General features: G+C 42.1%; 1 protein-coding gene across 1 annotated transcript; it reads left to right on the top strand.

The window, feature by feature from the left end:
• The first annotated feature begins 36931 nt into the window (after nucleotides 1–36931).
• Nucleotides 36932–111588, top strand: GPR139 (G protein-coupled receptor 139). The gene is made up of 2 exons (XM_075285794.1): nucleotides 36932–37137; nucleotides 110654–111588. Exons 1-2 carry the CDS (start codon nucleotides 37026–37028, stop codon nucleotides 111586–111588), a joined length of 1047 nt encoding a protein of 348 aa, XP_075141895.1. The 5' UTR covers nucleotides 36932–37025.
• The last annotated feature ends 32591 nt before the right edge of the window (nucleotides 111589–144179 follow it).

The raw sequence follows: 144179 nt of genomic DNA on the forward strand, positions 1-144179 counted from the left end.
GGCTCCCTCCACCATGAATTGGTCCAAACTGGGCTGGTTAGAGGCTCCCTCCACCATGAATTTCCCAAAACTTGGCTGTTTAGAGGCTCCCTCCACCATTAATTGGTCCAAACTGGGCTGGTTAGAGGCTCCCTCCACCATGAATTTGCCCAAACTGGGCTGTTTAGAGGCTCCCTCCACCATGAATTGGTCCAAACTGGGGTTTTTAGGGGCTCCCTCCACCATTAATTGGTCCAAACTGGGCTGGTTAGAGGCTCCCTCCACCATGAATTTGCCCAAACTGGGCTGGTTAGAGGCTCCCTCCACCATGAATTGGTCCAAACTGGGGTTTTTAGGGGCTCCCTCCACCATGAATTTCCCAAAACTTGGCTGTTTAGAGGCTCCCTCCACCATTAATTGGTCCAAACTGGGCTGGTTAGAGGCTCCCTCCACCATGAATTTCCCAAAACTTGGCTGTTTAGAGGCTCCCTCCACCATTAATTGGTCCAAACTGGGCTGGTTAGAGGCTCCCTCCACCATGAATTTGCCCAAACTGGGCTGTTTAGAGGCTCCCTCCACCATGAATTTGCCCAAACTGGGCTGGTTAGAGGCTCCCTCCACCATGAATTGGTCCAAACTGGGGTTTTTAGAGGCTCCCTCCACCATGAATTGGTCCAAACTTGGCTGTTTAGAGGCTCCCTCCACCATTAATTGGTCCAAACTGGGCTGGTTAGAGGCTCCCTCCACCATGAATTGGTCCAAACTGGGTTTTTTAGAGGCTCCCTCCACCATGAATTTGCCCAAACTGGGCTGTTTAGAGGCTCCCTCCACCATGAATTGGTCCAAACTGGGGTTTTTAGGGGCTCCCTCCACCATGAATTTCCCAAAACTTGGTTGTTTAGAGGCTCCCTCCACCATTAATTGGTCCAAACTGGGCTGGTTAGAGGCTCCCTCCACCATGAATTTGCCCAAACTGGGCTGTTTAGAGGCTCCCTCCACCATGAATTGGTCCAAATTGGGTTTTTTAGAGGCTCCCTCCACCATGAATTGGTCCAAACTGGGCTGTTTAGAGGCTCCCTCCACCATGAATTTGCCCAAACTGGGCTGTTTAGAGGCTCCCTCCACCATGAATTTGCCCAAACTGGGCTGGTTAGAGGCTCCCTCCACCATGAATTGGTCCAAACTGGGTTTTTTAGAGGCTCCCTCCACCATGAATTTGCCCAAACTGGGCTGGTTAGAGGCTCCCTCCACCATGAATTTGCCCAAACTGGGCTGTTTAGAGGCTCCCTCCACCATGAATTTGCCCAAACTGGGCTGGTTAGAGGCTCCCTCCACCATGAATTGGTCCAAACTGGGTTTTTTAGAGGCTCCCTCCACCATGAATTTGCCCAAACTGGGCTGGTTAGAGGCTCCCTCCACCATGAATTGGTCCAAACTGGGGTTTTTAGAGGCTCCCTCCACCATGAATTTGCCCAAACTGGGCTGGTTAGAGGCTCCCTCCACCATGAATTTGCCCAAACTGGGCTGTTTAGAGGCTCCCTCCACCATGAATTTGCCCAAACTGGGCTGGTTAGAGGCTCCCTCCACCATGAATTGGTCCAAACTGGGTTTTTTAGAGGCTCCCTCCACCATGAATTTGCCCAAACTGGGCTGGTTAGAGGCTCCCTCCACCATGAATTGGTCCAAACTGGGGTTTTTAGAGGCTCCCTCCACCATGAATTTGCCCAAACTGGGGTGTTTAGAGGCTCCCTCCACCATGAATTTGCCCAAACTCTGCTGGTTAGAGGCTCAATCCACCCTGATTTTCAAAACAAATGTTGGTGCCAACCTCAACTTACTACAAGGGCCAAATTCACTGCTGGTGACAAGCTCTCCTCACTGCAAGTGCCAAATACACATGTTTCAAGGTGTTTTCCTACTGTCAGAGAGGTGGTATTGAGTGTGTAAAGTGTGTAGTTGTTAGGCTGTGATGTTGGGGTAATAGAGGGTCTTTGGTGTGTTAGATGCCCCCAGACATGCTTCCCCTGCTGTCCCAGTGTCATTCCAGAGGTGTTGGCATCATTTCCTGGGGTGTCATAGTGGACTTGGTGACCCTCCAGACACGGATTTGGGTTTCCCCCTTAACGAGTATCTGTTCCCCATAGACTATAATGGGGTTCGAAACCCGTTCGAACACACGAACATTGAGCGGCTGTTCGAATCGAATTTCGAACCTCGAACATTTTAGTGTTCGCTCATCTCTAGTTATTAACCCTTTCAATTCGCTGCATATTACAGCATTACAACAGATGTCATAACTATGAACACGGTGCCTGAAAGGGACCATAACTGTTGGCTCTCTACTGTTTTACACAGTGGAGATCCGGCATCATGCCTGCAATAAGATCTAAATACTGGCATTTTTTCTCTTCAGCTGCAACCTAAATGCAGGTGCTGCCATATTCACTAGGATCAACGTCCCCCAGATTGAACTCAGGGGTTGGTGGCCCATTCCCCTGACACCCGGGAACCTATTGAAGGCTCTCAGCCTGTCATTAATGTGCTTTCAATAAATGTTGCAGTGGCATGTAATAGAAGTCAATGGATTGTATAATATACTAGCAGGAGGACCCGGCTTCACATGGGTATATTTCATTTTTTGTTTGTGTAGTGGCCCCATAAGAATTGCCCGGTTTTTCACTGGTGTATTTTGTATGTTGTTTGTGTGTGCCCATAAGCGTCATGTGATCATGTGTATCTCAGTTTGGATACCAGTGAAAAACCTGCATTCGGTTGTTATGGATACCTGGAGTAAAGCTTGTAAAAATACTCATTCACAGCCGTACACGCGAGCTTTGTGGACGGCTTCCGAACACTTCCCATTCACTTCAATGGGAGCGCTCGTAACGCCAGCCGTCTGCAGCGCTCGCGTGTATGGCTGTGCTGTGCTATGCAGCCTAAGGGTACATTTACACGGTGTAACGTGCCACGTGACCTGTGAGATTTTGCGGGGCGTATACGCTCCCATTGATTTCAATGGGAGTGTGGATCATAAACACCGCATTATTTTGCGGCCGTGATTTTGCAAAATCTGTCTGACGCAAAAGTCTGACGCTCACATTCCTGGTCTATGTGTGTGTTATTATGGACTTGAAATTCTTTTAAAACAATAAAGAAGAGGTTTTTGTATTTTCCAACACGACCGGACTGGAGTCAATTTTTCCGTGGATTTGTTCATCATATCATGTCCTTCCTCATTTACACTATTACTGTATGTCAGGCAGAGAACAGGAGAACACTAGGAGACAGTATATTTGTAAAGATAAGTATATAGGAAAGTTTATTTCATTTTCATTGTTATCATTCATGTGCCCTTTTAAGACCTTAAGTGAACTTCTACTCCAACAAATTAGCAATTTTACCAGAATATAGATCGGTTCAGCTGATACCTGATGTTCATTTACGAACTAAATTAAAATATTGAATCGTTCTAGTTTCATGGATTTGGCTTATAAAATGAAAGTCCTGACTTATACTGGCTCCATCAAATGGTGATCCAGAGGAACTCCAGAGAATGATAATGGCATCTCCTAAGGTTCATGGAGGTTTCTGATATTGTAATGACAAAAATAGCACCGCATGCTGCATTACTTTAGAGAGAATCTACACATAAGTGTCAACCTAAAAACAATGTGTGTATTTTGCATATTAAGCCAATTCACAAATCACTTTACGGTTGTACATCCTGCATCTCACATTATTACATTTCTTTCCTAGGTTCTAAAACATTGTATAAAAGTAACGGTGTGTACCTTCCACATGAGATTGTACTAGCATTGATCCACATTAGTTCTGTCTGCTAAGCGTTGCGTCGCAGTAGGTTACAGGTGCTCTAATCTTCTCCCAGCAGCCCAGAAGAACATTATTATAATTGACATTCATCTTAAATACACAACGCTTTATTGGTTATGTCATTTAAAGAGCACAACAAAAATTATGGCTGGGAAACAATTACCTCTCGATGTGTTCTTTCACAAATCCGGTGATAATTAGGGAGCCGTAGAACGAGGTGTGACCAAGTCTTTTGTCTGCCGAACATAGTATGTCTCCTAAAACTCCTAGGTACCATGGCAACACTTACAGTATATTATGTCTGCAATCTAATTTGGTAAATATAATAGCCTGGGGTGAGTTCTACTCCCACTTCTTGTTATCCATCACAAAGGTCTACGCTGCACACTGTGAACACAGGAAAGAACATTTAGCAGTCTTCTTAAGATGATGTCCTTTCTTATCGTGTATCCAGTTTGTGGAGAGAATGTTTCAGTCTACTAATATTATCATATGACACTTCCAGTAGGTACCCCACACATTTCCTGCTCCCTGAATTCTCTCTGAACATAATATTTATGATACTCTTATTCCCCTTCCATATAATTTACCCAACACAGGGGGAAGCGGTTAAATGGAGGAGACAACTCTTTGCCAGAGAAGGGGGGCAACATTTTAACAATTTCTTATGTACTTTTTACTAACATTTTGTTGTTTCCTATTTCCCGTCAAAGACATATAGTGTAAAAGGATTTGTGAGAAGCCATTTCTAACCATTTTTTATATATACACTGATCAAAAAAATAAAGGGAACTCTCAAATACATCCTAGATCTGAATGAATGAATGAAATATTCTCATTTAATACTTTGTTCTGTACAAAGTTGAATGTGATGAAAAAATCAGACAAAAATCATCAATGGAAATCAAATTTGGAGTCACCCACTACAGGCTGATCCAACTTTGATGTAATGTCCTTAAAACCTGTCAGTATGAGGCTCAGTAGTGTTTGTGGCCTCCACGTGCCTGTATGACCTCCCTACAACGCCTGGGCATGCTCCTGATGAGGTTGTGGATGGTCTCCTGAGGGATCTCCTCCCAGACCTGGACTAAAGCATCTTCCAACTCCTGGACAGTCTGCGGTGCAACGTGACATTGGTGGCTGGAGCGAGACATGATGTCCCAGATGTGCTCAATAAGATTCAGGTCTGGGGAACGGGTGGGTCAGCCCATAGCTTCAATGCCTTCATCTTGCAGGAACTGATGACACACTCCAGCCATATGAGGTCTGGCATTGTCCTTCATTAGGAGGAACCCAGGGCCAACCACACCAGCATATGGTCTCACATGGGGTCTGAGGATCTCATCTTGATACCTAATGGCAGTCAGGCTACCTCTGGTGAGCACATGGAGGGCTATGCAGACCTCCAAAGAAATGCCACCCCACACCATTACTGACCCATTACTTTTAGAAATAGAAGTGTTAATGTTTTTTTTTTTTTGTGTCAATTAAAAAAAGGGAGTGAATAAACAAAAGAGAAATCTAAATCCCATCAATATTTGGCATGAGAGTAGTCCTGGTCATTTTTAAAGAACATATAGACAGGGTTGCCTTCACGAGACATTTTAAAGATATGATCAAGCTGTCTTTTACCCTAGAATTGACTGCATGTTATATGGTTTTAATCCTAGTACCATCTTCTAGTAAGGCTATGACACACAACGCTGCCAGCAGTTCACAACAGAATCCTGAGTAGTAAAAGCTTAGGAGCCAAATGAAGTACATGAAATATAAGACGATATTTCACTATAAGAACATTGGCATAAAGTTATCTGTGCCAACATGACCTTTATCGGGGTACTATGGTTTCCTGCCACACCACAATTCATACTGATAGGTAAATTGTCCTGCCATGTAACTGTCCCTCCTATATTCAAGAGTATCTGATCCCTATGTACATTGTGTACAGTGTTATGAGATATCTTGTCAATGAGTAAATAATGATAGGTAAATGAATCACAACCTCCATTCAATCAATGGTTAACCAGGTTAACAACTGATTTATTGAAAGTGACAGCAATAAAAAAATTATCCACACTGACCGAGTCAATACAAACCAAAGTATCTGTGCAAGATATCCCCTAAATTGCAGATCAGTGGACATGTGACCGCTTGTATCACCATGAGATGAATGTGGGAATTTTTTACCCCTATTCTAAATGGGGGTCAATTGTTCCATTGTTCCATTGATTTCAATGCGAGTGTTGGGAGCCAAAGTACAGCACCTGACTTTACTGTAATGACAATACATTTCACAGTAATTTTTACACCCACAAAGTTTGTAAATTTTGGGTCGTATCTGGTTCGCCAATATCTATTAGGCTAAGGCCCCACATTGTGGAAAAGCAGCTTTTTTTGTTGTTGCAGATTTTGCTGCAGATTTTGAAGCCACAACAAGGATTGAATTGAGCAAAGGGAGAAGTATAAGAGCTTCCTAGATATTTCCCATACCTTTCGTAGCCATTCTTGGCATTGACTCAAAAAAGCCACAGCAAAATCTGCAACAACAAAAAAACTGGTTATGCACAATGTAGGACCTTAGCCTTAGAGAGACAGCGGCTGCATTTCCACTACAGATCTTTTTCTGCAATGTGTGGATGGGATTAGCCAGAATCTTATTCACTTTGCATTTAATGTAAACACAACATTTTTTGCCGCAGCATTTGGGCAATATGGTGCCCTGTACTTAGGGTGCGTTGCACTTTAATATACTATTGGAGAATAAGGGGCCCTTATATTTCTTGTACGGGGACCCTTAAAACATATTATATGTTTAATCAAGATATCAGCATGACCTAAACTGTTATGTGTGAATGGACATTAATTCTTCAACCTCTAGCGCTGTCTAATAGTCCTGTGCACTCCTCTATGTTTAGGCAAAAAAAAATGCTGACAGTTTTCCTTCAATTTCTTTAAAAGTCATCGTAGAAGACATGGCTTCCGTTAGGAATCACAGGGTGACTTTTCCAGCCTTCTACAATCAGGCGGCTCCCATCAAAAGAATGGAGCAATTGGAAGTATAAAACAGATGCATGGTGCTCAACCTCACTGTGATAATGCAAGTCTTTTAGTAAAGTATGTCACTCAGCAATCATGTTTCTACAAATCCCAGACAGCGTCTGAATTCTGAACAGAAGTAATTAACACGGAAGACGGAAACGGCGAAAAAAATCACCAAACAAAACATCAACATGAATAATCAGGCGAGCTTAAATGAATTAAAATAATTAGAGATTACCATGACAAGGTGAACTAGGATGCAGATAGCAATCGCTCATGAATATTCAGTCCCAGATTTGCGTTAAAGGAACCTATCGCTCTAGCGGATTATACTCCTGCAGTTTAGACTTCTTTGTGAATGTACAATTAAAGTTTGCTCAAAAGCCAAACATCTTTTAAGAACGTGAAATAGATTTATGCCTGCTCAGTTAAAGGGAAAGTCTAATTACAATCATGTGGTGTACAGGGGCTTGCAAAAGTATTCATACCCCTTTTACATTTTGTCACCTTACAACCAGAAACTTACAACCGATGTAAAGCGCTATCGGTCCCGGGACCATAACGCTTTAGTGTCAGAAGGGCGTTTCTGACTGTTAGCCAGGGACGTCCTTCTGCCTCGCGGCGCCTATCGCGCTGTACTGTTGAGCGGGGAGGAACGCCCCCTCCCTCTGCTCACACAGCTCGTCCATAGATGATTATCAGGAGCGGGAGGGGGGAGTTCCTCCCCGCTCCACAGCACAGCGTGATTGGCGCCGCGAGGCAGAAGGACGTCCCTGGCTAACTGTCAGAAACGCCCTTCTCACACTAAAGTGCTACGGTCCCGGGACAGATAGCGCTTTACACCGGGCACAGATCGGGAAAGCCGACAGTGCGCTGAATTCAGCGCACTGTCAGCTTTCCAGCAGTATATAAAACTGCCTGTGCCCGATCTGATAAAAGGTCCTCTTTAAATGTATTTTATTGATACCTGCTTTTCAAAATTTTAATCAAATTAACATAAAAAATGCAACGTGCAAAAGTATTCAGCCCCCTATATCAATACTTTGTAGAGCCACCTTTCATTGCAATTACAGCTGCAAGTCTTTTGGGGTATGTCTCTACCAGGTTTGCCTATCTAGAGACTGAGATTTTTGGGGACCATTATACTGTGTGGGGGGCCACTGGGGTGCAGTGAATAAATATACAGTTTGGAGAACACTAGGGACACATACTGTGTGGAGGGCCACTGGGGAACATTAATTATATTGTATAGGGGTTAGTAGAGGCCATTATACTGTGTGTGGAGGCACTGGGGTGCATTATCCTGTGTGGTGGGTTAGTAGGAAGAAGTGAATATACTGTTTGGAGAACACAAGGGACACATACTGTGTGGAAGGTGATTGGGGAACACTGAATGTGCTGTGCGGGGGCAAGTAAGGAGAATTATACTTTGAGATTGCCACTGTAAAACATTATCCTATGTGAAGGGTCATTGGTGAGCATTATATATACTGTGGGGATGGTCATATGGGAATATTATACTGTGTGGGGGCCATTGGGCAGCATTATACTGTGTGGAAGGCCACTGAGGAGCATTATGCTGTGTGATAGCCACAGGACAGGAAAGTGTAATATATGCCAGTATTTTGCCAGTATGTGGCCCTGAAATTCCTGATGGCAGCCTTGACCTCGTGTGTTATATAACCCTTTTTTACAAAACAAGGACTGGACCCAACATGGATGAGATGCATATAATAAATATTAGTATACATGAATTTCCTTCCTGTTGTGAAAAGAAATCAGGCACAGTATAGATGTCAGGATATGGAGTCGCGGCAGTCTCCTTGTTGCGCGGTCTGGTCTTCTCAGATCTGGTCTGCCACATCTCAGATCTACAGCATAGTTATAGCCTCAGGGCCTACGACCCCTTTTGTCATTAGTTGCACAGTGTTGCTTTCCCAGCTGTGTCACTTTGCACTGCCTAACCCTGATTCCAATCCTTACAATAGATTGTAACACCACAGGGTCTACTGCGGGGAAAATAATAAGCAAGAACTCTAGGAATTATTCCACTTATGTATGTGTGATGTTGTTATAAGCATATTCTGTATGTTCTTTGCAGCTTACTTCTTTTGTTACATAGTTACATAGTAGATGAGGTTGGATAAAAACATCAGTCCATCAAGTCCAACCTACAAACCTACAATCCCCTACAGTGTTGATCCAGGAGAAGGCAAAAAAACTTGTTTTGTCTGCCTAGTAACAGTGAGGTAGTAGAAGAGGAGGAGCTGGGCTAGGAGGAGGATATGCTAGACTGGGAGCCTTGGAGGAAGCATTGGAATAAAGAGTACTGATCCATAAAAGTCATTATCACATAGTGGACTTATTCCAGGTGACCTGCATCTTTACTACAACATACAGAATGCATAAAAGCAGGGGTGAACCTAACCCCTCTGCTGCCTGTTTTCGCCCCTACACATATTCAACCCACCCACAACCTGTATGAAATATTATATTATATGATCTCTTTTTTTCTTGGGCCCCAAACAGTGATACGTTAGGCTGCTACTTTTTATATCATTGCAATAGGTAGCAGCCAATAATTCTCTCACTCATCCACGCCTCTGTTGCCACTTTTAGGGCGTGCTGTTGGGGATTCTGAAGAATGCCATAAACAGGTGGGGGGGGATGGGGCAGTCTTTTTTTAATGAGTCAATACTTATTGTATTATTGCAATAGGCAGCGGCTGATACTCACCCATCCACGCTCCTGTCCAGGTTGGCCACTGTTCCGGCACTCTAGGCGGCACTGCACTGCACTTCTTCATGGAACTAAGTTGATATCTATGGGGAAAACTAAAGCCAGATGAACATATGTCTTTCAAAATAATGTATTATTGCACAAAGTGGGCATTCAAAACAATGAGTAGCTATAGAATACAAGATTTTGATAGGTCCTTAGTAGGAGAGATCAGCATTCTAACAGCAACTCTTAGTAATAGTGGGGAGTCTGACCAGATGACCCCCTTTTATATTCTCTTTATAGACATATGCCTTGACTTCATATGCTACAACACAGCATATGGAACTGAGCTAATTTGAATGACTAGTATCCATATGGCATAGTTACAATACCAATTAGATGTAGAAAAATATACTTCTCATAGAATTCAGTGCACTATTGTAAGAACTCACCCAGATATATAGTACTGTACACTGGTTAACTGAAATGTGATACATATTAATGCTAGCATAACTTATTTTCAGCTACTTTCATTTACTACAACCTTTTGGAACAGACTAAAAAAATCTGACAGTAATCCAACATAAGGAGAGGGCTAGACTATATACACACGACCATGTGCGTGTAGTCAGGCACGGTGCATGCGTGACATCTCGGAGCCACCCATGCCTTCACACCCCATTCACTGATGGCAGTGAGCACGGGCCAAAAAACAAACAGGAACTCACAGCCCCATATACAGGACCATTAAAACACATGTTTGTGTTTATGAAGCCATAGAAATACATTGGTCAGTGTGCTACCTGTGAAAAACGCAAACACAGTTGTGTGCATGAGGGCTTATGCTGGAATCTACACAGAGAACTGTCCACTGCCTTAGGTGCTGAAGTTACACAGGCAATAGCAATACTTGTATTTAAAGGATTATTGCACAGGAAATATTTATCCCCTATCCATATGATAGAGACCCCCACTGATCCTGAGAACAGTGGATGTTTAACCCTTATTGTTAACGCAGCTGCGGTGAAAGCCCCGCATCCCCCAGGTGTTCAGCCACCTTCACTGTGCCTCATTCATAACAGAGTTAAACACCCGCCATTCTCAGGATTGGGGGGAAGTCTTAGCAGTCAGATCACAAATGATAAGTAATCCTCTATCCTACGTATTTGATCTGTCCTGCCTTCCGTTATAGCTATTTTTGTATAGGGGATATATAGTTTTTAGGCATTGGGAGTTAGTGGTGGCATTTACTGCTTTGTCTTTATTTATTTTATATTTTTAGATATATTTATTTATTATTCCAATTTTTTTATATTTCATATTTTTTCATTGTGCCCCCCAATGAAGTTATAAATGGGTATTTCAACTTATTTCATTCATACATATTTTTTTTTAATGCAGATTGCCCCTAACAAACATATTAGCCCCAGTTCTATTAGAAATACAGCCTACAGAGGCGGATGTTAGTAAGTTAGAAGGCAGCAGTCCTTACTAGAGATGAGCGAACAGTGTTCTATCGAACTCATGTTCGATCGGATATTAGGCTGTTCGGCATGTTCGAATCGAATCGAACACCGCGTGGTAAAGTGCGCCATTACTCGATTCCCCTCCCACCTTCCCTGGCGCCTTTTTTGCTCCAATAACAGCGCAGGGTAGGTGGGACAGGAACTACGACACCGGTGACGTTGAAAAAAGTAGGCAAAACCCATTGGCTGCCGAAAACATGTGACCTCTAATTTAAAAGAACAGCGCCGCCCAGCTTCGCGTCATTCTGAGCTTGCAATTCACCGAGGACGGAGGTTTCCGTCCAGCTAGCTAGGGGTTAGATTCTGGGTAGGCAGGGACAGGCTAGATAGGAAGGAGAAGACAACCACAACAGCTCTTGTAAGAGCTAAATTCCAGGGAGAAGCTTGTCAGTGTAACGTGGCACTGACGGGCTCAATCGCCGCAACCCAGCTTTCCCAGGATCCTGAATGGAATACACTGTCAGTGTATTCCCGTATACCCGATATATACCCCCGATACCCGTTCCAACGGTGTGCCCCCCCACCTTCACCCCAGAAATACCCTGCAAGTCCCCTAGCAATAGGATTGGGGCTATATACACCCACTATTTTTGCTACTGCCATATGGTGCCATTGTCTCACTGGGAATTCAAAGAATATATTGGGCTTACATATAACTTCAATTCCAGGGAGAAGCTTGTCAGTGCAACGTGGCACTGACGGGCTCAATCGCCGCAACCCAGCTTTCCCAGGATCCTGAATGGAACACACTGACAGTGTATTCCCGTATACCCCATATATACACCCCAAATCCCCGTTCCAACGGTGTGCCCCCCCACCTTCACCTCAGAAATACCCTGCAAGTCCCCTAGCAATAGAATTGGGGCTATATACACCCACAATTTTTGCTACTGGTATATAGTGCCATTGTCTGACTGGGAATTCAAAGAATATATTGGGGTGACGTGCACCCACAATTTTTGCTACTGCTATACAGTGCCATTGTCTCACTGGGAATTCAAAGAATATATTGGGGTTATGTGCACCCACAATTTTTACTACTGGTATACAGTGCCATTGTCTGACTGGGAATTCAAAGAATATATGGGGGTTATGTGCACCCACAATTTTTACTACTGGTATATAGTGCCATTGTCTGACTGGGAATTCAAAGAATATATGGGGGTTATGTGCACCCACAATTTTTAATACTGGTATACAGTGCCATTGTCTGACTGGGAATTCAAAGAATATATTGGGGTTATGTGCACCCACAATTTTTACTACTGGTATACAGTGCCATTGTCTGACTGGGAATTCAAAGAATATATGGGGGTTACGTGCACCCACAATTTTTGCTACTGCTATACAGTTCCATTGTCTCACTGGGAATTCAAAGAATATATGGGGGTTATGTGCACCCACAATTTTTAATACTGGTATACAGTGCCATTGTCTGACTGGGAATTCAAAGAATATATTGGGGTTATGTGCACCCACAATTTTTACTACTGGTATACAGTGCCATTGTCTGACTGGGAATTCAAAGAATATATGGGGGTTACGTGCACCCACAATTTTTGCTACTGCTATACAGTTCCATTGTCTCACTGGGAATTCAAAGAATATATGGGGGTTATGTGCACCCACAATTTTTGCTACTGCTATACAGTTCCATTGTCTCACTGGGAATTCAAAGAATATATTGGGGTTATGTGCACCCACAATTTTTACTACTGGTATACAGTGCCATTGTCTGACTGGGAATTCAAAGAATATATGGGGGTTATGTGCACCCACAATTTTTACTACTGGTATATAGTGCCATTGTCTGACTGGGAATTCAAAGAATATATGGGGGTTATGTGCACCCACAATTTTTAATACTGGTATACAGTGCCATTGTCTGACTGGGAATTCAAAGAATATATTGGGGTTATGTGCACCCACAATTTTTACTACTGGTATACAGTGCCATTGTCTGACTGGGAATTCAAAGAATATATGGGGGTTACGTGCACCCACAATTTTTGCTACTGCTATACAGTTCCATTGTCTCACTGGGAATTCAAAGAATATATGGGGGTTATGTGCACCCACAATTTTTAATACTGGTATACAGTGCCATTGTCTGACTGGGAATTCAAAGAATATATGGGGGTTATGTGCACCCACAATTTTTAATACTGGTATACAGTGCCATTGTCTGACTGGGAATTCAAAGAATATATTGGGGTTATGTGCACCCACAATTTTTACTACTGGTATACAGTGCCATTGTCTGACTGGGAATTCAAAGAATATATGGGGGTTATGTGCACCCACAATTTTTAATACTGGTATACAGTGCCATTGTCTGACTGGGAATTCAAAGAATATATTGGGGTTATGTGCACCCACAATTTTTACTACTGGTATACAGTGCCATTGTCTGACTGGGAATTCAAAGAATATATGGGGGTTATGTGCACCCACAATTTTTAATACTGGTATACAGTGCCATTGTCTGACTGGGAATTCAAAGAATATATTGGGGTTATGTGCACCCACAATTTTTACTACTGGTATACAGTGCCATTGTCTGACTGGGAATTCAAAGAATATATGGGGGTTACGTGCACCCACAATTTTTGCTACTGCTATACAGTTCCATTGTCTCACTGGGAATTCAAAGAATATATGGGGGTTATGTGCACCCACAATTTTTGCTACTGCTATACAGTTCCATTGTCTCACTGGGAATTCAAAGAATATATGGGGGTTACGTGCACCCACAATTTTTGCTACTGCTATACAGTTCCATTGTCTCACTGGGAATTCAAAGAATATATTGGGGTTATGTGCACCCACAATTTTTACTACTGGTATACAGTGCCATTGTCTGACTGGGAATTCAAAGAATATATGGGGGTTATGTGCACCCACAATTTTTACTACTGGTATATAGTGCCATTGTCTGACTGGGAATTCAAAGAATATATGGGGGTTATGTGCACCCACAATTTTTAATACTGGTATACAGTGCCATTGTCTGACTGGGAATTCAAAGAATATATTGGGGTTATGTGCACCCACAATTTTTACTACTGGTATACAGTGCCATTGTCTGACTGGGAATTCAAAGAATATATGGGGGTTATGTGCACCCACAATTTTTAATACTGGTATACAGTGCCATTGTCTGACTGGGAATTCAAAGAATATATTGGGGTTATGTGCACCCACAATTTTTACTACTGGTATACAGTGCCATTGTCTGACTGGGAATTCAAAGAATATATGGGGGTTACGTGCACCCACAATTTTTGCTACTGCTATACAGTTCCATTGTCTCACTGGGAATTCAAAGAATATATGGGGGTTATGTGCACCCACAATTTTTGCTACTGCTATACAGTTCCATTGTCTCACTGGGAATTCAAAGAATATATGGGGGTTACGTGCACCCACAATTTTTGCTACTGCTATACAGTTCCATTGTCTCACTGGGAATTCAAAGAATATATTGGGGTTATGTGCACCCACAATTTTTACTACTGGTATACAGTGCCATTGTCTGACTGGGAATTCAAAGAATATATGGGGGTTATGTGCACCCACAATTTTTACTACTGGTATATAGTGCCATTGTCTGACTGGGAATTCAAAGAATATATGGGGGTTATGTGCACCCACAATTTTTAATACTGGTATACAGTGCCATTGTCTGACTGGGAATTCAAAGAATATATTGGGGTTATGTGCACCCACAATTTTTACTACTGGTATACAGTGCCATTGTCTGACTGGGAATTCAAAGAATATATGGGGGTTATGTGCACCCACAATTTTTAATACTGGTATACAGTGCCATTGTCTCACTGGGAATTCCACAAATAATTTGGGGATTCATTCACCCTACATCTCAGGCTCTTGCCATATTCACCCAGGTTGTCAGTGCTGCACCAGCTCGTTCCCAGACAGCTCGTCCCGAAAAACACGTTACCTATATAGAGGATTTGGACAATGAAGACAACATGTTCTAAATCTAATGTCTGCACCTTCTCCAGAATTAAAATAAAGGCAGCGTTTAACTTTCAAATAGCACTGCACAAAGGAAGAGCTTATCAGCTTGTCTCATGACATGCTACTGAAAAGTTTCATTTGTGTATCTTAATGTAAATATAGTTGTATAAGCTTTTTGGGTTTTAGGCACTGCCAAGTTATTTATTACCACCCGCTCCCTTATAATGATGATGACGCCAAAGTCACTGTGGGTGTTCAGAGCTCACAGCTTTGGGTGACATTTGTCTTGCTCTCTGTCGGTACCAGCTGTCTTTTTGGATACCGTAAAGTTATGTTGACTTTATTAACAGCTATAGAAGCTTTAGCCAGGTTGTGACGGTGTGTAACCCTAACAACACTAAGTGGGATACACATTAATAGTCAGTCTATGTACGCTAAACGTATCACTGAAGTAATTTTTTTTCCCTCTCCCCTAATATAAGAAAGGAACAGACATTAGACCTAGACCGGGGTTCGAGGCTTGAAAAAATCCAGTATTATTTGTTCTTCATGATGTGAAATATGTGTTGAAAAGCAACCCAAGATGAAGTCAGCCATGTGTGCCAGTGTGTTACTTGGCATGCCTTTGCTGGCCCCAACTGTAAGGGTCACTCTCCATTTCCTCCATTTTCCACTCCCCTTCACACCATTTGTGGTGAAGCAATGGGATGCACTGAAGTGCACCCTCTAGCCTCGTGTGGGATAGGGACATCAGATGCCACTCCAACCCCCTCGTCTTCCTCCGCCAGCCAACGGTGCGAAGATGAGAGGAGTGTGCTCTGAATGTTTTCTGCCTAGCAGAGGCTAGTTCTCACTTACGAAAATGGCCCCACTTTGACCTGTATATCAGGCACAATGGTGTAGGTTTCAAAGAAACATGGCACCAACAAGTTGGAAAACGTGGGCCATGCGTGGACCGTGTTTGAGTCTGGCAAGCTCCAGATCTGCTACCAGGTTCCAGCCATTATCACAGGCGCAAAAATGCCAGGCCCCAGGTGTAGCAGGGAAAAAAAAATGCCATCTCAGCCAGGATGGCATCCCTGACCTCGGAGGCACTGTGCTGTCTGTCCCCCAAGCTGATCAGTTTCAGCACGGCCTGCTGACATCTCCCCATGCCAGTGTTACAGTGTTTTCCGCTAGTAGCTGGGGTGGAGGTTGCAGCTTCGTAGGGTTTCAGTCTACTCCTGCCATGAATTTTGGCCTGGGAGAGGAGATAGGCCACCCCAGTTTGCACCCGGGGAACAGACTCCACCACATTCACCCTGCCTGTCATTAAAGATAAGCACTGCAGCATCCCTGACCACAGGCGCTTGTCCATGTGTCGGTGGTCAAGTGGACCTTGCAGCAAAGCGCAGAGCTCTGGGCCCGACTGATGTTATGGGACACATGCAGGCGCAAGGCAGAGACAGCACACCAAGAGAAGTAGTAACGGCTAGGCCCAGCATAGGGAGGTGCCCCAGCTGCCATCTGCTGACGGAAGGCCTGGGTCTCCAGAAGCATAAACAAACACCAACATCTCCAGGGCCAGCAGTTTATCGATGAGGCTGTTACAGGCTTGGGCATGGGGGTGGGTTGTATTGTACTTCTGCCTGCAATGAAAAGCTTGGGAAATGTGGAGTGGCTGGGAAGAGGCGCATGATGGTGCAGGCCAAAAGGGTGCATGAGGGTGAACTCCCCAATGTGTCAGAGATAGGTGTGTAGGTGTCCTTGCATCATATACTTGCACCATATTTGGCTTTGGAAGTTAATTTTGTGCCAAAAAGTGGTTAAGACAGCGATCCCTCAGCTACTCCCGTTACACTGTCTATTGAAGTTACCATCTGTGGAAGTGGACCACCATTTCTAAGATCCCAAAGGAAGCAGGCAAGAGATGTGCAGTTCAGAAAAAAAGATGAGAAAATAAGTTTAGGCTGTAGAGCACAGAGGGATCGGAGAGGACAGAGCTGGTGTCGGCCAGGTATTCCCACAACATGCGCCTATACTTGTCCCTCCTGGTGACACTAGGCCCCTGAGTGGCAGTAATTTGTCCAGGGGGGCCATTAACGTGTTCCAGACCTAGGAATAAGTCTTCCAACAGGGTAGAGTTTTGCATGCCTTTGCTTCTACCCACTGTTTTTGCTGCTTAGCTTCCCTCCACATCTACTCTGCTTTCACCCCTAAACATCACCCCAGTTTATGCCTTTGCTTCTACCCAGGTTTTTTGTTGATTTAGCTTCCCTCTACATCTACACTGCTTTAGCCCCTAGACATCACCCCTGTCCATGTGGGGTTGGTGGCCTCGTCATCCACCAACTCCTCTTCCAATTGCGCACTGCCCCCTTACTGCAAACCGCACATGACCACAGCTTGCCTTGATGGCAACTGTGTCTCATGATCCCCACTTAGGTCCAGACAAGTCGGTGGCGGGTCCAAAACCCCAAAATTGGAAGGAAATGGCAGATGCTGCAGTATTTCTAACACCTGTTCCTGGTGCTCGGGCCTGGTCTGTGTTGTACCCTGCACCCTGCTTAACGCATCTGCCATATCCGAAGTTGTGCTGAGCGCATGCTAATGTTTCGTGTCCAGTGCAATGGATGGGATGGGATTTCACATAAGTCTGCCACCCATGGCCACTCATGGTTAAGCAACTGAGGGAGTTGACTTTGACGAACCCGAGGGTTTTGGAGTTGGAACTACATCAAAGGTCTGTGCTGCTCACACACTCTGCTCAACACATGATATGTTTAGTGCCAGCAGTGTGGAGACGTCGCACAACAGCCGTTGTTCCAGCAGGTACAGGCGTTGTAGGAGTGCATAGAGGCTAGCAGCGGCAACTATACACTTTAAAAACTATCCGCACAAGCGCCACACTTTCACCAGTAGCTCAGGAACATTGGGGTACCTTTTTCAAAAGATTAGCAGCAATGAGTTAAAAACGTGGCCCAGGCATGGAATATGTTGCAGGCTGCCAAGCTACAGAGCCAATCCCAGGTTACGGCCATTATCACACATGACAACATGCCTGGGCCCAGGTGCAGTGGCAAAAACCACATTGCCGTCTCATCGAGGATGGCATGACTCACTTTGTAGGCAGTGTGCTGTCTGGCCCCCAAGCTGATGAGCTTCAGCACAGCCCGCTGACGTCTCCCCACACCAGTGTTGCAGCGTTTCCAGCTCGTAGCTGGGGTCAATTTAACAGCGGAGGAGGGTGGTGTTTCAGCCCTCCTCCCAGGAATGTTGTGTGGGGAGACAAGTCAGGCCACCACATTTTGCGACCCGGTCCACGCCTCAACTACATTCAACCACTGTGCCCAAATTGAAAGGTAGCGTCCCTGTCCGCATGCACTTGTCCATTCGTAACTGGTCACATGGAACTTTAGGGCTAAGCGCTGAATTTAGGGACCGCCTCATGTTTGGGGGAAAGTGCTGGTGTGGACGGCACAGTGCGGTGGCGCAGTAGACACTCTGCCCAAAAAGGGCAGAGTGTCCCCCAGCCGGGATTCCAACATCTCCTGGGCCAGATTTCTTGAGATGAGGCCGTTGAAGCCTTGGGCATGTGGGTGGGTTGCGCTGTACTTTAGCATGAAATGAAAGGCTTGGGAGATGGGGAGTTGCTGGGAAGAGGCGCATGATGGCGCGGGCAAAAGGAGAAATGGCAGGAAAAGGTGAGGATAAGGGTGAACTCCCCAAAGTGTCAGAGGCAGATGTGGAGGTGTCCTGGCTCCTGGTCTGGACTGCAGCGCCAGCCCTGTCAACAGTGGAAGAGGCAGTGGCCGCCAGTCCAAACGACGATTATCCTGCGCTTGCTCTCACCCACTGAGCCCAGGGCTTGCCTTCCAAATGATGGCACCCGCAAGAGGTGGTGAGATTCCTCTCCGCAGATCTCCAAACCATCTTGGACTTGCAAATTGCACTAAATTTGTCATGTAACTGACATGTATATGATGAGTCTATCCATTGTCTGTTCATTTTGGTGAAAGTCAGCCTGTCAGCTGACAGACAGCTGTGCTTGTCAGTGATGATGTCACCGGCTGCTTGTACCCCCAGTTTTTGCTGCTTAGCTTGCCTCCACATCCACACTGCTTTTGCCCCTACACATCACCCCTATCCATGCCTGTGCCTCTAGCCATAAGTCTGCCACCCATGGAAACTCATGGTGCAGAAAGTGAGGGAGCTGACTCTGAGGAACCCTTGGGTTTTGTAGCTGGTACTCCATCAAAGGTCTCTGCTGCTCACACACCCTGCTGAACATACGGTATCTAGGGTTAGAGCGTGTGGTGACCTCGCACAACAGTAGGTGCTTCAGGCAGATGTAGGCCTTGCTGGAGTGTATTGCGGCTAGTTCCAGGTACTGTAGACTTGGGAAAGTGGGTGTCCAAGTGCCGCACTTTCACCCTTAGCTCAGCTAATTTGGGGTATGTTTTTAAAAATCATTGCACCACTACATTGAACATGTGGGCCAGGCATGGAACGTGTTGGAGGCTGGCAAGCTCCAGAGCCCTCCAACAAGCTAAAAAACCTGGCCCCAGGGGCAGCGGGGATAAACAAATTGCCATCTCATCCAGGATGGCATCCCTGACCTCAGAGGCAGTGTGCTGTCCGTCTCCCAAGCTGATGAGCTTCAGCCCAGCCTGCTGACGTCTCCCCACACCAGTGTTGCAGCGTTTTCAGCTCGTAGCTGGGGTCAATCTAACAGCGGAGGAGGAGGAGGGTGGTGTTTCAGCCCTCCTCCCAGGAATGTTTTGTGGGGAAACAAGTCAGGAAAATTCTTGAAACGGGAGAGTTTTGCATCTTTGCCCTTGCTGCCTATGGACATCCCTTTGCCTCTAGCCACCATTTTCCCTGCTTTGCTTGCCTCCACATCCACACTGCTTTTGCCCCTAGACATCACCCCAGTCCATGCCTTAGCTTGTACCCCCAGTTTTTCCTGCTTAGCTTGCCTCCACATCCACACTGCTTTTGCCCCTAGACATCACCCCAGTCCATGCCTTAGCTTGTACCCCCAGTTTTTCCTGCTTAGCTTGCCTCCACATCCACACTGCTTTTGCCCCTAGACATCACCCCAGTCCATGCCTTAGCTTGTACCCCCAGTTTTTCCTGCTTAGCTTGCCTCCACATCCACACTGCTTTTGCCCCTAGACATCATCCCTATCCATGCCTCTTCCCCTAGCCATAACTCTGCCACCCCTGGAAACTCATGGTGCAGAAACTTTGGTTGCTGACTTTGAGGAACCCTTGGGTTTTGTAGATGGAACTCCATCAAAGGTCTGTGCAGCTCACACACCCTGCTCAAGATATGGTATTGTAGGGTTTCAGCGTGTGTGAATGATGGACAACAGCCTGTGTTTGGACAGATGTAGGCCTTGCTAGAGTGTTTTTAGGCTAGCAGCGACTCCTGTGCACTTGCAAAAGTGGGCGCACAAGCGCCGCATTTTCAACAGTAGCTTCGGTACATTTGGGTATGTTTTTAAAAAACTTTGCACCACTAGGTTAGACGTGGGCCAAACATGGAACGTGTTGGAGGCTGGCAAGCTCCAGAGCCGCTACCAGGTTCCAGCCATTATCACAGGCGTAAAAATGCCAGGCCCCAGGTGTAGCAGGGAAAAAAAAATGCCATCTCAGCCAGGATGGCATCCCTGACCTCGGAGGCACTGTGCTGTCTGTCCCCCAAGCTGATGAGCTTCAGCACCGCCTGCTGACGTCTCCCCACACCAGTGTTTTAGCGTTTGCCGCTAGTAGCTGTGTTGGAGGTTGCAGCGTCGTAGGGTTTCAGTCTACTCCTGCCATGAATTTTGGCCTGGGAGAGGAGATAGGCCACCCCAGTTTGCACCCGGGGAACAGACTCCACCACATTCACCCTGCCTGTCATTAAAGATAAGCACTGCAGCATCCCTGACCACAGGCGCTTGTCCAAGTGTCGGTGGTCAAGTGGACCTTGCAGCAAAGCGCGGAACTAAGGGCCCACCTGATGTTGAGTGACACGTGCTGGTGCAAGGCGGGGACGCCACACCGGGAGAAGTTGAGACGGCTAGGGACGGCATAGTGAGGTGCCACAGTTGTTCTGGGAAGATTGGGAATTTTGGGTGGAAGGAGGACAAGACTGTTGGGTAAGAGGAGGTAGAGGCTGCCTGGCTGGTGGACAATGTGCTTTAAGCGTTATCCGACAGCCATTGCAAGACCTGTTCCTGGTTCTCGGGCCTACTAATCTTTGTACCATTCAGCCTAGTTAATGTGGAACTTTTGTGCAAAGCGCAGAACTTAGGGCCCGCCTGATGTTAAGGGACACACGCTGGTACAAGGCTTAACTCACCCTAAGTGCCAAAAACACTGCTGGTGCAAGGCTCTACTCATGCCAAGGGCCTCAATCTCTGCTGGTAGCTCAGCTTAAGGTCATGTAACTTTGTTTGGAAGGGCTCATGTTAAGGGCTAGAAAAGTGAATTTTGGAAGGTCTTACCACATCACACACACACACACACACACACTCAAAATGACAGTTAAGGGTGAGGGCTTTTGGATTTCCCATTGCCTATTCCATTTGTGGTTGTCATGGGGAACGTGATTTAAAGGGGTGGTTGTTACTGTTTGTTGAGCTTAAATTGGGGTTTGTGTCCATCCATTTGGGGAGTAAAGAAGGTTTCCAGGTATTTTCCCACTTTGATTGAGGTTTTTTTGAATGTGGAAAGTGTGTAGTTGTTAGGCAGTGATGTTGGGGTAATAGAGGGTCTTTGGTGTGTTAGATGCCCCCAGACATGCTTCCCCTGCTGTCCCAGTGTCATTCCAGAGGTGTTGGCATCATTTCCTGGGGTGTCATAGTGGACTTGGTGACCCTCCAGACACGGATTTGGGTTTCCCCCTTAACGAGTATCTGTTCCCCATAGACTATAATGGGGTTCGAAACCCATTCGAACACACGAACATTGAGCGGCTGTTCGAATCGAATTTCGAACCTCGAACATTTTAGTGTTCGCTCATCTCTAGTCCTTACAATTATGGTCCAAGAGAGGAAAAAGTGCTATGGCCGCCCCTGCAACCGAGCAATGTCTGCACAGTTGTATACTCAGCAACCATATACAGGAATGTCTTTATAGAGTTCCCTGCAAACCGACTGGACATTTTAAGCCATTTGATGGCCTACAAATAGTTAAAAATAGAGACCTATAAGAATAAAGATATAACACCGGAGCGTGTCATACATCAATATATTCATACGACAGATCAGTGACATAAATAAAATAAAATATTGTATGTAATAGTAAAATATAGACACAAAATTTACTCCTTAGTTGTGGAGAAAATGTGAACGAAAGCGCGTCCTTCCGGCTACAAATTTATCTCATTTGTACCTTTATATTTTTTCTCTTGCCAACTGTCTCCATGGTAAAGTTCACAGGAGCGCCATGGAGATAGTAGTCAAGTGACAGGTTAATTTGGAGCTTTAGTTCCCCTTAAGTTTCTTTATTATTAATTCCCCTGGTCATTCTAATATATTGAATATTGGGATTTGCATTCGATGTGTAGCGTTAACCATTTATATTACATAAGAGAAATAAAGAAAATCTCCCGTCTCTTTTGAAGTTAGTCCTTTCGATAATCGCATTGTGTAACAACGCACCTTTCTTCTATAACCACAGACATGTGGCAACTACGTGAGTCATTGAAACTACAGGATTCCCATGATATTCTGTGCTCAGCTATAAGGGGAGGCTGATTTACTGGCGTACATTCCTCAAACAACATTTCATAAGTGTTTGAAACACTTTCTATGCCTTGGTCGACAAGGATGGGGACCTTTCATAAAGAGGATTACTGTTGTTTTTTACTAAAGAATTTCAACATTTGACTAAATGTGAAAAAATCCAGAGACACAAAGTGAAAGCCTTTAAAAACTTTAAAGAATAACCCCCATTTTATACAACTTTGGTCAGTTGTGATTAGAGGGGGTCCAAGTGCTAGGGATGAACAAACCAGCCGAATCAGGATATTTGGGGCTCACCACCCACAAATCAAGTATAAAAATCAAAGCTCTGGGGAGGTGTGGAAAAAATAAAAAAAATAAAAAAAAACTCCCATTGTCTTATAGTTTCCAGCACTCCGTCACCGCCAAGGTCTGTGATTGGGCTTCAGTGGGCTTCGGTGTTGTAGGCACCTATGGATGAGGACTGGATATCTTGGCAGAGGAACAGAGGAGTCAGGAAAGGTATCAAGATTCTCACCTTTCCTCACTTCTCCAGACCACTGATGGTGGTTTGATTTTTTTTTTTTTTTATTTGTTTGAGACCTACCAGGGGTTCAGATTAATATACTCATGGGTATACTTCAAAACTATTTGCAAAATGAATCTCATGAAGTTCACTCATCCCTCTCTTAGACCCACATTGTTTAGGTAGACATAGTCATGTGCTATGTTCTTTCAGCTGTGATTGGCTCTGTTTTTCTTGGCGGGATTATCAGTGTAACCTATTTACCTCTGGAGCAAGCATTATACAACTGAAGGACATCTATGCTTGACTGAGCACTTCTGCACCTTCGTTTTAGGGACCGGTGTGGGTCTCACCATCTGGTTCCTCAACTATCAAAAATTCTAATATGCCACTATAACTAGAGATAGGCAGGCTCATGACAAACTGGGGTTGTTACAGAAATTTTGAATTTAGCTTCATTGAAGTCTATGACCTATTTCCATAGTCTTCAAAGAGGAGGACCATTCACAAGCTTGGCCACTTTTCCTTGAAAGTATGGTATATAGGAAAAACTCCCAATAGTGACCCAGAGGTGTGACCCTATCAATAACACATACCTGTCGATGAGTTATAAATGCCTAAATTGAGGATATCTCTTTAATTATCACCATCTTGATTGCCCATAAATTCTACTCGATTCTGCTTCTCTTTTTGGTTAATGACTGCAATCTGTTGTTGAAGACTTCCCACTAATCTTAGATCAGCTCTCAGAGAAGCATTGATTCTAGGCTCCAGTATTACGCCTACATCACTGTGTACCTCAGGAAAATCTATGGCATATCCAGGAATTTAGCAGAAGATTTTGCAATGCTAAAATTGTGGTGACGATCCTCTTCTAAGAAATAATAGAGAGAGCACTCAGAAGCCGAATCAACTGAAATTGGTCTTGCAAATTGTGTTATTGCTAGAACAAAATAATGCTTTGCTTTACTGTTATATTTGTTATTTCCATGATATGAGAAGAGCATCATAAATCTGATCAATTCATTATTTGTATTTGTTAACTGTTTCTGCCTTTTATATTCACACAATACATACACAGAAACCTGTTACCAATTCGGAATTCCTCTAAAACATCTAAAATGAAAAATACTGAAGACATTTTCCAAATTTTTGTGATAAAAAATATTCTACTATTTTGTGTGGACAGTTACCATGGTTACAGACTACAAACAAATCTCAGATGATCTGTTCTGATCATGTTTTACTTGCCTCCCTTTGCCCCCTCCGCTTGGTAAGTTCATATGTGTCACAGAGTCCATTCAGAGCCTCTGTACCAACATGTTTGCCAGAAAAATAGCACAGCATGTAAAGCTATTTTCCTTCATCCCTCTCCTGTTGCTAATATTTAGCAACAGAGAGGCCACAAGAGCACCATATTGGGGTGCAATGCCTTGGTTATTTTACAAAAAAATCCACCATAGGCTGGGAACCCACGTGGCATAAAATCACATCCAAATCCACATATTGCAGAAGAAAAAAAATATGTTGCGATTTCCAAAACCGTCACGGTTAATTATACCTATGTCAATTATACCTACGGAAATGATGGTGATTTATAGTTATAATTGAAGTGCTGCATTTGTGCTGCGGTTTTTCCCACAGCGCTTTTTCGCTGAGGCCCACTAAATGAGGTTTTACCTGTAACTAGTAAAGGAAAAAGACAGCATTCCAAAAACTGGTGAAAAAAAATAGGATTCACAAATTTTTGGAGTGCTTCCTTTTTTTCTTTGCTGTTGCTGGAAGTCTGGAGTTGATCTTTAAAAATGGCGTCCATTTGCAGTGGTGCTACTAGGAAGGGTGGGGCCCCAAGGCGAACATTTGACATGAGCCCCCCCCCAGCCCTGACCAACCCCCTCTCCCCCTGCACAAACCACATTCCTGCATACGCTATTATGCTGCATAGCGACCCCTACACACACATTATTATGCCCTATAGTGTCCCCTGCACATACTATGTTCCATGGTGGCCCCAGCACACAGTATTATGCCCAATAGTGGCCCCTAAACACAGTATTATGCCCCATTGTGTACCACGCATGAACAATTATTATACTCTGGGGAGGATACAAACATAAAAAATAAAGTTACTTATCTCTTCTGGCTCCAGCGCACTCCCAGCAGATCTCTTTAATGTTGAACTAGACATCATCTGACCTAGGCTGGTGTCGCGACGCATAATGACACTGGCCTGGGCTACGTGATGTCTGGGACATCACCAAACAGGTACAAAGCCTGCTGGTGCGCAGGAGAGGTAAGTCAAAATGTTTTTAATGATGTCTCACCTCCCCTGGGCCTCCGATCATTATAATCCAGGGTCTGAAGAGACCCAGGAGTATAATGATAGCAGTGTTTGTGGGGTTCACGGGCCCACGGCCTCACCTACCAATCCCTGCTACTGATCACAGCCTCATCCTAAAAAGGGGAAATGCAGGCGGCCGTGAGCAGGAGCAAGAATCAGTAAGTAACTAGGGCCCGTTACCTGCTGGGGTTACTCCAGCTAATGTCCTATTAAAAAAAGCAAAAAACACATCAGGGGTTTCCAGTATATCATATGAAATAATAAATGGTGCCAATGTGAAATATAATAGCCACACAAAAATCACGCCCTCATATGGCTATGCCAGTGAAAAAAATAAAAAAACTTCTGAATTTTGGAGGGGGGGGAGTAAAAATTCGAAATCATAAAAATGATAATTGGCTTGGTCTTGAAATGGTTGATGGATGACATGACAGAATCTGATAGTACCCATTATTATACGTGGGGTCCATTGGGAACCATTGGTGCCCATTATGTAATGGTTCTAGCTCTCCACCTTTTTTGGTTTGCAGCTGCTATAATGGAAACTAGAAAAACAACATACAAGTTTACACAGCCCTACAGACAGTAAAAATGGGGCACCTGCATGCCAGCGCTGACTACACAGGGTTTATTTGTAGTCAATAACTATGGATATACATATGTCTGCAACAGCTGGATGCATAGATGGCAAAACAATTTTGATCAATATTATTTACAGTAGCTTCATCTTTAATGTAGAAAATATTGTAAATATCTGCAAATCCTTTAATTCATTTGTACTCCTGTAAGGACATGATTTGAAGCATACACATATTATCCTGAAACAGACAGGAACAGATGCTGAATATGTGAGCTGTTAGTTATTATACTATGACATGAACAAAGGTTTCAGTGTATGCATTGTTTGAGGTGTATACGACAATAAAACAAGGCTACAGATCACATTTATTTTGTCAAATTCTATTAGAAGAGATATTGCTTCATGTGGCACAAGCAGTTTGACAGGTGGTTTATTTTAGACCGAGAAAATAGAAAATGTCATGATTCAGACAGCTTTTTACAGGGTGTAATCTGCTGTGGCCAGAAACGATGATGAGTGGCAATAGAAGGGCCCTGTCTGGGCGGTGATCAATAGTCTCTAATGGATTTGTAGCCAAGGGGGTTTGTACCAGAAGGCAAGAAAGTCCTCAACGTATAAACGATGAAACTTTTCTTAACAAACTTGTTAATTCATATGAAATACTGATCCAACACAAGTGTCATCCACAAGGTAGGCATAATGGGGGGAATTTATCAAGATGGCATTCTGCACACCAGAGATGGGCCTTATTATGGGGCTTCAGCCTCTTAATAATATAAGTGCATTCTTGTACGCCAGAATTGAAAACTACTCCACTGGGGTAGATTTCAGCTCTAACTTATGCCAGCATTTTGGAATGAATTGTATCAAATTTCTCCCTGCCTGGACAGCCCTGGTGTCTGTCTTGCTCTTCCCACTTTAAAAATAAGAAGACAAGTAAGCAGGGTGCAGAAAGAAGGATGAGGCCCATCTTTGGTGGAAGACTGGGCCATGTGCCAAAGGTGCGCCACATTTCTGTCACAGATGGATTAAAGAATTCCCCCAATGGCTTTTTCAGATACAGTCTTGAGATCTCATGTTGATGGAGTCTAATAAAAGTTGATGTGTACCCTTAAACTTGGGTGAGCTTGATTCCTCTTCTTCTGGCCTGACCATTGGAGTGGTCCTTATCTCAAGTGAACCTTCTGCATTGATCTATAATTTTTTGAGAAAGTGATTGACAGAAAGTTTTTCACAATGGTAGATTTCCTTGCAGGGCCTCCATTACAATGATTATCGGTTGAAATCAATGGACTGTTCATGTCATTCATGGAAGCTTTAGGTCCTCCATGGCAAGAGATTATCTTTGTATCTGTTCTAGCTAATTCATAGAATTGATAATGGGATATGTTTGCTGTCCGTAAAAAAGGCATAAGTAAGAAAAGTATTTCTGAATATGCCAAGACTTCGGCAAGAAATAATGTTTTGCTGGGCTAAGCAGTATTTTCATAACTGTGACCTTCTGATTATATCCAATGTAATGGATAGGGCATGCTTGAGATTGGCAGAAATGCTTTGGGGCCATCTTACAATATAACATAGTATAGCTACAGACACTTTATTGTTGAGCTGATATTCTGGAACTACAGCGCAGTCTTGTTACAAATAAATGTCATGCCTAGCTGCAATTCCAGAAACATCCTATGGACAAAAATTGGTGCTGTTTTTGGAAAAAATATTAAACCTTTTTCATGCAACACCTTTACATTTTTGTCATCTCATAAATTAAGATATAATATCAGATGTAACTATCTGGAAGTAACCCTATATCTATAATTAAAATACGTCTCCACCTAGAAGGTAACACTTGTCACTGACAAGAAATCCATCTGACCCATTCCTAATTTTAAGTCTATTCCTAATTTTTGGGCAGCATTTTCCTATTTGACATTGCAATTCACCAACATTTTTACAAAGGACACATTGTCTTTTCTTCTATAAAACATCATCTCTGAGGTTACCGGAGTGATCTATATTTCAGATTCCACCAGTTTCATGCAAGACCAGTTAGTGGCTGCTTTCTACTGTGCTAGGAGCAATGATATATTACTATAATTACGGCATACATTGAAACTCAATACCCTGCTTAATTCTTTGGTGTTGCACATAGCAGTGTTTCACGCAACAAATTGTAACATTGATGGAAATCAGATGAAAAGTTATTAGATTTTAGATATATCATTATTTTTGTTTGCTGCAGCCTTATGTAGCCCTTGAGCAAAACTATTGAAATTTGGAGTATAATTCTATTAAAAATTAATGATAAAAAGATTCAAGAATAAAATATTACTTTGCTGGACTCTTAAATATGAAGTCAAATTTAACAGAGCCATATTATTTCATTTCTACAGCCCATAGCGCCGGGTGTGTAGATACAGTAGGTCCCTTAAGTTACAATATGAACTGGTTCCAGGACAACCATTGTAAGTTGAAACTATTATATCTTGAGGCCATGGAGATGTAGCCAAGTTAAACATGAATTTTAACACATCAAGTGAGACAAAGTGATTAGCAGCTATTAAAGGTTTTTCCCATCAAGTTCAGCTAAGGCCAGACGGTGCAAACATGCAGCTAGAAACGCTGCGGGGAAAAAAGCAACAAAAAGTGTTTTTTACTACTTTTGTACTGCATTTTGCATTTAGCACTAAGTACTTTTAGTACTGCATATAGCACTAAGTTCTGACTAGACCCAGGCCCACTATGTCTGTATAATGTTTGTTGCCATCTCAATGAGGTTACCTTGTCTGTTCTGATGGGCTCTTTCAATCAATTTGATCAAATAGTGCGCTAAGAACCTCACATATATATACACAGATAAAGACTATAGCACTAATGCAGTTTAAACTTCATATACTAAGGGCTAGTTCACACGGTGCGAAATGGTCAGGATTATGACGCGGAATCTATGTCACAATCCTGCCACCTCCCATTGAAATCAATGGGAGACGGTCATTTCCTTATTCCGCGAGCGGTTTATTCCCGCTCATGGAAAAAAAAAGTGAGCTGCCCTTTTGCCACGGCGTCCGCCTCACGGCACCTCACTAGGCCCATTCATTTGGGCCTAATCTGGAGCGGAAAGCTGCGACGGGAAGCCAGTGCACGGAATGTGTTCACACAGAACCCCGTGAGAACTAGCCCTTAAAGCGGATTTCCAATTAACATAACTATATTTAAATTTGTAGACAAAAGTTAAACATTTTTGCAAATACTGTATATACTCAAGTATTAGCCGAGTATAAGCCGACCCCCCTAATTTTACCACAAAAAACTGGGAAAACTTATTGACTCGACTAACAGCCTAGGGGGTAAATGTAGCAGCTACTGGAAAATTTTAAAAATTTAAATGTTTTTTGGGTGCAGTAGGTGCTGGGAAAGGGGAAGGGGTGTTTTGATTGTCTGTCTGCCCCTTCCCTGAGCTTGAGGACTGGGTTTTTTTCCCCCACTTGGAACTCAGCCTGACTGAATATAGGGTATCTGCAGTGCTTCCTCTATTAACCCCTTCCTGATGGAAGAGGAGCACTGCAGACCCTATATTTGGTAGACCGGGCACTGTCAGACACAGGGAGACCTAATGTGTTTGTGTCTCACAGTAATTTTCTACTTTTATATGTATTCTAGGGAAAAGAGGGATCTAGAACTATTACTTATCTTATTTTTTTATTATATTTTTTAAAGCTTCTTTTTTTCTTTTTTCACTAATTTATGGGAGATTCTATACATTACTATTGCAGCTGGTCATAGAATCTCTAAAACTCTGCAAAATTTTTAACTACTTATATTTGCAAAAATGTTTACCTCTCTAAAATCTCCTAATGTAATTGTGGTTATGTTTGTGAGTGAAAACTCTTTAAAATCTGCATATGTATTAGCACCCTCTACAGAGTGCGGCTTCATTTATTGTCCAGCTGAAGATAGCTACATCTCTAGCTCTATGGAAAACCAGTAATTGGTTTCAAAGACTCCAAAATGTCCCATAAAATGAAGATTGAGAACATGTGGTACTGCACTATAGTGTAGACAGGCACTAATAGTCAGCCAGCAATAATACAAGGGTTTTACCCTGTCCATGATGATTTGTTGGAACCTCCAGCCAAGATAGATAGATATATATATATATATATATATATATATATATATTTTTTTTTTTTTTTTTAATTATTTTGAATCTGGTTTCAAGTTACAATAATCCAGACCATTGTATGTGAAAAATATTGTTCCCTTGAGACCACTGTAACTTTAGGGTCCGCTGTATGTATATTTCTTTCATATGCCCAGTCAGTGGCCTCTGATAAATCTACCTTACACCTGGCAGTAAGTGTTCAATTTCCCTGCAGCGCCACAAGGGGGAAATGTTAAGTATTGCACAAAATCTATTCAAATTATTGAGAGGAATGTGTAATGAAGGCCAGGCCAGGTCCTCCAGAACAAAAGACACTCTTTGTAACTCCTCTCTATCCCTGGTATTAACTCAGAATTTATTATAATGGGGTCCTTGTGGTTTCCTCAAGAATCATGTGGAGACAAAAGTGCAGCTTGCAGTACTTTTCTCTCGGTATGATTCGTGTGGACACCGAACGGAAACCACAAGGACCCCATTATAGTCTATGGGGTCCGTGTGTTTGTTTTTTTAGGTAGCCGTTTTTTATTGCGTATAGGTTTCCCTTTGGGGTCCCCAAGCGGATTCCCCAAACGGAATAATGAATGCAAATGTGAACCGGGCCTTATGTAAAAAATAATTATAAATATATAAAATACATATAATTGGTATCACTATGTCTAGAATACCTATAATGTTAACTTGTCATTTACCCCAACAAAAATTTTCTCTAAGTCTACAAGATTAAGAAATATCAGCTTTAATGTAAAATAATATAACTCTATGAAGCTAAGGACCCACATTGTGTGGCAAATTAATGAAAACTGTCTAAAGCTAAGGCCACATGTTGGATAATTGCAACATTTTTTTCTTTTTACCAAAGCCAGGAAAAGATTTAGTAGCTAGGGAAAGCAAGGGACTGGCATAGATTCAAAGTTAGGCACAAGGGCAGCTGGAGGATGCCCCTAATTCATGATGAGGTCTCATCATTAATTAAGTGCTGCCTGCATTGTGGCAGATGACATCAAGACTGCCACACTATATGCTAACTGACTTTTAGAACACAGCATTCCAAAAGGTAATATTCGGCTATTTGCCCCCCCCCCCCCCCCCATCCTGGTCATGAAAGGGTCAATATAACTGTTATCTCTTTTAGTTATGAACTATTGTCTAGGATTTTGCATCTATAGAATATCTGCTCTTTCCACCTTTCCTCCCATAGCAGATTTACATTGCCACAAAGGAGCAACAGCTCTAATAATAAGATTTTGTATGAAAAGCTTAACACGGCAACTGAATTACTACAGCCATTTAAGAGTGGGTGCATGTAGAAGAAGCATCTACAGGGAACACTGGTGCTACACACTGTATATGATCATCTTTCTGTTGTCATAAATTGTCTCCTGGTACGCTTGTAGAGTCAGTGATTGAGGGAAATGTGATGCTGCTGAATGTAGAAGCCCCCATCCCTAATAAATAGCACATAAGGTACTAATGATCATAATAAAATAAAAAAAATAGATCTCCATTGCTTGTATAATGCTTCTTCATCATAACACCAGTTTTATTGCAACTCCATATCCTTGTGCTAGAGATTATCTATCAAGTATGATAATTCCCACAATTGTACAGAACAGCAAATTATATTATTTAAAGGGGACTAAAATCAGAACCTCCCACTCCCATATCCTAGACTTCTCCTGAGTTGCACTACTACTCTGGAATGCGCTACCCGAGACAATCACATTAACTCCCCATATCTGCCTTAATAGTACACTAGAGGTCAGGTATTTAAATATGGCGGCCACTCATGGCGGCCACTCAGGGGCTGAGCAGCCATCATAGCCGCCAGGTGTCTGCTGTATTATATTATGTCCATCACATGACCATGGACCAGTATATTACATGACCATGTACCATATATCACATGTCCATGTTCTGATTCTTATCTGCTGGAAGTATTCTAAGAATTACAGTTACAGAGATCTAGAAAACCACAAGGAATTAGTACAGAAAGTATATTGGAAAATTGTACAACTTTTCATTATAGAAGCACCATTTACTTGCTGAAAGTGAACAATTCCTCTAAATTTGCTTCCGTGCCTTCTTTTTATATGTTTACAACATAACAGTGAAGTTGAGGCCACGGATGGCCAATAGAAGTAGAATCTAGTACAGATTAGTAAGACTATGCACTTTATCACATGAGCAATTCATCAATCAGATCTTCTGAGCAGACTGAGGACAAAGATGAGAAGAATGCATCGCCTTGAGATATGGATAGTTAATAGGGAGATATCTATGAGTGTCATACTAATATACTTGAACCAACAATGAAAAATGTGTTTAATGTTAGGATGTGGGAAAAGGTGCTAAAGCAACAGAATCCAACCGGAAATGCTGGCATACCACCATAGGCTCAATGACAACTCATCATTATTAAGACCCATTCCCCTCAGTATATATGTGCCAGTTCTGTGATAACTTTTGTCATTGACAGCTGATTTAGTATCCTGTATATTATAATCATTCTGACTTTGCTAATAATCAAATTTAGCTCTCTATGTTAGTGGTGAGCTTGTGCTGGGCATGTGCTTACAGACAGCAGCCAATCTGAGAAAGCCGAGCTTTAATGGGAAAGGAGAAAGCAGTAGCCTAAACCAATGATGAGACAGGAGGTGTGCTTCAGTCTATCTTAGACCTCCTATAGCAGTGGTTCTTAACCAGGGTTCGATCGAACCCTAGGCCATATGCACGGTTCATTTTGTGTACCAGCAAAAAAACATATACCTATGTCTTGAATTTGGGAAAAAAATCATATTTGATTTATCACTAAAGAAGGGTTCGGTGAATGTGCATATGAAACTGGTGGGTTTGGTACCTCAAACAAGGTTAAGAACCACTGACCTATAGGCATGGAAGCTAGAATAGATTATCAGTTGAAGATCCATCGATGTCCGTCAATTGGGACCACCATAGATCAGTTAATTGAAGCCAAATAGAGCGCTGTTTCCACTTCTCAAGCCATTCAACAACACGTTCACTGGTCACTTGACCTGATTGTAGCACAATCCCAGTCTAGTGAATGGGTGATCTACAATGCCAAGCACAGCCACTGTACAAATGTATGGGGCTGAAGTTTATGGCAATAACTGAAGAGGCTGCTATGTTCACCTGAGCGCTGTGGTCTCTTCTAACAGCAGATCAGCTGGGAGCTGGGGTGTCAGACACAAGAATAGATCATCAATTAATAAGCCTGAAAGACACCTTCAATATATTTCTATGAAGAATGTGCAAACTTTAATTTAGAATAAAGCTTAGTAAGAGCCTTGGTAATTTTTACTTGTTCTAAATCACTGTTGAGGCCAATTAAAGGGGTTTTCTATGACTTACATATTGGTGACCTATCCTTAGGAAAAGTCATTAATATGTGATTGGTATGGTATTGGTACAGCTGCAGCTCAGTCCCACTCAAGAAAATGGAGCTGAACTACAATACCAAGCACAACTCCTATAATTTGCATTCAATGAAGATGCAACAGTTCTCACCTGAATACTACAACCTATGCAATCCGGTGATCTGTGGGAGTCGGACCCCCCTCCAATCACATATTGATCCTGGAAAACCCATTTAAACCATGTAAGCCATTGGTGTAGATTTTGGGATAAAGCAATGAAGAATTGTACCTACTTTCTCCCAGGCACTTTGACTCTATTTATTCTCATCTCCATTGGGGCTCTTGTAGGCTGAGTCAAACCAAGATAAATGGCGCCTCCATTTTCTCTGTGCATTGACATTCTAGTAGCAATCCCTGCCAGCACACTGGCTTAAAAATATATATGTTAGCTAACTGCTTGGTAAACGACCAGAATTTATCTGTAATGCATATTAATTTAGATATTTATTACTGGAGCTTTCATTAGTTTGCATAGTGTGTTATACTAACATGGCTCCTCAGGGGTTTAGTATACAGAAAACAATATGCTTGCCAATGTGGCATGAAAATGAGACAGAGTCGTAAGACATTTCTATTGCGCTTTCAATTCTCAGCCTTAATAAGAGACACCATGTTAGGAAATATATTATATGTGCTGTTTTCTAGCTACAACATGGAAGAAGTCATAATACTGATTTATTACATAATTTGGATCTCTAAAATTCATATTCCAGATATTTATTTTGTATAGTGAATCTCTTCAGTTTAGCATTAAGAAAATATTATACACCCTTTATGTGCCAGAAAAGAGAGCCGCTAAACCCATACATGTCCTCCATGTAATACCATGTAATTTCCCTTATGGCGTCCAGATACAGCTTTCTCATGGGATGATTGACAGGGATTCCCGAAGCCTCACCTATTCCCAACAGGAGATCTCTGGGTTGGCCTCATTACCAAAGAAAGGTTATTTTCTATGAGATGATCCCTTTATGAGATGATCCCTTTAAGGGTATGTTTACATGGTGTATTTTGGAAAGGAATTTGAGACAGTTTTCAAAAGCCTTCCCAGACACATGCTCAAATCTGCCTTCCATTGTTTTTAATGGGAGGCAATGATAGGAGGTTATTTTCAATGTAATGATAAAAGAAGTGTCCTGCTTAATCTTACCATGGTTTCCACGGCTGAGTCATTAGGGCCTTTGTTAATGAGACTATTCACACATGTAAACCTGCAGCAGAAAGCCAAGGCTCAGCTTCAGCTTTCCAAGGCAAGTTCCACAAGAACTTCCACAAGATCTTCCACAAGGCAAGACCACTGGAATTTCCTCTCCAAATTATGGTGTGTGAACATAACCTAAGAATAATGCGGCATATCGATGGGATATGGTATAAAATTCTGATCAGTGAGGGTAAGACTTTTAAAAATACGTTGGGAGAAAGGTCAGGGACATGTACACTAGTATTCTTGGCCAAAAGCTGTACTGGAACTGTATGGGGCTGTGCTGTAGTTGCCTGCAAAGAGGAGGACCAAGGCCAAAGGTGACGTTTACTGCCCTAGCACTGTAGGTGCTATACAGGGCAAAGTGGATTGTTCACACTCAGTAACTGATTACATACCCCTATTGCTCCCATCCCCGAGCTGTGAACCTGACAAATTGAGGAAGAAAATATTTAGAGAGTATCAGTCATCAAACCCCCAGCAATGGAGAAGTAATGGCATATCCTAGAGTAGGGATCAGCAATCTTTGGCACTCCAGCTGCTGTGAAACTACAACTCCCAACATGCTCCAATCACTTCCATGGGAGTTCCATGTAGGCATGCTGGGAGTTCTAGTTTTACATCAGCTAGAGTGTCGAAGGTTCCTATCCCTGTCCTAGAGATTTCACATCCCTTCCTATAGATTACACTAGGTTCACATTTGTGCCCAGCTCTCTGCCAGGGAACTTGAACGAATGACTGCTAAAATTCTGGGTGTCCGTCAGCCATTTTTAGATTGAAACCATCAGAGAGAAAAGACCTCCATGTAGGACTTTGCTCTTCGTCGATTTTGAGCGATTTCTGCAGCAGAGTCCCCAATGAAGACTACAACACAGACCTGAACTTAATCTAAAGCCCTCTGATAAATGGGAGGCTAGAAGATCTTCTGGATTATTAGACATAGGTTACCTTTACCTTAGATACAACCAAACCAAGAAAAGTTTTATACCTTAAAATAAGCTTCACTCACTTCTTACCATCTCGTTTGTAGATCTGTTATAGCCAAGGGTTATCCCGACTCTAAAAAAAATGGATGCATTTAATTGTTTAGGGTTTTTTGGTAACCAAACAGTCATAACTTGGACCTCAATCCATCTTTACGCCCTTAAAAATAGACCCATTATTTTCTATTGGGTCCGTTTGTCCTTCAAAATGGACATACATAGAACATGTCAGTTTTCAGAATGTGAATACTCTCATTCACTGTCATTGTTTTATGACAGCTGTTGAAAAAAATGTCCATCGCGCAACCATTTTTCACTGTCATGTGAATAAGCCCTTAGTGAAATGTTGCTGTATTTTTCATGCACTGTCCCTTTGTCACCTAACAGTACCTGAATAATAATAACATTATTCACTTTTCAGAATTGATAACATCGATCTATAATAAGGGAATGAATTATTGATACATAATATATTATTAAAAACAAGGTTGTATTATTTTCGAATTAATTAGATCTCCCCCGGCGTGGGAATATTATAATAATTACAGACATAAATTTCTGAGTAGCAATGAACAGATGAGTGGGGGATGGTAGCATGAAAATTCATTATCACCACTTGAACCTAGTTGTTCTCCAACTGGTGCAGAGGTGGCTTCTTCCCAGCCTTCCTTCTGACAGCGCACACACACATACACACAAACGCACTCTTCTCCCCCGCTGATGTTCACATCCACTGCACAGAACTGCTCGCTCATCCACAATTCACCATATAAATGTGTCTTCCTAAGGACAGCTCAGCTCTTTGCTCCTGAGTGTGAAGCATGCAGCTCGCAGCAGCACCACTGCACTTTCTCTTAATTATTACAGTGAGCAGCAGGTGGAGGGAGTCCTGGGATACAGGGATGCTCTGAAGGACAAAGCCGCCTGCTGGATACACAGCTCTCTTAAGAGGGGGACCGGCAGCTTTCTGATTCTTTCACTTATGCTTTGAAAGAACGGAATCCAAGAAACCTCAAAAAGCAAGTAAATGGAGCACAATCATATCTACAACAGCTCTCTCCTGTCTCACAAGTATGGCTGTGGATTGGGATATGTACCTGTTATCTACTACAGCCTCTTGCTCTGTCTAGGATTACCAGGTAAGGACATATTTGATATATTAATTGGATCAGGAATTTCTCCGCCAGCTCTGGTGTATACAGATCAGAGCCATAGTAACTGTGTAACTCTTTGTGCTATGATAGATAATATCTGCAAGAAACATCTGCATCTACAGAAGACTACAAAATACGCAGAAGAGGTTATTAATGTCAGGATATCCTTATAATAAATGCATCGATATACTGTTCTCATGATATATAGTAACATTATTTGCATGTTGTTATTTGTGTGGATCAAGGATTCTCAAAAATTAGCCTAAAAATGATTCTCAAAATTAGCCTTTTTCTTTTTTAAGATTATAGGCTGCAACCATCACCAAAGGGGTCTCATTCCGTTTTTCATGGCCATGTTAAAATTAATGGAAGTTTCCAAACCGATCATAGTCCCCAGACCCCCATACTGTTGCCTGACACTACAGATATGACTAGCAGGTCCAAAAAGTTTTCATGACTAAATTAATGTGGGTTGGTGCCCTGTCTGAAACAGCTAGTTTGACTTAGTTTCTGTTCATTTTCAGTGATAAGGTTTCAACTCTAGTGCCAAGTTGCAATAGCGCTATGACATCCTTCATGAACCTTAGAATTTGGAGTTGCTATCACTTGTGATGTCACATGCAAGGGGCCTGACAGTCACATGTGGCTCCTGAGCCACCTGATGGGTACGGAGGCACTGATCAAAAGCCTAATACATAATAAGCATCACAAGCCAACCATATTGAGTATATAAAGGTATATATGTGTATATGTATCTAAATGTATAAAAGAATTGAAATCAGGAAATCTCAAGCTTGGTTACGATGATTTTTTCTAATATCTTAATGTATTAGCGGGTTAAATGAATTTTCGCTACAGCCATGACATGAAGATTAAAAATCAAGCCCTACACTTTACTCTCTTCAATTTTCTGCTTCCTTGCTCTGTAAGAGATTATGGAGATGAATCAAGAAAACACTAACCTTGATATGTTTTGCAGAGATCCTACAGAGAAGTAATTTAAGCAGCCTCATGGAGAATCCATGGCGAGCCGGCTCTTGATCGCTTTGTGCTCACTCATGTTTTACAGTATATTGATCATTTTACAGACAATGCCTGAAGTTTATCCTCATCTCCATGATCTACTTAGCTATGGATTGCTTAAGGATTCAGTCAGTATATTGCAAAATCTCAAGGAATTAGTTGAACCATGTCAGGTCAATAATGTCGTTCACATAAGTTTGCACCTTGGATTTCTCTTGTGTTCTCATATTTCGCGATTCACCAGTGAAATATCATTGATTCATGAACCAGGTCAGGTTAAACAATATAATGACGTTTATGATTTATAGTCATCTTTGGTTTTTCACTTCCTGTCTCCAGGAAAGAGGGCCCATCTTCTCTGGTGTCTGGATGGGAGGTCATTGTATCTTTCTTCACATAGGGTAGACCTAGTGTGGTTGGGTCAGTGGTTTAGCTGATTGACTATAGACACAGGTAAAGGAACGGTTCAGAACTAGTGTCTAGATTGGAGGTCATGGTATCTTCCGTCACATAGGGTAGACCTAGAGTGATGGGGTTAGTGGGTTAGCTGGTTGACTATAGGCACAGGTAAAGGAACGGTTCAGAACTGGTGTCTAGATGGGAGATCATGGTATCTTCCGTCACATAGGGTAGACCTAGAGTGATAGGGTTAGTGGGTTAGCTGGTTGACTATAGGCACAGGTAAAAGAACTGTTCAGCCCTTTTAAATGCCATGTTGGGAGGGAATTTTTAGGTAGAGAACTCCTTCAATGGTACTAGCTGACCTTGACTCTCAACCCAAGTATAAACTATTAACAGGTCTATGAGCTTGTTAGTTTAGCTCTAGCCATTGGATTATTGCATAAATGAGGTTATGAATTACCAAGACCATATTTCCACTACATAGCACCAGATCAACTTGGCTTGGTTCATCTCAACTTGGTACCAAGTAGTTTGTTTCCCACTGTAGAAAGTACTCACTTCATGTAGCTAGTTTTCATGAAAATGAGGACCAATCAGTTGAGCAGTGTTTGGACATGTGACCTTCTAGAATCATGTTGGCTCACTTGGCACTTAACCTAAAGTAGGTACTTAAAAAGTGGAAAAAATACAAAGGTAGTCAAAGGTAAGCTGAGGTGATACAGTAACATGCAGGGGAAATGGGGCTATACATGGTCGTTCTAACTACCAATGAAAAAATCTACTATATTTCTGAGTTTTGCCTGTCCTTTCACCTATTTTTCAGGTCTCTCAAGTCAATTGGGAAAATAATGTATTTCCTTTAGAGGAAAGAAATCCAACAAAGGTTTTGAAAAACAAGAGTAAAGAGGGTCAAAGCATCTTGAGCAGGCTTCCTTTTTCCTAGAATCCAATTTCAGCTTACCATCGGCATCTAATGCTACTCATTCAGGAAATATTGCTATGTCACATATAATAATATTGTTCAAACTAAAATTAGGTATATAGATATCTGATACCACAAGAGAACATCTAAACACTTAAAGTTACAGTCAGAACAATGAATGTAGAAGGATAGTATTTAAGTAAGAACATACAGTATATGAAACTTCAAGCTATAGAAAGCTCTAGTATTACAGGTAGCATATACAATACATAGAACTGTCTCAAAGACTATTGAAATTTCTTCATAAATCCACTTTAAAGTAGACGTGTCACCTATTCTGACATATCTGTTTTAGTAAATACTTTCCCCATGAAATAATTCAATTACATCTTTTCTTCTAACTCTATGTTATGCTGTTCCTCTGTTGATCCTCCGGGATATTTACGAATACTGTAAATTGGTAATCAGTTGTTACCCTTTCCCTAGTTAAAGGGGCGTGTCTCTACAAAGTTTGACATAGTCACCTGATTAGATACTGTCAGATTGACTATACAAGGACACACCCAACAATGGTAACACCCAGCTGTCAATTTATTCATAGCTTTCCAGAAAGAATAACAGAACAATGGCACAATACAGAACACTAAGAATAGATGCTCTAAAATTGTTATACTATGGACAATACAATACAATACAATACAATACAATACAATACAATACAATACAATATGTTGCTGTCACATCTATAGCACATGACTGGTGAGGACAGTAATTGTTTGCAGGAGCCACAGGTGAATTCATACCATGCCTCACTGCAGGACACAACAAAGGGAGGGCATTCCAAAACTCTAAAGGTGTATTCCTGTTATTTAAATTTAGGGGGTATTTGTTATTTCAGCTTAGGGGGTAACTGATGGGTGGAGCTTCACCGAGCATTAGAACGAGGGTCTTTTGTTCCCCAAAAAGAATAGAGCAGTTGGTCATGAAAGCATGGCTACTTCACTCACTTCTATACAACTGCCAGAGATAGCCGAGACACTGTTCTTAGCTAACGTCAGCAGTCACATAGAGAATGAATTGAGAGACAGTCTTTCATTTAGTCATGGCTCTATTTAGACTGGGGAATGGGAAGTGAACAAAAGAGAAATCTAAGTCCCATCAATATTTGGTGTGACCACCCTTTGCCTTCCATCCTATTCTTTTAGGTACTTTGCAGACTCAGGAGGTTGTTCCAAACATCTTATAGAACTAAGCACAGATCTTCTGTGGGTGTAGGCTTGCCCCGATCCTTCTCTTTCTTCATGTTATCCCAGACAGACTGGATGATGTTGAGATCAGGGCTATATCTGTGAGGACCATATCATCACTTCTAAGAACCCACTCCAAAGGGCAGTCACACCAAATATTGATGGGGTTTAGATTTCTCTTTTTTTAATTCACTTCATTTTGTTAATTAATAAAAATAAACTATTAACATTTGTATTTCTGAAAGCATTCTGTAACACACAGATAATGCGGCCAGCAAACTCCAAGTCTATCTCGTCCAGCTTAGTGCACATTAGATGCCAGGGAGTGATCAGATGTCCAGAGCAATCACTTTACAGCATGAAGCAATATGTACAATGCCAAGATTACATGTGTTGAATTTTGCTGAACCGTACAAAATAAAATCCTGAGAGTTTTTAATCTGGTGCTAAAAGTAGGACATGTAAGCGATAAAATGAGAGCTTCCAAGGGCAGACAAATGATGTAACGCCAGTAGTGGTATTGATACACTTTCTAGATGTGCACTGACAAGTGTTATCCATAAGCAACACGTGCTGTCATATAGTAAAGCAACTAGCTCATAGCAATGTACTGTACAGTAATACAATTATCTTATTATCAGGATAAATTATCATAATCTTGCAGAACGGGGTTTCCAAGGTAATAACGTAGAGTAGGATGTCGTATTCATGGTGCCCAGTGTATTGGTTTCATTAGGCGCTCTCAGTATAAAGGGTCTCATTTAATGAGATGTAGTGTTTCATGCTCGCTCCCTGGTTGCAATTGATCAGTGAGGTGGAATAAGCCTAGTGGCTGCCAGCGTCCACATTCCCTGATCCCTTTAGGTTTGTTAAAGTAACATAAAAGTGTTTTCATATCAGCATTGAAGGATTACACTTCGCAAGTGGGGAACGTGCATATGGAAGGGCTTCAAGTTACAATGTCCATTTCAGTAGCACCAGCTTATTTGATCTAAGATGTCCTAGGATCTGCAGTGCCGTGGTCTCTGTAATTTCTATGCACTACCATATGGGGTGGCAATTGTCCTCAACAATCCACATTTATCAAGCTGGATCCCCATGAAAGTGGCCAAAAATGTGCCCCAACAATCGATACAGCTGGGATTCTGTTCCTTTTGGAATAGATTTACTGGTTTGGCTAAACCTCGCATCATAGCAATAGGCTTGTTCAAAAAGTCATGCATGATGGATAAGGGGTAGAGATGAGCGAACACTAAAATGTTCGAGGTTCGAAATTCGATTCGAACAGCCGCTCAATGTTCGTGTGTTCGAACGGGTTTCGAACCCCATTATAGTCTATGGGGAACAGATACTCGTTAAGGGGGAAACCCAAATCCGTGTCTGGAGGGTCACCAAGTCCACTATGACACCCCAGGAAATGATGCCAACACCTCTGGAATGACACTGGGACAGCAGGGGAAGCATGTCTGGGGGCATCTAACACACCAAAGACCCTCTATTACCCCAACATCACAGCCTAACAACTACACACTTTACACACTCAATACCACCTCTCTGACAGTAGGAAAACACCTTGAAACATGTGTATTTGGCACTTGCAGTGAGGAGAGCTTGTCACCAGCAGTGAATTTGGCCCTTGTAGTAAGTTGAGGTTGGCACCAACATTTGTTTTGAAAATCAGGGTGGATTGAGCCTCTAACCAGCAGAGTTTGGGCAAATTCATGGTGGAGGGAGCCTCTAAAAACCCCAGTTTGGACCAATTCATGGTGGAGGGAGACTCTAAAAACCCCAGTTTGGACCAATTCATGGTGGAGGGAGACTCTAAAAACCCCAGTTTGGACCAATTCATGGTGGAGGGAGCCTCTAAAAACCCCAGTTTGGACCAATTCATGGTGGAGGGAGCCTCTAACCAGCCCAGTTTGGACCAATTAATGGTGGAGGGAGCCTCTAAACAGCCAAGTTTTGGGAAATTCATGGTGGAGGGAGCCTCTAACCAGCCCAGTTTGGACCAATTCATGGTGGAGGGAGCCTCTAAACAGCCCAGTTTGGGCAAATTCATGGTGGAGGGAGCCTCTAACCAGCCCAGTTTGGACCAATTAATGGTGGAGGGAGCCTCTAACCAGCCCAGTTTGGACCAATTAATGGTGGAGGGAGCCTCTAACCACCCCAGTTTGGGCAAATTCATGGTGGAGGGAGCCTCTAACCAGCCCAGTTTGGACCAATTAATGGTGGAGGGAGCCTCTAAACAGCCCAGTTTGGGCAAATTCATGGTGGAGGGAGCCTCTAAACAGCCAAGTTTGGACCAATTAATGGTGGAGGGAGCCTCTAAACAGCCCAGTTTGGGCAAATTCATGGTGGAGGGAGCCTCTAAAAAACCCAGTTTGGACCAATTCATGGTGGAGGGAGCCTCTAATTAGCCCAGTTTGGACCAATTAATTGTGGAGGGAGCCTCTAACCAGCCCAGTTTGGACCAATTAATGGTGGAGGGAGCCTCTAAAAAACCCAGTTTGGACCAATTCATGGTGGAGGGAGCCTCTAATTAGCCCAGTTTGGACCAATTAATTGTGGAGGGAGCCTCTAACCAGCCCAGTTTGGACCAATTAATGGTGGAGGGAGCCTCTAACCACCCCAGTTTGGACCAATTCATGGTGGAGGGAGCCTCTAACCACCCCAGTTTGGACCAATTCATGGTGGAGGGAGCCTCTAAACAGCCCAGTTTGGGCAAATTCATGGTGGAGGGAGCCTCTAACCAGCCCAGTTTGGACCAATTAATGGTGGAGGGAGCCTCTAAACAGCCCAGTTTGGGCAAATTCATGGTGGAGGGAGCCTCTAACCAGCCCAGTTTGGACCAATTAATGGTGGAGGGAGCCTCTAAACAGCCAAGTTTTGGGAAATTCATGGTGGAGGGAGCCTCTAACCAGCCCAGTTTGGACCAATTAATGGTGGAGGGAGCCTCTAACCACCCCAGTTTGGGCAAATTCATGGTGGAGGGAGCCTCTAACCAGCCCAGTTTGGACCAATTAATGGTGGAGGGAGCCTCTAAACAGCCCAGTTTGGGCAAATTCATGGTGGAGGGAGCCTCTAAACAGCCAAGTTTTGGGAAATTCATGGTGGAGGGAGCCTCTAACCAGCCCAGTTTGGACCAATTCATGGTGGAGGGAGCCTCTAAACAGCCCAGTTTGGGCAAATTCATGGTGGAGGGAGCCTCTAAAAAACCCAGTTTGGACCAATTCATGGTGGAGGGAGCCTCTAATTAGCCCAGTTTGGACCAATTAATTGTGGAGGGAGCCTCTAACCAGCCCAGTTTGGACCAATTAATGGTGGAGGGAGCCTCTAACCACCCCAGTTTGGGCAAATTCATGGTGGAGGGAGCCTCTAACCAGCCCAGTTTGGACCAATTAATGGTGGAGGGAGCCTCTAACCAGCCCAGTTTGGACCAATTAATGGTGGAGGGAGCCTCTAACCACCCCAGTTTGGACCAATTCATGGTGGAGGGAGCCTCTAACCAGCCCAGTTTGGACCAATTCATGGTGGAGGGAGCCTCTAAACAGCCCAGTTTGGGCAAATTCATGGTGGAGGGAGCCTCTAAAAAACCCAGTTTGGACCAATTCATGGTGGAGGGAGCCTCTAATTAGCCCAGTTTGGACCAATTAATTGTGGAGGGAGCCTCTAACCAGCCCAGTTTGGACCAATTAATGGTGGAGGGAGCCTCTAAAAAACCCAGTTTGGACCAATTCATGGTGGAGGGAGCCTCTAAACAGCCCAGTTTGGGCAAATTCATGGTGGAGGGAGCCTCTAACCAGCCCAGTTTGGACCAATTAATGGTGGAGGGAGCCTCTAAACAGCCAAGTTTTGGGAAATTCATGGTGGAGGGAGCCTCTAACCAGCCCAGTTTGGACCAATTAATGGTGGAGGGAGCCTCTAACCAGCCCAGTTTGGACCAATTAATGGTGGAGGGAGCCTCTAACCAGCCCAGTTTGGACCAATTAATGGTGGAGGGAGCCTCTAAACAGCCAAGTTTTGGGAAATTCATGGTGGAGGGAGCCTCTAACCAGCCCAGTTTGGACCAATTCATGGTGGAGGGAGCCTCTAAACAGCCCAGTTTGGGCAAATTCATGGTGGAGGGAGCCTCTAAAAAACCCAGTTTGGACCAATTCATGGTGGAGGGAGCCTCTAATTAGCCCAGTTTGGACCAATTAATTGTGGAGGGAGCCTCTAACCAGCCCAGTTTGGACCAATTAATGGTGGAGGGAGCCTCTAACCACCCCAGTTTGGGCAAATTCATGGTGGAGGGAGCCTCTAACCAGCCCAGTTTGGACCAATTAATGGTGGAGGGAGCCTCTAACCAGCCCAGTTTGGACCAATTCATGGTGGAGGGAGCCTCTAACCACCCCAGTTTGGACCAATTCATGGTGGAGGGAGCCTCTAACCAGCCCAGTTTGGACCAATTCATGGTGGAGGGAGCCTCTAAACAGCCCAGTTTGGGCAAATTCATGGTGGAGGGAGCCTCTAAAAAACCCAGTTTGGACCAATTCATGGTGGAGGGAGCCTCTAATTAGCCCAGTTTGGACCAATTAATTGTGGAGGGAGCCTCTAACCAGCCCAGTTTGGACCAATTAATGGTGGAGGGAGCCTCTAACCACCCCAGTTTGGACCAATTCATGGTGGAGGGAGCCTCTAACCACCCCAGTTTGGACCAATTCATGGTGGAGGGAGCCTCTAAACAGCCCAGTTTGGGCAAATTCATGGTGGAGGGAGCCTCTAACCAGCCCAGTTTGGACCAATTAATGGTGGAGGGAGCCTCTAAACAGCCCAGTTTGGGCAAATTCATGGTGGAGGGAGCCTCTAACCAGCCCAGTTTGGACCAATTAATGGTGGAGGGAGCCTCTAAACAGCCAAGTTTTGGGAAATTCATGGTGGAGGGAGCCTCTAACCAGCCCAGTTTGGACCAATTAATGGTGGAGGGAGCCTCTAACCACCCCAGTTTGGGCAAATTCATGGTGGAGGGAGCCTCTAACCAGCCCAGTTTGGACCAATTAATGGTGGAGGGAGCCTCTAAACAGCCCAGTTTGGGCAAATTCATGGTGGAGGGAGCCTCTAAACAGCCAAGTTTTGGGAAATTCATGGTGGAGGGAGCCTCTAACCAGCCCAGTTTGGACCAATTCATGGTGGAGGGAGCCTCTAAACAGCCCAGTTTGGGCAAATTCATGGTGGAGGGAGCCTCTAAAAAACCCAGTTTGGACCAATTCATGGTGGAGGGAGCCTCTAAACAGCCCAGTTTGGGCAAATTCATGGTGGAGGGAGCCTCTAACCAGCAGAGTTGGGGGAAATCAGGGTGGAGGGAGCCTAGTATTAGCAGAATTGTGCAACGCTTATGGTGGATGAGTATGAGGATGCGGAGGAATTGGAGAGGTTGAGTACAGACATGGAGTTTCATGTTGGGGTGCTTTACACAGGTGGGCACAAAAATGACGGCTCTACCCAGTGGTGGTTCATTTTTATCAAAGTGAGCCGGTCGGCACTCTCAGCTGACAGACGGGTGCGCTTGTCAGTGATGATGCCACCGGCTGCACTGAACACCCTCTCAGATAGGACGCTGGCGGCAGGACAGGACAGCACCTCCAAGGCATATAGGGCAAGTTCAAGCCACAGGTCCAACTTCGACACCCAATACGTGTAGGGCGCAGAGGGGTCGGAGAGGACAGGGCTGTGGTCGGAAAGGTATTCCCGCAACATGCGCCTATACTTCTCACGCCTGGTGACACTAGGACCCTCCGTGGCGGCACTTTGGCGAGGGGGTGCCATCAAGGTGTCCCAGACCTTAGACAGTGTGCCCCTCGTTTGTGTGGACCGGTGAGAACTTGGTTGCCTACTGGAGGAACTGCCCTCCCTGCCGCCAACGTCACATGCTGGAAACATCTCCATCATATTCTGCACCAATTGCCTGTGGCAAGCATTGATGCGATTGGCCCTCCCCTCTACCGGAATAAAAGACGAGATGTTGTTTTTATACCGGGGGTCAAGGATAGCAAAGATCCAGTACTGGTTGTCCTCCATGATTTTGACAATACGCTTGTCGGTTGTAAAGCACCCCAACATGAACTCAGCCATGTCTGCCACAGTGTTAGTTGGCATGACTCCTCTGGCCCCACCGGAAAGTTCAATCTCCATTTCCTCCTCATCCTCCATGTCTACCCATCCGCGCTGCAACAATGGGACGATTCGAAGTTGCCCGGAAGCCTCCTGTATCACCATCACATCATCGGACAACTCTTCTTCCTCCTCCTCCTCCTCCTCCTCCTCCATTAAACGCAGTGAAGCGGACAGATGTGTGGACCTACTCTCCAGCTGTGACGGATCGGATGCTATCCCTAACTCCTCTGTGTGATCTGAGTTATCCCTGATGTCAATCAGGGATTCTCTCAGAACACACAAGAGCGGGATTGTAAGGCTCACCATCGCATCCTCAGAGCTCACCCTCCTTGTGGACTCCTCAAAGACCCGTAGGATGTCACAAAGGTCTCTCATCCATGGCCACTCATGGATGTGAAACTGAGGCAGCTGACTTTGTGGCACCCTAGGGTTTTGTAGCTGGTATTCCATCAAAGGTCTCTGCTGCTCAACCACTCTATTCAACATCTGAAACGTTGAGTTCCAGCGTGTGGGGACGTCGCACAAAAGCCGGTGTTGTGGCACATGCAGGCGTTGCTGGAGAGATTTTAAGCTAGCAGCGGCTACTGTCGACTTGCGAAAGTGGGCGCACATGCGCCGCACTTTCACCAGTAGCTCTGGAACATTGGGGTAGCTCTTTAGGAAACGTTGCACCACTAGGTTGAAGACGTGGGCCAGGCATGGAACATGTTGGAGTCCGGCAAGCTCCAGAGCTGCTACCAGGTTCCGGCCGTTATCACAAACGACCATGCCTGGGCCCAGGTGCAGCGGCTCAAACCATATTGCCGTCTCATCGAGGAGGGCATCCCTCACCTCGGAGGCAGTGTGCTGTCTGTCCCCCAAGCTGATCAGCTTCAGCACAGCCTGCTGACGTCTACCAACGCCAGTGCTGCAACGTTTCCAACTCGTAGCTGGGGTCAATCTAACAGCGGAGGAGGAGGCGGTGGCGGAGGAGGAGGCGGTGGCGGAGGAGGAGGCGGTAGAGGAGGAGGAGGAGGAGGGGGGTGTTCTTCTCGTGTCCCTGCCAGGAATGTTAGGCGGGGAGACGAGGTACACCGGGCCAGTTTGGGAAGCAGTCCCAGCCTCAACTACATTCACCCAGTGTGCCGTCAGTGAAATGTAGCGTCCCTGTCCGCATGCACTTGTCCACGCGTCGGTGGTCAAGTGGACCTTTGTGCAAAGCGCGGAACTAAGGGCCCGCCTGATGTTGAGTGACACGTGCTGGTGCAAGGCGGGGACGGCACACCGGGAGAAGTAGTGACGGCTAGGGACGGCATAGCGAGGTGCCGCAGTTGCCATCAGGTCCAGGAAGGCGGGAGTTTCAACAAGCCGGAACGCCAACATCTCCTGGGCCAGCAGTTTAGCGATGTTGGCGTTCAAGGCTTGCGCGTGTGGGTGGTTAGCAGTGTATTTCTGCCGCCGCTCCAATGTCTGAGAGATGGTGGGTTGTTGTAAAGAAACGCCTGATGGTGCCTTTGATGGTGCAGGAGAAGGAGATAAGACAGGACCAGGGGAGGATGAGGTAGAAGTCAACAAAGTGGCGGAGGCAGATGAAGTGGTGTCCTGGCTCGTCCTCTGGAGTGCATCGCCAGCACAGTCAGCAGTGGCAGTGGCAGAGGCAGAGGCAGAGGCAGTGGCAGTGGCGTGAACGGCAGTCGGCCTTTGTCCTGCCGTTGCTGCCTGCCACTGATTCCAGTGCTTGGATTCCAAATGACGGCGCATTGAAGTGGTGGACAGGTTGCTCTTCTCAGAGCCCCTAATCAATTTCGAGAGGCAAATTGTGCAGACAACACTATATCTGTCCTCGGCGCATTCCTTGAAAAAACTCCACACCTTCGAGAAACGTGCCCTCGAGGTGGGAGTTTTTCGGGGCTGGGTACGAACTGGAACATCTTGGGAGATTCCGGGTGTGGCCTGGCTTCGCCTAAGCTGCTGACCTCTGCCTCTGCCTCTAGCTACCCTTTTTGGTGCTGCACCTGCCTCAACATCCACACTACTTTCCCCGCTTGACATCCCCCCTGTCCAGGTCGGGTCAGTGTCCTCATCATCCACCACTTCCTCTTCCAACTCCTGTCTCATCTCCTCCTCCCGCACAATGCGCCGGTCAACTGGATGCCCTGACGGCAACTGCGTCACATCATCGTCGATGAGGGTGGGTTGCTGGTCATCCACCACCAAATCGAACGGAGATGGAGGAGACTCTAGTGTTTGAGCATCTGGATACAGATGCTCCTCTGTTAGGTTCGTGGAATCGTGACGTGGAGAGGCAGGTTGAGGGACAATGAAAGGAGCGGAGAACAGCTCTGGGGAGCAGGGACAGTTTGGGTTATTGTTCTGTAAAGCTTCGGAATTTTGGGAGGAAGGAAGACAAGACTGTTGGGTAATAGGAGGAGAGGAGGCAGAGTCTGACTGGCTGCTGGACAATGTGCTGTAAGCGTTCTCTGACAGCCATTGCAAGACCTGTTCCTGGTTCTCGGGCCTACTAAGGTTTGTACCCTGCAGTTTAGTTAATGTGGCAAGCAACCCTGGCACTGTGGAGTGGCGCAATGCTTGCTGCCCCACAGGAGTAGGCACGGGACGCCCTGTGGCTTCACTGCTACCTTGCTCCCCAGAACCATTCCCCCGACCTCGCCCACGGCCTCGTCCACGTCCCTTTCCGGGAGCCTTGCGCATTTTGAATTCCTAGTTAGAAATTGGCACTGTATACCAGTAGTAAAAATTGTGGGTGCACGTAACCCCAATATATTCTTTGAATTCCCAGTCAGACACTGGCACTATATGGCAGTAGCAAGAAATGAGGGTATTTGTATTCCCAATATACTCTTTGAATTCCCAGTCAGACAATGGCACTGTATACCAGTAGTAAAAATTGTGGGTGCACGTAACCCCAATATATTCTTTGAATTCCCAGTCAGAAACTGGCACTATATGGCAGTAGCAAGAAATGAGGGTATTTGTATTCCCAATATACTCTTTGAATTCCCAGTCAGACAATGGCACTGTATACCAGTAGTAAAAATTGTGGGTGCACGTAACCCCAATATATTCTTTGAATTCCCAGTCAGACACTGGCACTATATGGCAGTAGCAAGAAATGAGGGTATTTGTATTCCCAATATACTCTTTGAATTCCCAGTCAGACAATGGCACTGTATACCAGTAGTAAAAATTGTGGGTGCACGTAACCCCAATATATTCTTTGAATTACCAGTCAGAAACTGGCACTATATGGCAGTAGCAAGAAATGAGGGTATTTATAACCCCAATATATTCTTTGAATTCCCAGTCAGACAATGGCACTGTATACCAGTAGTAAAAATTGTGGGTGCACGTAACCCCAATATATTCTTTGAATTCCCAGTCAGAAACTGGCACTATATGGCAGTAGCAAGAAATGAGGGTATTTATAACCCCAATATATTCTTTGAATTCCCAGTCAGACAATGGCACTGTATACCAGTAGTAAAAATTGTGGGTGCACGTAACCCCAATATATTCTTTGAATTCCCAGTCAGAAACTGGCACTATATGGCAGTAGCAAGAAATGAGGGTATTTGTATTCCCAATATACTCTTTGAATTCCCAGTCAGACAATGGCACTGTATACCAGTAGTAAAAATTGTGGGTGCACGTAACCCCAATATATTCTTTGAATTCCCAGTCAGAAACTGGCACTATATGGCAGTAGCAAGAAATGAGGGTATTTGTATTCCCAATATACTCTTTGAATTCCCAGTCAGACAATGGCACTGTATACCAGTAGTAAAAATTGTGGGTGCACGTAACCCCAATATATTCTTTGAATTCCCAGTCAGACACTGGCACTATATGGCAGTAGCAAGAAATGAGGGTATTTGTATTCCCAATATACTCTTTGAATTCCCAGTCAGACAATGGCACTGTATACCAGTAGTAAAAATTGTGGGTGCACGTAACCCCAATATATTCTTTGAATTACCAGTCAGAAACTGGCACTATATGGCAGTAGCAAGAAATGAGGGTATTTATAACCCCAATATATTCTTTGAATTCCCAGTCAGACAATGGCACTGTATACCAGTAGTAAAAATTGTGGGTGCACGTAACCCCAATATATTCTTTGAATTCCCAGTCAGAAACTGGCACTATATGGCAGTAGCAAGAAATGAGGGTATTTATAACCCCAATATATTCTTTGAATTCCCAGTCAGACAATGGCACTGTATACCAGTAGTAAAAATTGTGGGTGCACGTAACCCCAATATATTCTTTGAATTCCCAGTCAGAAACTGGCACTATATGGCAGTAGCAAGAAATGAGGGTATTTGTATTCCCAATATACTCTTTGAATTCCCAGTCAGACAATGGCACTGTATACCAGTAGTAAAAATTGTGGGTGCACGTAACCCCAATATATTCTTTGAATTCCCAGTCAGAAACTGGCACTATATGGCAGTAGCAAGAAATGAGGGTATTTGTATTCCCAATATACTCTTTGAATTCCCAGTCAGACAATGGCACTGTATACCAGTAGTAAAAATTGTGGGTGCACGTAACCCCAATATATTCTTTGAATTCCCAGTCAGAAACTGGCACTATATGGCAGTAGCAAGAAATGAGGGTATTTATAACCCCAATATATTCTTTGAATTCCCAGTCAGACAATGGCACTGTATACCAGTAGTAAAAATTGTGGGTGCACGTAACCCCAATATATTCTTTGAATTCCCAGTCAGAAACTGGCACTATATGGCAGTAGCAAGAAATGAGGGTATTTGTATTCCCAATATACTCTTTGAATTCCCAGTCAGACAATGGCACTGTATACCAGTAGTAAAAATTGTGGGTGCACGTAACCCCAATATATTCTTTGAATTCCCAGTCAGACACTGGCACTATATGGCAGTAGCAAGAAATGAGGGTATTTGTATTCCCAATATATTCTTTTGAATTCCCAGTCAGACAATGGCACTGTATACCAGTAGTAAAAATTGTGGGTGCACGTAACCCCAATATATTCTTTGAATTACCAGTCAGAAACTGGCACTATATGGCAGTAGCAAGAAATGAGGGTATTTGTATTCCCAATATATTCTTTGAATTCCCAGTCAGACAATGGCACTGTATACCAGTAGTAAAAATTGTGGGTGTATATAGCCCCAATTCTATTGCTAGGGGACTTGCAGGGTATTTCTGGGGTGAAGGTGGGGGGGCACACCGTTGGAACGGGTATCGGGGTATATATCGGGTATACGGGAATACACTGACAGTGTATTCCATTCAGGATCCTGGGAAAGCTGGGTTGCGGCGATTGAGCCCGTCAGTGCCACGTTACACTGACAAGCTTCTCCCTGGAATTTAGCTCTTACAAGAGCTGTTGGTTGTCTTCTCCTTCCTATCCTAGCCTGTCCCTGCCTACCCAGAATCTAAGCCCTAGCTAGCTGGACGGAAACCTCCGTCCTCGGTGAATTGCAAGCTCAGAATGACGCGAAGCTGGGCGTCGCTGTTCTTTTAAATTAGAGGTCACATGTTTTCGGCAGCCAATGGGTTTTGCCTACTTTTTTCAACGTCACCGGTGTCGTAGTTCCTGTCCCACCTACCCAGCGCTGTTATTGGAGCAAAAAAGGCGCCAGGGAAGGTGGGAGGGGAATCGAGTAATGGCGCACTTTACCACGCGGTGTTCGATTCGATTCGAACATGCCGAACAGCCTAATATCCGATCGAACATGAGTTCGATAGAACACTGTTCGCTCATCTCTAATAAGGGGCTGTCCCTAGAGGGCAGCAAGCGGAGGCATCGTTTTCCTAATTACATCCTGAAAAACAGATTTGCATATTTCCTATAATCCCCCAATGGAGCGAAAATGGCTTTGTAAGTCTCCATACGCCTGTAAAGGTGCTCTCTCCTTAAGGAGTGATATTAAGCCCAAAATTTATTTCGTTATTATAAAATTCACTTTGTCAGCACGGAATTTGATCAAAGAATTCATTTTGTGGTCACAAAACTTTTTTATAGGCACAGAATTCATTTTGTGATTACAAATCATTTTTGTGCACACAATATCATTCTGAGTTTCACATAATGCGCAAAAATCATTTTGAGATGATGTTTATTTTGTGTCACAAAACCTACTTTTGAATACTAAATTTTATTTTGTCACTAAAAAATGTAATTTTTTACACAAAAACTGATTTTGTCACATAGTATTTATTTTTGTGAGCAAAGAATCACTAAATTACATTTTGTTAATAAATGTCAGAAACTATCTGTACGTGTCTTGTGACGCAGAATGATATTTTGTCACACAGAATGTAAATTGGTGGTATATAATTTTATTTTGTGGCCCAAAACTTAATGTTGTAAAACAGGTAATATAAAAACACATTAAATAAACCTCTCGCAAAATAAAATTCTGTGCAATAAGATAATGTTCTATATCACAAAATAATGTATGACAAAATAACATATATTTATGTGTAAAGAGAATGGATTTCATGGTAGTGCAATATAATTTGAGATTAGAACATATTTTTTCTATATTCAATGTTTATAAAAAAAAAATGCATTTTGTCTCACAAAGTGAACTTTTAATAAGCTGAGCATCATACTGCATACTTTGTTTTCTGGCCATTCATAACTGTACATGACTTGGGGGAGTGTATACATAACTGTTTGACTATCCCTTCTTAGAAAGGAGTTTCCTGGTTTAGTTAAATGGGTTATCAGGTTTCTGAGACTGATGGCCTATCCTCAGGATAGGCTTCAATATTAGATATATTAGATATTAATATTAGATTTTGGGGGGTCCAGCACCCAGTTTGTACAGCAAGTGAGCAGCACAGCTCTCCTATGCTGCTTTGGTATTGGTGATCTAAGGGGGTTCTGGGTGTTGAACCCCCATAATTCTAGTATTAATTGCCTACCCCGAGGATAGGCCATCAATCTCGAAAATCGGATAACCCCTTTAACCTCTATGTGTATGATTTAGCAGTGCCTTTGAGTGTAATAGACAGAATCTCCCTCCTTTGTATTAACCAGGGCAGAAAGCTGCTATAAAGACCTTGTTCTTGTATTATATTGACAGACCATTGATCTTTATGGTGGAGTCCAATGCTCCACTTTCCAGGGGAATTGAGAGCTCAATGGTGATCCCAGCGTATCGCCAGGGAACCTGATTTTTGCAAAGAGATTTCTACAAATCCTTTTAACTCCTTACTGAAAGTGTTAGCAGGATGGACTCTTTCCCATGCCCTAAGAAAGCCAAGCCAGCTACATCTATTGAGTAAATGCTTAAACTTCCATTAGGATATACTTGGTAACTCTCCCTGAATGCTCAAAAAACTATTGTAAAACAGTCCCTCTAAAAAGCCAAAAAATCTTTCAGGCTACTCAAATATTCACCTCTACTTGTTCTTTAGAGCATTGTTTTCAGGTGTGCCTGGTAGCAAAGGGAAGGGCAGTAATGAGAAGAGGTGCATGCCCACTCTGGGGTCTGAAAAGGTAGTTTGTAGTCTAGTCTACAACCTGTAAATGGAACGGGTCCCATTTGGGCTCTGTAGTCTGTAACAGAGGGGTCAGGTCTGGGGCTTATAAACATGGGGTTACGGTTTGGGGTCTGTAAACAGGTCTTGGTGAGTAAAATGTAGGGTCTGATTTGGGGTCTGTATAAATAAGGGTACTGGTCTGGCTTGGGGTCTGCATAGATGGAATCTATATTAAGGCCTATACATGAGAGTCTAGTTTAGAGTGTAGGAGTCTTTTTGTGGGTTTAATGTGTGGGCTATATTCACTTTTGGTTGTGGTAAAGAGGGTCATGTGTACTATTGTCAAGTTAGTTCATTAATGAATGAGGCATAGGGAAATTATCTTGCATGACAACGCTATTTGATCCACTCTTAGGAATTTGTTCTCAAAAGTTGTCAGTATTAATATTAATTATATATGTAAATGATCCTTCCTGCCACCTGACTGGTCACTGGGGGCCACATGGCTGTATCCACAGCACTACATCCACTAAGATAGAATACCAGCCTCTTGTAACCTCAGTTATCACGGAGAAGTTTGGAGGCTTTGGTTCAAATGACATAAAAAGCTACTGTAGATCAAAAACTGCCTGTGTGTTTCAGTCTTAGAGATTTCTACAGTTTTAAGAATTGATCACAGTAGTAACAGCAGGGGGCTCCTTTCAACCTACTGCTACTATATATTAACATGTATATGTGAAAAAGAATCCCAATTTTACCCTTCTCAATAGCGGTGCTGATAATAATGTATATGCATAATATCTGGAGATACGATATGCATGAATGTTCTGATGTCATAACCTCCATGTGCATTAGGAACATCTGAATGTAGGATAATGCTCACCAACTGTCTGCTGTCACATATATTAATAGTCAGCTCAGTATTCTTTGACCTGCAAAAAGCAATCTATCTACAGTCCTGTGCTATGATATGGTCATAGCGAGGTGACATTTTCACATAGAAGTCATTGTAAATGTAATGTCTGCATTGATACTTTGCAATAGAATAGAAAGTCTATGTATATAGTATTCACTACTTTGGAAAAGTTTATAAACCATACTTGACATCCTAGCCAAAAGTAAATTATATCAAGTAAGTTTGTACCAAGACCAAAGCAAAACGCATTTTAGTGGCCTCAGTGGAAATGACAATGCTATAGAATTATTCCCAAATATTAGTCCCTGGATCACAGCTAGTGAGGGGGTAAATGGGAACATTCTTGATGGTCTATGGAAGTGAAGGGGTAAGGCTCTATACACTTCATGGATTCTGCTTATAATAGAAAACAAGCGTCATTGGCAAAATAATATAATGCTCTCTAGTGGCATACATAGTATAGTGGCCCCACACAAACAATATAATGCAGTGCCCTTCACACAGTATAATACACATCATTGGCCCCCACTTAGTATAATGCTCTTCAGTGGCCCCCACACAAACAGTATAATGCTCTCCAATTGCACTATACACATGCGTAATGTTCTCTAGAGGCCCACACACACAGTATAATGCTCTCCAGTCACCCTGTACACATGCATAATGTTCTCTAGGGGCCCACACAGAGTATAATGCTCTCTAGAAGCTCCCATACATAAAGAGATCCCAAGTGCCCCCCCCACACATGTAATGATACTCAGTGGCCTGCCTCCAAACAGTTCTTACCAAGCCATGTTCTCACGGAGCTCTCTGCAGCTGTAGACAGTACTGGTGGTAGACTGAATGGTGGAGGAGGAAGCTTAAGTCTTCCTCTTCACCATTTTACTCAACTCTATCTGTATCCTGAGGACACTAATAGAGTTATCATCTGTGGCTGGCTGTGCCGTATGTACACATTTTTTTAAAAAAAGAAGCAGCACTGTGGCAGGACTACTTGCAAATTGTTGCCAAGACTAAGCAGTCGTAGTGCCATTTGCAAATTCACAGTCACACATGGCCATTTTGGTCGCCATCTGGAGCCCTAAATGGGTGCAACTGCTACCTCTGTTCTCCCTATAGCTCCGCCCTTGATTTATGCTAATGTAGGCTATGGCATCCTCACTGAATTGATGAATTTAACACATTGAAATCTTCCAGCATGAATGGCATAGCTCTCTATTAGTGAGTAAGGTTATCATAATTGGAAGACCATCATAAGAAGCCATTAAATACATTTCATAGGATACAAATATGCAATAGGGAATACAATACGGTGAACTATGTGAACAGAGGAAGTGTATACACAATGTACCGGCCTACTGATATATTACGCTATGCTTTCCTTCCTGTTTTTTATGCTTCATTCTTACCCAAAAGATCATTAGTTTCCATGGTGCAAATAGTCTTAATTGGGCATACGATAATCTCATCTGCAGATGGTTGTGATGTCATCAACAGTATATCAACACCATTCATGGGAACAACCTTTGAGTATATCATTTCCGTTGCATAAAAAGGCAAACATAATTAAAAAGAAAAAAAATGTAGATAATTGATGCAATTACGTTTCCCACAATGTGCACAATATATTCAGTATTCCCTTCCCAAGGTACTGTATATACGGAAATCTAATACAGAGCATATATGACTATACCTGTGCTATATATATACTGTACATGCTAATCACATGCACCATTTGTATTGTTTTAATCAGGTCATGTGAATTAACCACAATATGCATCGGTATGATAGTGTACCTAAATGCTCTAAAATATGGGGGAAAATAACTACTCCCCCCTGAGCAGTACAAGTTGTCATACAAAGTATCTAGGACTCCATAATAAGAGGTCATTTTAGCTACTAAACCTATCATAACTAATCCTGGGATAACTTTGTCATCACTCAAGGTATGACCACTGAGACCCTCAGTGAAAACCAAACATATGTCCTGCTACTCCATTCATTCTCTATGGAATTGCTCAAATAAAGAGCTTATTTATTTAAAAAAACACTGAAGTTTTATATGCAGTTTTTTAAGGCCAAAACCAAAAGTGTACCCAGTGAGAAGGAGAGGTAGAAGTCCTTCCTTTATATTTCCCTTCCCTTTTGGGCTGTGTTTAGATGCCACTCTTTTCTATATTACTCCAATACATTTTACAGAACCTGAAGACATTGTGATCACTTTTATATACTAATAAATAAAATTTAATTATTATGTAGAAACCAAAAACGTTTTTTTAACAAATATTTCGGTCTACCTATCTATCTTATAACTCTATACAGTACGTGGCTAACTCTTGTTTATGAGTAGCAGGGTAACTCCATCTCAAGCATTCACAGTATATCCACAGGATACATCATCCTGACAGGTGCTGGTCCACTATTGGAAGAGCCTGGCCCCAGTGCTGGCAGCAAACATTTTTCTGATTGAAATCAATGGCACTCTCCATGAAGTATATGGAAGCTACGAAAAGCAAACATGGATTAGTGGATTACTGCTTTATGAACTAAAGGGTGGGGGGAACTGGCATTCTGTACACCAATTTTAGGCCTCATGCACCAAGTTTGGCCTCGGACGACACTCTTATAACATTGAAGTGGCATCCGAGTGCTTTCCGTGTACATTGATTTCAATGGGGAATTCTCTTCCATTCCATTCTAATGCCAGAAGCAGGATAGGACCTGCTCTAATCATCAGAATGGAATGGAGCATCAGAATCCCCATTGGGAGAGCCTTGGCTTGCACATTTGGTTGTATGAATGACCCATTCCCACTATTTTGGATACTACCATGTACCAGAATTGAACTCTACACCAGTAAGGTTACAGATTTCAAATCTAACTTAAAGAGGACCTTTCACCATATCCGGGCACAGGCAGTGTTATATACTGCCGGAAAGCTGACAGTGCGCTGAATTCAGCGCACTGTCGGCTTTCCCGATCTGTGCCCGGTGTGAAGAGCTTACGGTCTGGTACCGTAGTGCTCTATGGTCAGAAGGGCATTTCTGACAGTCAGTCAGAGACGTCCTTCTTCACAGCACAGCCTATCGCGCTGTGCTGTGAGAGCCGGGAGCAACGCCCCCTCCATCTGCTTGCAGTACTCGTCCATAGATGAGCATTATCAGGGAGGGAGGGGGCGTTCCTCCCGGCTCTCACAGCACAGCGCGATTGGCTGTGCTGTGAAGAAGGACGTCTCTGACTGACTGTCAGAAACGCCCTTCTGACCATAGAGCACTACGGTACCAGACCGTAAGCTCTTCACACCGGGCACAGATCGGGAAAGCCGACAGTGCGCTGAATTCAGCGCACTGTCAGCTTTCCGGCAGTATATAGAACTGCCTGTGCCCGGATATGGTGAAAGGTCCTCTTTAAATCACCTTTCTGTCAAGAATCCTAGTAATTTTTTAGGGCCAAATCCACCTTGACTTGGTCTCTGCCCCACTGCAGCCACTTCATTTAAATTGATAAGTGGGTCACAGAAAGAACGACACACCAAAAATGCATCACACTTACACCCATCTATGGGAGAAAACTGCTGGGTTAGTAAATTCCCGCTATTGTATCTCTACTAAAACATAAAACATCGTATCCTTTGCAATGGTCACATGGTCATGATTTGGGAGTATCTCCAGGACGGTAGTACATGGGGTCTTAGGCATAATGGGAGCACGTGGCAATGTCTTGCATTTTCGTTTGAGAAAGGTAGGTATGTAAGGCAATCTGCACATAATGCACAAAAGGTAGGTTCACTTAGTTTCCAACAGTTGGCTTTCAAAGAATATTTCCCCAGAATTGTAATGACAACACATCCTAAACATTGTAAGCAATACACAGTACAGGAATAAAGAAGTGATAGGAACTGCCTTCTGTGGGGTCGTAGTCTCCGCCAGAAACCAATGTGTTACAGTAAAAGAAATGCAAATGGCAGAATGACTGAAATATCCAAAGGTCAGAAACATTTTCTAAGAGTTCTTTCTTTTCTACTTTGATCTTCCAGCTACAAACATCAGTTATTATTACAGCTTGTAAATATCACCTTATACCATGAGCTGATTTTTACAGAATCACAGCCACATCTGACAGAGCCATCTCATAGATCAGCTCTTAAATATCAACCTTCATTTTCATTTGTTTGAGGAGACAGAATAATGAGACAGAGCCGAATCCTGGAGTCTACGCCACCACACCTCTGCCAGTCCGAGTCAGCTCATGCCAACATACAGCGGCATGCTTCACAACCAATTAATGAAGATCATGAATAATATCACTAAGCACCATTAAGTGTTGGCTGTATGAGAAGTGAAGCCTGGGCATGTAGTGCAGGTATTAGTATCGGGATGGGAATCCACAGGATGTTTAGCTACTTTCTGTGATAAACAAGGAGTATAAGCATCTGTGGGGTAGAGCGGACATCTGTTATCAATCCATCATATATCACTAGGATATGGCATCACTATGTGATTGGAGGGAGTCTGACTTGTGGGAGCTCCGTGGATATGTGATTTACAGGACTAGTTTAGCATGACATCCTCTTCACGGATGTTGCCTGCACAGCAGTGCCCCACCACCCACTGTAGCATGTTCCTTGGCAAGCGAATGGACTGGTTGTAGATACCTGCACAGCCAGATGAGTGAGAATGTCACTGTACAAGGACAATACTTAGAAGGGGATGCAAATCAACTCTATAGTCCCTTCATCCCCAGAATTGATGGTATATTGAAGTGATTCACCATAAGATTAGAAAATGGGCATAGTCCTTTAAGGCCAGAGGATTGTTGGTGGCTTACCTGGTATTTGAAAATGCTCCTGAAAAGAACATGCAATGCCAAAGAGTTGCAACTGAAAGTGAGCTGGTTTTTGCTGTTGACAGGTCCGCTGTAGATATCTTACAGCAGGACCGACCTGTGTGGTCTTAGCTTAAGGATGCTTTCACGCAATCTATTTTGTGAGCTATAAAAATTAATACTGAACTTCCTGTTTTTATCTATGTATCATCCATGTGTCATCCATTTCATTTTGCGTCCGTTGAATATATGAAAAGAGAATAAAATATGGACATCATATGGATGGCGTACATTGGCTGGCCATTTTTATCACAGACTCATAAACTTAAAAGCCCAAGTCGAGTAAAGAGAAAAAATACTGCACGCCATGTCTTTTCTCAGTGTCTCTTAGTCTGGGAAGGAAAACAGATGTGTGAATGGCTTCATTCGCTATAATGGAGCCATAATTGAGTCATTCGCTATAATAGGGTCATTGAGTATGGTCTAAAAATAATTTGTTATATAACTCATTACAAATGTACAAAAAACCCTGGCATTATTGCTTGTTACTAGAGATGGGCACAGGATTTGTTTCGGGAGGCCAGGGTCCCAGCTTTGTTTCATATCCAACAAGTACAGTACGAACCACACCTTAAATTGGCTTAAAACATAGTGTATTACACTCACAGGGCTCCTAGGAACCCATCTATTTATTTTCTAGCTAGGCAAGCACAACCGAAGTTATGTCAAGTGAAAGTGACATTATTATACTCGAAAGCAAACAATTATTATTTACAAAACCAAACAAATGGTGATTCACCTTGGGTGAACTAAAATGGCAACCACATTATACTGTGAGGTCTCTTCCCTTACCATAATCATCCTTTTCTCACCTCTTTTGGGCCTCTTTCCTCCCCTTTCAGTCTCTTCTCTTTCCATACTTACCTTCCCTCACCTCTTTTGTGCCTCCCTGTAGTGTTTGGCCTCCTCTGTGAAGTCATGCGAAATGACGTCATGACGCTCGGTGTGCCCATGTGACTGCTGGTAGCCCAATCATAGGTAGTGATCCCAGGTGCTTGAGATCTCAAGAGACTGCCAGATGTAACAAGGAGGCCTAAAAGAAGTGAGGGGATGTAGTTTTATTGGACAAAGTATTACTAGTATGGACATGGCTGCCTTAGTGGTTTGCAGTATTTAGAACTGGACTGAGCTGGCAAAGGGCTGCCATTGGACCTGAAAGCTTTGGCACCTAGAGCTTGTTTTTCTGAAGCCCCCACTGAGATTCCAAAGCTATCAATAGTTTATGAATTGTGAAGCTTTTTGCTACCTAAAACAAATGTATTTGTATTACTGTATGTATATTTGTGTTATTTGAGAACTACATGGTACATCATTAGGTTATATGCACACGAACATGTGCTGGGTCCATGGTAAAATGGTACGGACAGCACATGGATGATATCCATGTGCTGTCCTTGCCTGCACGGATCCATTGATTTACTTCAGTGAGACCAGTTTGCAAAGTCAACAGGTATAGGACCTGTACAGAGTTTTCTCTCGGGGTTCATGGCACCTTACACACACCTGTAATAACATGAACATGTGTATGGGGTCATAGTCAATAATGGGACAGTGTGCTACCCATAAAAAACATTTGTGTTCATGGAGCCATGGGATAAGGGGAAGTTCAATTAAAGGTCCATCTGCCATCCACCTTAACACGGGGGCTGACACATATCGCTAATTATAACCATATTCTGAATTGTCACATAATGGTTTCAGGATGTCCCTGACCAAAATTATATACTTTTTTTCAAACCCCATAACAGATTGAATAGACGGACAATATTGTCCATATCTCGTTATATGCTTGAAGCATTTTCACAATGATTTACCTTAAACCATCACTGTCAACATTTCACAGCATCATCCAACATTCTGAATTTCATTTTAAGCAATATACCAATTTCATATCTTTCTCCTGTTATCTGCAGCTACAGGGTGAAAGTTACTGTGCTTTTGGTGACAGTAGAGGAAACTTAACTACAAAACTCTGATAAGTTTCTTTCTGGCTGATAAGACATATTGAAGTTTTTCTTTGTAATTTTTTTTTCTTTTCTATTTATTTTCAAAGAATAGCATTTTAAAGGGGTTATACCATGAACAATATGTATCCTCTATCTATAGGATAGTAGATAAATAGCTGATCAGTGGAGGGCTGACCACCAAGACCCCACCAAATCTCAGATCTGGGGGTATTTTATCCCCACTGTGAATGCAGCTGTGGAATAAGTGGCCTGGTGGATGCAGATACATCATTGTTCCCATTTACGTCAATGAGAGCACTGAGGATAGCCAAAGTACAGCTCTCTGCTATGTGTAATGCATTAGAGGTGGGATTCATCTGTAGCTAACCGGGATTCAGCCACTTTTCCCTCATCATGGGGGTAAAACATGTACTTTGTGTTTAAAGTGCCTTAATAAATCCCAAGTGCCACTTTAATTAAATTAATTGCCCTCTCAAATTATACCCCTGATTCCACCTGACATAAATACTGCGGCCTTAATGACCGCCCACTAATGTTCATAAAGTCTCCTAATAAAAATGATGCCCCCTAATGGCCCCTTATGGAAAAAAATCTCCCCCGTTGTATTCATAATGCCCCCTGATAACCCTTATATAAATGACCCTCCTTCTGTTCATGATGCCCCCTTATCTAAATAACCCCATCATCATAATGCCCTCTAAACAATATTCCTTTATAGTTATATTTCCCCCTTATGCTATTAATATACCCACAACTGCAATTAAAAAAAAAAGTTACACTCACCTACTTGCGATCCTTTGATAAATGGAGCAGCCTCCTCCTCCCTGTCCACGCACAGGACGTCTGTGTCTCAGCACAGGAGGCATGCTGTTATGTAGAGATGAGCGAACAGTGTTCTATCGAACACATGTTCGATCGGATATCAGGCTGTTCGATGTGTTCGATTCGAATCGAACATCATGTGGCAAACTCCAAAAAAATTTGATTCCCCTCCCACCTTCCCTGGCGCTTTTTTTGCACCAATAACAGCGCAGGGGAGGTGGGACAGGAACTACGACACCGGAGGCATCGAAAAAAATCAGAAAAAGTTGCCGAAATCAGGTGACCTCCATTTTAGACGAATAGTGGATTTCAAATCCGGGTCATATGAGAATGTGAACTTTGTGACTAAGAGACAGGGATAGCTGTACAGGCAGGGATAGCTAGGGATAACCTTTATTTAGGTAGGAATGTTATTAAAAATAACTTTTTGGGGCTCTATCGGGTGTGTAATTGTGATTTTTGTGACATAAACTTTTTCCAATAGGAATGCATTGGACAGCGCTGATTGGCCAGAGTACGGAACTCGACCAATCAGCGCTGGCTCTGCTGGAGGAGGCGGAGTCTAAGATCGCTCCACACCAGTCTCCATTCAGGTCCGACCTTAGACTCCGCCTCCTCCGGCAGAGCCAGCGCTGATTGGCCGAAGGCTGGCCAATGCATTCCTATGCAAATGCAGAGACTTAGCAGTGCTGAGCCAGTTCTGCTCAACTACACATCTGATGCACACTTTGGCTCTGCTACATCTGATGTAGCATCTGATGTAGCATCTGATGTAGCAGAACCGAGGGTCCACTAGAACCCCTGTGCAAACTCAGCTCATGCTAATAGAATGCATTGGCCAGCGCTGATTGGCCAATGCATTCTATTAGCCCGATGAAGTAGAGCTGAATGTGTGATTGTGATTGTGAGAATGTAGATCTTAGACTCCGTCTCCTCCAGCAGAGCCAGCGCTGATTGGTCGAATTCCGTACTCTGGCCAATCAGCGCTGGCCAATGCATTCTATTAGCCCGATGAAGTAGAGCTGAATGTGTGTGCTTAGCACACACATTCAGCTCTACTTCATCGGGCTAACAGAATGCATTGGCCAATCAGCGCTGGCCAATGCATTCTATTAGCGTGAGCTGAGTTTGCACAGGGGTTCTAGTGCACCCTCGGCTCTGCTACATCAGATGCTACATCAGATGCTACATCAGATGTAGCAGAGCCAAAGTGTGCATCAGATGTGCAGTTGAGCAGAACTGGCTCAGCACTGCTAAGTCTCTGCATTCGCATAGGAATGCATTGGCCAGCCTTCGGCCAATCAGCGCTGGCTCTGCCGGAGGAGGCAGAGTCTAAGGTCGGACCTGAATGGAGACTGGTGTGGAGCGATCTTAGACTCCGCCTCCTCCAGCAGAGCCAGCGCTGATTGGTCGAATTCCGTACTCTGGCCAATCAGCGCTGGCCAATGCATTCTATTAGCCCGATGAAGTAGAGCTGAATGTGTGTGCTTAGCACACACATTCAGCTCTACTTCATCGGGCTAACAGAATGCATTGGCCAATCAGCGCTGGCCAATGCATTCTATTAGCGTGAGCTGAGTTTGCACAGGGGTTCTAGTGCACCCTCGGCTCTGCTACATCAGATGCTACATCAGATGCTACATCAGATGTAGCAGAGCCAAGTGTGCATCAGATGTGTAGTTGAGCAGAACTGGCTCAGCACTGCTAAGTCTCTGCATTCACATAGGAATGCATTGGCCAGCCTTCGGCCAATCAGCGTTGGCTCTGCCGGAGGAGGCGGAGTCTAAGGTCGGACCTGAATGGAGACTGGCGTGGAGCGATCTTAGACTCCGCCTCCTCCAGCAGAGCCAGCGCTGATTGGTCGAATTCCGTACTCTGGCCAATCAGTGCTGGCCAATGCATTTCTATGGGGAAAAGTTAGCTTGCGAAAATCGCAAGCTGACAGGAATTTCCAATGAAATAAAGTGACTTTTATGCCCCCAGACATGCTTCCCCTGCTGTCCCAGTGTCATTCCAGGGTGTTGGTATCATTTCCTGGGGTGTCATAGTGGACTTGGTGACCCTCCAGACACGGATTTGGGTTTCCCCCTTAACGAGTATATGTTCCCCATAGACTATAATGGGGTTCGAAACCCGTTCGAACACTCGAACAGTGAGTGGCTGTTCGAATCGAATTTCGAACCTCGAACATTTTAGTGTTCGCTCATCTCTACTGTTATGATGTCATCGCGCTCACCTGCACGAGAGGCAGATATCCATCTGTGTTCTCGGTGTCTTGTAAACCACAGGTCTGAAGTAGCTTGCAGTTGACAAGACAGTTAAGTTGCAGGATACGTTTTAACTAGATCGGAGTCTGCAGACACTGATCAAGTTAAAAGAAAGGATGTACTTATACTGGAAATCAGAAAATCATGTTTCCCTCTGAAAAGTCTATTATGACCTTATGGGGGGTACAATGTACAAAATAAATAAATTCATGAAAATACAACAAATAAATATAGTAAAATAAAAAAAAACAATGTTACTAGAATGCTCACATCATAGGTTTTAGCCTTGTTCTTTTGGAATGCAACAAAAAACAATTTACATTTTGCTGAATATATGAAAAAGAGGTAACAGGAAAAGGTAAAAATGACATAAATGTAAAACCCTGATGATCACCCAAAAAATGCAAAAAATATTTGAATGACCCTAAAGAATATGTTATAGCGTTCAAAAGTGTATGAACTTAAAAACCCAAAAATATGTCTGGTTATGAATAGAGATGAGCGAGTAGTATTCGATCGAGTAGGTATTCGATCGAATACTACGGTATTCAAAATACTCGTACTCGATCGAATACTACTCGCTATTCGAATGGAAAAATTCGATGCAGAACCAGTGTTGATTGGCTGAATGCTATACAGTCGGCCAATCAACGCTGGTTCTTCTCCTACCTTTAGAAGTCTTCTCCTTGCAGCGTCCCCGCGGCATCTTCCGGCTCTGAATTCACTCTGCCAGGCATCGGGCCTGGGCAGAGCCGACTGTGCATGCCCGGGCTACAAGAAAATGGCCACTTTGACTGTAAGCGGCCATTTTCTTGTAGTGCGGGCACGCGCAGTCGGCTCTGCCCAGGCCCGATGCCTGACAGAGTGAATTCAGAGCTGGAAGATGCCGCGGGGATGCTGCACGGAGAAGACTTCTCGGAGAATCCAGCCCGATCCTCACTCGTGGACTTGGTAAGTTCTATTTGATCGAATGTTGCCTACCCCGGAAACGAGCATTTTTCCCCCATAGAGTATAATAGGATTCGATATTCGATTCGAGTAGTCGAATATTGCGGGGCTACTCGAAACGAATATCGAATATCGAACATTTTACTGTTTGCTCATCTCTAGTTATGAACCAAAGAAAATGGCCCAGTCATTTAATGGTTAAACTACAAGGGCTGATGGATATTAAAAAAAATAAACAAAAAACCCTAAACATTCAATGACCAATAAGGGGGCGGAAAAAGCACTAAAAGTTATAAATATGTAAAAATAATATTTGCTTTACTTCCACAGTGATACTTATTATGAGTGTGCTTGAAGGCTAAATATAAGTAGAATATCATATCTAGTGTACGTCTGCTGTAAGTACTATCATTACAAAGTCATCTTGACTGCCTCCAGTAAAATGTTAATATTGGTAGTATGGGATGGCTACAGGTCCTTCATTCTCAAGCATCTCATTAGTAACAGCCTTTTATAATTAACCAATTACTTCAAGATCTGTTATGACTCCTAATAGCCTTGGGGAAATCACATTTTGCAGCATACTATAGCCTGAGTGTTTACCAAAAAAGATGAGCATTTCTTGATGGAACTTATAATATGAGCAAAAACCAGTAAACACTAGAAGTAAACCAGTTGTTTGCTGAGCAGGATCATGGGCAGGTCCTTCGAGCCATTAATAATTATATACATATAATGAGTCTGCATTGAGTTTTGTGCACCACTGATTTCATCATTTACATGTCTGAGCATAGGAATATTTGGGGTGGTTGGGGTCATCTTTATGCCCACAATATATATGATATTTACAAGTACCACCACTAAAGATCACAAGAGTGTCACATCTTTCTCATTGGCTTTTATATTCTTCAGAACTTAGTAAACAGGAGACCATTTAGTAATATTTTTTACATATTTGTCTTTTTGCATATTTGTAAGGGGGCGTTCACACTACCGTCATTGTCCGACAGGTAGTGTTCGCTCCTAGTGTCTGTTCGTAAAGATGTCCGACTTTTCAAGCAGACAGAAAAAACCTAGATGTTGGGTTTTGTTGTCCGCTTGAAAAGTCGGACATCTTTACAAACGGACAGTTAAGGACAGGCACGGAGTGTAAAAGAACGCACCCGATCGCCATTTAAATGAATGAAAAGTGTCACGGACACAGCTAGTGTCCGCTGCTAATGTCCGTACGAGATTTTGAACGGACACTAGGAGTGGACACTACCTGTGGGACAATGACGGTAGTGTGAACGCTCCCTAAACCTAACATCTGGTTTGTCTAGTAATCTACACAGATCCGATATTCTGTGATCAGTTCTTAACAGGGTTTTCAGACAGTAATGTCCATCCCAGGCCTACCTAACTAAACTAGTTGTCACAGCAGTAACCTGACTCAAACACACGTGTCACAGTAGCTGAATTGTCTGAAACTTACTTGTGATGTCACGGCAGCTACCAGACTGAAATCTACCTGTGATGTCACAATAGTTTACCTGACTGAAACTTAACTGTGATGTCATGGCAGTTACCCAACTGAAACTTACTTGTGATGTCACAATAGCTTATCTAGCTGGAAGTTACTTGTGATGTCACAATAGCTAACCTAGCTGGAAGTTACTTGTGATGTCACAATTGCTTACCTATCTTGAGGTTACTTGTGATGTCACAATAGCTTATCTGACTGAAACTTACTTGTGATGTCACAATAGCTTACCTGACTGAAACTTACTTGTGATGTAACAACAGCTAACCAGACTGAAATGTGTTTGTGATGTCACAGCAGCAGACCTGACTGAAATGTGTTTGTGATGTCACAGCAGCTATCTGACTGAAACTTACTTGTGGCATCACAATAATATCACAACATAGTAGACAAAAACCCAATTGCACTTATCCGAAACTCACTTCAAATGTCAGAATGTTATCGGTCAGCCAAATCTTTATGCAGTCACAGTAGGTCCCCTGACTGAGATTTACTTGTGAGGTCACAGGACATATAAACAAAGTAGTAATATCACATCTACATATCTGACAGAAAAATAGGTGTGATGTCACTGCTGCCCACCTGACTAAAGCGCATGACCATAGCACTTAACATGAAGCGTAGCCACTTGCATGTGATCTAACAGACAATATGGAGTACTCCTATATACTTACACTAGCTTACAGGTAGGTGTTTATCTCTATGCAGTAAGTGCATATATGTGTGCTCTTAATAATTGTGACTGTACAGATAAGTCAGCCCATAACTCGGCTTGGACTTACTAAAGGACACAATTTCTCATGGAAAAAATGAAATACAATATCACAACACACCAACAAAAATCTTGAAATCCTTAGGATAGGTCTTCATTGTGTGATCGGTGGGGGTCCGATACCTGGGTCCCCCATAAACAATTAGTTGTAGAGGTTAAAGAGTTTAGAGGAATGCTGAAGCCTCTTCACTGAATAAGGGGGCGTTCACACAAGTGTCAGTATCCAATAGCTAGTGTCCAATGCTAACATCTGCGCAAAATCTTGAGCGGACATTAGCATCGGACACTAGCTGTCGGACACCAATGCTAGTGTGAGCCCTGCTTAACAAGCATAGCATCATACATATTGTAAGGGCTGTGCTTCATATTACAGATTGTACATCTTATACACATCTTATACATCTTATTCACATCTGCGCCCCGGTCTCCATTTAGCAGGTTTCCGTTTCCTGACTGAAACTGGGCAGGAGACGGAAACCTGCAGTCATTTTTCAAACCCATTCATTTGAATGGGTTTGGAAAGTGTCCAGCCCTGAGCGCTGGTGAGCGTTTTGTGCTCTCCGCGGCAAAACGGTTTTTTTTTTAACTGGACGCAAAGTCGGACATGCAGGACTTTGTGTCTGGTTAAAAAAAAAAAAACGGTTTAATCGCGGAGAGCACAAAACGCTCATTGGCGCTCATGGCCGGACACGGTCTTCCAGGTTTCCGTCTTCTGTTGGCAGAAGACGGAAACCTGAATACAGAGATCGGGCGCTGGTGTGAACGCAGCGTAAGCCCCACCATTTCACACACTGAGCTGCTGCTGTATCATGTTACCATCGGAAGAGGTAGGAGGAAGGAGGTCACAGAACTCTTGAGTGCCACTTCCTCCTCAGATGATTTGTGGGGGTCCTGGGTATGAAACCCCACCAATCATTTGTTGATTGCCTATTCTAAAGATAGGTCATCAATATGTTAGTCTTGGAAGACCCCGTTACTTTCCTAAGACTGAATATACTGTATATACAACCCAAATTTCTCTCCTAACAGAGTGGTTATTGTAGTCACAAGGCATTTGAATTCCTCACTGATGCGCTCTATGATGACAACTGAATACCTTCAAAGTTAAAAGAATTCTAAGATTGATTTCCTAATACATAACATACCCATTACTCCAGCTGCTCCTTGTACAGGACATTATCATTTCTTAAGATAATCAGCGGATGTGTCATTATATATACTTACTGTATGCATAAAACTCAGCGGGTAATGGAAATGAATATACAAGAAACATCCATTAATCATCATTATTAGATTGCCATGTTCTTATTTATTTCCCTTAATGCTTTATTTTTAAAAAAAAAAAATAAAAAAATTATTGTTAGACATATAACAACTTCTTGCAGATTAAGAGCATACAGTGTATACAGAGCTCTGCTGCAGATTCCTGATCTGATTGCACAAGACCACCAACTTTCACTAGCGCTGGTTTAATAGGCGGGATAAAGAAATACAAAATTTGGAGCCCATAGAAGTAAGGTTCCTTAGTAGAGATGAGCGAGTACTGTTTGGATCAGCCGATCCGAACAACACGCTCCATAGAAATGAATGGATGCACCTGGTACTCCCGCTTTGACGGTGGCCGGCCGCTTAACCCCCCGCGTGCCAGCTACGTCCATTCATTTCTATGCGAGCGTGCTGTTTGGATCGGCTGATCCGAACAGTACTCGCTCATCTCTATTCCTTAGTGGTCCCTATAATTTTTGTCTCTACGATTACCTCTTCATATGCTAGTAGCCGTCTTAATATCTCTCATGAGTGTATTACGCCTTTAAGACTATTACATATTGTCTTTCTGTAAAGAAGACTTAATTATAGTTGTTTTGGGGTTTTCCAGGCATTTAGCTGGATATGTGTTAAGCTAACAAATAATATTAGTCTTTTTTCTAGCTCTGTTGTCTTCAACTAGTCTTTGCTTCTAATGATGTGACATGAGTTCAGCAGACAGTCACTTGCAGTGTGTCAATCTTAGTGATGCCACCACAGTGGCCAGTGATTGGCTGTCGAAGTCATGTGTCACATTGATTTGTCATCACCAAAACCTTGATGGAAGAGTAGATAGGGAATTGAAAGGGATATAGATTATTATTTGTTATTTTAATCCATATCAAGTTTCCATACATTTTTGTAAAGCAGGGTAATCCTTTGAAGAGGACCATTCACGTCTAACTCACTACATCCTTCACCACTCCACTGATTCACATAGTCACACATTCACATGATGACACCTTTCGCAGACCATAGAGTTTTTTTTGCCTTAAATAAGACCTTTCACCACCTCCTCCAACTCCAAATGGTTGTTTGTACCTTTCACTTACTCTGGTGCTACTAGATTTTTTTCTCTAGCCTCCACCATGCCGCAGAAAATAATTTCTGTTATTTTCAACACAGTTATGCTTTTCTGTCAGGTGGGTGGAGCAGGCAGAGAGGGACCGCCCACCTGACATAAGGGAGCATAACTATGCTGAAATGAACAATGATGATTAGAGATGAGCGAACACTAAAATGTCTGAGGTTCGAAATCCGATTCAAACAGCCGCACACTGTTCAACTGTTCGAATGGATTTCGAACCCCATTATAGTCTATGGGGGGAAATGCTCGTTTCAGGGGTAGGCAACATTCGATAAAATCATACTTACCAAGTCCACGAGTGACAGTCAGGCTGGATTCTGCTTGAAGTCTTCTCCCGGCGCAGGGTCCCCGCATCCTCTTCTGGGTGGAATTCACTCTGCCTAGGCATCCGGCCTAGGCAGAGCCGACTACGCATGCGCAGTCGGCTCTGCCCAGGCCCGACGCCTGAGCAGAGCTGACTGCGCATGCGCGTGTATTCGCGTGCATGCCCACGCATGCGCAGTCGGCTCTGCCTAGGTCGGATTCCACCCGGAAGAAGACGCGGGGACGCAGCGCGGAGAAGACTTCGGAAAGGTAAAAGAAGAACCAGCGTTGATTGGCAGAATGTATAGCGAACACCTACTCGATCGAACACTACTCGCTCATCTCTAATGATGATTGCCTGGGAACAGTAGGGAATAGAGAGAAAATTTCAACCGCACCAGAAGCAGTGGAGTGGCACCTATTGAAAGATGCAAAGAGAATTGGTAGAGGTGGTGCAAGCTGCTCTTTAAGAAAGAAAAAACCTATATTTTCTGCAAAAGGTGTCATCATGTGACTGTGTAACCATTTGAGAAAAATTTACACTTATATGGAAAGAACACATTCCATTTATGAACTTATATTATGAATTTTTACAAATCATGGTCAGTAAAAGGTGTTGTGTAGAGATGGGTGAATCGGCTCGTGATCATCATCCCAAATATTCCAAATTGTTCGTATTTTTACAAAACAAAAAAATGGACATGCACGCTCTCTCTCATTCATGAGCCTGCTCCTGTATAGCACACATGAAGCTTTCCTGTATTTCCTTCCATGCACTTTCCTTTTAGATGTCAGGCATATCAACACTCAACTATTCAACGGGCAAGATGTCAGCTAGTAGTTTATCTTCACTATTGTTGTGTGACCTTTGATTTTGACCCCGGCAGACCTATTGACTACAGTACTGTGTTTATGATCTTATCATCTTTTATTATGGTTGGTCTCAAATAGATGTTTGTGACCTCTGACATTAACAAGGTCCTAACCAAGATGCATGGTGGCAGAATTTAACCTCACCTTATTTTAGATTTTGTCTCCCGCTTGGTCCACTTGATAGCCAACCATACTTTATAAGGTTGTCTTAAAGGGGTTGTCCCATAACAAGGATCCTATCTATACTGCTTGTTAATGTGGATTTAAGACTTTTCCTAAATACTCTGCTTCAGCAAACTGCTTTGTTTGTCCACCATCTTACTTTATTCACTTCATTGTTGACATTTCGTTTCTATGGCCCTTGGGATTATCCGCTCATTTCCCAAGTGCCTTAGCTGCCTGCTCTCAGGGCGGAGGGGCTAAGTGCATGGGAGCAAACCTGTGTCTGTAGCTGTTCCTGTGTTTGCACCACACATGTGATCTAGCTTCCTGCTCTCAGATAAAGGAGGGGGAAATGAGTGCAGATTTCTTATATAACAGTTTAAATCCTAGTGGACTCACTAGGATTTAGCTTTCTTATATAGAGCAGGCTAAAAGCTAGTGGGCAGAAGGACCTGGTCCCTTAGCCCACTAGGATTTAGCCGACTCTATATAGAACAAGCTAAATCCAAGCGTTATAGTACCTTTGATGACATCACAGGCCCTTCAGTTGTCCCATAGGATCACGCTATGTGGTAGGTGGAGCTACATTCTAATTTGGGGGCGGAGCGAAACTGGAGGTAGTCAGTGTGGCTTTGCATATGAAACGCCGCCCACCAATTGACGTCGAAAACCAGGAAGAAAGGAGTCTTTGCAGCAGCGAAGACTGGTGAGCAAGGGACATGGGAATACCCCTTTAAGGGCATTAAATTGTATTGGATTCTCATGCAGACTTTGAGCTCTCCATGGTGCTGCAGAAAAGTTCTTTATTTACGCATCATGTAAAAAACAAATAGAGTACAACACACAGTGCAAAAAGTAAGAAAAAGACGTGGTTAAAAAAGACGCTAACGTGTTTCGAGGTTCGAGGTTGTTTTTTACATGATGCGTAAATAAAGGATTAACGGAAATTGAAGACCCTGGAGTGCTGTGAACTTCACTTTTCTCTATTGTTTGCCTCTAGAAGAATGCTGTTGGCTGGAGTCATACATAGAGGTAGTGTGCTGTCCATCCAGTCATTGCACATGTATTACTACAAATTGGTGTAGTTATGTGTTATGACTGTGCGGTAGGTGCGGCCAAGGGTTCAGGGTCGCAGCCTGTTCTGCTGTTACTGCTCAGTCCAGCATGGCTGGGGTTAATTCCCTTGCAGCCGATAGGCGTGGTCGGTTTCCTGACTGACAGTGGTACTAACCTATGAGAGCCTGGCTTGGGCACCTAGCCTGGCTATTCAGTCCCGCCTTCCCTCCATTTAAGGAGACAGGTTTGGCAGCCCGGGGCTCTATCCTCAAATGCCATATGGTGCTGCGGATCTGTGTGTGTGTCCTATGTGTCCTATGTGTCCTATGTGTTGTGGAAGTGGGTCTCCCTTCCAAAATTTAAGCTATTTGTTTAGGACCTAGTTCACACAGTCTGCCAGCTTCGGCTGTGTTGCAACAGCAGGTGGCTGTGGTGGGTGTGGCCCAGTATAGTAACTGGGAGCACCTGGTCATAGTTCTGTTTGTCTTGCAGTGGAAGACTTTTGTATTCATTTGCGGCTGCTCTGGCTCTGCAGGCTATTGTTTATTTTTTTAAGTAAGCCTGCTGACTGTAACATTATGTTGTATGGGAACCAAAGAAGTTTTCACAAGTGAAACATTTTTTGACATGTGTTACCTGTAAAAATTGCCAACCAAAAGCTGCATGGAAAACTGCTGCAGTTCACAGGCAGCGCCGCACCTCCCATGAGGCGACCTGAAGCGACCGCTTCAGGCGGCGCTATGCCAGGGCCCCGGGGAGGGTGGCATTTTTGCTTACCTAAGCCAGTCCAGGACAAGCTGTCCTGGACTGGCTTAGCGTCACCGAGCGGTGGATTGGGGAGGCCGCTCCGCCACCTCCCCTCCACTCCGCCCCCCTTCTCCCGGGGGCGGGGCTTTCTGTCGTCTGCCTCGGGCAGCGACAAAGGTAGATTCACCCCCGTTCACAGGAAACTGCATTCCCTTGATAGCATGATTTACAATTGCAACTACATCATTTGTATATAGAGTACATGTAATGAGTGGAGACTATAGCACTAATTCCCAGTGCATCCACTATAAATCAATCTTGACCCTAAGCAACAGATGCCCTTCTGCACAGTGTAGTCAGTAAATACATACCTCATGCAGCTAAAGCTACTCTTTAGATAGCTGACAGCTATCAAAATCTGACCAGCCCATACACAGTCATGCTCAGCTCTGTTAAATGGTGTGTATATACTGAACTGGGAGAAGAGAACGACTTAGTTCTCAGAGAACAAAAAGATCAGGCAGATGAACTCCAGCTACCTGATCCTTATCTCCTACTTCATCTGCCATAGGGGAGTAGTCAGAAGTCCCCCCTACATATAAGATGGTTAGTTCCTTTTAATCTTTTCCATGTTTCATGTACAGTGTGGAATGTGATTAATAAGCGCATCGCCATGATCATGGACATGATGCAGAGTACATAGGATGACCTAGGGAACATAGCTATGGCAGCTATGACAGCTATGACAGCCAGGCTCCCACTGAAACAGCTGGAATGGTGATAACACTCCAACTACTTATCTTTGTGACATCTTTGGGTTCCGTTCGTCAAACTGACACCTTCTGGCTACTCGAAGCACCATCATTGGATGGCAATGACTCGATATGGCAACAAAAAGTTTAGGTTTCTTGGAATACAATGAAAAAATTAAAAACAAGTCAAAATAGGCTGTGTCCTTAAAGTGTTTTTTTTTTTTGCAATAGGGTTGTATGGCGAGATTTGTGTACTATACTTTATTATCCTAGCTAACTTCCTTTTTTATCATAAAATAGACTGTAACATTCTCCCTAACAACTGAGCTGTTACCAGGCAAAGTCTGTACACATTTGTATTGTAAATATGTAGAGCTGAAGCATTTACCAAAGATGGAAATGGTTACTTCAAATGGCTGTATCCCCAGTTTTTCATCTTTCATATGCTGGCAAGATTTAAGAACTAACTATAACAGAACCTGAGATATCACTAATTAAAAACACAGTAGGGAATTTGATCTTAATAGACAGCAGTTCATGCTTTCATGCTGCATATAAAACAAATTTTCTAGGTGGTATACAACCAGAGATACAGCCATTTGAAATTAACATCCCTTTTGGTAAAATCTTCAGATCTGCTAATGAGAATTTTACAGCCTGTTTTCTACTAAAAGGAAGTTTTATAGGTTAATAAAATATATTTAAAAAATTCTAACCATACGTCACTGATACATTAGCCAAAAATAAATAAAATGGTAGTTACACTTTAAAAGGATTTTATCATTGGAATCTCTTTTTTTTTTTTTTTTTTTTTTTTTTAGCTAAAAGCATGCAGCCTTAAGAATGGCTCTTTTTTCTCTTACCTTTCTTATTATGATCTACACCCCTGTTCCTGAGAAATTTCTTCTTTCTTCCATATGTAAATGAGATTTCAGACAGCACAGAGGGCATTCCCCTTTGCTCAAACAGCACAGGGGGCGTGCCCTGTGCTGTCTGAAAACTCTCCAGTAGGGTTGAGCGATCAGGATCAGAAAAGATAGGATCAAGTAAATTTCATGATCTCGATCGGAATTCCGAACCAATCTTTTCCAGCGGGATCGAGGTCGGAGATTATTTCAAGATCGGCTCAAACATCAAGTGACTTTTCCCATAGAGAAGCATTGACTAGGGTTGAGGATCGGAAAAGATCGGGTTCCGATCAGCGATCAAGCAAATTTCACGATTGCGATCGGGATCGGCTGGAAAATGATCGGAAATTGGATTTTGAAATCGATCCTGAAATCTCAAGATCAGCTCAACCCTACACTCCAGCAATGCCTCTGTCTTCTTCTGCCGGCCACCTCTTCGCCTCGTCACAGCCGCATCTTCATCCAAAAGTGGTGATTGCGTATGTTCGTCAGCTATATTCCTGTGGCCTCTTACACAAGTGCCCATTTGGTCACAGTAAAATGGCCAACAGACATGCGAAATCAGCGCATTTGGATGAAGATATGGCCGGTGACGTAGCGAAAAGGCAGGCAGCAGAAGGCAGGGGCGCTGCTGGAGAATTTTCAGACAGCACAGAGGACACCCCCTGTGCTGTTTGAGCAAAGGGGAACGCCCCCTGTGCTGCCTGAAAACTAATTTACATATGGAAGAAATAAGAAATTTCTCAGGAACGGCGGTGTGGATCAGAAAAAAAAGGTAAGAGAAGAATAGCCTTTCTTAAGGCTATTCTGACATGTTCTTAGCTAAAAAACAAAGGGATTCTATCATTAGGAGTTAACTTCACATCTAACGTGTAAGGCTAGATTAATAGGGAATGTAGATATAGCTGTTACAAAGTTTTCTCTGCACAATTGTCTCTAAATGTATTGTAGCTCAAGTTTTGTGTGTAAAAATCTAACTTTCAATGTTTAATGATCCTTTAAGTCTATTGAACAACACCGCAGGAAACAGAACATAATGGGGTATACTTTTTTGCTGTTATAGAAACTACTTATAAAGTACATTAGGGATACATGACTTTGATACTGGACAGACTATCATCTCATGTCTTGTGGGTCTTGGAATAGTAGTTGGGTGGCAGGAATGAAATCTCATTTCATAAAGTGGTTTCATGTCAGACAAAACACTGGTTTCTTGTCTCTTGTCAATACAGCGCAGAATATTAGATCTGCTTTGCAGGGAAATATATATTGACTAATGTTAAAATCAATGAGGCGACAAATCTTACAGCAAAGCACAGTAGAAAATAGGTAGACAGGAGTCTCAGATACTGAAACTTCTATAACTCATCCGACACAAAATGCGCTGAAGGACATTATTCTTCAAAGTCATCCAAATCTAACAAAGTAACTCTACACTTTCAGTAGCTGATGACTGAACTGATGTCCGGCCAGCTATTTCTTCCAACTTCCTATACATGTGCTCTCAATGGGAAGAGGGGAACATTTCCAAGGATGTCGAAAATTAACATGCCCAATCTTTATGTTCCCATTCCCATATATATATATAAAATAGTCAGCCAGTCCTACAAAAATTGGCAAGTTTGCAAGACTTAACTATTATATATAAATTAAATAAAAAAAATTCAACCAGTAAATATTTTTTAAATAGCGAAAAAAATGGAGACTCTGGGGTTCAATGGGGCCAAACACAGAACTAGGTCCTTTCAAGATAGTTCTCACTATCTCCCCCTTCAAGCGTAACCGAAGAACAAAAACCCAGGCACTGGTGTGAACCTCGAGTAAGTGGTCATGTTGGCATTTGTACATCTGTACATAGTCCAACCAGTTTAAGTGTTAGGGCCCCTTCACACGGCATCAGCGCTCGGCTCATTCCGAGCCGTACACGTGAGCGCTTCTAAACACTTCCCATTCACTTCAATGGGAGTGCTCGTAAAGCACTTGTAAAGCGCTTGCTTGGATGTTGTCAGTATGAGCAGCAATGCATCGCTAGCAGCAGTAGTGTATGCAGCTTATTTCATTGTGAATTTGGTCCTTGAAGAGAATGTTAGAACTACAGTGCAGACTGACACTGAAACATAATAGAAAATGAGATCCATAGACTGGTATTTCTATATATATCTTTATCTTGTAGATTTATCTCTGTTTATCATCCACCTGTTGAAAAGTGTCTGTGGCGACAAGAAAACAACTGTACGGAAAAAATAGCCATCTGTAAATCTGCATAATGAATGCGTATGTTAAAACTTCAAACAGATGCTTCCATATGGTCCTGGGCACCGTGTGATGTAAGGAGTTAATTACACAATGTTAAACTTGGAAATGAGCCATGAGTTTTCATTTTTGGCAAAATCTAGCTCCCGGGACTCTGAGCCAGACATCAAATAGCAATTGATCTACAGGTAGAAAGTCTTATTAAGCAGAATTGTAGGCTTGGCAGCCATATACTATATGTAACATTGAGAAGGTGAAGCTATGACATAGAATATTATTATATATATATGCATGTGCATAAGTTATAGGCAGGTGTAGCAAAATGAAGCAAAGTAAGAATGCTTTGAGAAATAGAAGGGTCAATAGTTTATTTTTGCCAATTTGCAAAACAAAATGAACGAAAACAGAGAAATATAAATCGCATCAATATTTGGTGTGACCTCTGTCCTTGCTTTCCATCAGTTCTTCTAGGTACACTTGGAGACACTCGGCAAACATCCTGCTTGTAGGCTTATCAAATCCTGTTATCCCAGACAGACTGGATGATATTGAGATCAGGAGTCTGTGGGGGTAATATCATCACTTACAGGACTCCAAAGGGCGGTCATACCAAATATTTATATTGATTTCTACCAGAAGACTCTGATACAATATTGAGCCCTAAAGATCCAGCAGAAGAGAACACTCTATGGAGCTGTGTAGCCAATCACTTGCCACTAGAGTCTGCTTCTTATAGATTGATACGATATTTTATGGATGCTTATGGATGATGTATCTTATGTGTAGAACAGTGAAATGTCAAAGCAATTAAATCTGGACGTGCACATGTTCTATATAGATGGAAGATGAAACTCAAAATCATTTCCTCTGATGACCCCAAGAAAACCCAGTGCAACTCTGACCAAAACTACAATAAACAGATACATTAGAAATGTCAATGGATTTGGGGCTGACAAGGATTAACATTAAAGTAAACACTGTAAGGTAAAAGGATTCAATTCACACAAATACAAAATGTGGCAAATAATGACATACAAGCAAAACAGTTACAAAATAAATGGAAGAGAATAACAGAAAAATGTAGCTTACATGTTACAGTCCTTCTGGGTCTTTGGTGGAAATAAGACATGGCTGACCTCTAAAAACTTAACTTACAAGCTGCACACTTTTTGATTCCATGGGGATAAGTGAGAGAGGGATAGGGGAGTACAGTGAGATTTGTCTGACCCCCTTACCCCCAAAGCCTAACTTACAAGATACAGTCTGATTTATTAGGGGTAGGAGGAATAGTGGAACATACTTAGACTTGGTTGATCCCCAATAACCTAACTTAAAAATTTCCAGAAATTTTCTCAGGTCCCACCAGCAGCTCATCAGAGTGCTTGTCATTCATGATGTGTTGGATTTGTGGACCAAGGAAAATACCTTCCTTAATCTTGGCATCGGGTATTAGTGGGAACATTTGCCTCAAATAACAAAAACCTTCTGCTTGCTTGTACATTGCTTTTACAAAACTTTTCATCAGCCTGGGGTTTATGTGAAGTGGAGACAGAAATATCAAAGAACAAGTGCTTTATGCAACATTTTTCTGCTTGTGAGTCAACTGCTTACGGATTGGCCACTTCCTTCCACTGTAATGTGACTGCTTAGTATGGCTTTCCCATTTGCAAATGAAACAGCAGTACTTGGTATATCCAAGCTTCAATCCAAGTGGCAGTGCTACTACTTTTACATCTCCACAGATGTTCCAGTTGTAGTTGCTGTACTTGATGTGTTTCAACAACAGTTGTATGTTTCTTTCATGTGTGCAGCATAGCCAATAGGTATTGAAGGATAAACATTACCTTTGTGTAATAAGACTTTGAGACTTAACACTGATGAGTCAATAAAGAGACGCCACTGATTTGGCTCATATACACAACGCAAAGCTACAAACAACCCATCATTGTCTGTGCAGAAACACAGGTTGACAACCTTTCAAAAAACTGTGTTGTGATATTGGCAGCTTCAAAAGACAGAACATTTTGTACCAGCAAATGTCATTGGTGAAGTCTTGAAGCCAGTAACTCTGCATTTGCTGTTGATGTAAGTCCCAGACCAAGTCATTCAGTTCTGGCTGTGTGAATCAGTGTCATTCCCTGACCCATGTACTGCAACATCTTCATTGGCTGCATCCTCTAGCCTCCATATCCCTGGTGGCTTTGGTACTGGAAGAGTGTCCTCATGTGGCACTGGTCTCACAGCTGAAGGCAGATTGGGATATTCAATGAATTTTTTTATTCTTAGCAGAGAAACCAAAGTCATTGGTTTAGACAGCAGTAACAATTGGTCACGTTGGGACAGCAAACGGCATTGACTTGCAAGAACCTCTCAGCTAACCTCTAAGATCAACAGCACATCTTACACGACAGATGTAAGGAGCCCAGGATTTTTCTTGATCCCTAATCTTGCTCGCAAAGTACAGCTCATAGACTTTCATGATAAGAGCTGTCATTGTGCGTCTTTGAGGCTTAAGCATGTACCCACCACAAATGTAACAGAACGTATTGTGACTATTCCGACACTGACAAGACATTTTATCTATATCAGATTGTACTGGAATAGTTTATAGCTGCTTAGATTTGAAATAACTTGCAGAATCTTTGCATGCAGATATTACAGCCTCCGCAGGCAGTGACCAGGCATGTCTAGACATGAGTAGGTGGGTCTAGTCTGTAACAATTTCACTGAAGTTTTGCAGCATAAAATGAAATGCAAGGAATTCATTCCTTTGCTTGCCTATAAATTACATAACAACACAGCACATATATTGAGTAAAATACATGAACAGACTGAAAATATGAAAAAAAAAAATGTCTAAACAGAAGATTTCTGAAAGATTGTAAGTGACAGGAAAGTTTCAAGGTGATTTTCATGAAGTACAATGAAGTACAATTAATATGTGTCAGGTCTCTTAATTCACTTCCCTGTGTCCAGCTGGGATCATTTGAAGTTTGCTTGTCAGACAATCCATTCTTCATGGTTCTGGCTCAGATCCTCCATCCTACAATAACATTTCCAATGGACAGTTCAAAGGACTGATACAAAATCACATTTAACATATAGAGCCACAGAACAACAATATTTCCCTGGCAAATGTATACATGTAAGAGTTTTTTTTATTATATAGCCTATGGACCGGAGTGGAACTGGTTGTACTCAGCAGTTCTGTGTCGTCTATACTGTGCTGTTCCCAATAGAACATATATTACATTTTTTTTTCCTCCCTAACACCAGTGTTGTCAGAAACACATGATAAAGGAGGTCATCACTTATGAGATAAGACATGTTAATGTCAATTCAGCTTGTATGGAAGGATAAATCATTATACGCTTTAGTCCGCTGTTTCTATGAGGGATGTGCCATAAATAGGCTAATAAAATGAAACTGCTAAGGCTTCATATCTCCCCACAGTACCTAGTTATCTAGTTCCACTTCTGTAATGTACAATTTATGGTTTCCAGATTCTAACGAAGACATCATTCCGCCCTGGCAGAGTTATATATTTGCCCTTGAAAAGGTCATTCATCTATCTCTATTACAAGCAGTCGTCTAAAAATCTTTATAAGCCTTGTGAATCTTAACTTGATCTTAATCTGAAAAGGACTTGATCTTGCTTTACAGCTTCAAGATAAATCGTGGTGTAGCTGCATGATGAAAAGCTTTATTATATAGGTAGAAATCTCCAAATGTTTATGGAAATGAGATTTGGACAGGTAAAGAACAACATACACCTGTTTCAATGGCTGAATTAGGAGGTTTTAGTGCATTATATATCAAGGTACTGTTCACACGAGCATCTTGACAGCTACATCTGTTGAATCCATTTTCAAGTGAACCCAGAGAATTTTGATGAGCTCTATTGATTCAAAATGGGGTCATGTGTTTGAGTCTTCAAGGTCCTCAATGTTCACCGTTATTGTGATAGCAATCATTAATTTTTTTGATTATCATCGTCATCCCCTTTATAAGGGCTGCTCCTTTTGGACAATTATTCTGGAGAACATGTGGGCATCATGGAGGGGTATCCCAGCCTGGTAGACTGAATGGGGAGAATTTTCTAATCTCTTCGCACCAGTTTTCAAGTTCAAAACTGGCACATTTTTGTAACTCAGCTGTTTGCACCAAAAATATGTCACTTAGTCCATTTTCCAATCTGCTCAACAGTTTTGACAAAAGTAGAGCAGGGAGGGGATTATGGTGGACCAGGATGGGGACATCTATGCCCATCACATTTTCTATAAATCATACTTCAATACCAATGTGTGTAGTACCTGAATCTCCACCAGGGTGACTGGGACCTCCTGTGGTGCACCAGAAATATTGGCCAAAGATCACTTGATGGTTTTCATTGCTATCTTTTTATAAGCTTCTCATGTGTCATAATGAGCCAACCAATCCCAAACAGAATATCTATAGTTTTCAGCAATCCCAGTTTATAAGAGCACCAAAAATTTTATTGGCATAGCACAACTATAATACAAAGTGAATGGGTGTCCATGATATGCAAGTTTCTTAAGCACACCAAAATGTTTGTGTAGAGCTTGCTATATAGTGCTACATATAGTGCTTGATATACTGTATGGACCTATGGGAGGCATATGCCCCTGTATGCCAAGTCAATAAATGCTCATGACATCTCCTTACAATGCTCCTAACACAGTTTGATCACAGTATATTGAGAGCCTTCTGATCTTTATACATGACTAGCCATACGAGTAAAAATAATTGACCTCTCTTGATATTGTGCCACCCAACATGAAGCAGATATTTATCCAAGTACATAGACATGGCCTTGAATGTCTCTGCAGAAGATACACTGAGAGTCTGAACCTTTAACCACAGAACTTCCCTATTTAGAAATTCTATTTTGTCTTCTTTCACTTTGGCGCCTGATCTTCAGCCAAAATTCCAACTTCAATTTATGTGACAAAATAAAACATCTGAAAAGTTGAAATGTGCATGTTTCATTCTTAGTTTAGTAAGTCGCAGTGATGGAATTTGTACTCTAATGATACTTTATTGCAATTCTGCTCCTCTAAATGGCGCATGACAGCCCATTCTATCTGGTTCTATAGACTGAGTGACCTTCCCTGTGTCCTCCTTATTTCACTATCACTGCATGTTTATGTACTCACAGGATGCATTAACCGCAGTTCCTGAAAGTAATGGACAGAAATACAGCCTGCCATGCTTTATACTGCTGAAACACTGGTTTATGTACAGAAATATTGATTGTTCTTATAAAAGCATGCAAACACAAAAAAAGCCATCTAATCCATATGAATAACTTAGATGTCTATTAAGTATGTGAGTTCTCTTTTTTGAATGGATATTGTGATGGATTCAATGTGATAATGAATACTATAAAGGTCAGACCAAAGGTGAAAACTCAGCATTGTCTGGATTTAAAGGGGAATTCCACCCTAAATGTATCTTGTAGTACATCAATAATTAGGCTAGGGCTAAACCATGACGAGTTCTGTGCACTAGCAAGATATAATCATGTAACAAAAAACATTCGTGCAACTGCTGTTGTTCAACTTTTTTAGAACTGGAGTCTGGCTGTAAGGCTGGGTCTCCACAGCAAATTTTCCAGGATCCTCTGTTGTGCGTTCAAGGATTACTATGTCACCCTGTGATACGTACACAAATGCAAATGAATGCGGTCAAGTTGCAAGCACAAGTCTGTGTTGCAAAAGATCTTTGACATTACAGAAAGAGAACTTAGATCTTTATCACAACATCACTCAAGGTTGGGTGAGTACAGATGATGCTTGTCAGGGAATTGCTTGCTGAGCAAATCCCCAGTAACTGCTGCTGAAGCCCGCAAGGAAGAGAACTTGACCCAGCCCCAGCCCCTACCTACTTGCCTCAACTACCCTAGGTGGTAGAGGACAACTGGGCGACAGTCCTTGCTCTAGATAGGCGTTACAGAGAACAAGACAAGACAAAAAAGAACAGAAGCGAAGTCAGCAACCCAAGATCATAATCAGAGAGACACACAGTACCAAATCGCAATCCAAAGAGAAGTCTACAGCCAAAAAGCAAAGGTCAGTAATACAAGCAAGATAAGGACAAATGCTTAGCATGGTCAGAGACACAATAGCCAGCAGACATGTGTGGGCTGATGACCTCTTTATAGGAAGTTCAGAACCCACCCCAGACTTGATTGGTAGATAGGCTGTCAATCACAAAGCACACAAAAGTAACCCTAACCGTACCAACACAAAATGACCAGATTCCAGGAGCAAGTAATCATGAGTGGACACACCTCCTGCACTGTGCAATGCGGCTAGAGAATGGCGCAGAAGTTCGAATAGGTGCGGATGTAACAATGCAGTTGTCCTTGTCTGCTTTATAAGTGGGATTAATGATGTATAGTGCACATAAACACACAATGACACACACCATCCTAGATTATACACATTAACACATTGTAACAGAAACTGCAATTTATAAGAAAATAACTACATTACATGCAGTCATAGCCCAATCCTAAACAGTCCTGAGAATGCAGGTCCTGAAGTTTCTTCAGACTGGGGATTTTGGATATGTTCCTATGTGTTAGGGGAGAGATTCATACTTGTTTATATTTTTTACATAGCAAAACGAATTAAGCTTTAAAACCTTCCGCCCAGTATATTAAAGCAGCGGCCTGCTGTCTTCAGCAGTATTTAGATGAAGCTTGTTGTCCAGTCAAATGATCTGGATAGATCCTAAATTTACAAAGAGAACTGATGAATCAGACGCTCTGAAGTTTACTTCGCTTGCTGTGAAGCTGTCCTAAAGGCCATGTGAAAATAACATCCATCTTCCACTCCACCAATCAAGGAGAAATATGACTCAGCTTTTATGGACGCAAAGAACATCTTGGTGAAAATCAAGAATTTACCGGTAGATGAGAGCCCATTTACAGGAAATGCCATATAAATGACTTCTACTTTACTCTGAAAAGTTCAGCAGATATTAAAGGAAGTTAGAAGAGGAAACTTTTTAATACCGCAACATTTATATAGAGTCTGATGGCGATTCTATATATGTGTATATATGAAACCCAGATAACAGCCCGGAATGAAAATGCTATCAATAATAAATCACTTTCATAGTATAATGTAGCCATTGCCTGCGGGATTTCATTTTTAAAAAATTTTTAACCTTTGTGTAAAAGCAGAGATGTCTCGCACATCTGGTTTTATTTAAATGAATTCTATTCACACACTCTTTTTTTTTTTTTTTTACTATTGCTCTAATACAGTGTTTCCCAAACTGTGTTCTGGGGAGCACCAAGTGCTCCACGAACCATTTACAGGTGCTCTGCCCTATGGCGATAATAAAGGGTTAACAATAAAAAAATAGGTAAATGTGACGGGTTTCAAAATTAAAATACTGGTCCACATGCACTCCTAATATTCTACCAGCGCAGCACTTCGGTCTGTTTAGCAAATATACGAGGCCGGCGGATTAACGCTTCACGGTCAGACGGCACTTCCAAACTGGTCTCAGACCGCCCTTTCTGGCTTAATACTCTCATATATTCGCCGAACAAACTGTACCTACAGATAGAAGTGCTTTAGTCATCTTTCACACTTGTATTATGCAGTCACTCGATTCTTGCTGTGTCAGTTTCGTTCGCGCAGTATTTGCAGCTATTCGCCACGTGTTATTCGAAAAATATTCCTAATTTGGTTGTTCAGCAATGGATCGCTGGTTCCAATGGATCCTTCAGAAAAGCAATTAATACCACTGACACAGATCCAGCAGCTTCAGCTGACTGCCGGGTTTCCATCCCCTGTCCAGTTTCTTGGGGCAGAAGACGGAAACCTGCCGGATTGGCTAAAGCACGCACGGGCGCAGATGTGAACCCACCCCTACTGATGCCAAATGTGTCAGAAGCATTCCACGAACGAAAATGTAATATCTAGTATCAATTTGTTAGAAATCCACCCCATCGGTAATATTGCGCGTTATCTTTGGCACCTATGTAGGTTTTAGGTAAAATATGTTAAGTGCTCCCTACAGAATTTCTACCCTTATTAGTGCTCCTCAACTCAAAAAGTTTGGGAAACGCTACGCTAATACATCTAAACAGAAAGAGTAGCAACTTTCCAAATAGACTTCATTAAACATTTCCACTGCTATGCAGGTCCCTAATATACTACGAACTCTTTAAAGTAGGATCCCACAGTCAGTGGGGCAAATTCATTCTGACATAGAGGGGTGATATTGAAGCACCTAAAGCCAAGGCATTGTAGGTCAGGATTGGAGAGGATCAGGCCATGAGTCATATTGGAAATCTCCGCCATTGTGACTTCAGCTTCTGGCTTAGACTACAGGCTCTTCATTAATCTCTCAGTCCCTGTGCCAGTCGAGTCTTTTATTAAGACTTCAATCTTAAGAAATGTTGCCGCATTTTATCTTGTAGATTTCTTTTTTCATAAAATGGAATAAAAAAGGGGATACACAGAAAGAAAAATGATTGAAGACTACACAGGGTTTGTTTATTGTCTGTTTCCAAGGAAACACATAGCATTGCATAGGAGCTGTAGACATGGCAGGATATTTTCAGCAAATACCATTTTCAGTTTTGGTGTCTACATTTAAAGGGGTTTTCAAGGAGTTAGACATTTATGACATGTCCTTAGGATAAGTCAGCAATATCTGTTTGATGGAGTCTAACTCTTGGGACCGCCACAGATCAGCTGTTCAGAGCGACAGCTGCTTCAAGTCAAATTCATTCACCACGTGATCTATATGCAGCTGTGCTTGGTAGTCAGTGAATAAGTAACAGCACTCATCTGAACACTGTGGTCTCTTCACATAGCAGTGCTGTGGTGGGGTACCAGGATGTCAGACCCCCCAGTGATCTAATGTTGATGACCTAAGGATAGATCATCCATTTTATAATAACTAAAGCCTCTTTAAAGAGGACCTTTCACCACTTTTGGGCACATGCAGTGTTATATACTGCTGGAAAGCTGACAGTGCGCTGAATTCAGCGCACTGTCGGCTGTCCCGATCTGTGCCCGGTGTAAAGAGCTTACGGTGCCGGTACCGTAGTGCTCTATGGTCAGAAGGGCGTTTCTGACAGTTAGCCAGGAACGTCCTTCTGCCTCGCGGCGCCAATCACGCTGTGCTGTGGAGCGGGGAGGAACTCCCCCCTCCCTCTCCTGATAATGCTGGTCTATGGACGAGCTGTGTGAGCAGAGGGAGGGGGCGTTCCTCCCCGCTCCACAGCACAGCGCGATAGGCGCCGCGAGGCAGAAGGACGTCTCTGGCTAATGGTCAGAAACGCCCTTCTGACCATAGAGCACTACGGTACCAGCACCGTAAGCTCTTTACAGCGGGCACAGATCGGGACAGCCGACAGTGCGCTGAATTCAGCGCACTGTCAGCTTTCCAGCAGTATATAACACTGCATGTGCCCAAAAGTGGTGAAAGGTCCTCTTTAATTCCTCCAGTTTATGTCCCTACGTAGCTATGTATCTCCAGACGGAAAAGTCTATCTTTTTTGCATAATTTCTCCTGTGCTGACCTGGATTGACATTGAGATCTGCGCTGGTTGATATTGGAATTGGTTGACAGTTTCTAGGAGATTATCTGAAAGTCTATAATGAAATGTTGTGTGCTGCGTTACAGCCTGGCAGTGATGGTGAATTTTATGTCAGATTTCTGCATAGTTCCTGATGTAAACTAGACTCTCCGTAATACAAATCTCTAGAGTACACTATAAGCAGAAATTGAACAAAATAGGTCAAATATATTCCCAAATCTGGTGAAAAATTCCATTAAGAATATGGACTCCCTAAACAAGGATTATGTGGGATTGTAGCCCAGGGACTGTGGTATAATAATCTGACACTGATGTTAACGTAGACCCCTCTTGGCCCCTAAATCCACTGGTCCCTGGCATCTGTTCGGGTTGGCGTGATGCTGCTGCACAGTATACTTATTAGAGATGAGCGAGTAGTACTCAATCGAGTAGGTATTCGATCGAATACTACGGTATTCGAAATACTCGTACTCGATCGCGGCATCTTCCGGCTCTTCATTCACTCTACCAGGCATTGGGCCTGGGCAGAGCCGACTGCGCATGTCCGCTTGTAGTGCCCAGGCTCGATGCCTGGCAGAGTGAATGAAGAGCCGGAAGATGCCGCGGGGACGCTGCACGGAGAAGACTTCTCGGAGGATCCAGCCCGACCCTCACTCGTGGACTTGGTAAGTATAATTTGATCGAACGTTGCCTACCCCTGAAACGAGCATTTTTCCCCCCCATAGACTATAATAGGATTCGATATTAGATTTGAGTAGTCGAATATTGAGGGGCTACTCGAAACGAATATCGAACCTCGAACATTTTACTGTTCGCTCATCTCTAATACTTATCCTTGCAAACAGAACATGGTATCCTAATGGGATAGGCCAGGGGTAGGGAACCTTTGGCTCTCCAGCTGCTGTGAAACTACAACTCCCAGCATGCTCCATTCACTTCCATGGGAGTTCCCAGAACAGCAGAGCAAGTATGCATGCTGGGAGTTGTAGTTTTGCAACAGCTGGAGAGCCGTACGTTCCCTACCCCTGGGATAGAACATGGCTGCTTTTTACAAACCTTGAAACCAGTTCTATAGTGTTGACAGGGGTGGTTAAGACTTAATACACAATCCTTAGCATCTCGAGAAGCTGCTTTGTTTTCTTGCCAACTGAATCATAGAAGTGATAAGTGATATATTTTTTTCATGTAACACCAGGGAAAAATTAGCACCCAGAGTCTTTCTTTCATTCAATGCATTAAGAGTACATTCAAGGAAGCCACAGTACAGTAAGGGCATGTGCCTGCACAACATCTATATCTCACAGCTCAAAATCTCTCGCTTATTGTGTTGAGTACAACTTGAAGATGTTAAGTGCAGGGGAGCAAGAAGGTCATTCCACTTTCTAGAAATGCTTCCAGTGATTTTCTCCAAGCCTTGGTTTAATTACCCTCTTGAGATTGTAAAAGTTTACAGGAGCCTCTGTCTGTAAATGATAGAGCTCCCGTTCATTTTATATTTTTATCCTGTCGCCTATGACAGCTCGTCCACAAATTAAATACCAAGCGATCAATTTAGTAAAAAATAGTCTTAGACAACAAAACTGTCAACCTCAAAAATGAATTATGAATTGAAAACATTTCCTAAATTGGAAACAAGTTATAATATAGTACAACATTATATTGTAGTGCTTAAAGGGACTTCTCACTTGTGAACTGGACAATAATACCTTCTTGCTACAATAGTTTCCATGTCAGCTTTATGGGTTTATGGCAGCTGGAACATGCTGTGATAGTCCAGCTGCCAGAAAGCTGGGACATGCTGTGATGATCCATCTGCCAGAAAGCAGGAACATCCCAATGGGAAGCTGGCAAAAAGTGAAGCACCACCATAGGTACAACATTTCCATTAACCCCTTAGTGACCAGCCTTGTTTTGGACCTTAATGACCAAGCCAAATTTTGGAAATTTGCCCTGTGTGACTTTATCAGTGAATAATTCTGTAACAGTATACCGCATCCAAGCGATTCTGATATTGTTTTTTCGTGACATGTTGTACTTTACTGAGAAGGTAAAATTAGACTGATATAACTTGCGTAAATTTATTTAAAAACTCGCAAATGCTGAAAATTTTAAAAAATTTTCAATGTTTTCCATTTTTAGCTGCGATATCTCACATATACACAATAATACAGGGCAAAAAAGTTAGTAGTTATATACTTCCAAATGTTCCTTTTGTGTTTCAAGCATATTTGAAATAATTTTAGCATATTTGAGTATCTTAGACAATTTACAAGTTTATCAAGTTTATAAGCAAATTTTGGAAATTTTGAGTTTGTGATTTTTTCCTGTACCAAGCTATGTTTGCAGACAGGAATAGGTGACATAATGACAGAACCTCCCATGAAATGACCCAATTTTGAAAACTAGACCCCTTCAGGTATTCTTTGAGGGGTATAGTGAGTATTTTGATCAAACAAATATTGTTTTGCAAGAATTATTACAAATGATGAAAAAAATTACATTTTCATTTTCTTCAAATATGTGTCATTTTAAAGCCAGTTTTTTTGCACACAACACATCAAAAAGAAGAAACACACCCCAAAATATATCACCCCACTTCTCCCGTGTTAAAAAATGTCCATTTTGTGGCCTTAGTCCTATGTACGCACATACAGGAGGGCCTAAGAGGTAGGGAGGGCCAAATGGATTTCAAAACAAAAATTTTGCTTGCAGATATTTTAGGCCCATTGCACATTCAAACAAGATTTGAGTTACCAAAGCAATTGAAAACCCCCATAAATGACCCCATTTTATAAACTAGACCCCTTAGGGTATTCATTGAGGGGTATAGAGAGTACTTTGACCCCATAAGTTTTGAGAAAATTTGCGTCAAACAAAAAAAAATTCCTATTTTTTACACAAGTGTCATTTTATAGGCAGTTTTTTTGCACATAACACATGAAAATGAAGAAAAACACCCCAAAATAGATGACTCCATTTCTCCCGTGGTCAAAAATGTACACTTTGTGGCCTTAATCCTATGTACGGACGCACAGTAGGGCCCAAAAAGAAGGGAGCACCAACTGGATTTCAAGACACAATTTTTGCTTCTAAATGTTTCAGGCCCATTGCTCATTTAAACAAGATTTGAGTTACCAAAATAATTGAAAACCCCATAAATGACACCATTTTATAAACTAGAACCCTTGAGGTATTCATTGAGGGGTATAGTGAGTATTTTGACCCCATAGGTTTTAAAAGAATTTGCGTCAAACAAAAAATTCTCATATTTTTTTACACAAAAGAGTAATTTTAAAGGCAGTTTTTTTGCACATAACACATGAAAATGAAGAAAAACACCCCAAAATAGATAGCCCCATTTCTCCCGTGTTCAAAAATGTGCACTTTGTGGCCTTAATCCTATGTACAGACGCACGGCAGGGCCCAAAAAGAAGGGAGCACCAACTGGATTTCAAGACACAAATTTTGCTTGCAGATATTTTAGGCCCATTGCACATTCAAACAAGATTTAAGTTACCAAAACAATTGAAAACCCCCATAATAGACCCCATTTGATAACCTATACCCCTTAAGGTATTCATTGAGGGGTATAGTGAGCATTTTGACCCTATAGCCGTTTCACAGATTTTACTAACCTTGGGATGTGTAGGTTAAAAATTACTAAAATGTCCCTTTATCCCCAAAGTTTTCATTTTCATAAGGGGTTAAAAGAGAGAAAGCCCCCCACAGTTTGTTACACAATTTCTCCTGAACACGGCAATACCCCATATGTGGCCATAATCTGCTGTATGGGGACATGGTGGGGCTCAGAATGGAAAGAGCGCTATTTGGCTTTTGGAGGGCAGATGTTGCTGGAATAGTTTTCAGGTGCCATGTCGCATTTGCTGAACCCCTAAAGTACCAATACAGTGGAAACCCCTCAAATGTGACCCCATTTTAAAAACTACACCCTTCAAGGAATGTATCAAGGCGTATTATCATTTTGAGCCTAAAAATACTTCCCAAAAATTAATGTACAAAATGAAAATTGAAATTTTTAAAGAAATCTGCCATCTCGGTGCCCAATACGTTGCACCCACTTTGTGTTGTCAGAGACCCGCACTCCTAATACTATTAAGGGGCCATCCCGAGGGGCAGAAAATTATATATGTGGGTGTAAACTGCTGCTTGGGCACACAGCAGGGCGCAGAAGGGAAGGAGCACTGCGCTTTTTAGCTATTGGGGTACAGAGTTAGAGGGACTTTTGGGGCACCATGTTGTTTTTGCAGAGCCCTGGAGGTGACAGTAAACTGGAATTCGCCAAGAAGTGACCCCATTTTGTAGGGGAAATTTTAGGGTCTCGGCAAATATGACATGGTGTCCAAACACCAACAATCTAAATCTGCACTCCAAAAGCACATATTGCTCCTTCACATCTGCGCACTGCTGTGTACCCAAATGGCGGTGTATGCCCACATGTATGACACTGGTGTACCCCGGATAACGGACTTAATGCCATATGTGGGTAGAATCGACTGTTTGGGCACAGCCGGGCACAGAAGGGAAGGAGCGCTATTTTGTTTTTTGGTGCACAGTTTGGTTTTTGGACGTCACTTTTGCAAAGACCCTGAATTGCCAATAAAGTGGAATCTGCAGACATGTCACCCCATTTTGGACACTAGCCCACAGATGGGATTTATCAAGTGGTGTAGCGAACATTTTTAACCCTTGAGTGTTGCATTTATTTGGTTTCCAGAAATGAAATTGCGGCTGATAATGAGAAGTTAAAAATGAAGTTTTCCAGAGATTCGCCATTTCAGTATCTGATATGTTGTGCCCGACTTATGTCAGCAGAGATACACACTCCAAACACTGGTAAGCGGGTATCCTGGGCACAACAGCTTTTAGAGCGTTCATCTCTGATACAAGGAGGGCACAACATATTAGGCACTGAAGGGACGTATTCCTGGAAAAATGGTCATTTTCACCTTTCACAATCAGCTTCGTATTTATTTATGGATAATAAGTTATAGCAACATTTGGGGGTTAAAATGCTGTCTGTGCCCCTGGATAAATCCTTCAGGGGTGTAGTTTCCAAAATAAGGTCTCATATCAGGGGATTCCACTTTACTGGCGTTCCAGCTCTGCAAAAGTGTCATGGTGTCCAAAAACCAAACCGTTTGTGCTCCGAAAACCCAATAACCCTTCTTCCCTTCTGTGTCCGGCTGTGCCCTAATATCAGTTTATACCCACATATGACATTACGTCCGTTATCCTGGGTACACCAGTGTCATACATGTGTCATACATGGGGCATAATCTGCAGTTGGGGTACACAGCAGGGAGCAGAAGGGAAGGAGCGCTATGTGGCTTTTGGAGCACAGATTCAGATGTTTGGTATCCGGACGCCATGCCATGTTTGTAGAGCCTATAACGTACAAGAATACTGGATTCCCCAAAGGAGTGACCCCATTTTGAAAACTCCACCCCTCAAAGAATGTACCAGGGGGTGTAGTGAGTATTAGTATCCCAGACGTGACTGCACAGCGGATGGCGAAGGGGAATATATAAGCAGTGCGGAAGACATTGGGAACACCAAATTCCCTACTATGTCCCATGATTGGGGGAGCTGCTCTGGGGGTCACTTTGGGGGTCACTTCTGGTGTCTTTTCGCTCATAAGCTGTAAATCTGATATTCGCTCGCACAGATTATATATTCCCTACCTGCCGCAGCCAGTTGTATTCTAATGATTTGGCAAGTTTTGCGGGTTTTTGTCTTCACATTACTAGATGCTGTATTTTCTTTATTTTTCTGGTGACGTGGCCATATAAGGGCTTGTTGTTTGCGGGATGAGATGCATTTTGTAATGACACCATTTTTGGGTGCCTACAACTTATTGCATACATTTTATTAACTCTTTTTTGCTGGATTTTTTAAAGAAAAATCAATTCTGGCATTGCATTCTACCTTTTAAATTTTTCGCCATGCAGCGTACAATATAAGTAACATGTTCCCTTTATTCTGTGGGTCGGTACGGTTACGGCGATACCTCATTTATGTTATTTTTTTATGCGATACTAATTCTGTAGAATAAAAACACATTTAGGGACATAAATCAATGTTTTTTGTATCGCCATCTTCTGAGAGGCGTAACATTTTTATTTTTTGGTTGACAGTGTTGGTTGAGGGCTTATTTTTTGCGGGACAATGTGCGCTTTTTATTAGTACTGTTGTGCGGTGATTATGACTTTTTGATCACTTTTTATAGCATATTTTGTAAGGTGAGATGGTGAAAAATCACTATTTCCGGCGGGTTTTTTCCGGGTTTTTTTTCCGACGTTCACCATATACATTAAATATTATTGCAGTTTTATTGTTCAGATTGTTACGGACGCGACAATACCAAATATGCATTGTTTTTATTAATTTTTAGGTTTTTTTTAATATAATTCATTTTCTATTGAAAAAAGGGAATTTTGGGGCTTTATAAGTTTATTCATTTTTATCAGACACTTTATTTATTTATTTTTTCACTTTTTTCTCTTACTTTTTCATGTGTCCCTTTAGGACACTTGGATTAGTGATGCTTTGATAAAAGCATCACTAATTCTCTATCAGACGCTGCAGGACACAGCTGTCAGTGTCTTGCAGCGTCTGGAGGAAGTCAGACGCAGGGGCTGCCTGCGTCTGACTTCCTCTTAATCCGGGCAGGATCAACCAGGTATTGGGGGTCTCTTGGAGCTTGGGGTCACTGGCCAGACCCCAGGCTCCATGTTAGAGACATCGGCACCCCCCGATCTCGCCGCGGGGGGTGCCGATTCGGCCGGCACCGTCACGGAACCACTTCAGTTCCGTGATCATGTTTGATCACGGAACTGAAGGGGTTAAAAACCCCCGATCGGAGCCCCCTCCGATGGGGGGTTATGGAATGGGGTCTTAGCTGTTAGATACAGCTAAAATCCCATCCAATTACGTCTGCACTTACAGGGAATCCTTCCCTGACTGCCCGACGTAGTTTTCCTATAGGGCAGTCAGGAAGGACCTGCAAGTGCCGACGTAGATTCCCTATGGGCCGGTCGTTAAGGGGTTAAAATCAAATTTCTAGGTTTCATTGTGTCCACCAGATATAATTTGTAGTTCATTTCTGCTCTGGATAACAAATCAGACTTCCTTTATATAGTGAAACCCAACTTTTCACCACACCCACCAATTCCAGCACTTTGCATTATCTAAAGGTGCTACTCCATTGATTCCAGCACAATTGGAATTTTTACTCTAGCCCCCACCATTACTGAGTAATCATTGCAGATATTTTGAAACCAAATATACAAATTAGGCTATCTACTGTCAAAAGGGCGGACCTTTTCTGAAGCAGGTAGACATGGCGGACAGTCCACCTCACAGTAGAAACCCTAATTAACATATTGGATGTCTGAACTAACTGTACTGATTGCTCAAGAATGGTGGGGGCTAAGGAAAAAATTCCAGTTGTGCCAGAGTTAGTGGAGCAGCACCTAGTAAATAAAAGCACTGGAGTTCGTGGAGATCATGAAAGTTTCTCTTTAAAGGTCATCTCCATTTTGATAAAATATTGCTCACTTCTTTTGCATATTGTAATAACTACAAAAGTAGCCGAGTTATCCCGAACTTCTCAATTGGTTAAACTGCTGCAGCATGATTATGGTATCACAGAAGACAACATAAACCAATGAAAAGTCATTGGAAACACATTTTACATGACTTTTCATTGTTTTTTGTTGTCTCCGGTGATAAGATATCACACCACAGCATTTAACCAGTTGCAGTAGTTTGGGTTAACTCTGATATATATATATATATATATATATATATATATATATATATATATATGTCTGTTTTTAATTAGAGATGAGTGAGTACTGTTCGGATCAGCCAATCCGAACAGCACGCTCCATAGAAATGAATGGATGCACCTGGTACTTCCGCTTTGACGGCGGCCGGCTGCTTAACCCCCCGCGTGCCGGCTACGTCCATTCATTTCTATGCGAGCGTGCTGTTCGGATCGGCTGATCCGAACAGTACTCGCTCATCTCTATTTTTAATGCAATCCTATATGTATTACATAGCACATTGTAAAGTTATTGTGACTTATATCAAATAAAATACTAAGTTCTACTACATTATATGTACTTTTTCCATGTATTCCGATATATTACTTAAAGAGGACCTTTCACGTCCTCTAGGCACATGCGGTGTAATACACTGCTAGAAAGTTGACAGTGCGCTGAATGCAGTGCACTATCGGCTTTCCCGTTCTGAGCCCCCACTAAAGAGCTATCGGTACCGGTACCGTAGCTTTACAATGTCAAAAGGGTGTTTCTGACAGTCTGGTTTGGATAAGGGGGTGGCTTCCTCAAGAGGCCTCTGGAGGCCACAAGAGGTATAAAAACCAAGGACTCTGAGTACTTTGATTCACTAGTGATCGTAGTGAGTATAAAGGTAACTAGCTTCTCCTGTTATTTGGGTTTCTTGGAAAGCTAATACATTCTGTAGTACATCCTGGGTTACATACCTGGGCAAATTTTTGTTAAACATGTGGAAATAAACTTTCTGGAACTCAACTACCAGTCTGAGAAAGATTATGATGTCAGAGCAGAAATAAAATGTGTATATTTGATGAACACTTTAGAGTGTATAGTAAAGTCACAGAGACTAAAAGCTTCAGCTATAAAATAGATATAATGTGGTTTATGGCATCTAAAATTGTCAAACATAATACAAAAATATGCCACAACCTAAGAGAACCTATAACATTAAATGACTCTTATTTCACAGTCTGTTACATTTAGAACTGGTTTTATTGGAAATATAGATGTTTTATATAATACATCTCTTTCATTAATCTCTGGTTCAGAACATGCGGCATAACCAACATTTTCTTGAATTTTTTTTTTCATTCTTATTAGAGATGAGCGAACGGCATTCGATCAAATTGGTATTTGATCAAATATCAGGCTGTTCGAGGTACTCTATTCTCATCGAATACCAAGTGGCAAATGCAGTAAAAATTTGTATCCCCTCCCACCTTCACTGACGCGTTTTTTGCACCAATAACTGTGCAGGGGAGGTGGGACAGGAACTACGACAACATAGGCATTGGAAAAAAAATTGGAAAAACTCATTGGCTGCCGAAAACATGTGACCTCTGATACATAAGAATAGTGTCGGCCATCTTCGCCTCATTTTGGTTTTGGAGTGATAGGGAGAGCTTGTTCTCAGAGTGAGAAACATACAGTGAACCTGCCAATTATGCAGCAGGGTAGCAGCAGGGGATGTGGGCAAGGACGTGGATATCCAGCTGGGTATCCAGTCCACAGTCCAGGTACTGGAGAGGGGCTGCTAGCAGTGCCCCTCGACAGTAACAGCAGGGGACGTGGGCGAGGACATGGATATCCAGCTGTGTATCCAGTCCACAGTCCTGGTATTGGAGAGGGGCTGCCAGCAGTGCCCCTTGTCAGTAGCAGCAGGGGACATGGGCAAGGACGTGGACGTGGATATCCAGCTGGGTATACAGTCCACAGTCCAGGTACTGGAGAGAGGCTGCCACCACCCAATTCACTCATCAAAGCAATTGTTTAGGGCTCCAGCCCAAGGGCCTGCAAAATAATGTTTTAGGGCTCCCCCAAGGGCCTGAAAATTTATGTTTTAGGGCTCACCCAAGGGCCTGAAATCTAATTTTTAGGGGTCACCCCAAAGGCCAAAAAAATAAAACACTGCTGCTACAAGGCTCTAGTGTTCCAAAGGACTCTGTGTTTAGATTTGGCTCAGTCACAGATTTAGAACATGCCTTGGAATGCAAGGTTTCCTTTAGTGGCTCCATCTCAGCAGGGCGATGATGATGATGATGATGATGATGATGATGAAGTTTGGTTAAATCTGGTGTTGGAAGGGAAAGTGGTTTCTGATCTACATCTAAAGTACAGGAGCATGTTTTTTGGACTATTAACACCTGATCAGAACCCTGTAGAGGTAATGTAGAGTCTGATATTAGAGGACCATTACTGGTAGTAGTGGTTGCAGCCAATTCTCCACCTTTGTGGTCCTCTAAATAAAAGTTACCCCCAGGACTTGATGCCAAAATGTTACCAATTGCCCAATCACAATCAAGGTCAATGTCTGGGTCCTCAGTCCAATCCACTGCATCAATCTCACACAATGAGAGTGATGGTTCTGGAACCATCGTTTTAGGGGCTAACACGCTGCTGGTGCAAGGCTCAACTCACCCAAAGGGCCAAAAACACTGCTGGTGCAAGGATGAACTAAGTTAAAGGGCCTAAAACTCTGCTGGTAAAAGGCTGAAGTCACCTAAAGGGCCTTAATCTCTGTTGGTAGCTCAGCTTAAGGGCCACTAACTTAATTTGGAAGGGCTCACATTAAGAAGGTCTTACCACATCACACACACACACACACACACACACACACACACACATCTACAATGACAGTTAAGGGTGGGTAATGTTGGATTTCCCATTGCCTATTCCATCTGTGGTTGGCATGGGCAATGTGATTTAAAGGGGTGCTTGGTAATGTTTCTTTAGCTTAAAATTTGGGTTTCTGTCCATCCAATTGGAGAGGAGAGAAGATTTCCAGGTATTTTTCCATTTTCTCTTGGACTTTGATTCTGTACTGCGTTGCTTGACTATTACCGATCCTTTGGCTTGTTGACTCTGATTTTGTGTTGTTTGTCTTGTCTTGTTTTGTGTACACTTATTCAGAGAAGGGATCACCGCCCAGTTGCTCCTGTCATTAGGACAGTTGTGGCAATTAGGTAGGGGAAGGGGCTGGGTCGAGTTTAGGGCTCACTGTTTCTGACTTTCCCTTCTTTCATTGTTCCAGCAGCAGCACTAGGGAATTACACAACTAGCAATTCCCTTACAGGAGGAGTCTGTTAATTGATTTATTACATTTTGCACAGTATTAAAATCGTATCTGGAAGATACAGAAGTACCAGAAAAGCACATTCACTCACATTGTAGCAGAGTTTAGAAGCTGCAGTTATTTGTGTGTGATTTCCATCAGTCTCCTCCTCCTTCTTTCTCCCATATCCATAGACTAATATGTGAAAATAACAGCCTGATTTAATAGATATATTACAAAGGTTTATATATATTCAAATATGCTATTCATTTATGATATACAGAGTGTACATATTTGTGGAGAGGGAGCATATGATATAAACAGGACCACTAGGGATTGATGTGAAAGTATCATGGACACAGGGCAAGTAAAGGGAACCTGTTACATTAAAGGTACCATGTTACAGCTCAGGAGGAGCTGAGCAGATTATACATGGTTTTGTTGAAAAACATATAGTGTCTGTCATTTATGTATTTTATTTCCTGCTTATTCTGAATCTGGGAGTCCAGTGGGTGGACCTACTCACTGATCGAAGACTAACGTTGTATGCACACTTATCTAAGAAAGGCTGTCAATTGCTAGTTGTCTACTATCCCACTGAACTCCTAAATCCAAAAGGATTTTAACAGATGAATTATACCTTTTACTGAATCTTTTCCTACAAAATAGTGGGGCTGATTTACCATGGCTTGAGCACCAAATATCTGGCAAACAGAAGTAACAATTGTAACTTAAAGGGCAAAAAAATTTTGTTTTGTTTTTTTAAATGTATGTTAATGCTACTAATGATTTAATAAATGCACTCATATACCTTTAGCATGTTTTGAGTGATTTCTAGGTGTCTCTGGGAGCTCCTGGTATCTCCTGCATTTGTTTACAAGGTTCAGCTTCCTGCTCTGTTACTTCCACACTAACCTTTCTCACCTCACTCCCCCCTTCCTCTCTCCCTCCCTCCCGTACACCCCCTCCCTGTCTCTCTAGCTATCCCACCCACTACTAGCTCTTCCTTACCTACTCAGCCCAAACCCCAACCCCATTATATACTTACATCTCTTCCTTCCTTCCAGGCTTCTTCCTGTAAGACGGCCCCTCTTTTCTTACTGATTCAAATAGGTGCACGCTCTTCTCCCAGCACTGCTCTGTGTGATGATCCACCTGTACTGCGTATGGGTGGGAGCTGCACAGTAGAGGTGGATAATTGGCAGCAGTGCGCAGAGCAGCGCTGGGAGAAGTGTCATCATTCAGAAAAAAGGAGGAGCCATCCTGCAGGAAGAATCCTGGAAGGTAAGTATGATGGAGGGTGGAGCAGTAGTGACAATCCATTTCCAGAAACGGGGAAACGGGTCGTCACCGAATAACCAGAAAACGTCCCTGGGGTGGACACATGACCACTCCAGGGATATGGGTAAATGTACATTTTTTATTAATTATGTTATTTCGAAAGTAAAAGGGTATTTAGATCAGTGTAGGGATTTCCAGTTTCCAGACAAACTCTTTAAGTTTTGCATCTCATTTGCTGCTTCCTGCACCAAGGAACTGGCGTAGATTTCTGTTGAGACCCCAAGGATGCACCTTGTGATAGATTAGGTGCCAATTCCAGCATGGCAGGGATTTAGTATAATAAATCAGCCTCAATATATTGATCTTCTAGAATAATAAATCAGCCCCAATATATTGATCTTCTCAGCACATTCTGCTCTATAACATGCTGGCTGTAGATTGGACTTCATGTTCAACATGTCAGGTTCCCTTTAAATTAATTGTCGTCCACCCAACGTCTATCATACTAAACTTCATGGACTTCATTCTGCAGACAAAATCCGCTACTTTAGGCACCAAGATAGCTTCACCCATTGCTGAAATAAACAATTGTTTTACGGAATTAGTAATAGGTTTAATAACCAGCAAACACCTTTTGCTTCACAGTCCTGCAGTAATTGCCGTCATTGCAGGGGTTTTGCCATGTGTGCAGTGTACTGTATCAGGCAGCACTGAGTCACCGCGCCTTCACGAGAAATGCTGCGCTGGCATTTCAGAATAATAACTTTAACCCTGTCTGTCCACCAATGCTGCATTATGACACTTGTTATTTGTCTCCCTGGACATTCACTCTATGTCATCCTACAAGCAGAGCAAGCAAATTGGGTCACTTCTATCAGTGACTCATCACAAAGCATCTTAATCAAGGATAAGAAAACACCTTCACGGAGCTGAGGCATGTGATTAATGCCAGGGGAGTACAACGTGCTGTTATGACACAATATGTCAAACGTGAAAGTGATATAACTATTTAGCAGAAAACCCCCGCACTGGAGTAAATGCAACCAGCAGGCTCCTTGGCTCCATGTATACATTCAATTATTTCTTATGTTTTGTTCCTTAATGCATGCTGCAAACAGAGTGTTTGTTTAACGCACTGTGACACTTATTAGTCTCCTGGGGCAAAATTGGGCTAGTTCTGCACAAAGGTCTTGCAAGGGGAAAAAGCTACAATTTATTTCTGTTGGATTCCTTTTATTTGATGCATTTGCTACAGCTTTGTGCAATGATTTGGGTTTTTAACCTTTGTGTTTTTTCTTTCCTGCACAACATTAGTAGATGGACCCCTGAGTCAACTGAGTCATTCTTGACCATGTTCTCCCGTTGATTTTTATAACTACCGAGAATGTCTGGCTGCTACAAACTTGTGCCTACATTGTAAATGGACCATTTAAGTCATTTCAAAGAGAAATGGCAGCTTTCTCAAGAATATCGAAAACATCCAAAAGGCTTTAGGAAAGTTCTACCAGCGACAAGTGACATGAACTAGTGTTCTTCGAGTGCTGACTCGCAACGTAATCATTCATTTTCTTTAGCAAGTGCAATAAAAAGGCCACTGCTGAATAGATCTTACAAGTTCTTTGAAATGTACCCAGATATAAAGGAAAGAAAAAAACTTTTGCTATAGCAGAAGTAAAATTTTGAATTCAAGGCGGTAGGGCTACCTCACCGTGGCAATCTTTCCATATGCCATATCCGAGCCACACATTTTATAGAGGGGAGTCATAGACTGGCACCCCTCCTTAGTAGCCAGATTGGAAAGCTATTAAAAGTGTTGAAATTGATCCTGGTCTATCATATGGGCTCTACCAATTCCTCAAGATCTCCTCCTGCAGTATACATGATGGTGCTGATAGTGTCCCAAAGAGCATGTTCTAGCCGTGGTCGGCCTTTTGAGGCAGATGGGAGTTGGAGTGCCCATGATGGGGTAACTTACAACTTTACTGCAGTATAACAGCTTCCACAACTTTACCACTGTGCATAGGATCTGAGTTGGTAGTTGGGGTACTCAAATGGCAGTTCCATACAGTTTTTACCAAAACCCTCTTGGATATGAAGGCTAACGCATTGCCTAGTCTGTCCTGCGGTGCAGGAAGGGCTGATGCTCTAACAAGATAACAATTATCCACACATACCAGGATGGCATACTCTCTTCTAGATTTCCTCACCCCCTAGCTGAGATTTCCTCACCATTTCCTCCCATCTGTCTCAGATGCAGTGTAGAAGGTCTGGGCTAGTGAGTGCCTAAATAAGAGGCTATCTCTCTGCCTCCTCACTCCTCAAAGGTTTATAAAAAAACAAAAAACAACCCTAGGTCTCCTTTCTAGAGTTTACTGAATGGGTCATACCAAAACTCTGCTCCTCGAGAAATCTCTACAACATTTAGCCAGTGGGTAAGGAAGGGGTCTAGTCAGATATAAGGAAATGAAGGGACTATAAGGTCAACAGTATGACTAGGTTGAAACTGCTCCCTGCCCCCATGACAACTTGTAGGTTAATTTGACTTTTTATGCTTTTAAACTGTTGTAGCTTCACCAAACAGGTTCCCTTTAAAGTTAGATGATTTTATATAAAAGTACAATTATGAGCACAATTTGCAGACATTTTTGCATTGCAGTTTTTGATGATTCTCAAATTATTGTCAGTTTCATGCGTGGTATGTGCACTAATGGTAAGGGAAATACTAAGCAAACCCTGTGAAAGGAGCACAAATGTTACTGAAGGGGTTTGACTGAGCATGCTCCAACACACAGTCCTGTCGACTAGCACTTTGCTACACTAAATGCACATGCTTTTACCCACCAATTTGTTTCTTTACTGTTTCCCACTAAAGCAACTTATCCCCTATCCACAGGATAGAAGAAATGTTGTAGATCATTGGGGGTCCAACTACTGGTACCACCACAAATCACAAGAACAAAGGAGTTTTGCTTCCCAGTCTGAATGGAGTCATGGTAGGAAAGGCATGCCCCTCCTCCATTCATTTCATGACCAAAAATAACCAAGTCCAGTGCTTGACTATCTCCAGAGGTCCCATTGTAATGAATGAAATGGAAGCATGTCTTTCTGGCCCCTCTCTATTTAGATTAGGAAGCAAAACGGGGCCATTCTCATGTCTAGGACCATTTCAATGGGACCGCCAGGTATAGATGTGTGCTGTGCTTTGGTGATTCAATGAAATTAATGCAGTGGAGGAGTGCTTGTCCTACCCCCACTTCATCCAGAATGGGAACAAAACACCCCCATTCTTGTGAAAAGTTGAGGATCCCACTGGTCAGTGACCCACAGATCTGCAAAATATCCCCTATTCTGTAAACAGGGGCTCAGTTGTCCAGTTGGTAAAACCCCATTTAAAGTGGAATATCTCTAATACACACTTATTATTATTAAAACTGGTCTTCTGATAAAAAGCATTTCTTATATTTTAACAGTTTAGCCATTCTGATGACAGGTTTGCAGTTCAGTGCCAGGAAATTAGAATTCCCAACAGGCCTGAAGCTTAATATTACTCTTCAGTTTATAAAGATAGTGAGGTGGATAAGACGTATGGTACAGTATATTATGGGATTGCTATTAAAGGGATGTGTGGTGGTGCAGTAAATGTTATATACCTTTAGGCCACATACAATAGGCCACTCCCTCAACTCTTTGCCCTGAAATGTTGCAAAATATTGCAGAAGATACATTACAAATGTGACACTCCAACGTTCCCCATTCTCAACTTGGCTCAACTGCTTTTTGAGTGAGTTCCAGTCTGCCCCCAGTCTTTCAATATATAGATAGCACATGACTTGGAATGATTTTTTCTATATCCTGCATATTTTCCACTTACATTCTTCCTATACCTAGTGAAAAAGCCATAATGCAGGTCTGTGTAGCTTTTTGATGTCTTTTGTGCACAAGATATAACGTTCTGTGACTACTTCAGTACATGCAATTTCATGTGCCTAAATGGTAGTTGCCCATGTAGGAAATCGAACATTTTCTTAGCAACAAGAACATAAACTACTATGCTAAGGGGAAAACAATGCAACTCTGTGTAATACAAATGAATGTGTATATGTGTATTCCATTACAATAGAATTAGAGTATCACCAATAGCCACATTATTCACAGAGACTTGATCATTTTGTTTGCTCAGTTTTTACCACATTAATAGCCCCAGTATATTGTTGAAGGAGTCATTTGGAGACTAACAAGTACTTGCAGTATTAACTGAAATGGATGGCCTATATATATATATATACACCAACATATGCCCTGCTCCCTGGTCTCACCGCTTCTGAGAATTTTCTAGCGCTGCCTGATGGCCGAAAGTCTTCCAGTTCGACTAACCTGGCAATGCTTCATTAGAGAAGCTGAACTCAAAAAATACGAGCCCCCAAGCCATGCTATAAAATGCTCAGCATCGGTGCGACAGGGCAGAGCAGCATGTATATTGATAAGTACAGGGATGTTGCTATGGGAATACAGTCACTATCAGGCCCTAGAATCTCAAAGACCTCTGTAAAACATAAAAAGACGCCACTAGAATAGATAGAACATGGTAAGGGAATGCATATTTTGTATTGAGCCAAGTTAAGTAGGATATACTGTACAGTGAATATACTGTATTTTTTATTCCATAGATAAGCCTAAAAAGGCCCAATTGTACCAACTTCAACTCTTTGCATTATCCAATAGATACAATTTTACTTATTCCTGCACAGTTTGAATTTTTTTCTCTAGCCCCCACCATTCCTGAGCAATCAGTAAAGTTATTTTTAGCACCCAATATGCTAATTATGCTCCCTACTGTCAGGTGAACAGTCCTGAGCTGGAGTAGATAAACAATAACCGCCCACCTGACCGTAGAGAGCATGTTGGGGGGCTAAAGAAAAAAAGATAAACTGTGCCAGAATCAGTGGAGCCATGCCTATCAAAGGATGCAAAGGGTTGGAGTTGATGAAAGATGTGGCGGTAGTGAAATATCCTCTTTATTGACTGAATACTAGTTATGCAAAGCTCATACTATACACTGATATTTTCCCCCTTTGCCTCAGTCACTTGCATTTGTCCTATAAATTTATAGGGGATATTCTTTCCTTAGCTTACGTTAAAACCAGAGTTGAGCTATAGGACCTCACTGTTATTACCGCAAATACAGACTTGGAAAGGAAGACTGGATCTTGTTCAAAAGAGGCATTAGATTTAAAAGGTTGAAGCGAAGCCGGGATAAGTAGAGACAGCAATACACTTAACTTGTCAGCTGGGCATCGCTGACATTTTAATTTGGTAAGGCTTGCTGCTAGGCTTATATTCAGGGTCAACTACTTTAAGAAAATACTGCCCGCTGATCAATAAATCATGATGAGCTCCAATAATTATTCTTCACTTGGTATTTTCTTCATTTTTTTTTTGTATTATATGACTTTAATATTTCAGATTCCAAGGGCAATGAGTAGAGACGGGAGAGGTAGAAATTTCCCAGAATAATCCATCATAAGAATAGAATTGCTTACTCTGAGGATAACTCAAGAACTTATATTTACTAGGGCTTTTATTCTTCATCTTCTCTTTCTCCTATTTCTTCTTCTTCTACTTATTGTAAATCATAGGAATGGAAACTGTACTTATTATCTCCTGTTCGACATAGTATAGTATAGATGACCAGTTCAGCAGGGGCCACACGGTGCCTTAGGCACTCGGGCTTGGTTCAGTTGGAACCTTAGCACCCTTAGCTTCGTTGATGCCTTGAGCCACTTCCAAAAATGATTGCCCCTTTTGGGATATACTGTAGGTCATAGTTATGTTCTAGAAATAGCCTATAAATATATGGACATCCAATCTATCGGGACAAGGTACTTTGATTTTATGAATACATTTCTAGAAATGAGACTGTTTTGCATAATATGCAGTGCAGCACCTCTAAAAGACTACCTTTTTAAGAAGACCATCTCTTTTTGGGCCAGATTTCAGTTCAATCATTTGTTGTTCATGCTGGATCCTGGGGCTTGTTCTGGAACTAGTCCCTGGCGCATTTGACCACTGAGGCCAATCAGTGGCCTAAGTGGCTTAAGGAAAGAGCACAGGATACCACAGGTGACATATGTAAGTGACCTGGTTCCTTTCCTTAGACCTCTGAGGCCAATCACATGAGGTGGGGACTCCTGCCAAAAGAAGCATTATGGCGCCACTGGAATGGACAAGCTGGGTGAGAAACTGGAGCAGCAGGAATAGGTGAGTGTGGGATTTTGTTTTTTTTTACCAGCCTCCTTGTGGAAGATTGTATATCCTGGACAGTCTCCTCCTAGGAGATCAATTTTCAATATTCCTATTCGGGAATGCCCCTTTGCCCATAAACTGCCTACTTTGTGCTTAATTTTGCCCAAACTCTGCCTCTGAAGTTGGTCATTACCCGTCCCCTGTTGATTTCTCAGGATCATTGGAACAGATGCTATTCCGGCTTTCTTGTTTTTTGTCAGTGCCGGTAAACAAAGAATGGGGAGGGGCCAGTGGAACAGTGAATCAGTGCTGCCATGGCAACATCACTCTGTAGGCATATGTATCATGGTACCAATACTCTGACACAGAGAGACTGGAAAGAGCTCCTCCTAATATGTAAGGGAGGGTGAAAAGCCAAGTCATAAACCTGCAATGGAGTATTGGGACCCATCAATGTGTCAGCACTTCTGGGAAGGCTCTCTAGCGATCAGTGGACCCCCACCATTTGCTGGGCACCATGTCGGGTGCTGACACAAGTCTCAGTGGAATGTCTGGCTAGGTCACCACTGTGAAGCCATGGAAAACCTTGTGACCCTAGGAGTCTAATTTATGAAAATATATCCAGTTTGACCAAATTTTCTTAGTACGGTAGGTTGTTTTCATGGAAAGCAGGAAATATCCCAATGCTGGTCAGTATTTAAACTCATTAATAGAATATAACTAATATACAATTTAAGAAGCTTCACTAATGAGATGTTTTTACATGTTATTAGTATTTGCCATCCTTGATTAATGACTCAGAAGATAAGCAGCGAGCAGCTCATCCATAAGAAGCAAAGAACAAGCAAATCATTAAAGGCAATAAAAAACACCAATTACATCCAATTACTTTTGATACTTACGTCCTTTAGAGATATGCTAGCCATAGATGAAATATTTGTGCAATCTACTGTACATCCATCTATTACTACCAGAAGATAGTGAAAAACTAAGCTACAATAACCTGACACTGGTTTTTCGCCTTATAATAGATACACCACAAAAAATAGAACTTCTGAAACCTAATTAAGAAGATTATTTATGAAAACTGGTAGAGTGGAATCATTTCCCATAGACATTACTCAGGTCTCCTTGTAAATTCCCACGTGTACCATAAAAGCTTTGAACTTTTTTTTACGTGCCACAGTAAGGTAATGAATCCATGCTTGAGTAGTAGGCCTTGTCATTATTGTAGTCCAAAGCCACCAACACTTGTAGACTATTAGTAGATCGCACCATTTTCAGAGGAATTTGAAGGAGCTTGAAGCATTCCTGGTAACAAGGCCTATCTGAGATTATGTGAACCCTCCCCGGAATGTCTAAGGAATAGCTATGCATACCAGCCCAATAGATGCCAAAAGTATACCCTTTTGGCATCCATCAGGTGAATAGAGCCTTATGGATACTTTTCCAGTATTCGCTATTAGCTTTCATGGTACATACTACAAGCATGAACATAGCCTTAATGACCAAAAGGTTGGGTTATTGGATCCATATAGATTTTCTGTGTGTCAGAGCTATATTGGCTAGGTTGTATGACCAGAAAGTTAAGATATTGGATCCATTTTGATTTTCTGCATGCCAGAGCTATATTGGCTACGTTGTATGGTACCATTTTTAGAACACTTAAGGTCATCTACTGTTTTCTTTTTTAAAGGGTTTATCCCATTTCTAGTATTGAAGGACTATTGTTAGAATAGGCCATCTGTATTAAATCTGCAGGGGTCCAACACCCAACACCATTGCAGATCACCTCTACCGAGAAAGGATAGGCCATCAAGCACAGGATAGCCCATACTAGAAAATGGATAACCCCTTTAGATTAACCAAATCTCAATGTGTATCTACTTTGACTAGATACAATGCAAATTCAAGACATTTTAGTATATGTAGATTTAGAATTTAGTATTGATAGCAACTACTTAAAAATATTATTATTGCAATATATTTTAACAGTCGTTGTATTATCTTTTATATCCTGTTTATGTGGCCCCTCCAATTGTTGGCAGCTGCAGATTGAGTTATAGTGGTACCAATGATGGCACAATGTGAAGCTGCAACTTAAAAACTGAGTCAAAACCATGTCAGTTGTATTTAGAGCTAGGATAAAAGTCATACACTGTCTACCAATAAGTATTTGGACACCTGGGGTAGAATAGAAAAACAACATTTATTCATATACAATAGTTGGTAGAACCCAGCAGATGCTTCCTTACGGATGTATTGATCGACACAATACTCCCTGTTGAAACTCCTGGTGTATGTGAGCCCTCGGTTGGGTGCGGTTTCTCTGGCCAGCACTCGTCGGTCTCAGTTTCGGGGATCTGCCGACTCGGGGCACGTTCCGACAATCACTGTTCACCTTCCACTTCATAATCGCATAGGCCACTGTCGATTTTGGGTAATTCAGTTCGCTTGCTACAGTATGTCCCGGATCGACCATTTCTGTGGTACCCGACAATTACCCCTTTCTCGAAATGGTTCAACTCTGCACTTCATGGCATTTGCATGTGACTAATGCCAATGCTGTTTCCTACACAATATTTAATGACAGAAGGTGTGACACCGCAGATATCTTCATATTTGTATGGGTGTCCAAATACATATTGATAGACAGTGTATTATTTAGTCACATCTTCAAGGCTCTTTCACTCTTTGAACTCCTTAAAGACAAAGCTGCTTTGGGCCTTAAGGGAGTCAACTTTTTTGTTCAGAAAGTAATGACCTTTTTATTTTCTATTGTCATAGCTTTATTAAGGGCTTGTTTCTTGCATGACAAGTTGTAATTTAAAACGCCACCAGTGTAAAGATAAATGTAGTATATTGAATAACTTTTATTAATTGTTTCTGGGGTGAACTGGGGAAAAACATAAAAAACATTGTTTTTTTATGTTTCAATGTTGCACCATTTTTCATGAGTCATAGATAACGTATTAACTTTATTCTGCAGGTCAATAAAGTTGCAGTGATTCTAAATTTTTATAGTCACTATGGTTTACCGCTTTTGCACAATAAAATTACTTGGTGTCACTACATCACAAGGCCCAAACCATATTTATTTTCCTTTGATGGAACTGTATAAGGACTTGGTTTTTGCAGGATGTGCTGTAGTTTTTTTATTGGTGCTATTTTGGGGGACCTATAGGATGAACAAAAAGATCAGTTCTTGCATTGTTTTTTAACTTAATGATACTTGATATTTACAGGTCATTTTGTTTGTGGTTATGGCATTTTTTTATATTTTGGATCCATTTTTTATTAGTTTTATTTTTATGTGTTTAAAATGTCAATTAAACTTTTTTTTATTTTTATACATTTTATTTAATCTCACTAAGAAGCTTGGTCATGCAGTTGCTTGATCGCTTATATAATGCACTATAATATTGTACTGCAGTGTATTATACCTGTAAGTGTAATGCTGATAGGCATCTTATTACCTAATAATAGGTATACAAGTATGGCAGACCTGGGGACATTTATTAGGCCAGAAGCAGCCACGACAATTCATTAACCCCATGAAATTGTACTGGTAATGCTGATTGGGGTGACAATCTCTCTAGCTAACCCCTTAGATGCCATGTTCACTATGTCCACCCGCATTTAAGGGGTTAAACAGCTGGGATCAACGATATCAGACTTTTGGCTCAGCACCATCTAATCAATTTAAAAGTGTCTCACACTATACAAAAGATTGGCGACCTCTGCTCTACAGGTTCCCAATAGAAATCAATACAGCTGGCAGCCTGGGATATGACTGCATTGAAACCAAGAAATTAAGGTTTTAACAAGCAAGTGTAGCTGTGGTACTTATTACATTGTGAGACATATACCCTGAACACAGTGGCATAACTACCAGCTGCCACAGGGCCCGGAACATTAGAGGGCGTGGCAGGACCCTGATTTTTTTTTTTTTTTAATAGGCCGTTACCCCTTGGAGTAACTCCAGCGGGTAACAGGCCCTATTTACTTACCGATCCCCACTACTGCTCTCGGCCACCTACTCTTCCCCTTCAGAGGCAGCTGTGATCAGGAGCGGGGATTGGTAAGTAATAATGTGTGCGAACCCTACAAACACTGCTATTATACTTGGGGGTCTTTTCAGACCCCCAAGTGTAATGATCATAGGTCCAGGGGAGATGACAGAACATAAAAAACGTTATTACTTATCTTTCCTGCATTCCGGCAGTCTGTGGGCCTGTTGATGATGTCCCATACGTCACATGGGCCAGGCCTGCGTCATTATGTGTCGCAATGCAACTCTGGCACATTGTTTTTTGTTTATATCCTCCTCTGGGTCTTTGATCATTATATTCTGTTGTTCTGAGTGTGCAGGGGCCACTATGGGGCATAATAGTGTGTGCTGGAACCACTATGAGGCATAATAACATGTGCAGGAATGTGGTTTGTGCAGGGGGGAATGTCGGTTGGGGTCGGTTGGGGTCGGTTGGGGTCGGGGGGGGGGGGCAATGTCAAATATCCACCTTGGGGCCAAGCCATCCTAGTTATGCCACTGCTGAACAGATTTTTTTTTTTGCAACTGGTATTTAAGAAAAAAAACAGCTTTTTATATTTCCAATGAAGTATTTGGTTACCCGGTGTGAGATTAAAAAGAAATTAGGGTTCAAACTTGGTTGATCATATATTTATTTATTTATTTTTACTTAAAAAAACTCATGTTTTCCCATTCTGTCCCCACAGCAAACATTCTGACGGTGATCATCTTGTCTCAGCTGGTGGCCAGACGACAGAAGTCCTCTTACAACTATCTCTTGGCCTTGGCTGCAGCAGACATCATGGTACTATTCTTCATCGTCTTTGTAGACTTTCTCCTAGAGGACTTTATCCTTAACAAGCAGATGCCTCAGATACTGAATAAGGTGATTGAAGTCCTGGAGTTTTCTTCCATACATACATCTATTTGGATTACAGTCCCATTAACCATTGATAGATATATAGCAGTTTGCCATCCTCTGAAATATCATACTGTTTCCTTCCCAGCTCGTACAAGGAAAGTCATAGTAAGTGTATACATCACTTGCTTTTTGACTAGCATTCCATACTACTGGTGGCCAAACCTGTGGACTGAGGATTACACAAGTACCTCTCTACATCACATCCTTATCTGGATACATTGTTTCACTGTCTACTTGGTTCCATGTTCCATTTTCTTTGTTCTAAATTCCATCATTGTCTACAAACTCCGTAGGAAAAGCAATTTTCGACTTCGAGGATACTCCACGGGAAAAACCACTGCTATTTTGTTTACAATAACGTCCATCTTTGCCATCCTTTGGGCACCCCGAATAATTATGATACTTTACCATCTCTATGTATCTCCTATAGACAATAGTTGGCTGGTGCACATAGTAACTGATATTGCCAATATGTTAGCACTCCTAAACACTGCTATTAATTTCTTCCTCTATTGCTTTATAAGTAAAAGATTTCGCACAATGGCCGCTGGGACACTTAAGGCATTTTTCAAGTGCCAGAAACAACCGGTTCAATTTTATACCAATTATAACTTTTCCATAACCAGTAGCCCTTGGATTTCTCCTGCCAATTCTCACTGTATAAAAATGTTCGTGTATCAGTACGACAAGAATGGTAAACCAGTGAAAATCTCGCCATGATGTATTGGTGGTTTAAGGATACAGTTGATTGAAAAATCTTGTTACAATTGATTTTTTTTTGCACTCTAGTGTGCAGGCGCTTTCCAAAGGCCATATCATTTGACGTCACCGGTGACGGAGAGTGACGGCTGAAGTGATCTTGAGATCCGGGATGAGGCTAAGGGCACTAAGTCGAATGTATGTTGAAGCCCAGTATTGCTCCAGTAGATAATGTAACAGGAGTTTGATGGCTTCTTTTTACTTGCTGGATTATTTAGATATATGCCATTTACATGCAGTAGTGCAATACAACGTTCTCGAGACTTCTCGTAAAGACACTCGATGGTGCTTAGTTTAACCAATAAATCCGTAGAGTTAACAGCTACTGTTATTTAGTCTATATCACCAGGTGAATATTTGAGATCTGAAATATTAGTTAGCTATGTGACCTTGCGTTTTACAAGATGTTACACTAATATAGCAACTAGAACATACACTGTTAACCCAACTGGAGTGTTTGTATAGAATAATTAATGTTTTAGTATATTGCTTTCTTGCGGCTTTTTGATATGTCAGATGTAACGGTGTGTTTTGTGTATGCCTTGACCTGCTACTTATGCTGTACAATACCTAATGTAAGCTACGTGTGCATACAACCTGCGGAAAATATTCAGCAGTTCAGTCATCTGTACATTTTATCGACTTGAATTATTCATGAAGGTATTATTTAAAACGGGGGGGAAAAAGGACATTTATTTCTGTGCAATCCATTAATGTTACTGCACTTTTCATTACTTCCTCTGGTGCATACACAGTACAATTTCGGCTGGTGGTTAAACATGCCTTAGTAAGGTCAAAATCAATCTCTTTCTCTTTAATAGTGATTGCAAAAATACAAGCACAATGAGCAAAAACAACATTCTCCACCGAGAACAATCTGCAATATCTATCCTAGGTGTATGCCTCTGATTTTTTTACCATCCATTAAGTTAAAGCATAGGGGTTGACTATAATCTTAACCCCTAAAATGGACCAGCCACCAGGACTTTGTACGGTTCTTTGCAAGTCAGGTTTAATATGCGCACATTACATTTGTTTCAATAACACATTTGACATATCGTAGTCTTTTTTTTTATTCTTATCCATGTACGTTGATAATGGCTTTTTATCTAAGGCTGATGAAATGTACATAGAGTCATTTTCTCTGGAGTAAAAAAATGTAACCATGGGCCACTGGTGCCCAACCAGGGTTTTGTGGAGCCCTGATGTTTGCAAGGGCTGGACAGAGCCGCTTCCGGGAAGACAAGAGTTGTTTCTTTTACTATATGGATTTTGGTAGTTATGGGGATTCCTCAGGAGAGTGAGCTCTTTCCAGGGTTCCCCATATTAAAAAGGTTGGGAATTACTGCCTTACCTTATAGCTATATTATAGGCCTTATTTTTTTTACTCTAGGCCTTACCTTATGTGTCTATAGGTCTTACCATGTAGGCCTTACATTATAGTACAGGCATACTTTGCCTTATCCTTTATTTTACATTTTTATGATTACATTTCATTTTTCACCTTTGGTCCTTACCATCCGCATGTTTTAACTTGGGAATGGTTTTTGGACAACACCTGTAACGCAGCACAATTTGCTTCCTTTACGCCATCCCTGTTCTAACACAGATGTAGTTCTGTATATTCTTAATCTTTTGACAGCTTTAGTTACAGTATGTGTGTGTCTACTATAAAGAGAAAAGCGGTATTGTACGTGTAAATGGTTATTCCTACTTGCTTCATAGCTTTAGTAAATTTTACGTGCTGCAAACCAAAATAGTGAAATGCACTTTGAAAAACTATAGTTACAAAGCCACTAATATCGTATTTGTTGTGGGTGTAAACTTTAACAATACTTAAAGTGACTGTCCAGTCAGGGGTTAAATGTGATATATAAGGCAGTGTCTATAGGTGATGATTACGTGCTATTTATTATTATTTTTTTTTCCACTCCATTACAGCAGAGCTGTGATCTGTGACTACAGCTTATATCTAGTGCCCAGCAGTAGTCTGAGGCACGCCCACTCTCTCATGATTGGTTCTGCTCCTCTCTGCCTCCACACTGCAGCTCTGCCTTCTCAGATTGGCTGATGTGTGCAAACACAAGCCCCTCACAAGCTCAGCAGTGCACAAAGAGCAGATTACCATTACAGCAAGGGTAGAATGATTGTAATTAAAGGGATTTCCCATCTCAGAGTTTCACTTGCTCTCCTGTCTCTTCTCCCTTCCATTTCCTTAATTCAATGACAAGTTGGTGGGTAGGCTTCCCTTTTGTGATATACAGGTCAAGCCAGCGCTGTGCTCCAAAATGAACTGAACAGCTATGTCTGGATTAGCTGTAGAGATAATAGAGGCACTGTTCTAGCCCTTATCACTTACCCAGCCTGACAGATTGCTCCTTTAGCACAGTGCAGAGAATACAGATGGTCGGATCAGGGACTGATCATTGGCCCAAACACTGTAGCTATATAGAAGTGATCTGAAACTGAGGCGGTGAGCTGTAAACATCGAGGTCAGAAAGTCAGCAGTATCTGAAAAACAGAGCAAGATAGATAAAGGCAAACGGAAAGGGAGTCTGTTATCAAAACCCAGCATATCAACCCAACCCTGCAGATAGATAGGATAGGAGGATGGGGACACCTGAAGCATATAGTGTTTTTCCTTTGTGAATAGCTTCTTCTGTTGCTGAGAGATTGAAGTTTTTAAGCGATGAGAGTATTGCTGCTTACCTACTTGAAGCAATGTCAATGCCCTCGCTGCTCCAATGAGCTCATTTGCATATTGAGAAAAACAGCAATATTTTGACAACTGAGGCACCTATTCACAAGGATCTTTTGATTCAGGTCACGAGCTCCAAATCAGGTGGACATCCAGGGGACAGGCATTCAGATAGTGTAGACCTATAAGTACCTAGGTGTGCTCCTCAATAATAAGCTGGACTGGGCCGATCACCTGGAGGTGCTACACAGAAAGGGTCACAGCAGAGTCTACCTGCTCAGGAGGCTGAGGGCCTTTGGAGTCCAGAGGGCAATGTCTTAGGGCCTTTTTCAACTCTGTGTTAACATCAGCCATCTTCTTCGGAGTGACCTGCTGGGGGAATAGTATACCAGCCAGGGATAGATATAAACTTGATAGGCTGATTAGTAGGGCCAGCTCTGTCCTGGGGAGCCCTCTGGACCCAGTGCAGGTGGTGGGTGACAGAAGGATACTGTCTGTGGTGAGCTCCATGCTGGAGAACAACTCCCATCCCGTATATGAGACCGTGATAGCACTGGGCAGTACTATCAGTGACCGACTGCTTCACCCCAAGTGTGAGAAGGAGCGCTATCAGATGTCATTCCTCCCAACTGTGGTCAGGCTGTATAACCAACATCAGGCTAAGCATAGATCACTCCACACAGAGAACTAAATGATCCTGAGTCCTTCTTTTCTTCTTAGTTGCTATGACCCCTGGTATCTTTTCTATCTGCTATGAGCTTGTATGTGTTATTTCTTGTAATATATTACTGTATTACCATGCTGCTGTAACACACTGAATTTTCCATGGTGGGACTATTAAAGGATTCTCTTATTTTACCTTATCTACCTATCTGCTAGGCTGCGTTGCTATACTGGGTTTTGGTTCCAGACTCCCTTAAGCTACAAATTTAAATATACTTGAGATTGGATTAACCCTTTAAGGTTATTAAATCATTATCAAGTAATTGTCACAAATATAGTGAGGGGAATGGCGAGTCACTTTAACAATTTTATATCTATATCATCCACTAGTGGCAGCTGGCATGTACTGTCATCAATGAGGCATGTACTAATCCAGTCCATTAAATGGCTACTATTAACAAGAATAGGTACAATGAAAGTGTATTGACATGAAAAATTGTGAACTGTTGCTTTCTCAGAGTGGCATTGGAATTCTGGCAATAATACATTGTGCAAAAATATACACACCCAGAACGTCACTTGTAACGTCTCATCCATGGATAGCATTGAATGTCAGCAGTGAACAATTTAAGTCACATTTACCCAAAACATGAGTGTAAGTGACCATTGCACCCATGTTAACCCCTTCTTTACTGATGGAATATAAGCTATTAGACAAAATGTTTTATGGGCTGTGTTTATATATGGGAATGTGAATGTTATCTAGATGTAAATACTTATTACATTCAGTGCACTATATCTCTGCACTGCTGATGGATTTTGTAAACCATATAGCCTAGTAATTACAAATGATGTATCTAAACTTTTATTTAATGCTGTATAAAATAGGAATGTAATAAATTAATATATGATGTGCAATTTTACCGAGACGGAATGCAATCTTACAAAACCTTGTTAAGTCTCTTTCTTTCTTCTTACAGATTTCATAGATACATTTTTGTATTGAATATATTTGAGTGTTTTAAACTGATGTTTTCATTTTCAATGATTCTAGCTTGAAGATTTTTCTCCTTAGAGACACTTTTATTAATTTCAGGGAATTTAGGGCTTAAGTATGTTGCCTGTTTTCACTTGTGTGAGCTTAGTAGTATGTCTGGAATTACAATTAAATCTACTTTTTAATAGACATGGAGTACTGGTTGTCTTCCTTATAATTCTCTGGATGGCACTACATAAACTATCAGAAAGTAGTTCATTTGTAAATCATTTTGAGAGTCTCTCCGGCTCTAGAAGTCATAGCATGTCAGTGGATTACACAGGCAGCCCATTGATTTAATTTAGAACTGTGTAATTCCTCATTTATCCTACGGAAGTGCTGTAGGGAAAATAAATGCTGTCGAATACTCACAAAAAAGATGAGTAATGCGAGTCCTGACAGTATAGGGGAAATTTATCAATCTCTCTATGCAAGTTTTTTGGTATAGATTGATGATAATTTGGTGCACATTTGACATAAGGCCTTTTCTTGCACCAAACATGTGCAACAATCTGTTCTGTTTCTTTCTCTCCACATTGTGCAAATTGTGAGACACCTCAGTCTGACATTCTTTAAAACCCATACAAATTTTGTGGTGTGAGTTGTAATAAAAATCTAGACCAGTTCCTAACTGGCATAGGTGTTTATTATGGGGCATGGGAGTATGCTGGGTTTATGAAGAGGATTTAGGCTCTTCCTAAGTCATCCATGCCCTAACCCCCTATTGAGACCTTTTTAAGACTGGCGTATGAAACACAGTCTTCATGAATCTGCTACATTGTGACTTGTTTATTGGTGGAAGACCCTTCTAACAAAAAGAGATTGGCCAAAGTGGACAATATTTTGACTATTGCACTTTTTATATTGGGCTTTAGATTTCTGAACAACAGGTTACACTCTCGTACGGTAAAGAAAACTATTACATTTTACCTTCTACTGACAAACGTCACATTATAGGCAGAAGTTAACAGAACAAAATGTATGGCCTGAGCCTAATTGAGGCTGAGACGAAACAAAAACGCAGCAAAATCTTCCTCAAAGAACACCAAATGCCAATGTGGCCACAGCCGAAGAAAATATTTATTTGTATTGGCTCAAATAGGTCTATGTGACTGAAGGATAATAATATACGCAGAGTTTCTTTGTAGTCTGAGCCATGGAAATACATGGGTTTATAGGGGATAAAAAAAAAAGTAGAATGTGAGTTTTTATACAAAGAGCAAATTTTACTTTTTTTCAATTCTTCATTCAATAGATTTTAGTTTTCTTTTTTCATGTCTTAGCCGACTTAAGCCACATTCTTTTTTCTTTGCATGAGAAGAAACCCACATGGGGCTTTCTTATTAAAAACTGGAGCAGATAGAAATTAATTTTATAGTTATTTAGGGAGAAACAACAATAAACCAGGCAGCATGGTGGCTCAGTGGTTAGCATGGCAGTCTTGCAGAACTGGAGTCCTGAGTTCAAATCCAACCAAGGGCAACATCTGAAAGGAGTTTATATGTTTCCTCCCACACTCCAAAGACATACGGATAGGGGAATGTTCATAAACAGAAAAAAAGCTGTATATTTTTTCTTCATTTCGGATGTGTAACTAAAGTCATAAATCACTGTACACATGTTTTTCCATCACATGACCATGGACTGTATATCACATTATCATGGACTGAATTTTATCCACAGGAAATGAACAAAGAATGAAAGTAAGCAGAGATCTAAAAAACTGTAAGTGTATTGGGAAATTGTAGAACTTTTCATTGCACAAGCAATATCATTTACAGTATTTGCTGGAACTGGACAACCCCTTTAATGTGTATATAAGCCACGAATGGAGGCAGTGGAAGATGTTTTAACATGTAGTATCTCAATGGTTAACACTATTGCCTTGCAGCGGTGGAGTCCTGGGTTCCTGGGATTCCTCCAACACACCAAAGACACGCTGAAAGGAAATTTAGATTGTGAACCCTACTTCAGACAGTGGGTGATGACAATGCCTGTAAAGTGCTGGGGTATACGTTGGTGCTATAGAAATATATAAAATAAATATGTATGCTAGAAAAATGTGAAATGACACATCTCTGGCCCACTGCCCGACTTGCATTAAAGATTTGCCAATTGGCTGGAATCAAGAGAATAGGGATGCTGTAGCCCATCCAATTTACTAGAAACATATCAATTTCTAGTGCACGCAACCTCCTGAGGTGCCCCAGAATTATTAAGTGCCTCCCCTCGCACCACCCAGGGAATTAATTAGGACTAGCATAGGAAAAGCCAGTCTTAGTAAATTCCCCTTCTTTTGAGCAGGGCTCTGTATTGCACAAAGCATTTTTCTTGTTAGAGTCTTTTTTTTTTTTTATTATTAAACCTGCTTTATTATCATAACCTTGTTGTTCATTGATGTCAGAGTCTTGGTAGGGGTCCAAAGGCAAGAATATGTCTCACTGACAGATGGTGACCGTGATTAATCTTTCCTATATGGTTAAATTACAGAAATATCTCTATATGTAATCTCAATGTTTTCTACATTTCCAGTAAAAGTTCAAAAAAAGTATCAAGCAGAAAGAAGGCAACTTTCCAAGTATACCCTGCAATTCAGTGTTTAACCCCTTTGTAAATTCAGGTGCAGTACATTAAGAGCAAGTATTACAATAGTAGAACTCACAATGTGTTAGGTATATAAGCACCAAACATATAATACAACATTCTCAAAGCATCTGAATGCCAAGCAGGTAATAGTAATTTCTTCTACAAAAGGTTCCCCAGTAATGTCATCCATTTATTGATTCCTATTACACCATAGGGACACAACAACTAAACTGGTTGCATGGAAGACACTATCTGTACTCGACAGACGTCACTGACTTGGGATTCCTTAATGGTGTTCTTTCAAAAATATCTTAACAGGCCAAGTTACAAGTCAACATAGGGGTCTTTCTTTGAGATCACCTTCAAATTTCTTGGATCCACAGAACTTGTGATTTTTTGGGATAGTTTATCCTTGAATTTCTTTGCAGGATGTCAGAATAGCCTCCTAAAGCTGCTGTTCTGACTTAGACATAGACCTTTTACCTGAGGACACACCAAAGGTTCTCAATAAAGGTCAGGGGACAATGGTGGCAACACCATGAGTTTTTCTTCCTTTTAGACAGAAACTCTATATACTTTTAAATGGTTATTTTCACACCTACATAGACCCTAAAGGGGGCTAAAAAGATCTCTCCCCATAATTCCAAAACATGATTATTAGAGATGAGTGAACAGTAAAATGTTCGAGGTTCGATATTCGTTTCGAGTAGCCCCTCAATATTCGACTACTCGAATCGAATATCGAACCCTATTATAGTCTATGGGGGGAAAATGCTCGTTTCAGGGGTAGGCAACGTTCAATCAAATTATACCTACCAAGTCCACGAGTGAGGGTCGGGCTGGATCCTCCGAGCAGTCTTCTCCTTGCAGCGTCCCCGCGGCGTCTTCCGGCTCTGAATTCACTCTGCCAGGCATCGGGCTTGGGCAGAGCCAACTGCGCATGCCCGCACTACAAGCGGATATGCGCAGTCGGCTCTGCCCAGGTCCGATGCCTGGCAGAGTGAATGAAGAGCCGGAAGACGTCGCGGGGAAGCTGCACGGAGAAGACTTCTAAAGGTAGGAGAAGAACCAGCGTTGATTGGCCGACTGTATAGCATCGAACTTTTACATTCGAATAGCGAGTGGTACTCGATCGAGTACGAGTATTTCGAATACCGTAGTACCGAGTACTACTCGCTTATCTCTAATGATGATTTGTCCAAAACATGACTATGCTACCAACTTGTTGGGACATGGTGGCCATTCACCAACCATCTACTACTCCATCCATCTGGACCATCCAGGGTTGCATGGCACACATCAGTAAAGAAGATTGTCTAAAAATTAGTCTGCAACCATTTCTGCTTATGAGCACTGTTTAGAAGTGACTGAATAGTAGGTTTATGCACAACTGCAAGCCTCTGGAGGATCCTACACCTTGAGGTTCGTGGGTCTCCAGAGGCACCAACAACTTCAAATACCCATTTGCTTTGTAATGGTATTTTCAGCAGCTTCTCTTAATTTGCTGAATTTATCTGGCAGAGCACGAATCCTTCTGCGCTCTAAATGAGCCACAAATCTCTTCACAGTACGATGATCACACTTAAGTTTTCATGAAATATCTAATGTTTTTATACTTCGTCTAAGGCATTGCACTACTTGGCGCTTTTCTGCAACAGAGAGATCATTTTTTCTTTTCCATATTCCTTTAAAACCTGTGGCCTATTTAATAATGTGGAGCGTCTTTCTTAGGCTGAAGCCCCACCTGTGAAAACGCAGCGTTTTACAGTACAGAGGATGAGATTCTGGCTAAACCCATCTACACATTGCAGAAAAAAATCTGCAACAGAAAGGCTGTGTTTTCACATTGCAGCATGTCAATGATACATGAGATACAATACCATCCATGAGTTTAGTTGAAAAACAAAAAATTACATCTTTATGACACTTAGATCCAATTTGCATAATAATGTGGAACATGTCGGATTGACAAGGTCTTAAATAAACATGGTATGTGTAGATTATTATATGAGCCCCAATATTAGTAACGACAGAATTATCACAACCCTTAGGTAACAACGCGTTATCCACTAAGGTCCTAAATATCAAGCCTTTGTTGCCTATCGAAATCAATCAGCTTAAGATCTTATTTTCATTATACACAATAAAAAAAAAATTTCTCTAAGGCAATTTTTATACATGATGTCCATAGTGTATTACAGGCATCGTGTATGCATGTACACATCCCGGGGACTTGGGGACTTAGCAACATGTACAGCATTCTAATGACATTAACACAAAGAAAAAATAAATCACTGGAGGAGTCGCAGTTCAATTGCACTGTTTTGTAACATTTTAATTCCAGCCCTCCAGGGACGCTCTGTGACTACGGTCCCTGATGTCTTACAGGTTTTGAAAAGCATCTATTCAATGACAGTACATTGTATGCCTTACTCTCGGGTAAGTATCCTTGAGTGATGTGTGACTTGGGAGAAATCAATATTTGATTTAAAGAAATTGTGTAGAATTTGTCTTTGTATTACTAAATTATCCTTGTTATTTCTTCATTTTTGCAGCTTTGTAGGGTTGTCCAACCAGTTTACCCCCCTCTTTGTGAAACAGGTCCTGGAATGGAGGAAGATCTTACGGAAAAAGCTGTCACCGTGTCCACAAGATTGCACTGTGCCCCCAGAGCAAGTACTGCCCAAGATGTTGTCCAATACACCTTCTTACCTTCTGGATTTGGCTGCTTAGAGGCCAGAGTAAGATAATCTGGAATAGAAAGCAATGATGATTCACTGACAGCAATGGTTTATCTTACCCTATACAGCCTACTACTACTACTACTACTACTACTTCCACTACTACTACTACTACTACTACTACTACTTCCACTACTACTACTACTACTATTACTACTTCCACTACTACTACTACTACTACTACTACTACTACTACTACTACTTCCACTACTACTACTACTACTACTACTACTTCCACTACTACTACTACTACTACTACTACTACTACTACTACTACTACTACTATTACTACTACTACTACTTCCACTACTACTACTACTACTACTACTACTACTTCCACTACTACTACTACTACTACTACTACTACTTCCACTACTACTACAAAAACGCTGTTACTTTCCTCTCTCAAGCTCTGGTGCACTCCCCACTACTTTCTTGAATGTCGGTACAGACGTCACATGAACAAGGCCGGTGTTGTGACGCATAATGACGCTGGCCTGACCCACATGACATCTAGGATGTCATCAAATAGGCCCAAAGACTGCCGTGGCAGAGGAGAGGAAAGCAACAGTGTTGTTTATATTCCCTCACCTCTCCTGAACCTCCGATCATCATACTTCAGGGTCTGAAAAGACCCCAAAGTATAATGATAGCAGTTTTTGTTGGGGTTTGTGGGCCCACAGCCTCACTTACCGATCTCCACTCCTGCTCACAGCCACCTCCACTTGAGAAGGAGTGAGGATCGGTAAGTTAATAGGGCCCATTACCTGCTGGGGTTACTCCAGCAGATAACGGCCTATTGAAAAAAAAAAAAAAAAAAAAAAAAGAGCATCAGGGGTCCCGGGCCCTGTGGCGGCTGCTACCACTGTTTCCCTGGTAAATGCTTCACTTACTGAAAATAAAGGCCCACAATTCACTTACTATGATATCTAGATCAGGAGATAAAACAGGATGGTAAAATCCTAGTAATTATCTGTTAAGAAGAGACATCTAAACCTGAAGAAAGCGATTTTCTGATAACAAGCCAAAAGGTCATATTACAAGGAACCACATCAGGACAAGAATCAGTAGACAAGTCGTATCTGGTAATAAAGCCAAAGGGTCAGTGTTCCAAGAGCACATTAAGCGCATTGAATCAGCAGACAAGGATAATTGGGTCACAGACCAAAGTTTGGTTTCCATGAGATTAGTCTGAAGCAGTAGTATACAATGACACAAGTCACAAAGCCAAATAGGAAAATAATAGCAGGCACCTAGCTGAGGAGGAAGGAAGTTTAATAAATAGTCTTCCTGAAAAGTCCAGAGAATTCTGACATTGCAGAAGCATCTCAGGTCACACAGACACCTTAAAGCCACAGTGGCAGATCTGATACTCCTGACACTCTCCAAAATCAATGGAGCGGTGGAACACATTTCAAAATAGCCCAGTTGTGATCAGAAAGTTGCCCCCTATCCTGTGAGGAGATATCTTTTTTGACCAGAATGTTCCTTTAATGTAGAAACTCTAACAACATAATAATTTGGAGAGCATTTAGAATCGGTTATGAGAATTTGAGCAGCTATTTCAGTAGAACAGCATGACTGCACCATTACTTCTTATAAACTCCTGAGGCAGCCATGTGTGATGGTGCATCTGAAGAACTGTCATTGAGAGATAATTGGTCACAGTCTCAGAAGAGTTCTGCTTTCAGGAGACTCTTGATAAATGTATAAATAGAAATATAGAAGAGGTCATTCTAAATGCACAGAATCTCTTTTTATGTCCATTTGTGTCAACTAGCATCTCAAATTTCTGGGACGAACATGGTTTTGAGGAGTGAACTGTGACTTTTGCAACATTGGTATGTATTGGGTATATAAGTATACAGAGGGGACAGAAATACATGGGGCACCACAATGGTATAGTCTGTACTGCAGTGAAGTGCGCCAAATTTGGCTGTAGTCCTGTTGGTTATTGTGTTCCACCAAGGATAAGGATACTATAAAGCAGATTGTTCTCTTCCTCGTGTCCAGTAAAAAGTCTCATAGAAAGGAACAGGGATGTAAATGGGGGCAAAATAAGGAATGTACCCTGGGTACCGGTTGTCAGGTAGGGTGCCAGCAAGTCTCTTTGTCTTGGCTCGTGTATTTAGATACAGGGCTACAAACACTATAGCAAGCTAAATATTTGCTAAGGCTCTGGGGAGAAGCTTGAAAGGCCAAGCAAATCTAATTTGAAGCATAAAAGTCATCTTTATTTTTCAAGTCAATAATGTGGAATAGGGTAAACGTTCCATTAGTGCACATTTTCCAGTCTTACATTTCCCAAGGTTCCTGAAATCACCCATCCTGTTATGATGTTATAAGCAGAAACTGCAGGCCTTCTATACAGTCACATATGCTAACACAGTAGGAACACTGAATGCTAAAGTGCATAGCAAGTCTCACTACACAGATCCAATCTTTCTCCAAAGCCTCACCACAAGAACTGTTTGTAGATTGGCACTCCATGGCCGAGATCATCGTGTAGAACGGCAAGCATCAGGTGTAGAGGATAATAGTACAGTCATGGACACTGGAGCTGTGGAAATGTGTCTCTGGGGGAGGAATCATGCTGGTAGCGTAACATTTTAGCAGATGCCAGAGGAATGTGCTTTATGACAACTCTTGTCCCTTGGTTCCCACTCTGAAGGACTCATAACTGCCTTGTTTTACATGACAGCTATTCATTTGTATCCACTGCATATGATAGAGTACCTAAATCTTCAGCAGTCTGCTACTACTGTATCTCATGTTGCAGCATCCCAGAGCGCTACTGCTTTCATTGTTTGTCTTCTGTGTCTCTGGGTTGTGTTGGTATGTTCCATTCTATATGTTCTTTTGTGTGTCTGGGTTGTGTTGGTATGTTCCATTCTATATGTTCTATATTCTATGTCACTGGTTTGCAGCTTTTCCCTTGTTATTTTTTCCTTTCATTGATCAAACCTTACCCCTGGTTTAGCCATAGCCAATCACAGGCCACTAGGCGGGGTTGTAGGACATTTTTATCTCCTTGATGACCGTTGAGACCTGAGTTTATTGCACGGGTGTCAAAGACAAGGCATGCAGACTGAATCTGGCCCATCACCTTGTGTTATCAAGCCCGGCGCTTGTTTTTGAGCTGAGCCAAAATTACAGCTGCAGCTCAGAAACAGGTAACTAAGCAGCAGCCACTGAGCTTTTGGCTGCTACCAGAGGCATAGGTAGCAGGAAGGGGGACAGAAGGGGCGATAACCCCGGGCCCAGTGAGAAGGTGGGGGTCCACTAATGGTAGATCATAAGATTTACATCTACATCAGCTGCTCAGCGCTACAAATCCAAGACTGGTTCTTCACTCGGCTACTTCTGGCTTCAAAGGACATATTAATCAAGGGAGGGACCAGTCCAGGATGTGAAGAGCTGAGCACATTGTCGGCTTTCACAGCGTTTACTTACCCTGCTCAACCTCACTTGTTACTCGCTGACTGTGGTTGAGCAGAGGAAAGGTCCCTGCAGCTAATTAGAGCAGGACATCTTCATGTGATGCACAACGTGTCGAAACTCCTCCCACTGGTACCTGCCTGTACTCCATGTGGTAAGTCATACTGCAGAAAGCAGCAATAGGTCTTTCTGCTGCTGTGTCCTCCACATCAGGGCCCCTCTAGGCCAGGCTGCAGTTTCAAAAGTGGTCAGTACTCAGTTTAATAGGGTGTATGTGTGTGATCTTGTCCGTATACAGCACACTGTTAAAGAGGACCTTTCATGGTTTGGGGCACAAACATTTCTATATACTGCTGGAAAGCCAACAGTGCGCTGAATTCAGCGCACTATCAGCTTTCCCAATCTGTACCCGGGTAAAGCGCTATCGGTCCCAGTACCGTAGCTCTTTACAGTCAGAAGGGCGTTTCTGACACTCTGTCAGGAATGTCCTTCTGTAAAAGCAGCGCTAATAGTGCTGTACAGTGTGTCCATAAACGAGTATTATCAGGAGGGGAGGGGACATTCTTCCCCGGGCTCAGAGCACAACGCTATTGGTGCTGTTTGTACAAAAGAACATTCCTGACAGAGTGTCAGAAACGCCCTTCTGACTGTGAAGAGCTATGGTACCGGGACCACTAGCTCTTCACCCGGGGCACAGATCGGGAAAGCCGACAGTGCGCTGAATTCAGCGCACTGTCGTCTTTCCAGCAGTATATAGAACTGCTTGTTCCCCAAACCATGAAAAGTCCTCTTTGAAGGAGTTGTTTAGTTCTGAAGATATTTGATACTGAAGACCTCTTCATAGTACTGTCAGTGACCGACTGTGTCACTCCAAGAGTGAGAAGGAACGCTATTGGAGGTCCTTACTCCCAACCGTGGTCAGACTGTATAATCAACATCAGGCTAAGAGGAGATCACTCTGCACAGAGAACTAAATGATCCTGAAGTCTTCTTTTCTTTTTAGTTGCTATCACTCCTAGTATCTTTTCTATCTGCTATTCTGAGTTTGTATGTGTTTTTTCTTGAAATATATTATTGTATTATCCATGCTGCTTTAACACACTGAATTTCCCCATGGTGGGACTATTAAAGGATTATCTTATCTTATCCATAGCTGCGAGAGGAGGACTAGTTGGGGAAGTCTGCCATAGAGCCTGTAACATCCCTGGGCACAATCGTATAACCAAGGCTGGGGGATTGGAGATTGAGAAACTACTACCTCCATTTGGAAAATGCCATTTGTACCTGTTCTAGTTGCTGTAATAAACCTGTTCCCTGTTCAACTGCACTTCTGGTGTCCTGAGTCGTTACTGCATTACTGTCAGGGCCCTTCTGAACACCATTACAATTACAATTACATGTGCCCATAGAAGTCTGCAGACAGGGGAGTAAGATGGGCAGGAGGAACAGAGGACACAGACAAACAGAGGAAGGGGCAAGTAACATCAAGCCTCACCCTGGGATTTTATTTGTGCCACTACTGTTCAGCATTTCTCTATATGGCGCTGCTGCTTCTGAGTGAGTGAGTAAGTGAGTGAGTGAGTGGCAGAAAATCAGGAAGCATCACCTCCATAGTCTCCAACCACCAGCACAGATACAATTTAGAATAAGAAATGGTGTCTACAGATAGGAAAACTACTAAGGAAAAATACTAGTCACATTATAGTAAGAAATAGCTTTATTCCAATCCTCATGTAAACCCATAACAGCTTGACCTGAAAAGTTTGGATATTCTTTAAAGATAGGAACCTCCTTTCATCTCCATTACCAATGTACTTCCTGACTTGCTTCCAATATATATATACAGTATATATATATATATATATATATATATATATATATATATATATATTTGTATCAGAAGTGTTTCACAAAGAAAAGAAGCTGCAATCCGCCCAAGTGAGAAAAAGCTCTGCCATATGAAGAAAAGAATGAAATATGGCTATACAATAAGGAGGACTGCTATATTTCCATTGTCATACATCTTCTGCTCTTGACCTCACCTGACCCTTATAATAAAATATACTTCTACGAGAGTCCATTATATCATGCAATGGTCTGTCTCTACAAAATAGAACATATTAGGCAATACAGTAGATTTGTCCTCCATCCAAGCTGCTGGGTAAAATATATTTTTCCCATGCTGCCACATGCATACATAACTATACTGTTCTTTTCAGAGGTAAATAACGGTTTACTCCAGCCGCAGTAAGAGGAGGACAATAGAAATGTGGATTTATGTGCAAAATCACTACTGTATCTCATTTCTACATTACACTGAGCCTACGGGGAAGATGAGAGGTAAGCAATCTGCAGTCCTCCATCTGTTCTCTAATAAATCAATCATAATGTTAGTGCTGCTTGTGTCCCTCCAGTGTATTCTCTCTTAACAATGATATCTTACTGGATTCAGGATATGCTAGGGGTCTTACAAGACAAATAAAATATATGTAATATGTAACCATTTAACCCCTTACTGAACTCAAATGCCCTTCCAGGGTGGAGGTACAGAGTACAGGCTGCAGTAGAGAATGCGCAGAGGTCGGTACTAGAAAATAACAGGTAGAAGCCACAAAAGGCAATTTTTTTTTACTATATACATATACATTTATGTCCCCACCACTTGTGACTGACTTATACCCCTCAGCCTGTAAATGGTGCCATCATTTCATATAGAGCCCTAGAATCATACATAGAAAGAGGACTCCTAATTCATCTCTCCATGAGCCTTGGACCTATTTAACCTTGAACCTACTTGGGCAGTAAAGCCATTCATTCATCTCTATTAATTCAATATAGAGTCACTGTTTATAAAGACGAAGGATTACTTTACATAACTATAATCCCTGCAATATAATTTCTCAGTTTCCACATATCTAAAGAGTACATTTGTGATATTACATTTGGTTCTATTATCAGAACCCATTCAGTGTGTTATTAAAGGGAATGTCACCAGGAAGCTCACTATTACACTGGCCACATTGCATTGTAGGGGACATTATACTGATCACCATTATACTTTTAGATATTCCAATGGATGCACCATTTCCTTAAACAGTGGTATTTATAAATATGCAAATAATACTCAAGTGCAATGGGGGTGTGCCAGAACCTTTGTACTGCAAACCAGACTACAAGTACCATCTGCCACGCCCCCACTGCACTTGAGCCACATTTGCATAATTCTAAAAACAAGAAGAAATGTTGCATTTATTAGACTATATAATGCTGGTGCTCAGCATAATGCCGCCAACAATGGCCTATGTCTGGATCGACTGGTCCCTGGTCCTGTCACTCAAAGAAAATTGGCATAACAGAGCAGTGTGGGGTATGAGGGTAAGTTCACACAGATTTTTTTGGTCAGGGTTTTGGCATTGTCAAAACCGGACTGGAAAACACGTGAGGAGTTTCCTGAGGCGTTTTTTGCCATTTGAAGCGTTTCCTGAAGCGTTTTTTGAGGCATTTTTCGCCAAAACCCCGACCAAAAACTAAGTGTGAACTTAGCCTAAGGGTGCGTTCACACAATGTAAAGTGCCGCGTGATGTGGCACGTATACGGCGTGTGAGAGTTTGCGCACCGTATACGCTCTCATTGATCTCAATGGGAGTTAGGATCATATACACCGCGTTATTTTGCGGCCGTGACAAAATCACGGCCGCAAAATAACACGGCGCATACGAAATCAATGGCAGCGTATACGGCGCGCAAACTCTCACACGCCGTATACGTGCCAGATCACGCGGCACGTTACATCGTGTGAACGCGCCCTAACAGTCTGGAGCAACAAAGCCACCCCCATAGTGAAAAATAAATGAATATCTCAGCAGTGGAGGCCTGTATATTCATGGAGGAAAAGCTGTGACATTCAGGTGAGCCTGACCTATCTAACTGTGCTGCTGGTAACAGACTCCCTTTAAATAATGGGAGCACTATGGGGAGGGGATGCAGATACTTTTTTATAATGTACATGATTGTTTGCTTGTTGAAAAATTATTATGAAAAATTAGTTTTCAACACTAAAATATTGCCAAGTATAAAAGAACAGTTCGTACCTCTGGGATTTCCACACTGATAATAGATGCTGAGCCACTAGGAGATAAATATCTATTAAGTGTACCTCAGTTGTACTTGTGGGAAATGCAATCACAAGTGATGCCGTGAACCTGCCATTCTATAGAGATGATTTATGCCTTATCTATGCAGTCAGTATTTGTCTGCGCCACTGTTCTATATAAAATGACTGTACGTACTTGAGTTGCCTGCAAAGCGTTTGTAGTGAATTACATTGCTAGTCGTACCACGAGGCTCTGCAATCGATACAGAATTCATGCTCTTTCGTTGGTTAAATAAATGGCTTGCAGACAGGCTGTATGGAGGCTGCATCAGAACAAAGCCCCAACTGCACATTTTTTATTGTATCAGGTTATAAAGAACAGTCTGGGTATAGGGAGCGGCACGAGAGGGAAGCAGCAGATGCCTCTATTAAAAAGACGTATCACCACATCTGCTTTGGGGGCCTTTTTAGGTGGATGTTGGCCCATACTATCGTTTTTTATCGTTTCTAGAATACCTTTGTTTTTGGCTGAGGATACAAAGTGTCTTTTTATATTTCGACAATATTGAGGCATGCATCTTTTATAACCGCTTTATGGCTGTAGTTTAAGGCTTTGAATATTAGATTGCTCAGTAAATAGAAATCCTAAAAAAAGAGGAGCCAACAGAAGGTTCATAATTTTAGGTAGAATTGAATCCATCCTGCAGTGACTGTGAGAAGAAATCATGTGCATGCGTCAATGTCATACCCTATGATCCACCCATCCAGTACATCGCACTCTTGTGCACCAGGGAGTTTGTAAGGACCCATACCTGTCTGCTTCTTGAAGGTTCACATTGGCTCAGGATACCCACTTCAGTATCTTTTATTGCTCCCTCTCAGTTGTCAGGGCACATGCTGTCTTCCATAGATTTAACCGGTTAAGGACCGGGCCCAAAAGTATGTTAAAGACCAGGCCTTTTTTTCAAAACTGACATGTGTCACTTTAAATAGCAATAACTTTGAGACGCTTTAACATAGACAAGTGATTCTGAGATTGTTTTTTCGTAACACATTGTACTTCATGTCAATAGTAAATTTTGGTCGGTATGTTATGTCTTTGATTATTAAAAAATATGAAATTTGGCAAAAATTTCGAAAAAAATGCAGTTTTCAAACTTTGAAATTGCAAGTCTTCCAAATAGAAAGTCATACCAACCAAATTTTTTCATAAATCTAATTAACCATGTCTTTCATTTATGTTGCAATCAAATTTTAATCACTCTTTAAATTTTTTCAGATATTATAAGGCTTACAAGTCAAGCAGTAATTTTCCAAATTTTCAAGAATATTTCCAAAACACAATTTTCAAGGGACCAGTTCAGTTCAGAAGGGAACTTGAAAGGCCTCTGTAATAAAACCCCCCATAAGTCACCCCATTCTAAAAACTGCACTCCTGAAAGAATCCAAAACAGCAGGTAGAAAGTTTTTTAACCCTTTCAGCATTTCACAGCAATTAAAACAAAATGGAGGTCAAATTTACATTTTTCAATTTCTATCACTAATATATTCATTTAGCCCTAGAATTTACACATTTACTAAGGGTTAAAAGTGGAAATGCACCCCACATTTTGTTGCACAATTTCTTCCGAACACGACAATACCACATATGTGCTGTTACCCTAATGTACGGGCACACGGTCGCTCTCAGAACGGATGGAGCGCTAATTGGATTTTGTAGGCCAGATTTTGATAAAATAGTTTACAGGCACCATGTCCCATTTGCAGAGCTCCCAAGGTGCCAAAATAGTGGAAACCCCCAAAATGTGACCCCATTTTGGAAACTAGACCCTTCAAGGAATTTATCAAGGGGTATAGTGAGCTCTTTGACCCTACAGGTGTCTCACAGATTTTTTTACCATTGAGACGTGAAAATGAAAAATTACTTTTTTCGTAATAAAATGTTACTGTAGCCCCAAATTTTTCATCTTTACAAGGGGTTAAAGGAGAAACTGCACCCCATATTTTGTTACACAATTTCTCCCGAACACGACAATACCACATATGTGCTGTTACCCTAATGTACGGGCACACGGTCGCTCTCAGAACAGATGGAGCGCTAATTGGATTTTGTAGGCCAGATTTTGATAAAATAGTTTGCAGGCACCATGTCCCATTTGCAGAGCTCCCAAGGTGCCAAAATAGTGGAAACCCCCAAAATGTGACCCCATTTTGGAAACTAGACCCTTCAAGGAATTTATCAAGGGGTATAGTGAGCTCTTTGACCCTACAGGTGTCTCACAGATTTTTTTACCATTGAGACGTGAAAATGAAAAATTACTTTTTTCGTAATAAAATGTTACTGTAGCCCCAAATTTTTCATCTTTACAAGGGGTTAAAGGAGAAACTGCACCCCATATTTTGTTACACAATTTCTCCCGAACACGACAATACCACATATGTGCTGTTACCCTAATGTACGGGCACACGGTCGCTCTCAGAACAGTTGGAGCGCTAATTGGATTTTGTAGGCCAGATTTTGATAAAATAGTTTGCAGGCACCATGTCCCATTTGCAGAGCTCCCAAGGTGCCAAAATAGTGGAAACCCCCAAAATGTGACCCCATTTTGGAAACTAGACCCTTCAAGGAATTTATCAAGGGGTATAGTGAGCACTTTGACCCTACAGGAGTTTCACAGAATTGGCCCAGCAAATTGGAAAATTACATTTTTTGCTATAAAATGTTGCTTTAACCCAAAATTTTGCATTTCCACAAGGGGTTAAAGGAGAAAATGCACCCCACAATTTGTTACGCATTTTCCCCCAACTACAGAAATGCCCCACATGTGGCTGTAAAGTGATGTATGGGTACACTGTAAGGTCCAGAGCAGAAAGAGCGCTGTTGGGATTTTGGCGGGCAAATTTAGCTGGAATATCTTTCAGGCACCATGTTGCATTTGGAGAGCCCTTGAAGTGCCAGAACAGTAGAAACATCCCCAAAATGACCCCATTTTGGAAACTAGACCCCTCAAGGAATTTATCAAGGGGTATAGTGAGCACTTTGACCCTACAGGAGTTTCACAGAATTGGCCCAGCAAATTGGAAAATGACATTTTTTGCTATAAAATGTTGTTTTAACCCCAAATTTTGCATTTCCACAAGGGGTTAAAGGAGAAATTGCACCCCAAATTTTGTTACCCAATTCATCCCGAACGTGACAATACCCCATATGTGCTGGTAATCTAATGTACGAACGGATGGAGCGCTAATTGGATTTTGTAGGCCAGATTTTGCTAGAATAGTTTGCAGGCATCATGTCCCTTTTGCAGAGCCCCCAAAGTGCCAAAACAGTGGAAACCCCCAAAATATCACCCCATTTTGGAAACTAGACCCTTCAAGGAATTTATCAAGGGGTATATTGAGCACTTTGACCCTACAGTTGTTTCACAGAATTGGCCCAGCAAATGGGAAAATGACATTTTTTGCTATAAAATGTTGCTTTACCCCAAATTTTGCATTTCCACAAGGGGTTAAAGGAGAAATTGCACCCCACATTTTGTTACCCAATTTCTCCCGAACGTGACAATACCCCATATGTGCTGGTACCCGAATGTACGGGCACACGGTCGCTCTCAGAACGGATGGAGCGCTAATTGGATTTTGTAGGCCAGATTTTGCTAGAATAGTTTGCAGGCATTCAATAAGTGCTTTAGCATCTTCTTAGAGTATCCAGATTTTTTGTGAAATGTTGAAAAAGATGCAAAAAATGTAATTAGTATTTTTGTTCCCCAATGTATTCATCTAGGGGTATAATTTAGGGAATTTAGAGTTTATAACAATAGGAATTTGCAGGTTTATGCAAAAAATGTAATTAGTATTTTTGTTCCCCAATGTATTCATCTAGGGGTATAATTTAGGGAATTTAGAGTTTATAACAATAGGAATTTGCAGGTTTATGCAAAAAATGGGGCTTGGTGGCAACCACAAAATTAGAAGTGGAATATTTTCTGGGGAAGAGCTCTAATAATGAACAACAGTGTGGTATCTCTCAAAACAAGAAATACACAGGCCTGGTTGTGAGGGGCATGAGGGACAAAAGTAACGGGTATCTCTGCGTCGCCCATTTTTGGCGCAGACACGGCATTTTTTTTGCACGTTAGCTCGTGTTGTTGTGGAGGGAATTAGACTGATAAAATGCCTTTCAGTTAGTCGTTTGACATTTTCAGACTGGGGGTTCTCTATGGGGTCCTGAGGGTCAAAAAGGAGGTTGTGAATTATTTTTTCCTGGAAATCCAGATATTTGTCGGTGCCTCCCTTCTTTTTATAAAGTAAAAAGGCATTGTGAATTCCAATTTGTATTAGGTAGATGGCCACTTTTTTGTACCAGGTTTTGGTTTTCCTTTTTATCAAATAGGGCTGTAAGATTTGATCACTTAAATCCACCCCCCCCATGTGTTTGTTATACTCGGACACACTTATTGGCTTATGCTTGTCTGCTGTTGCCCCTCTTTCCCTCACTGCCACTGTTCCTGTGGGGTGTATTGTGCTCAACACATATACATCTCTCCTATCTCTGTATTTCACCGCCAACAGCTCCTCACAAGAATAAGAACAGGACTCCCCCTTTTGTATGCCCTTCCCCACTAGCTGCTGCGGAAAACCAATTCGGTTTTTGCGCATGGTTCCACATGCTCCTGTGTTTGCACAATGCAAGTGTCTAAATAGGGCCACACCTGAATAAAAGTTGTCACAATACAAGTGGTACCCTTTGTGTAGCAGGGGCTGCATTATCTCCACCACTATTTTACTACTGATGGGAAAATTTGGGGGGCATCCTGGGGAATTAATTTTTTTATCTCGTCCCTCATATATTCTGAAGGCGGCGGTGTAGCCAGAACTGCTTTCGCAAAGCTTATATAGCTTTATGCCATATCTTGCCCGTTTGGAAGGGAGATATTGGCGAAAGCTCAGTCTGCCGTGAAAACTAAGGAGGGATTCGTCCACACTGACGTTTTGCTCTGGGGTGTAATGTTGTAAAAAGGAGTGGTTCAAATAATTTATGAGGGGTCTCAGTTTGAATAACCGATCACGGTTTGGATCATCACTTGGGGGGGCCTGTGAATTATCACTGAAGTGAAGGAACCTCATTATTCGCTCATAGCGAAGCCTGGACATGACTGCCGAATATATTGGGGTTGACTGTGCGGGACTTTTTGACCAATATGATCTGATTGAGGGCTTTTTTACAATACCCATATTTAGGGTGAGGCCCCAAAATTTTTTCATTTCCACTAGATCTGTGGGTGTCCAATCTTTGGCATGGGCAGAGGAAGGTTTTTGGGTTATGTACTGGGTGGCATATAAATTCGTTTGAAGGACAATTTCATTGAGGAGGTCGTCGCTTATGAATAAACTAAAATAATTCATGTGGGTAAATTGGGAATCATCCACTGTTATGCCAGGAGATGCAGTAAATGGGTGGACTCTAGGGGCAAAAGATGGAGCAGGTGCCCACTGGAGGGAACGCACATCAATTAGTGGGAAAGTGTCACTGTGTGCTGCCGCACTGCTAGTTCCTGCACCTTCACCATCTGAAGAGTCAATGTCATCAGGGAGAACGTCCCCTGAAGACATATCGGAATTGACACTTATATTGTCATTTTCATTGTCTGCAAATGTTTCAGTGTCAGACGCATCTGATGCATCTGACCAAAGAATGGCGTATGCCTCCTCACTAGTATAAAACCTCCTCGCCATAATCGCTATACAGGGGACAGATATATATATATACCTATATGGCGGGTATATATATATATATATATATATATATATATATATATATTTTATACGGTAGATATATATATATATGTATTTAGCTAGAGAGCTGATTACTGCGAGCCCTCTTTGACACTTTGGCTGACAATGTCTGTAAAGCGCCACAGAATATGTTAGCGCTATACAGGGGACAGATATATATATATACCTATATGGCGGGTATATATATATATAGATATATCTCCCTATCTAGATCTGATATACAGAGATATATATATATATTTATTTTTTTATATATATATATATATATATATATATATATATATATATATATATATGATCTATGTATAAGGTGATATGGGGTGGGAATTAGGGGTTTTTGGGCAGTGGATGGGGTGATCGATGGGTTTTTGGGCAGTGGAAACAAAGTATAGTGCTTTGTGACAGCTGCTGCTCTAAGATATCGCTTCTTCTTCTCTTCTCCTCACAAAAGAAACTAAGTGTAAGAAGAAGAGGAGAAGGAGGAGACTTAGAAGCAGCCGTCACTACTGTAAACAGAACGGATCGCTGTGACTTGCTGTCACAGCGATCACATGACCGGGGACCAATCAGATCGGTCCCCGGCATGTTCACCAAGTCCCGCGCCGGTAGTGGGGGCGGGACTGTCGCCGGGGGGACGCGCGATCCCCTCTAAAATGGAGTCTAAAGACCGGCCGTATTTTTACAATCGGCCGGTCTTTAGGTACCAGGATCACTGGCCGTAATTTTACGGCCAGCGGTCCTTAACCGGTTAAAGGCAACCCATCTTGATGAAAACGTAGTCCAATCTGTAGGCAGAATGTTATAGAGCAGTAGGAGCTGAGCAGACTAATATATAGTATAACTTGCCATTTATTCATATTCCCCTCCTCTCATTCTGGGCTAAGGAGTCCAGTGGGCAGTTCTACTTAATGACTGACAGTAATTTCTGTATGTAAGACCGCCCACTGGACTCCAAATACCAGAATGATCAGAGATTTAGCAATTTATACAAAATAATTTCCCACAAAACTATATATATAAATCTGCTCAGCATCTCCTTCTCTATAAGATACTGCCTGCAGATTGAACTGAATTTAGGATTCCTTTAAAGAGAAACTGTGATATGGAAAATACTGCTGAATCTGCAGGCAGCATGTTATTGAGCAGAAGCAGCTGAGTAGATTGATGTATAATTTTTGGGAGAAAATTCAATATAACCTGTCAGGAAATAAATAACTTCATGATCATGGAGGTCTGACTTATCAGACCCCAACCGATACCAAGAACAGCGGTCCAGTTCCCCGTCCTGATAGAGTGAAAGGGCAAGCAGGCACCCTAGCACTATATTGATTTTCTTTAGGAGAGCCACAGATAGCCAAGTACAGTGCTTAGCTATTTCTGGTGCTCCCATAGAGAATGAATGGAGTAGCAAGGGGCAAACTCAACCCATCAGAGTGGGGGAACCAGACCTCAGTTTACAGAATTGCTGGGGTCTGAGCAGTCTGATCACCACTCATCACGATTTGTTGTAGGTTATTGAGAGTTGAGAGCTGTAAGGAGCCCGGAGATAGCAGTCACTACTGGCCCCTGGGATGAGGGGGCCTAAAAACTTCATAAGAACATACGTGAATCATACATATGTGATGGTAAGTGTGGGCCCTATTACAGATTTTGCATCAGGGCCCAGGAGTTTCTAGTTATCCTTGTGGTTATCCCCTACCCTATCAATAGGGGATAACTTCTATAGTTGATAAAATCACTTAAAAAAAAAACAAAAAAAAAACACGCCCCTATCAGCATCTCATTGATTTCAATGGAAAATATCTTCAGTAGTCTGTAAGTTAAACTAATAAAAGACAGTCAAAAGAGCGTCAAAACAGCTAGAACATATAGATACATACTGGGGTAAATTTAAGTCAATCTTAATAAACAGCCCCGACATGAAATGGAAATCTATTCCAGATAGGAATTGCCTTAGATTTCCATTCTAGCTCATACCAGGTAAATGGTCTGAGCTTTAGTAAATCAGCCCCACAATCCCTGGCCCGCAATGCCATTATTCACAGAATGGTGTGGACAAGGCATGGATCAGGGCTTCAGTTGCATGTTTGTGCATCTCTATGTCATGAATGATAAATTCTCCGACTATATTAAGCTTAATACACATTGTAATTTTCATCCTGTAAAATATGCTATTATGCATATATACCCCATAGTCTGGTATTTAGCGAAGCGACCACCCTGGAAAGGCTGACATTATATTTCAAGCTTCAGCAAATCCCAGGTCCTAGCAAAGTTTTCCTATAATAGCAATTCTAAACAGAAACTTCAGATCAGTCTCATGTCTGACCACTGACTGCTTCACCCATCAGAATGAATGGCATGGTATACACTCTTTTAACCATTTAAGTTCAGTTATAAATAAGTATTCTGCCCTCTTCCATATGACAGCATTTATGACATCCTTCCATAACAGGGAATCCATTCTAGCTTTGACTTGCAGAATAAAACAACAGGTAAATGATATCTCCCTGCAACAGCCGCAACTTCAGGGTAAACACATGCAAAGCGCATCACCATGAAATGAAGACTTGACAATCAAACTATAAAGCTTTTAGTAGGATATGAATGAATTTATTATTTACAATGCAGCTTGGTGAGATATCTTCAAGATTTATGGCACTAATCTTCAGAAAACATGCAGCTGGTAGCTGGGCACTCGCCCACATAAGTCACAGGCGGCCAAGACAAAACCCTGAGCACAGAAGGCTAATACGCAATGTTTCCCACACCGTTCACTTTTATGGGGTCTCTAATGATGAACATCAATAGTAGCACACTGGTCCCCGCACTACATAAGCAGCAATTACAAATTCTAGGCTATTACTTATGAGCTAGGAAACATCGGAAAAGCCTGCGTGTACTGTACTAGTACGACAAGAGCTGAATCTCATCATACACACTGTCGCCTTGTTGGCACCTATCCACACAGACTTAAAATCAGCTTTTTAGCTTTTGTGTATAATGTAAAGCTCAGGACCCGCAGAGGAATCACATACATTGAAGTTGTCATGGTAATTATGGCACCAGCAAAAGAGAAGGAGAAGCAATTATGCCCAGAGTCATTAGAAATTTAAAGGAAAAGTCCTTCTTTTCCCAATGCTGTGGTGTGACCTTTCTGCTACTAGAGAAGTTGACATATATTTCCATGGTAACTGGATTTTTCAAGAAATAGCGAATAAGAAGATCTAGTCCTCTTCAAGAGTGTTGTAGGGCTGAGGTTACTTTAATGTGGGTGACAGTAGTTACCATAAGAGGAAGGGTATTCCTCCAAGGTCAACCTTATTTTCAAGGCATGATTTATTCAGACTGTGCAGACTGTAAGCGTAAACCTTAACCATATGCATGACGCCCATCTTCCCAATAAAAACACAACATAGGGTATTAACCACATGAGGACCGCCATACATAAATTTACGGCCTCATGTGCTGGTACCTAAAGACCGGACTATTACCGAAATACGTCCGGCCTTTAGGTACCTTTATGGCGGGGGGAGGGGTGCGGGGGGGACAGGGGTTAGGTGTTACTAACACCTAACCCCTTCCTCCATAACGTCCAGTCGGAACTGAGTCCGACTGGACGTGTTAACCCTTTCGATCGCGCCGTCAAACATCACGGCGCGATCGAAAGGGATCCGCCGACAATTGAAAGTGATCGGCACCCCCCGCGGCGAGATCGGGGGGTGCCGATGTCAGTAAAAGGTAGTCTGGGGTCTGGCCAGTGACCCCAGACTACCGGAGCCCCCACTTACCTGCTGCTTCTGCCCGGGCGATGGAGGAAGTGAGCGATGTGTCTCACTTCCTCTGCAGCTTGCAGGACACGAGCAAGCTCATGTCCTGCTCGTGTCCTGTCTGCTATTGTGCAGAATCAGTTGGTGCTTTCATCAAAGCATCAACTGATTCAAGTGTCCTAAAGGGACACATGAAAAAGTTAAAAAAAAGTTAAAAAAAAAAAAAAAAGTGTATGAAAAAAGTAATAAAGTTCTAAAGTCCAAAAATCCCTTTTTTCTATACAAAATGAATTATATAAAAAAAAAAGCACTAAAAATTAAAAAAAGCAATGCATATTTGGTATCACCGCGTCCATAACAACCTGTACAATAAAACTGAAATAATATTTAATGTACACAGTGAACGTCGGAAAAAAAAAAAAACGGAAAAAACTCGCCGGAAGTAATGATTTTTTGCCATCTCATCCTACAAAATATGCTATAAAAAGTGATCAAAAAGTCATATTCACCCCACAACAGTGCCAATAAAAAGCGCACATTTTCCCGCAAAAAATAAGCCCTAAACCAACACTGTGAACCGAAAAATAAAAATGTTACGCCTCTCAGAAGATGGCGATGCAAAAAACATTGATTTATGTCCCCATATGTGTTTTTGTTCTGCAGACTTAGTATCGCATAAAAAAATAACATAAATGAGGTATCGCCGTAACCGTACCGACCCGCAGAATAAAGGCCACATGTTACTTATGCTGTACGCTGCATGGCGAAAAATTTAAAATGTAAAACTCAATGCAGGATTGATTTTTTTTTTTTTTTTTTTTTAATCCAGCAAGAAAGTGTTAATAAAATGTAATCAGTAAGTTGTAGGCACCCAAAGATGGTGTCATTACAAAATGCATCTCATCCCGCAAACAACAAGCCTTTATATGGCCACGTCACCAGAAAAATAAAGAAAATATAACATCTAGCAATGTCAAGGCAAAACCCCCCAAAAATCGCCAAATTATTAGAACACAACTGGCTGCGGCAGGTAGGGAATATATAAGCTGTGCGAGCGAATATCAGGGGACACCCCAGATTTACAGCTTATGAGCGAAAAAACACCAGAAGTGACCCCCAAAGTGACCCCCAGAGTGACTCCCCCAATCATAGGAGCTACTGGGACATAGTAGGGAATTTGGTGTCTGCAATGTTCTCTGCACAGCTTATATATTCCCTCTTCGCCATCCGCTGTGCAGTCACGTCCGGGATACTAATACTCACTACACCCCCTGATAAATTCTTTGAGGGGTGCAGTTTTCAAAATGGGGTCACTCCTTTGGGGAATCCGCTTTTCTGGTACCTTACAAGCTCTACAAACATGACATGGCGTCCAGATACCAAACATCCAAATCTGTGCTCCAAAAGCCGCATAGCGCTCCTTCGCTTCTGCACACTGCTGTGCGCCCAAACTGCAGTTTATGCCACATGTATGCCACATGTATGACACTGGTGTACCCGTTATATCGGACGTAATGTCCTATGTGGTATAAACTGATATTAGGGCACAGCTGGACGCAAAAGGGAAGAAGGGTTATTGGGTTTTTGGAGCACAGACGGTTTGGTTTTCGGATGCCATGACACTTTTGTAGAGCTGAAACGCCAGTAAAGTGGAATCCCCTGATATGAGACCTTATTTTGGAAACTACACCCCTGAAGGATTTATCCAGGGGTACAGAGAGCATTTTAACCCCCAAGTGTTGCTATAACTTATTATCCATAAATGAATACGAAGCTGATTGTGAGAGGTGAAAATGACAATTTTTCCAGGAATCCGTCATTTCTGTGCGTAACATGTTGTGCCCGCCTTGTATCAGAGATGAACGCTCTGAAAGCTGTTGTGCCCGGGATACCCGCTTACCAGTTTTTGGAGTGTCTCTGCTGACATAAGTCGGGTACAACATATCGGGCACTAAAATGGCCAATCTCTGGAAAAATTTCATTTTTAACTTCTCATTATCAGCTGTGATTTCATTTCTGGAAACTAAATAAATGCAACACTCAAGGGTTAAAAATGCTCGCTACACCACTTGATAAATCCCATCAGTGGGGTAGTGTACAAAATGGGGTGACATGTCTGCAGATTCCACTTTATTGGCAATTCAGGGGCTTTGCAAAAGTGGCATGACTTCCAAAAACCAAACTGTGCTCCTTCCCTTCTGTGCCCGGCTGTGCCCAAACAGCCATTTATACCCACATATGGCATTAAGTACGTTATCCGGGGTACACCAGTGTCATACATGTGGGCATACACCACTATTTGGGTACCCAGCAGGACGCAGATGTGAAGGAGCAATATGTGCTTTTGGAGTGCAGATTTAGATTCTTTGTTTTTGGACACCACGTCACATTTGCAGAGGCCCTAAAATTGTCCCTACAAAATGGGGTCACTTCTTGGTGAATTCCAGTTTACTGTCACCTGTGTAGTTTCTAAAATGGGGTCACAATGGGGGGTTTCCATTGTATTGGTACTTTAGGGGCTCAGCTAATGCGACATGGCACCTGAGAACTATTCCAGCCACATCTGCTTTCTAAAAGCCAAATAGCGCTCTTTCCATTCTGAGCCCCACTGTATACCCATACAGCAGATTATGGCCACATATGGGGTATTGCCGTGTTAAGAAGAAATTGTGTAACAAACTCTGGGGGCTTTTAATTCTTCAGCTACTTGCAAAATTAAAAATATGGCGCTAAATGGACGATTAATTGGAAAAAAAAGTAATTTTTCATTTTTACGTCCCATTGTTAATAAAATCTGTGAAACAGCTGTGAGGCCAAAATGCTCACCAAACCACTAGATAAATTCTATGAGGGGTGTAGTTTCCAAAATGGGGTCACTTTTAGGGGGTTTCCACTTTATTGGTACACTAGGGGCTCTGCAAATGCGACATGGCACCTGAAAAATATTCCAGCAAAATCTGCCCTTCAAAAGCCGAACAGCGCTCTTTCCATTCTGAGCCCCGCCATGTTCCCATACAGTAGATTATGGCCACATATGGGACATTTCTGTGTTCAGGAGAAATTGTGTAACGAACTTTAGGGAGCTTTTTCTCCTTTATCCTCTTGTGAAAATGAAAAATTTGGGGCTAAATTGACAGTTTGTTGGAAAAAAAGTAAATTTTCATTTTCATGTCCCAATGTTAATAAAATCTGTGAAACAGCTGTAGGGTCAAAATGCTCACTCTACCCTTTGATATGTTCTGTGGGGGGTGTAGTTTCCAAAATGGGGTCACTTTTAGGGGGTTTCCACTATATTAGTTCTCTAGGGGCTCTGCTAATGCGACATGGCACCTAAAAATTATTCCAGCAAAATCTGCCATCCAAAAGCAAAGTAGCGCTCCTTCCATTCTGAGCCCCGCCATGTTCCCATACAGCAGAATATGGCCACATATGGGGTATTGCCATGTTCAGGATAAATTGTTTAACAAACTTTGGGGGGCTTTTACTCCTTTAACCCCTTGTGAAAATGAAAACTTTGGGGATAAAGTGACATTTTAGTAATTTTTCTTTTACACATTCCAATGTTAGTAAAATCTGTGAAACAACTGTAGGGTCTAAATACTGACTATACCCCTTGATGAATTCTGTGAGGGGTGTAGATTCTAAAATGGGTCACTTTTGGGGGGTTTCCATTGTTTTGGTACGCTAAGGGCTCTGCAAATGCGACATGGTGCCTGAAAATTATTCCAGCAAAATATGCTGTTCAAACACCCAGTGTCGCTCCTTCCCTTTCGTGCACTGCCGTGTGCCCAAAAATCAGTTTACACCCACATGTGGGGTATTTCTGTGCATGGGAGAAATTGCATAACAAAATGTGAGATGCATTTTCTCCTTTAACCCTTTGTGAATGTGTTAATTTTAGGTCTAAATGAATGTATTAGTGAAAAAAAATGAAATGTCTAAATTTGACCTCCATATTATTTTTATTCTTATGAAATGCTTAAAGGGTTAACAAACATCCCAAATGCTGTTTTGAATAATTTGAGGGGTGTAGTTTTGAAAATGGGGTAATTTATGGGGGTTTCTATTATATAGGCCTTTATAATTCCTTTCAGAACTGAAGTGCTCCCTAAAAAATTAGTTTGAGGAATTTTCTTGTAAATCTGGAAAATCGCTGTTACACTTGTAAGCCTTGTGACGTCCAAAATGAATTAAAAGACAATCAAAAGATGATGCCAATATAAAGCAGAGATATGGTAGATAATATTTATTCATGTATTTGGATGGTATGACTATCTGCCTGAAAAGCAGAGAATTTCACATTTTGAAAATTGCAATTTTTTCCAAATTTGCTATTTTTTTTATAAATAAATACAAAAATATTGATTAGTGTTTACCACTAACATGAAGTATAATGTGTTACGAAAAAACAATCTCAAAATCACTTGTGTAAGTTAAAGCGTCTCAAAGTTATTGTCATTTAAAGTGACACATGTCAGTTTTGAAAAAAGAGGCCCAGTCCTTAATGTACTTCTGGGCCTGGTCCTTAACCGGTTAAACTCAACTTTGCTGGACGGGGTCGGCCACAGCTCTTTATTGATGGAAATTACAACTTAACCCGAACTCTTAGGTTAATCAGAAACGGAAATATATATATAATTAATTAGGTGGGCGTGGCGTGGCATGCCAGCCATCAGACTCCCCATGGGCATGTCACCTCCATTCCCCAATTACACACCAAACCGCCACGGAGGAGACCAGGGGATCACACACCCCCAATAAGAAAAGAGCTTGTTCAACTCCGTCCTGAAGGCCCGATAAGAATATATCCAATCCGATGTCGTTCAGATGAATGCCATCAGGACTCATCAATCTACGGTTGTCACCTTCAAGCTGCCTGTTGCGAACAACAACTCCTCCTTTTGAACGAATAAAGCGAGACAAACAGACATTTACCGTCCTACGTACTTTTTCAACCACGCCGGCATCCCTGGTGCCCTGCCACTCGGTCACTCGGGGAACTATTTTGGACCAGACTAGAATTATTTCCGAAAAATAACCAGTTATTCTTTCCATGTCTGCCCTCATTAGGGTAATCAGTTCCGCTACTCTGAGGACACAAAGGTCATTCCCACCCGTGTGAATGACCAGAATCACAGGGGGGGAGCAAACTGTACAACGGATATCGCCTCAGGTAAGACCTGACACCACTTAAGCCTGTAATGCCTCTCCATTCTACCTCCATCTCCTGAAAACCGAGAGACTTACCACCAGGTCTACTCTCGACCCTCTGGGCCGCCCAAAATATGTAGCTGTGACCAAGGAAACAGATGTAAGGCCTCTGGACACCTGTAAGAAACAAAATCAACAAAATTAACACAGCAACTCCGGGTGCACGTACCCGGCGTAACATGAAGATCTGCACCTGCCTATCTTCTGAACGGACTCAACCAACAGACCCACCCTTGAGGCCTCGGTGGCCGCGCCGATCCTAAAGGAATGTGTACCATATTATGTAGGATCGATACCCAGGCTTGACAAAGATTTGTTAAATATGGACCTAAATTGGAAGGAAGTTATAGGTAAACCAGACTCGTGAATAAGAAACGAAGACACCTCCCCCCGACGCGCAAGATATCGGCTGACTAATCAGACCGGACATACATTCCCCTCTACCTGCTAAAGGCAGAACCAAGCACCCTTGCCCATAGTGTCAGTTTTAGACTTTCTAATTCTCAAGCATAGCAGGACG

The sequence above is a fragment of the Leptodactylus fuscus genome, chromosome 8, assembly GCF_031893055.1.
Source record: "Leptodactylus fuscus isolate aLepFus1 chromosome 8, aLepFus1.hap2, whole genome shotgun sequence".
Lineage (NCBI taxonomy): Eukaryota > Metazoa > Chordata > Amphibia > Anura > Leptodactylidae > Leptodactylus > Leptodactylus fuscus.

What these genes read in the sequence shown, in the direction of transcription:
- GPR139 (XM_075285794.1), top strand. Translation starts at nt 37,026, where the DNA reads ATGGAGCACAATCATATCTACAACAGCTCTCTCCTGTCTCACAAGTAT. An exon ending in GCTCTGTCTAGGATTACCAG is followed by an intron (nt 37,138 to 110,653) that starts GTAAGGACATAT and finishes CTGTCCCCACAG; the next exon opens with CAAACATTCTGACGGTGATC.